The sequence below is a fragment of the Carya illinoinensis genome, chromosome 6 (assembly GCF_018687715.1).
Source record: "Carya illinoinensis cultivar Pawnee chromosome 6, C.illinoinensisPawnee_v1, whole genome shotgun sequence".
Lineage (NCBI taxonomy): Eukaryota > Viridiplantae > Streptophyta > Magnoliopsida > Fagales > Juglandaceae > Carya > Carya illinoinensis.
In genome coordinates, this window is record NC_056757.1 from 37,020,629 (window position 1) to 37,164,807 (window position 144,179).

At 36.5% G+C, this 144,179-nt stretch overlaps 4 protein-coding genes and 1 long non-coding RNA gene across 10 annotated transcripts; 2 read left to right on the top strand and 3 right to left on the bottom strand.

Moving 5' to 3' along the window:
• The first annotated feature begins 19,944 nt into the window (after window positions 1-19,944).
• On the top strand, window positions 19,945-28,243 carry LOC122313388 (protein STICHEL). Its single transcript, XM_043128339.1, has 6 exons — window positions 19,945-22,456; window positions 22,635-22,854; window positions 24,410-24,979; window positions 26,477-27,191; window positions 27,654-27,735; window positions 27,836-28,243. The coding sequence occupies exons 1-6, from the start codon at window positions 20,411-20,413 to the stop codon at window positions 27,932-27,934; spliced, it is 3,732 nt and encodes a 1,243-aa protein (XP_042984273.1). The 5' UTR covers window positions 19,945-20,410; the 3' UTR covers window positions 27,935-28,243.
• A 14,191-nt stretch (window positions 28,244-42,434) lies between these two features.
• On the bottom strand, window positions 42,435-73,308 carry LOC122312524 (2-C-methyl-D-erythritol 4-phosphate cytidylyltransferase, chloroplastic-like). 5 transcript variants are annotated; one of them, XM_043127162.1, is made up of 13 exons: window positions 73,140-73,305; window positions 72,693-72,835; window positions 68,590-68,672; window positions 68,420-68,491; window positions 61,055-61,110; window positions 59,654-59,733; window positions 59,402-59,484; window positions 53,839-53,916; window positions 50,137-50,205; window positions 49,871-49,939; window positions 49,704-49,750; window positions 48,681-48,771; window positions 42,435-42,659 (listed from the first exon to the last, which is right to left on the bottom strand). In XM_043127162.1, exons 2-13 carry the CDS (start codon window positions 72,820-72,822, stop codon window positions 42,567-42,569), a joined length of 951 nt encoding a protein of 316 aa, XP_042983096.1. In that variant the 5' UTR covers window positions 72,823-72,835; window positions 73,140-73,305; the 3' UTR covers window positions 42,435-42,566. The 5 variants fall into 5 exon arrangements, with proteins under 5 accessions (XP_042983096.1, XP_042983099.1, XP_042983100.1 ...); XM_043127163.1 differs by lacking the exon at window positions 42,435-42,659 and adding an exon at window positions 48,226-48,551 and having other exon boundaries at window positions 73,140-73,304; XM_043127164.1 differs by lacking the exon at window positions 42,435-42,659 and adding an exon at window positions 48,226-48,539 and having other exon boundaries at window positions 73,140-73,302.
• Window positions 73,309-100,284: 26,976 nt separating this feature from the next.
• Window positions 100,285-116,422, bottom strand: LOC122312834 (2-C-methyl-D-erythritol 4-phosphate cytidylyltransferase, chloroplastic-like). The gene is made up of 12 exons (XM_043127479.1): window positions 116,260-116,422; window positions 116,055-116,137; window positions 115,885-115,956; window positions 110,102-110,157; window positions 108,688-108,778; window positions 108,428-108,511; window positions 104,137-104,212; window positions 102,141-102,231; window positions 101,895-101,955; window positions 101,728-101,774; window positions 100,641-100,731; window positions 100,285-100,499 (listed from the first exon to the last, which is right to left on the bottom strand). The coding sequence occupies exons 1-12, from the start codon at window positions 116,420-116,422 to the stop codon at window positions 100,431-100,433; spliced, it is 984 nt and encodes a 327-aa protein (XP_042983413.1). The 3' UTR covers window positions 100,285-100,430.
• Window positions 116,423-121,214: 4,792 nt separating this feature from the next.
• LOC122314212 lies at window positions 121,215-123,467 on the bottom strand. The gene is made up of 4 exons (XR_006243642.1): window positions 123,214-123,467; window positions 121,823-121,909; window positions 121,607-121,718; window positions 121,215-121,478 (listed from the first exon to the last, which is right to left on the bottom strand). It is a non-coding gene; the product is annotated as an uncharacterized LOC122314212 (long non-coding RNA).
• A 4,782-nt stretch (window positions 123,468-128,249) lies between these two features.
• Window positions 128,250-130,568, top strand: LOC122314507 (NADH dehydrogenase [ubiquinone] 1 beta subcomplex subunit 3-A-like). Of its 2 annotated transcripts, none has more exons than XM_043130142.1 (2): window positions 128,250-128,544; window positions 130,316-130,568. In XM_043130142.1, exon 1 carries the CDS (start codon window positions 128,312-128,314, stop codon window positions 128,540-128,542), a length of 231 nt encoding a protein of 76 aa, XP_042986076.1. In that variant the 5' UTR covers window positions 128,250-128,311; the 3' UTR covers window positions 128,543-128,544; window positions 130,316-130,568. The 2 variants fall into 2 exon arrangements, with proteins under 2 accessions (XP_042986076.1, XP_042986074.1); XM_043130140.1 differs by having other exon boundaries at window positions 128,251-128,544; window positions 130,328-130,568.
• Window positions 130,569-144,179: the final 13,611 nt, after the last annotated feature.

A 144,179-nucleotide genomic window follows, 5' to 3' on the forward strand; every position in this document is an offset into this window, starting at 1 on the left:
GCTTCGATTTCCACGTATCCGTACGTGGGAGTTGAGGGCATCACAACCACCAGCCATCACTGTCCATTCCGCCGACCTCCCCTTATATCGGCCACCCACCCCCACTGATACCAGCCCCCACGCCGTCCTCCTTCTCCCTCATTCGAGCCCAACCGGAATGGGTTTCTCCCATTCGTTTCCTCCACTACACGACCTTAGCGCCGTCACCTGTGGCTACATTTGCCTTGCCTAACCACCATCAACCTTCCCCAATCTTCCCAACGCCTCCCCCCTTCCCCAGCCGTGACCCACGACCCCCTCCATTTCTCCCTCTCTTTCATGCACGGGATTACTAGATCCACCACCATGCACTGCCACCCTCGGCCTCCAGCCACTACCATCCACTCCATCAACCACCATGAGTCCTTCCATGCCTAGCCCAAGCCTCCCTTAGTCCCCCTTCGAATTTCTTAGTTTTCTGATCCACGGCCAACGCTTGAAAACATTGCTCCGCTACTTTTGGCATCACCCTTGATCTTCCAGAATTCCTTCCGTTATTGTAAGTATTTTTCCAAAGAATTTATTAAGATTTAAATATATTATTACACTAACTTGTTTTATGCAGTCTGATTGATTGTACCCTGTCTTGGTCCAAGGAGTTTGGATTTATGGGTTTTGGTTGTTGTCGAATGTGGGCCTTGGGCCGGAATGGAGGATGGGTTAATTGTGGAGTTGGTTTGTGGGTTTGTATGCTTGGAGTTGTGATTGGTATATTTTATCTTATGTGTGAGGTGCCATGATATAATATATACTATTTGCATCCATTCTCATGTGTCATGTTTGAAAACGGAGTTTTTGTGTTAAGAAATGACTTTGAGTGCACATGTAATGAGCGGATTGAAAGGAATGAAAGAAATGAACTATAGAGATGGTGGTAAACAGGGACTATGGTAAGTCTTGCCTGTGATTCCCGCCTATGGTGCTAGCAATTAGGATAGTGGTAAGTCTCACTTGTGATTCCCGCCTACAGTCTAAGCTGTAAATATGGTGGTAAGCAAGGAGAGTGGTAAGTCTCTCCTGTAATTCCTGCCTACGGTGTCAACAATAGGGATAGTGATAAGTCCCGCTTGTGATTCCCGCCTTCAGTGGCTAAATGAATGGATATGTTGGGCCATTTTTTTAGAAAAATGGTGGTTTATGATTAAATGTATTCGAGCACTATTTTCTGGAAAAATTGTGAATTTATTTTTGGGCCATTTTAATGGAAAACGGTGGATCGCATTTAATGGATATGTTTTTGGCTAAATGGTTTTTGGCATGTGTTGGAAAATGAGTCACTTTTGGAGAAAATGATGGTTTTGCTTTTGCATGTTTCTTTATGTGGTTGCATACATGTTGGTTGTATTTATATATTTTTATCTCTTAGATTATTTGGTTAATTACTTACTGAGATTCATAATCTCACTGTGCTAATCATATCCAACGGTTCCGTTTCATGAAATCGTAGATTTTATTGTAGAGGATGAAGTTGAGCCTGAGGGATCGGCTATGTCAGATGAGTGACTTATGGTCACTCTTGGATCATGGGATTTGTTTCCCTTTTTGGCTATATAATTTTTCCTTTTGCTTTATTTTCTCTGGATAACTGTATAAGAATTTTGAATGAATTTTATTTTGGTGATTCTATAATTAAAGAATTTGGTACTTAGTTGGCTATTTTTATTTATCCACTGCAATGTTTGATGTACACTTTTTGCATGTACACATACTTAGCACTTGTCATTTAAGGTGTGTGACCCGTATTATCATCATCCCAATGTCACTGTTTTTGCCTTTCCATATGTGGGAGTCGAGGCGTCACAACAACTATTAGGGGGTTTTTCCACAAGCCCAAGGTCTAGAGTCTGAGCCCAATATAATGAGAGGCCCAAACTGTTGTAACAGCCCGATAGAAATTTTACCTGAAATTCCAGAAATTGAAGGTGAAATTTCTATATATTTTAGGAATCTCGTAACAACTTGTAAGTTTTTATGAATTGACTAATTGCACATGTTTTAGTCTGTCAGCATAATCAGTATTATCACTCACTATAATGTCTAAAGTGCGATTTTATTTATTTGAGATAGTTAGAAGTGACAAAATATGTTATGGTCCATGCCAATCAACTCAGCTGATTATTTAGGATTTTATGGCGCAATAATCTCATTTTTAATTTTCGGATGATACACTTGTTCGAAAACACGTTTTACTTTTTTAAGGCACTTCAAGTTAGAATTTGGTAAATGAATTGCATAGTTAGGCTTGTATAAATATATAAGATTTTACAGTGTAACATTTATTTTTCACTTTTCTGGAGTGAATAGTAAACTCAATAGTAGCACCTGTTTTCAAAATCACAATTTGGAATGTTCAAATTAGGTTAGAGAAGTTTTATTTGGACACTTTGTAAGATTTTACCAACACTTGGTGAGTAGTTTTGGACACTTGGCACAAAGAGGAACGATAAGATGGATTGTGAATGAATCAAGGTGTGAGATCATGCCACTTAAGTGAAACCCTATTATTTGTTTGATCAACCAAATTGTGCTAGACCAAAGAAGGTTTCAACCCTAGTGAAACTCTAAATAGTTGGAATCTAATTGAAACCCCAAAAACTTGGTTGAAATCAAAATCCTAAACGGTTTCTCCAAACCCTAAAGTTGGCCTTCAAACCCTTTTTTATCCGATTTCTAGCATTGTTTTTAATCACTTGATTAAATCACTTTCACATGCTATTAATTCATAAAATCCTTCTTATGATATGATTATCCAACATTTTAAATCTTGAAAATTTGATTGGGTCAATAAAATTTAAATTTGGGTTTGATAGCATCACAAACCCTAACCAAACCTCCTTTAAATCCCAAATTGAAGCCCACTAGGTAGAGGCCCACGAAGGCCCATGAACTTGGCCACCTTGGTAAAGTTTCTTGAAGAATTTTCCTTCTCCACATGGCAGACCATCCACTACTCTTGGTTGCACCCAATAGTGTTTTGATGTGAAAGAGATCAAATCTACCTCATCATCTTCCATACTTCACAGCTACTGTAGGTAGTCCTTACCCCTCACTATTCTCCACTTTATATGACATAGTCATATCTAATCAAGATTCATTCAAGTTCATATCTCCCCCTACAAAAGTATAAAGTTGTACAAGACACATTTCACTCCATTTAATCACTTCTTCATCTCATTCTTAGAGAGAAACCCAAAATAGCTATCTCAGAAATTTTTTTAGATCTTTTTACATGGAGATTCTAGACCCTTTTTAAGTATTTTCACATGCTCACTCTTTCATAAACATTGTTCGTCTTTGAGTGTAGTTTCCGTAGATATCTTATTTGTATCATTCCATGGTCATTTAGGTGGTTAAAAGTATTTTTAACCATGGAAATGTCATTCTGTGCGTGAAACTGGAGAATATGTTATGTTTTAGAAATTCTGACCAAGCTAATAGACTAATCTTGGTTCAAAAATTTTATGTAGTTGTTGCCCAGATGACTAACACAAGAGGGGGGGTGAATTGAGTTGTATAAAAAAAATAACAATTATAAATCAAATATATAATATAAAATATAAACAAAATATAAAATAACAATAAATATAAAGAGTAAGGGTAAGAGAGAAGCAAACTCAGTATGTTAACGAGGTTCGGCCCCACTGCCTACGTCCTCGCCTCGAGCTACCCCTTGAGGATTCCCAAATTCACTATTCAATCTCCTTCAGGTGGAGATAGAAACCTATTACACCTTTGAACAATACCGCTACAAAGGATCCGTGTAGAACACCCTCTACACTTGCAATCACCTTACACGTGGTGATTCAACTATTCTCCGTGTAGAATACTTTCTACACACACAAGGGTTATACACACCTTTTTTTTTTATACAAGAGCTGATAGTGGGTAGGTTATCAGAAAACACTCCTCAATGAGTGAAATAAGAACAATACAGCGCAAACTATATCTCTCAAAATGAACAAGGATTAAGGCTCAATACTTAGAGAAGAGAGAATAAAAGCTTTGAATGAATGTTGTATGCTCTTGGTGTTGTAAATGTGAAGCTCTCAATTGATCTATTTATAGGCATATGAGACTTCATATTCAAATTTAAAAAGATTCACATGTCAAAGACAACATCATTCACTTTTTCAAAAAGTTCAAATAAAAGGTTCTTCTTTTTCAATTGTCAAAGACAACATCATTCATTTTTTCAAAGAATTCAAATAAAAGGTTATTCTTTTTCAATTGTCAAAGACAACATCATTCACTTTTTCAAAAAAATCAAACCTAATCTTTTACTTTTGGCATATGACAAAATGAGCACACTTTCATTTTCAAAAAATTCAAACCTAATCTTTTACTTTTTGTATAAGTCTAAAAAAGCATCAACCACTTTTGAAAATATTCAAATAAAACATGCACATGTGAAAGATGACAATCAATCATCTTTAATATTTTCAAAGTTCAACCCTTTAATCAAGGCATGCACATGCAAAAGATGACAATCAATCATCTTTCAAAATTTTCAAATTTAATTTTCAAAAATATTCATGCACATGTGGAAAATGTATTTTAATGCTTTATGATAAAATATTAATTTTGAGCATTAATCCTAATTTCGAATTTTGAAGAGATTTACAACATTACTCTATAATTTTAATGTGAACTTGTTCCCTTCTTGCTCATGCTTGTTTCCTTGATGTGCTTGACTCCATTGTGTAGACAACTTGAGCTTGAGACTTCTTTATTCTTTGAATTCATTTGTTATCATCAAAATCCATGTGTAGATTTATAATCACATGAAACTTGAAACCTTGAGTTCAACAATCTCCCCCTTTTTGATGATGACAAATATTTGATAGAACTTGAAACCTGTATTAATACTTAAGCTCCCCCTGAAAATATGCGTTAGTTTTTCAAGCAAAAGTATAAATATAATTCCAAGCATATATAACAAGTTTAGCAATTTAAACAATGTTAATGTTCTAGTCTAAAACTTCTCCCCCTTTTGGCATCATTAAAAAGGATCGGCAGCAAATAAATGGACTAAAGAAAACGATGCGTTTAATAGTCACTGTACATAGTTGAAAAATGGAGCCGTCTGTGACCCGACAAGTGCTGCAAAGCCTCGAGGCCTAACTCTATGAATTTAATACGGCTGAAGATTTAAACAATCGCCTGATGTTGTTGACAAACGGGATTGAAGGCTCTGAGTTTCTATAAAAAAAATGATCATTTTCATCTATCGGATGCCAAAAAAATAATCGCTTCTTGACCTGAGTTCTGTTTTTCCACAACGATAGAATGACTGAGCAATTCTCTTCCACTAATGTTCCAGACTTGAATCAGGAACCATTGACGCATCAATCATCAATCTTCTCTCCTGAGGCCGTCAATACCATGATAGGAGCAGTGAACCGTTTTTCTAGTAAGGCTGATTCTGAGATTATTGCAGAATCAAGAATGCTCAGTAGTCAATATGCTGCCTCTGTTACGATCTTGTCTCGAAGGTTAATGGCGAGGGTGAGTGAGATTGATCATCTTAACATGCAAATATCTGAGTTACAACAGAAGCTTGCTAATAAGGATAGTGAGAATAAAAGGCTAAAGCAAGAAAACCAAGAGTTGAAAAAATTTGCAAATTGATATGCTCATGATCTGCAACCACGAATAGAGGAGCTGGAACGAGAAAGGGTTCATATACAAGGTCAACATCGGCAGATAACAGCAGAGGTTCACCGTTTACTAGAAAAATAGGGACAATCTACTGTTAATCTCGCTGGGTTAGTAAGAAAACTTTTGACAATGTGTGTCCAGCATATCTTGTATTTCTTTTGACTAAATAAGATTTGAAGAGAAAATAGTTTGTCTTATTCTTTATGCTATCTCTATAAAATCAGTCCTGAAGTTCATCCAATCCGCATCAAGTTTTCATCTCATCTCTATAACTCATCTGCATTCCTTCAGCATTCTCGTTTTAAGCCTTCTATTTTTTTTCTCAATGGCTCATTCTTCTAACATTTCTCTAGATCCATCCATGAGGCATTCTGCATCTCAACCTCCTGTCCTTTCTGCAGCTGCCATTGGTGCCATGTTGCAGCAAGAGAATAATAATCTGACTAATAAGTCAGATTCTGATGCTATTTATGACTTGGTGAGTCTTGGGACTCGCTACTCTTCCTCTATTGTTGCTTTTTCTCAGCGGCTACAAGCCAAAAATCATGAAGTTGAAAGGCTCAAAGAACAAATTGTTGTACTTCAACGAATTGTTCAAGAGTCTCATATAAGGGAAGGAATCATTCGGCAGAAGAATAAAAAGTTAAAATCTTTATTAGATTCTTCATTCCGCTTGCCGGTTCCCATGAATAAGAATGACATGATATTGTATTAAGAGAATGAGCGTCTCAAACATGAGGCTAAGAATCTCAAGTTTATGTAAAAGTATTTAAAAAATCTATCTTTATTTTTATTGACTCTGGCCTATCTTTTAAGAGATATTCATAACATGCATCATACCTATTTCTCTTCTGATCATACATAATCTATCTTCTGGTAAAGGTTTTGTGAAAATATCTGCTAACTGATCGTGTGTGTTTGTGAACTCTAATATTATATAGCCTTTTTGCACATGATCTCGAAGAAAATGATACCTTATTTCAATATGCTTAGTTCTAGAATGTTGTATTGGGTTCTTTGAAAGATTTATAGCACTTGTATTATCACATTTGATTGGAATGTGATTATACTTGAGTTTAAAATCTTCAAGTTGTTGCTTCATGTACAGAACTTGAGCACAACAACTACCCGCAGCAACATATTCTGCCTCAGCAGTAGATAGTGCAACAGAATTTTATTTTTTACTAAACCAGGAAACTAATGCATGACCTAAGAAATGGCATGCTCCACTAGTGCTTTTTCGATCTATTTTACAGCCAGCATAATCTGCATTTGTGTAGCTGATTAGATCGAAAGATGTGTGCTTAGGGTACCATAACCCTAAGTTAATTGTACCACTAAGATATCTAAGAATGCGCTTAACTGCAATTAAATGTGATTCTTTTGGAGATGATTGAAAACGTGCACATAAGCACACACTAAACATAATATCTGGTCTACTGGTTGTTAAATATAATAAGCTACCAATCATACCTCGATATATCTTCGAGTCAACTGGCTTACCGGATTCATCTTTATCAAGTTTAGTTGATGGGCTCATTGATGTTCCAATTTCCTTAGCATTTTCCATCCCAAACTTCTTCAGTAATTCCTTAATATATTTTGATTGATTGATGAATGTCCCACTTTTTGCTTGCTTAATTTGCAATCCGAGAAAGAATGTAAGTTCACCCATCATGCTCATCTCAAATTCTTCCTGCATAGTCTTAGCAAAAACTTGACACATATTTTCATTAGTAGCACCGAATATTATATCATCAACATAAATCTGAATCAAAAGAATATCATCATTTTCATATTTAATGAAAAAAGTTGTGTCGATTTTTCCTCTTGAAAAACCTTTTTCAATCAAGAAACCACTGAGTCTCTCGTACCAAGCTCTAGGAGCTTGTTTAAGTCCATATAGTGCTTTTGTGAGTTTGAAAACATGATTTGGGGAAATATGATTTTCAAAACCTGGAGGTTGCTCAACATATACCTCTTCATTTATAAAACCATTTAAGAAAGCACTTTTAACATCCATTTGAAAAAGTTTGAAATCTTTATAACAAGCATATGCAAGTAGCATTCGAATAGCTTCTAATCTTGCGACAGGTGCATATGTCTCATCATAATCGATTCCTTCTTCTTGATTAAAACCTTGGACTACAAGTCGAGCCTTATTTCTAGTAATGACTCCAGACTCATCTTTCTTATTTCTAAAAACCCATTTTGTTCCAATAATAGTATGATTTTTGGGTCTAGGAACAAGTGTCCAAACATCATTTCTTTCAAATTGATTCAACTCTTCTTGCATAGCTAGAATCCAAGATTCATCAAGAAGTGCGTCATCAATATTTTTGGGTTCAATTTGAGATAGAAAAGGAGTATGATTACAAATATTTCTAAGAGATGATCGAGTACTTACACCTTGTGAAGGTTCTCCCAAAATTTGTTCCACTGGATGATCTTTCACAAATTTTCACTGTTTGGTTGCATCTTGTATTAAATTTTGATGATCTTTCCTGATGGCTCCATGTTGAACTTCCTCTATTGCTTTCTCTTTGTTGAGATTGAGACTTTCTGTGTTATTTATACCTTCTGTTTCTTCATCAATAGATTTCTTGGAGAGTGGAGAATTAGATTCATCAAATACTACATGCATAGATTCTTGTACAGACAAAGTCTTTTTGTTGAATACTCTATAAGCTTTACTATTAGTAGAATACCCGAGAAAGATACCTTCATCAGATTTTGCATCAAACTTGCCTAAATTATCTCTGTCATTCAAAATAAAACATTTGCATCCAAATACATGAAAGTAACCAATGTTGGGCTTTTTCTCATTCCAAAGCTCATAGGGGGTTTTATCTAACTTAGACCTTAACATAACTCTATTTATAACATAACATGCAGTACTTACCGCTTCGGCCCAAAAATAACTAGGCAAGTTATTCTCATTGAGCATTGTTCTTGTCATTTCTTGAAGAGATCTATTTTTCCTCTCTACTACCCCATTTTGTTGAGGAGTTCGAGGAGCAGAAAAATTATGTACAAAACCGTTTTCATCACAAAATGTTTCAATATTTTTATTAACAAACTCTTTTTCCCTATCACTTCGGATACTTGAAATAGTATAGCCCTTTTCATTTTGAATTCTCTTGCATAACTTGGTAAAGACATTATGTGCCTCATTTTTATGAGCAAGAAAGATGACCCAAGTATATCTAGAGAAATCATCAACAATAACAAATGTATAATATTTTCCTCCTAGACTTGCAACTCTATTTGGTCCAAAAAGATCCATGTGTATCAGTTGCAATGGTCTAGTAGTGGAAATATGTTTCTTAGTTTTAAAAGAAGTTTTTGTTTGTTTACCAAATTGACATGCATCACAAATTTTGTCTTTAAGAAAATATGTTTTTGGTAAACCTCTCACAAGATCATTTTTTGAAAGTTTGGAAATAAGTTCCATGTTGGCATGACCTAATCTTCTATGCCATAACCAACTAGTTTCATTTTGAGCTGACAGGCAAATAGCATCTTGTGAGGTAATTTCTTCAAAATCAATTGTATAAACATTATTGTTTCTAAAAGCAATAAAACAAATATTACAATCATGATCATTCAAAATAATGCATTTATCTATTTTAAAAGTAACTGTAAATCCTTTATCACATAATTGACTTATGCTCAAAAGATTATGTTTTAAACCTTCAACAAGTAGAACATCTTCAATTATGAGAGAAGATTCATTACCAATTTTACCTATTCCCACGATCTTCCCTTTCGAGTTGTCTCCAAATGTCACGTGTCCTTCTTCTTTAGATCTAAAATCAAAGAACTTAGTCTTGTCTCCCGTCATGTGTCTTGAACATCCACTATCTAAAAACCACTTATTTTTGCTTGTGGATGACTTCATGCATACCTATAAAAACAATTAAAATGATTTTTCTTGGTACCCAAGTTCTTTGGGTCCTTTATTTATTAGTATTAGAAGAAACAAGATTTTTAGGTACCCATATGGCCCTAATAGTCATTGTATGATTTCTTCTAATAGGACAAATATGATAATTATGACCATTTCTATTACAAAAATTACAAATAGCATGTGACATATATGAAAAACTTGAATGATTATAATAATATCCTTTTTTGACAAAATTATTTTTATGAAAAGAATTTTGAATATTAGTCTTTGAGGTAGAATGATTATCAAAGAAATTTTTATAAGGTTTGTATTTTTGTTTTGGCATATATCTCAAACCTGCCTTGTCAAAAACACATCTTTGACTACCAAGAAGTTTTTCAAAATTTCTTTTTCCATTCGTAAAGTTTTCAACAATATTTTCTAAATCGGTTTTCTTCTTATTCAATTCAAGATTTTCATCTTTCAAAATGATACTTTCTTTTCTTAAAATTTCAATTTCGTTTGTTAAAGAAGAATTTTTCTTTTTCAAAGCAGTATACTTGATACCCAATTTTTCAAATTCCTCATAAATCTCTTCTAAAACATTTTGCAATTCTTCATATGAAGGATTTTCAATATTATCAAGATTTGTTACCTTAATGTCATCTTTAGCCATAAGACAAAGATTTGCTGATTCTTCATTGCTTGCTTCACTATCTGAGCTACTTGAATCATCATCCCATGTAGCTTTCATTGCTTTCTTGCCCTTGTTTCGATCTTTCTTTAGCAGAGGACAATCTGGCTTGATATAACCAGGTTTATTGCATTTATAACAAATTAAAGTATCGTATTTACCTGAATCTTTCTTGGAAAACTTTTTGAAAGATTTCCTCGGAGTAGTTCTATTTTTCTTCAAGAACCTCTGAATTCTTTTTGTTATCATCGCAACTTCTTCATCTTTATCGTCATTTTCCTCATCTTCATCACTTTCACTTTCATGAGGAACAACTTTAAGTGCTAAGCTCTTCTTTGGCTTTCCTTCTTCTTCTCCTCTTTTCAATGTGTACTCATGGGTGATAAGTGACCCGATGAGTTCATTGACTTCGAGCTTCTTGAGGTCTCTAGCTTCAAGAATCGCTGTAACTTTTGATTCCCAACGTTTTGGTAAAGAGTTGAGAATTTTTCTTACTATCTCCACCTTGGAATAAACTTTGCCAAGAGCTGTCAAGCTGTTTATGATGTTAGTAAAACGAGTGTGCATACTAGAAATAGATTCATCATCATTCATCTTAAACATTTCATATTCATGAGTAAGAATATAAATTTTTGATTCCTTTACTTGCGAAGTTCCTTCATAAGTTACTTCCAAGTTATCCCAAATTTCCTTTGCCGTAGCGCAATTCATTATTCTATTAAACTCATTTCCATTAAGAGCATTATATAATAAATTCATAGCAGTTAAATTTAAAGTATAAAGTCTATCGTCTTCACGATCAAACTCTTCTTCTTCCTTTTTGACCTTTACTCCATCAACCACTTTTGTTGGAATATAAGGTCCATTTACAATACATTTCCAGATTTCTCTACCTTGAGCTTGAAGAAATATTCTCATTCTAACTTTTCAGAATGAGTAATTATCTCCACAAAAGAGTGGAGGCCGACTGCTAGATTGACCTTCACCAAATGAAGGTGCAATGTTAGCCATAAGATCTTAACTCAAAAGATAGTTAATCTTATAATAGAGCTCTTAGCTCTGATACCAATTGTTGCCCAGATGACTAACACAAGAGGGGGGGTGAATTGAGTTGTATAAAAAAAATAACAATTATAAATCAAATATATAATATAAAATATAAACAAAATATAAAATAACAATAAATATAAAGAGTAAGGGTAAGAGAGAAGCAAACTCAGTATGTTAACGAGGTTCGGCCCCACTGCCTACGTCCTCGCCTCGAGCTACCCCTTGAGGATTCCCAAATTCACTATTCAACCTCCTTCAGGTGGAGATAGAAACCTATTACACCTTTGAACAATACCGCTACAAAGGATCCGTGTAGAACACCCTCTACACTTGCAATCACCTTACACGTGGTGATTCAACTATTCCCCGTGTAGAATACTTTCTACACACACAAGGGTTATACACACCCTTTTTTTTTATACAAGAGCTGATAGTGGGTATGTTATCAGAAAACACTCCTCAATGAGTGAAATAAGAACAATACAGCGCAAACTATATCTCTCAAAATGAACAAGGATTAAGGCTCAATACTTAGAGAAGAGAGAATAAAAACTTTGAATGAATGTTGTATGCTCTTGGTGTTGTAAATGTGAAGCTCTCAATTGATCTATTTATAGGCATATGAGACTTCATATTCAAATTTAAAAAGATTCACATGTCAAAGACAACATCATTCACTTTTTCAAAAAATTCAAATAAAAGGTTCTTCTTTTTCAATTGTCAAAGACAACATCATTCATTTTTTCAAAGAATTTAAATAAAAGGTTATTCTTTTTCAATTGTCAAAGACAACATCATTCACTTTTTCAAAAAAAATCAAACCTAATCTTTTACTTTTGGCATATGACAAAATGAGCACACTTTCATTTTCAAAAAATTCAAACCTAATCTTTTACTTTTTGTATAAGTCTAAAAAAGCATCAACCACTTTTGAAAATATTCAAATAAAACATGCACATGTGAAAGATGACAATCAATCATCTTTAATATTTTCAAAGTTCAACCCTTTAATCAAGGCATGCACATGCAAAAGATGACAATCAATCATCTTTCAAAATTTTCAAATTTAATTTTCAAAAATATTCATGCACATGTGGAAAATGTATTTTAATGCTTTATGATAAAATATTAATTTTGAGCATTAATCCTAATTTCGAATTTTGAAGAGATTTACAACATTACTCTATAATTTTAATGTGAACTTGTTCCCTTCTTGCTCATGCTTGTTTCCTTGATGTGCTTGACTCCATTGTGTAGACAACTTGAGCTTGAGACTTCTTTATTCTTTGAATTCATTTGTTATCATCAAAATCCATGTGTAGATTTATAATCACATGAAACTTGAAACCTTGAGTTCAACAGTAGTGTTGTTAGCATGTTTTTATAAATGTTCATTGAGGTTTTGTTGCATGACTAAAACTTTTGAAGATATATTTTCCTAGATCTAGGAACTTGAAAATTAGAAGTGGAAAAACAGTTTCTGTTTTGAGAAAGTTTGAATATTTCGTAGTTTGATCTTATTCTAAAGGTTTTGATATTTTTATATGATGATCATACATCTCTTATTTGCATGTTAGAATGTTATTTTAAAGATATTTAGTATTAGTTTCAAATAAATGATTTTTCTACTCAAGAGGATTTCGATTAGGCCTACGATTTTATTTTTTATGTTAGATTCATGTTTTATTGATTTTTAGTCATGTGATTTTAAGTTTGATGGTTAGATCTTCTTTAGGACACTTTTTTAAACCATTTGATGTTTTAGTTTGAAGATCTCATCTTTTGAAGCTATGGATCAAGAGATTTATCAAAACTAGTTAAGAAAAAAATTTCTATTTTTAGACTAAGTGTAAAACCAAAAACTTCAATTGTTATTTTGTGATTTTTGATGACTTTTTTTTTTTAATGATTTAAAGCATGGTTGATCTTAGGATGATGTTATGAATATGTTAGAAGTAAGATTTTATTTTTTAGAATTCTTGGAGATGTTTTGATTTAGGGTCAAAACTTGTGATTCAATGGTTTGCTATTTATTAAAAAGTTTGGGTCCTTTTACAAAAGGTTTGGTGTTAATGATTAGTTTTTTCTTAATTGATGTTTTAAGTTTGGTTTTAAAATTAGGATAGGGAGATCTTTGTTGCAAAGTTTTGATTTAATCATGAGTTTTGAAATTGGAAAAAATTGCAACAAAAATAAGAAAAATGGCTTATGAATGTTTCGGCCATAGTGAGTTTACCATAGTTATGAATTTTTTTAAATTTTTCTGAGTTGATATTTGAGTTTAGAATAAAATTTACATGAGAAATGTAAATTTTGGTAATTTTTGAACTTAAGATTTGAAATCCTTAAGTTAAGGGTAAAGTGATCATTTTACCTTAAGTTGTCTCTTTTGTATGTTTCGAATTGTTAGTAATTAAATTTTTAACTTTTAGAATACCCTCTTATAGTTTCTCGTATTTCACACTTTATTCTCGTAGAATGCAACAATCGAGGTAAGTTAGCTCTTAACTTACTATCAGTTTACTATATATGTGTGATGTGTAAGGGAACTGCATTTTATATATGTATGTTACCATATACACTATGCCATGCCACGTCATTACATATTTATATGTTATGTATGATTTATTCTATTATGAATATTTATATGTTGCATAATCTATTATGTCACGTATTGCTATATGTTATAAGTATCCAATGTTAAGTATGCCATATGTTACATGTATGTCATATCATGTAATATTTACTATTGTAAGTATGTCATGTTAAGTATGTTGTTTGATACATGTCATGTCATGTTACGAAATATTATCTGTTACATGTATGTCATGCTACAAAATGTTTCTATCTCAAATAAGTTATGTCTTTCGAGTTACGTTTAAGTCATGTTGTGTTATGTCAAGACTTTTGTTCTTTCATATTCCAATCATATTTTGTCTCGAATACAGTTTGTGTATCTTGGGAACAACTTTCAAGTCATGTCAAGTCAGTTATGTCTAGGATATTCACGATCTAATCACTATGATTGTCCGAGCATCTCCAATCGTAATTCATGCGAGGTACTTTTGGTGAAATCATTTTGATTGTCAGAATTTAGTATAAGTTCAGTTATGTTGATACTTCTAGCGTAATCATTCTGATTATTAGAGTATTTCATTTAAAATACTTGTGATGTAATCATTTTGATTATTAGAATATTACCAGGTATTCCTAGTGTAATCTTTTTGATTTCTAGGATACGTGATTTAAAATACTCATGATGGAATCATTTTGATTGTCTGAGTATCTCTGATAGAATACATTGGGCAGAATCATTTTGATTGCTCGCTATTCTTGATAAAACCATTGGAAAAATCATTTTAATTGTCAGAACTCAGATCAAGTTAATGTTAAGTTAAGTTTTAGTTCAAGTTCACGTTTATGTTATGTTTCAAATTGACGTTAAGTTCATGTTTAGTTTCAGTTCAAGTTCAGTTATGTCACGTTCTTGCTCAAGTTCAGTTTATTGAACAAGATTCTAAATTCATGTATTTCATAGCATGTTATGTTCGGGTTTACATTAATGTTATGTTTAAGTTCACGTTCATACTATGTCACATCAAGTCAAGTCTTAGTTTCAAGCCTATGTCATGTTCAAGTTCAGTTCAAGTTATGTCAGCTCATGTCATGTTATATCAAGTCATGTTATACTTATTATTTCATGCTATGTTATGTTAAGTTATGTTATGTTTATTATTGATTTTTATTGTGCATTCATATCTTTACTGCCATGCATGCATCATTAACTTGTATGAGAGTTTCCTGTTAACTTGCTGAGATTTGTAATCAAATCTCACAATGATATATCCAACTACCATTCCTCTTGAATGATAGGCGATGTTTCAAGACCAGAGCAGAGAGCAGACATTGGCAGACTGAAGGAAGTTGATTAGACGCCGCAGAAGCAATGCGGAGCTTATAGCCTCCATAGTCGGTTTTTGGATAGTATTCTGGCATCGTTAGTCGAGTTACTCGACAAACTAGCCCAATAGTATATTTTGGTAATGTAATTATGGAGCCCGGTCTCCATTGTTTTGATATTACAGTCTTTTGAGACCAATATTGTAATCGTGGATGTTTATTTTGTTAAGTATGCATGGATTATATTTTAACTATTTGGGATATTATAAGTTTAGTGCATAATATTATTAAAAAAATTATCCACTGCGAAACATAATGCTAGATGCATCTTATATGTTATGAATGGGGGCAAGTAACATTGTGTTGCATGTCCTGATGTTTTAAATGTCTGTTTGATCTCAAGCAGAATCTAGGGGCCTCATAGCCTCCCGGGCGATCCACCAGCCCAGTCAAGGAGTTACTAGCCTTGAAGTGTAAAGGTCGGCCTACCACCTTGGGAGCACAGGAAGTCCACCTCAGTGAAAAGGAATAAGGAACACATCACCTCGACGAAACTAAATCTTAAGGTAAGGTAGAGGGTCATGCCACATTGAATTCCCCCCTCCCCCTCCTCCAAAAAAAAGGCCACACTGCATTAAATGGGCATGGCGAAAGGGAATACAGGGAGGACATCTCCTGCTGCTACAGGGCATGAGCGTCTGATCCCAGGGGCTAGGTATCAGGGAAGCTCTCTAGACTCTATGAACTCTCTTTACTCACTTACAGTCTTCTATAGGGCGATACTAATTTTAGCATCGGAGACTTCCCGGCTACCACCACGATCACCGTCTAATGGTATTTTCTTTGTGTTCGTAGGCCCAAGATTGAAGACCTAAGCTGCTGAGGGCCCAGCCCAAAAGCGTATGAAACACAACGTTAACAACAACCACTCTTAAACTACCCAAATTTTAATATACCCCCTCCTTATATGGACCGGTGAATCTTGGGCCATTGTATGGACCCAACCAAAGCGATCTCCCTTGGCCCCCCACTGTGGGGTTGCCTCCTTTATAGGAGGGATCCCAATCACAACCCCCTCGCTTGTCACGGCCCCTGGACCTGCTCCTGGTCTGACGGGAGTTGCTTCAACCCCAATGTCTGTTGGCGACTAGATTATAGTAGCAGCAATAAGAGGAACTGGGGGAGCATCGACAAACTCCCTGGTCTCCAAGGCTTCCCCATCAATGCGAACCCCAGCATCGACCCCTACCATTGCGGGACGGGCACTCGTTGCTCTACCATGACCTTTTCGACCCGTGACATGGCTTGTGCAATTTCCTCATCGATCTTAGCGTTGTCACCAAGAGTTGGCTCAGGAGAGCAGAGAATAAGAGAATCTGGGATAGACACTTGGTCGAAAAGGTCCTCAAGCACTGGAGGGGTTGCGGCCTATGAAAAACATACCTTAGGTGCCTAGGCAGGCAACCCTGTAGCCCCAACACCAACAGAAGGAGACGTGTCCTACAATCCGCGAAAAGGGTGATCCCAATAGGCACCAAGAAATAGCGAGGCGAGATCTTGCCCACCGGGTGAAAGACCTGTGGCCCCATCCACACTGGCGGGGTAAGAGAAAAAGCATTCAGGGGCACCCTTGGTTGACTTGGGCTGGCTGTAAAGGGAGTGTTGCGGACCTATCGACGGAGGGCCGTGCAGCCCTGATCCCGGTAGGGACTTGAGACACCTTGGCCCTGCCCGACGGCACAGAAATTGCCTCCCTTCTAGGTGGAGGCGGTGTGGGTCACTAGATGGACACCTCACCTGAGGATTGCCCTGGAGGGCGAATGATGTCGTTATCAAAATCCAGCTTGACCGGTAAGCTCCTTTGGGGTTTCTTCCCTTTTCCCTCGATTGGCTAACTGGGGAAATGCTTATGCCCTTGATGATTGACCTGCCCCATTGGAATGGAGAGTTCTAGGAAGTGCACTTGAGCATGAGGGGTAAGTATCAACATATGCTATCATCAGACAGCAGAGCGTTTGTAAGAACTTCAGGCTGGTGGTCGGCCACCCAAGCTCGTACTACCTCAATACGTTGAATCTCTTAAGGGGCCGCGGAGGTCTTGATGACCTTATCATTTTGCACGACCCCCCAGTTGGCCTGAAATGGGTATTTCTGCTGAACGACCTGTCCAGTGAGGTATTTCCCTCTATCGCCTAACACAAAGAAGAAGCGCTTAGACCAGGGGGACAATTTGTCGTACTGCGGCTCTAGGTGAGCCAATGCACGAATAGAATGAAAGCTGCAGTTATTCCTAACCTTCTTCAAGATACTATGGGTGAGGAAAAATTCTTGGCCGGTAAGGGAAGGGCAGTCAGCCCCTGCCTCCTCTAGGGCACGCCTCCAAATGACGCAACAGTTCATGAGAATCCTCCACGTGTTAGGATGAAGTTGAGCCGGAGCCACGCCGTCATAGGAGCCTCTGCAATTTTGACAACTGCGAAGTCCTGAGGGGGATTTGAGGGCTTGGTAGGCTTAGGATTCTTAGAGCTTTTCAAGGTAGCACAAGTAGAGTTCTTGATAACCATGAAGGGTAGGAAAGAAGGGAGGAACGGGCATGAAAAAGCTTAAGAGAGAAAATGGGCCAAGGATACTCAATTAAGCACAAGAAGGAAGTAAGGGACTGCCTATCACCTAGAGAGGAAGCTTATATAAACCTAAAGGGACGGTTCGAGTCCTAGGATTGTGGGAACCTACATACTGCACGAAGGTTGTAAACTTGACATGAATCTTGTGACGTGAGCCCTGTGAGGAAACGTGGCAGGAGCTGCCTGATACAATCAATGCAAAAAAGACATAACGTACGTCATCAAGAACTTGAATTTAACCACTGGAACATGTTAATAAGGCAGGAATGGGAACTGTTGCGCCATACGACGAGAGGCGAAAGAATTGGGTAAAGGCAAATTGCAGCCTAACACATGGAGAGAGCTGAAAAACGAACACTGCCCCTGTCCTATAGAGGAGAGCAATTAATAGTCGACCGCACAAGAGGACAAAGGGGCTTGGGGTAAAGAGAAATTCCCATCGGACTAGTTTGGTAAGAATTCGTAGGGTAACTGTTAGGAGGTTTTTCCCCTGGCACAAAGTCTAGAGTCTGAGCCTAATATTGTGAGAGGCCTAGGCCGCCCGGGCAATCCACCAGCCTAGTCGATGAGTTACTGACCTCGAAGTAGAGGTCGGCTTACCACCTTGGGAGTGCGGGAAGTCCACCCCGGTGAAAAGGAAGGAGAAACAAACCATCTCGATGGAACTAAATCCTAGGCCAAGGTAGAGGGTCATGCCGCATTAAATACACCTCCCAAGAAGGCCAAGTCACATTAAATGGGCATGGTGGAAAGGACTGCAGGGATGACATTTGCCCCTGCTGTAGGGCATAGGCTTTTGATCCCAAGGGCTAGGTATCAGGGAAGCTCTTTAAGCTCTCTAGACTCTTTGAACTCTCTCTACTTACCTACACACTTCTCTAAGGTCATACTGATTTCGGCATTGGAGACTTCTCGGCCACCACCATGATCACCGTCTCACAGTTTTTTTTTGGTGTTCACAGGCCCAAAATTGAAAACTCGAGCTGCTGAGAGCTCGACCCAAAGGCGTACGAAACACGACGTTAACAATAACTATTCTTAAACTACCCAAATTTTAATATTTCCCCTCCATCAAATATTTACATAGATATCATTGATATAAAAAGAATTAAAGGAAAATAAAAATAAAAATAAAAATGTCAATACATTTTTTTTTCTAAGTAAAAGACTAAAAGTTAACACTGAATATGAACAAAAATTGTTAATAATAAAATAGTTTTTAAAAACCACTTTTTATGTTTTTAGAAAATGTTTATATTTCAATAAATGATTTTATGCATAAAATAATTTTGTAACACTATAATTTGTTGATTTTAATAGGTTACTTTGTATATTTGATGATTTCCATGAGTAATTTTGTTTTTTTTTGTTTTTCTGATGTGGAAAATGGCAGATAATGCAATTTTACGATAATTTGAGGGTGAATGCAAATTGGATGATAAATTGAGAGGAGTTTGTGTATCCCTCCCTTCCCCATTTAAGCAAAAAAAAAAAAAAAAAAAAAAAATACAGGAAGAGGCGATCTAATAGTAGAATGTGACATCGATATTTTAGAATGAGACTGGAATTGAGGTGTAAAATATAACATACCTTTATTAAATTATATTTGCAGTCATATTTTGCTTGGATGATGCTGCCAAAGGTCTACATGTGCTTTGGTTCATATTCATCCATAGGTATATTTTCAAAAAGAAATACCCTGTAGGCTGTATAGCATACACCAAATTTTGAGATAATCTCTTCACCCAAAATGTATTAATTCTAATGCTAATATGTCAGCTTTTTTAAAAACATGCAGTCAGTTTTTTAAAATATAAATCTTAAGAAAAATGTGTTTTGACTTTTTTCATTCTTAAACTGAGTCAGAGTGTAATATTTAAAATGAATTTTCACTTAAATGGTTAACCAATAAAATCATTTAACGTAAAAAGAAAATTCAAAAGATGAAAATAAAAATGAAAATTTTTAACTGGCCCGGGTGAAACTTATCAAAGAGAATCACTGTCATTTCATTTCCCGCTGAAAATAATCTCATACATTCTTTTTAAGAAAATAGAATGTAATTGAATCCAAAAATTCATTTTCATTATGACCTTACTTTTTTTTTTTTTTAAGAGAAATTGCGAAACTTGCTCATAATACTAATCTGTCTATCAGATCTGATCTGCACTCGAAACCATTTTCTCCCCTCTCTTCTGTATACGTTCTTCACTCGATGTATACATGTATATACGCTTGCTGCTTGCATTTGTTTTTCGATCAACAAGCAGAAGAAAAAGGGCGTATTGGTGGATTGGATCTCATTCTTTCCGGGTCGTGTGGTTTGTTGATTTTTGGTTCTGAAAGATGGTATCTTTTTTGTTAGACTTCAAACCTCAATTGCCCTCCAGAACCCAGACCAAATACTGCTCTTATGAAGAATAAAACGGAGTAAAAGACGGGATCTCATTCTCTGTGGTTTACGGGTTTTGGTTCTGAGAGAGCATTTACTTTTGCACCTCAACTTCGATTAACCTACGAAACCCAAAACAAATACTGCACTTGTGAATAACAGAAATGTCAGAAACGAGGGTTGGTGATCCAAGCAAGCTACACTTGAAGAAGGAGCTTACTCAAATCCGAAAGGCAGCCCGGGTTTTACGAGATCCCGGCACGAGTTCCTCTTGGAAATCCCCTCTAAATTCCTCAAGATCTGTTCCACCGGCTGCTTCTCCTTCAACTTGGGAGCACTTGTTACAGTCTGATCATTTCCAAAATAACAATGGCAAGGACAAGGAGAAGAATGTGTTCCTGTACAATTGGAAAGGCCACAAATCCTCAACCGAGAAGAGCGCAGCAATGGCCACGATTGACGATGACGACGATGGATCTTCTTCTTCGATTCCGGGGGGCAGCGTTGAAGATAACCTGAGCGATGGGCGTGATGGTAGGGATTCAAAGAGTGACAGCTTTCCTTCCATATTCAGATGTAGGAATGCAAATCCTGTGTCATCGGCCAACATTAAGAAGAAGAAGAAGAAGAGGAAGAAGAGTAAGAAAACTAATACAAATTTGGACGCTTTATCAAAATATCGACACAAAGATGATATTGTTGGTAGAAACTTAGTTAATTCAAAACCACCATTCCAGAGTCATCCTTCCATCGGGTTAAGCCGGGATGACTCTGTCGGGCAATCTGATGATACCGAAGAGTATAGTAATTCTGAGGAGTCTAGGAAAATTTTGAGGGCGTCCCCATTGCTTTTGAAACTTCAGCATAAGAATTGGTCTCACTCTTCTAAGCTTTTGAGAAAAAGTGGTCTAAGAGAGGATTCTTCTTTTTCATATAGTACACCGGCATTGTCGACTAGTTCCTATAATAGGTATCGTAATCAAAACCCAAGTACTGTTGGGTCTTGGGATGGTACTACTACTTCAATCAATGATGGGGATGATGAGGTGGATGATCATTTGGATTTGCCGGGTCGCCAAGGATGTGGGATTCCTTGTTATTGGTCAAAGAGGACACCCAAACATCGTGGTGTGTGTGGGAGCTGTTACTCTTCTTCACTTTCAGATACAATAAGGAGGAAAGGGAGCATCATGTTGTGCGGAAGTCAAGTTATGTATCCCAGGCGTCCAGGATCATCATCAGGTTCCAACAAGCGGAGTATTGCTTCAAGAAGTGCTCAAGGTGTTTTTCCATTACTTGGTGATTGCAGAGGAGGTTCATCCATAGGAACTGGGCGGAGTGATGATGAACTCTCTACTAACTTTGGGGAGCTTGATTTGGAAGCTTTGAGTAGATTGGATGGGAGGAGATGGTCGTCCAGCTGTAGAAGTCAAGAAGGACTAGAGATTGTAGCTCTTAATGGGGAAGGGGAAGAGGAAGGCACACCGGACAATATCAGGAGTTTTAGTAAGAAGTACAAACCGATGTTCTTTGGTGAATTAATTGGGCAGAATATTGTTGTCCAGTCGCTGAGAAATGCTGTTATAAGGGGTCGGATTGCCCCTGTTTATCTTTTTCACGGTCCCCGTGGAACTGGAAAGACATCAACAGCCAGGACTTTTGCCTCTGCCTTGAATTGTCTGGCTCCTGATGAAACCAAGCCATGTGGTTACTGCAGGGAATGCACTGATTTCATCTCTGGCAAGAGTAGAGATCTGTTGGAAGTTGATGGAACCAATAAGAAAGGAATTGATAGAGTTAGGTACTTATTGAAGAAACTATCGGTGGAGTCCTCATCAGCCTTCTCAGAATACAAGGTTTTTGTTATTGATGAGTGTCACTTGTTACCCTCTAAGACATGGCTGGCATTTCTCAAATTTCTTGAAGAACCACCAGAGCGAGTTGTGTTCATACTTATAACAACTGACCTTGACAATGTACCTCGTACTGTACAATCACGGTGTCAGAAATACCTTTTCAACAAAATTAAAGATGTTGATGTTGTAGCCAGGTTACGGAATATTTCTGCTAATGAGAGCCTGGATGTTGAATCGGATGCATTGGATTTGATTGCTTTGAATGCAGATGGTTCACTTCGAGATGCAGAAACTATGTTGGAACAATTGAGTTTACTGGGGAAAAGAATCACCACATCTCTTGTAAATGAACTCGTGAGTTTTCTTGTCAATGAACTTGTTAGCAAATTTTATTAAGGTGAGATTTATTTATTCATAAAATTCTATGGTTGCATAAATTATTTTGATCGGTAAAAAAAATTATACAACTGTAGAATTTTATGAAGAAATAGAATGTTCCAAACAGATTAATTGACTGTATTATCTTCTACAGGTGGGAGTTGTTTCAGATGAAAAATTACTGGAACTTTTGGAGTTAGCAATGTCATCAGACACTGTAGAAACAGTGAAAAGAGCCAGGGAGTTGATGGACTTGGGGGCTGATCCCATGGTTTTGATGTCTCAACTGGCCAGTCTCATTATGGATATCATTGCTGGAACTTACAACACAATTGATGCTAAATGTGGTGATTTTTTCCCTGGTGAAAGAAGCTGTGAGTATCGTTCCCTTCACTTTTGATGTGATTACAGGACTTCATTTTTCATCCTGAGTTTTGGTAGCATGACTTATCGGAAAAAAGAAATTCCCAAAAAATAAAAATAAAAATAGTAAACCATGTCATAAGCAAATGTGTAATATCAAAATTAGGTTAAGCGAAAAAATAATAATAATAATCATTGACAGATCGAATATAGTTGATAAAGCCAAATGCCTATTGGTACTATTAAATAATTGTATCATGCCCGATCCATGTGCCAAACGAAGTCGGGCTTATTTTTGAACATGGGCAAATGAAATTTCTCACCAAATTGAGTTGCATTGTTTTCATTGAAAGGAATTCCATGTAGAAGCTTATGGTAGTTCCAAAATAGACATCAGTTAGAATGTAAATGCACGTAAAGTAATAAGGGTTTTTTGCCATATTCCGGAATTTTTCACTGAAACTTCTCCATATTCTACAAAAAGCAGACTCATCTCCTGCAGTTAGCCATGGAATCCTATTTTTCTGTTCTACCCTTTGCATTCTTTTTATACCTAGTTATAAGTTGATCCATATATTCCAATATGTCAGCTCGTGCTTTACGTTAAAAATATTTATTTGTCATCATTAACACTACCCTAAGTATTTCAGGAAAAGAAGAAAATGATACAGTGATAGACTGGGTCATCTTTTGTTGATTTAATTATTGCATCATGTGGATAGACCCTAACTTGATTATATTGTGGACCTGATTATATTCTAGAAAAATAAGTTGATGTTATGGTACCCTCACCCAAACAACACCACCCCCCCCCCCCAAAAAAAAAAAAAAAAAAAAAAAACTCCCAAAAGAAAAACATTTTTTGAAAGGCAACCTCAAAGTGCCAGGTCCTTTTTAACCGAGACAGGATTGATTCTGGTGCATGAAACATTTGTTCTATTTTTTTTTTGGTTCATATTTTATATTCTTTGGTACAAAAAAAAAAAAAAAAATCAAAGTAGATCACTTGCAGAAATGGGGTGGGAATCAATGTGGGTATACATCATTTGACTTCTAAGATTATCTCAGGCTTCTCAAATCCCAAGGTTGGTCATGGCTGGTTTGATCCTTGAATGTTTCTGGGGGCTACCTAAACCATTAGAATTTTGGCGACCTTTAAGTGGTATTATCAACCTAGCTAGGCTATTGCTGATAGCACTCTGCTGTTTGACTTATAATGTCCTAGGTTCTTATGTAATTGACTTGCTGCGTAGGATTTATTTGTTAAAGTTTATATTTTGGTTGGTCTTCCCTCCAACTATTGTTAGCCAAATTCTTTGATGTTTAGATACAACTTATACCATCTTATTTTTCTCCATATGGTCTTTGTCACACATCAATATCCCAAAAAAAGCTAAAGAAACGGAAGTTTAGTGTTTCATATTTTGCAGCCTCTTCTGAGTGTCATTTTAAATTATCTTCATATGGAATTAAAAATATCATGATTTTGATCTTTGATGAATAACTGCAATGATCTCCTGAAAAAATAATAATAACTGCAATGGATGGGTGGGTTTTATGTTTCAGTGACTGAATTAGAAATGGAGAGATTAAAGCACGCTCTGAAGCTTCTTTCAGAGGCTGAGAAACAGCTAAGGGTTTCAAGTGAACGCTCAACCTGGTTCACAGCAACCTTATTGCAGCTCGGTTCAATACCTTCTCCAGACTTTTCTCACTCTGGAAGCAGCAGAAGGCAGAGCTGTAAGGCAACCGAGGATGACCCATCCAGTGCTTCAAGAGAAGCTACTGCTTACAAGCAGAAGTGGGATGCTCACCATACTCCTCGAAAACCAACTTCTCCTGCTTCCCTGCAGAAGGCAGTAAGTGGGAATCCCAACCATCTTAGGGAACTGTTGTCAGGGGTTGACGGTTTCAGCTCCAACTCCAATCCCAAGCTGTCACAAAGCCAGTCAGTTGATGGGGGTGCCTCGGCTGCCTCATGTGATAATATTATGGTTGGAAATATGATGTTTAGATGCATAAACTTAGAAAAGTTGAATGATGTCTGGGCAAGTTGCATTGAGAGGTGCCATTCAAAGACACTGAGGCAGCTGCTAGCTGTTCATGGAAAGCTTGTGTCTATATCCGAAGTTGAAGGTAAGCTCATAGTTTTTCAGTTGTTGCACACTCATAATCTTTTACTTGTAAAACTGAAGCATAAAATGATTTGCATGACCTCATCATAGTCTCAAGTTGCTTGTTGGTGATCTATTTATTAAAAAAGTTGCTCTCTGGTTATCTCGGTGAGAATTGGCGCTGCAAGTCAAATGATAATAAAAATTTCATCTATGGTGTGTATGTATCCGTGGACTGCCAATAACTTTTTTTTTTAGTGCCACCGGGTGTCTGGAACTATGTCCCGACTAATCCCGAGGGTACACAGGCTCTTGGCAAGGAGTTTCCTGCAAGTGCAGGCCAAGTAATTCAAGGGGAAATTCTCCTAGTCCAATGGCCTCTAGAAATTGTTTGCACACAAGGATTTGAACTTTAGACATAAAAGAAGCATACTACCAAGACCAATGCTCTTTTAACACTTGAGCCACCCCTTAGGGGTTGCATCAGCCAATAACTAGTAATCTACAATTGATATGGATTTCAATTCCAGCTGATGTAATGATTGATACTCATACGGAATCAGGTCTATATTGTTTCTAGTCTTACTTGCCAAAGCAAGTTTCTACGTGAATTTTTCTAGGAATGAAAATAGGGTATCACTACTTACTAAAAAGAAAAGAAAAATAAATGGGAGATTGCCTATTCAGCGAGTGTAGTTTGTTAGCTGATACCGACGCTGGTGTAACTTTAGCCATAGTTGTGCCAGCATCTGTACTACTGGTGGTACACCAGCAGTTACACCAGCGTCTGTTTCCTCTCTCTCATACTACTGGTTTGGCCATTGCCATTAGCTGTAACTTTACATGATAGTTGTGGGTGAGATTAATATTTATCATTCACTATATTGGAAACACAAATATACCATTTCTACCTGCATATGCTGCAGTTCATTGTTTGAAATTGTGAAGCCACCAACAGTGATGATGTGAAGGAAATGAGTCAATTCATTTAAATTTCTAATTACATTTTAGTCAAATTGATTTGAAAGACCCGTCCCATCTGATTAACTCAGACAGATCTTCTTACTCCTTCAGATAAAATTCTATCTGCTACTACTGAACTTGGAGAGGTTATAATGATCAATCTTCCATGCGCATTTTAGAAACTCAAGTTGTGGGAGAAAATATCAGTCTTGTGCCCAAACCCCAAGATCCCCCAACATTTTTTTAGACCAATTGTTGTTTCCTTCGATACATACACCATGTTTAGTTTTCAACCGATATGCGCAATGCCATGACCATACTCTGGATAGTCAAGGTATAACATACTAAAGTTGTAAATACTTGAGCTTGGAGTCATTTACTAGGATCAATGACTGATTGAGTTGGTTTTCTAAAAATTGGAAGCATTTAATTGAATTGGTTTGCTTTAAAACTTGACATCCTAAATGAGGTGCATGATGGGAGACCATGGTACTCTCTCTCTCTCTCTCTGGCATACACATGGTTGTTCTTTATTCTTAGATGCTTCTGCATGCAGGTTTTCTTGTTGCTTTTGTTGCATTTGGGAATCGAGAAATCAAGTGTAGAGTGGAAAGGTTTTTGAGCAGTATCACAAATGCAATGGAAATAGTTCTGAGATGCAACGTGGAGATTAGAATAATCCTTTTGCCTGACAGTGAGGCTTCTATTAATATTGTGAAGCTGGTCAAGTTACCAGAGGGTCTGAAGAAGGCCGAAACAGCTGCAGCTGTTGACCAGGAAAGGAAGGCAGTACACCCAAACCCAATTAATGGTTTTTCTAAACGTTCTTTGTTGCTGGATGGAACCTATCAATCTACCTCTGGTTCATCAGACTTAACAGCTAATGGCAATGGCCAAACCAGTAGTACAAGAGAGAGGAGACAGGAGATTCCAATGCAGAGAATAGAATCCATCATTCACGAGCAAAGGCTAGAAACTGCCTGGTTACAGACTGCAGAGAAAGGCACGCCTGGTTCATTGAGTCGTTTGAAACCTGAGAAGAATCAAGTCCTGCCTCAAAATGGCATATATTGTCAAGATCAAATGGACTCCATGAACTCAATGGCCTTCTCCTCTCAGCATTGGGAAGATGAATTAAATCATGAACCCAAAGTTAACATTGGGAGGGTCCTCCGGAAGGACCAAAATAGTAAAAGGATTGATCGTTTTCCCATGTCACCAAGTTTATTGCACGATAAAAGCTTAGCAGGCAATTTCAGTAAAAATAACCTGTGAGTCTTTCTTTCATTTGTTAACTTACTGCATTTTTTTCCACATCTTTCATAAATTTCTTTGCCTCACTTGAGATATCATCTGAAGCGAAATTGATGGCTGCATGTGTAAAAATCATGGTGGGTTCACTGTTCATTTATGGAATGACAATTTGAGCGTAAGACTTGACTCATTCTTTTGATTCACTGAACCAAAAAAAGAAAAAGAAAAAGTACCGGCTCTTTCTTCAGTGTTTTCTATATATAACTGATGATGTTAGATGATTCTTTAACGGAGGGAATCTTATAAACGGTATAAATTTGTCATGCTATTCTACTCTAATTTTCCAGTGTGTCAGAGAGTGAAGTGATTTGATGCACTAGGCAATGCATAAGGCCTTGGGGCTGTTATGTGTGCCTGTGGCCAGGTATCAACATTTATCTGTCATATAACATTCATGCTAATTCGTGCTGTTTCTCTAGGGGATATGAATCAGGGTCTGGAACTGGAGGTTGTAGTGGACTCTTCTGTTGGAATAACGCCAAACCTCGTAAGAGGGAAAGGGTAGGCTTTTGCTTTCTTTTCCCCCTTCTATTTTCATTTATTTAGGCAGGGAAACTTGTTGAATGTCGAATAAATTTGTTGGTACTTTGTCCGTAAACAGGTTAAAGTAACCTCTGTTCGGCCACACAAAGGTGGACGGTTTTCATTGTTTGGTGATTGCAGCAGACCAAAGAAAACAGAGTGTGGATCTAGAAGATAAATAGCGAGAATTCGTAGTTTGGGGTTTCAGATATACTATTGTTTTCACTATATATTTTACTTTATTTATCTTTTGACAGTTGAGCCATTTTTTTTTTTTTTTGCGGGGGAGGGCGGCCTACGTATGTAAAGGCTGTGGTTGCCAATTGGCATGTGCATTTTCTATGCCATCAGTAAAGGAGAGAGACAGTGGATGCTAAACTGTTAATCTTCTTTTGCATTTCTGGTCTGTTGACTCTGCTGGACTGTTCTAGGAACGGGATGGATGCTATAAAATAGAAGTATCTTTCTCGTTTTTTCGTTTTGGTCAGGATAATGATTCTGCCATGTTGTGTTGTATTTATTGATAATTTACAAAGGGTTGATAACTTGATAGCATCTATACAAGTTGATAACCACGAAAGATAGATACATTACAACAGATAGATAACTCCTACCTAATAGGACATGATAAGTAACAGTCATCTGTATCTTCTGATCAGCTTATCCAGCATCTCTCTTCTAATCTCATCTTATGATATGCACCATGATGTTTATCTTGATTTGCCGATGATAACTATTGATTGTTAGTTTCCTTAATAGCCTCACTCAAACTCATGGGAGGGTTAGTGATTATGTGATCATGAGTTTGTAATGGAGTTTAAGAAACTGAGAGGAAGTTAAGCCTGCCCTTTGTGAAAATATCAGCACATTGATTTGCGAGATATAACGAGCTACCATATTTTTGTTTAGAATTTTTTTCACATACGAAATGATAGTCTACTACTGTATGTTTTGTTCTTGCATGAAAGGTAGGATTAGAAGCTAATTCAAGAGCTCCCATGTTGTCACGGCGTAACTGAGGAGAGGCACGCAGAGAACAATTAAGTTCCTTAAATAGTATTTTGATCCAATATAATTCAGTTGTAGCCATGGCCATGGAGTGATACTCGGCCTCTGTGCTAGATTTGGACACAACACTTTGTTTCTTGGCTTGCCAGAAATCAAGCAGTTTCCTAGAAAATACCATTGGCACTGGTAGAGCATCACACAATTGGGTCTCCTGCCCAATCAGAGTCACAATAGGCATCTAGTTGCAAAGGTCCTGTGGAGTAGACCGAAGGTCAAAATCAATTGCACCTTTTAGGTTCGTCAACAAGCGTTTGGCATTAGTAAAATGAGCAGTTGTGGGGCAACGACGGAGCTGACATAACTAATTAATTGAAAAAGAAATGGCAGGCCTTATAAGGGTACAATATTGTAACACTCGTGTACAATATGTCTGTTGAATCTAAGATTTTAAATTTTATGTAATTATATATATACATATGAATTTTAATGATAACAAATGAATTCAAAGAATAAAAGAGTCTCAAGCTCAAGTTATCTATACAATAAAGTCAAGCACATCAAGGAAACAAACATGAGCAAGAAGGGAATAAGTTCACATTAAAATCATAGAGTAATATTGTAAATCTCTTAAAAATTCGAAATTAGGATTCAGATTTAAAATTAATATTTTATCATAAAGCATTAAAATACATTTTTAACATGTGCATGAATATTTTGAAAATTATATTTGAAAATTATGAAAGATGATTGATTGTCATCTTTCATATATGCATTACATGATTAAATGTTTGAACTTTGAAAATATTAAAGATGATTGATTGTCATATTTTACATCTGCATGTTTTATTTGAATATTTTCAAGAGTGATTGATGCTTTTTTTGACTTATGTAAAAGGTAGATGTTTTTGTTTGAAAAACTTGAAAAGTAAAGTGTGCTCCTTTTGTCATATGCAAAAAGTAAAAAGATTAGGTTTGAAATATTTGAAAAGTAAATTGTGTTCCTTTTGTTATATGCCAAAAGTAAAAGATTATGTTTAAAGTTTTTGAAAAAATGAATGATGTTGTCTTTGATAATTGAAAAAGAAGAACTTTTTATTTGAATTTTTTGAAAAAGTGAATGATGTTGTCTTTGGCATGTGAATCTTTTTAAATTTGAATATGAAGTCTCATATGCCTATAAATAGATCATTTGAGAGTTTCACATTAACAATATCCAGAGCATACAACATTCATTCAAAGTTTTTATTCTCTCTTCTCTAAGTATTGAGCCTTAATTCTTATTCATTTTGAGAGAGATATAGTTTGCATTGTATTGTTCTTATTTTACTCATTAAGAAATGTTTTCTGATAACTTACCCATTATCATTTCTTGTATTAGTAAAAGGGTGTGTATAACCTTTGTGCGTGTAGAAAGTGTTCTACACAGGGAATAGTTGAATCACCATGTTTAAGGTGATTGCAAGTGTAGATGGTGTTCTACACGGATCCTTTGTAACGGTGTTGTTCAAAGGTGTAATAGGTTTCTATCTCCACCTGAATAAGGTTGAATAGTAAATTTGGAGATTCTCAAGGGGTAACTTGAGACGAAGAAGTAGGTAGTGGGGTCGAACCTCGTTAACATTTTCTTCTCTCTTACCCTTACTCTTTATATTTATTGTTGTTTCGTATTTTGTTTATATTTTATATTGTATATTTGATTTATAATTGTTATTTTTTTAAAATACAACTTAATTAACCTCCCCTCTTGTGTTAGTAATCTGGGCAACAATTGGTATCAGAACAAATGTTCTGTTATAAGATTAACTATCTTTTGAGTTAAAATCTTATGGCTAACATTGCAGTTTCATTTTGTGAAAGTCAATCTAACAGTCGGCCTCCACTCTTTTGTGGAAACAATTACTCATTCTGGAAAGTTAGAATGATAATATTTCTTTAGGTTCAAGGTCGAGAAATCTAGAAATGCATTGTAAATGGACCTTATATTCCAACAAAAGTGGTTGATGGAGTAAAGGTAAAAAATGAAGAAGAAGAGTTTAATCGTGAAGATGATAGACTTTATACTTTGAATTTAATTGCTATGAATTTATTATTTAATGCTTTCAATAGAAATGAATTTAATAGAATAATGACTTGCGCTACGGCAAAAGAAATTTGAGATAATTTGAAAGTTTCTTATGAAGAAACTTCACAAGTCAATAAATCATAAATTCATATTCTTACTCATGAATATGAAATGTTTAAGATGAATGATAATGAATCTATTTCTAATATGCACACTCATTTTACTACCATCATAAACAACTTGACAGCTCTTGGTAAAGTTTATTCCCAAGTGGAGATAGTAAGAAAAATTCTCAACTCTCTACCAAAACGCTGAGAATCAAAAGTGACAGCGATTTTTGAAACTAGAGACCTTAAGAAACTCGAAGTAAATGAACTCATTGGATCATTTATCACCCATGAGTACACATTGAAAAGATGAGAAGAAGAATGAAAGCCAAAAAAGAGCTTGGCACTTAAATCTGTTCTTCATGAAAGTGAAAGTGATGAAGATGAAGAAAATGACGACAAAGATAGAGAAGTTGCGGTGATAACAAGAAGAATTTAGAAGTTTTTAAAGAAAAATAAAACTTCTCTAAGGAAATCATTCAAAAAGTTTTTCAAGAAAGATTCAGGTAAAAATGACACTTTAATTTGTTATAAATGTAATAAGCCTGGTCATATTAAGCCAGATTGTCCTCTGCTAAAGAAAGATCGAAACAAGGGCAAAAAAGCAATGAAAGCTACATGAGATGATGATTCAAGTAGTTCAGATAGTAAAATAAGTAATTGAGAATAAGCAAATCTTTGTCTTATGGCTAAACCTGACATTGAGGTAACAAATCTTGATAATATTAAAGATCATTCATATGAAGAATTGTAAAATATTTTAGAAAAGGTATATGAGGAACTTGAAAAATTGGATATCAAGTATACTGTTTTGAAAAAGAAAAATTTTTCTTTAACAAACAAAATTGATATTTTAAGAAAAGAAAGCATCGTTTTGAAAGATGAAAATCTTGAGTTGAAGAAGAAGAAAAAGATTTTAAAAATATTGTTGAAAACTTTACGAATGGAAAAAGAAATTTTGAAAAACTTCTTGGCAGTCAAAAAAGTGTTTTTGACAAAGTAGGCTTGGGATATATGCCAAAATAAAAATATAAACATTCTAAAAACTTCTTTGATAATCTTTCTACATCAAAGTCTAATATTCAAATTTTTTTCATAAAAATAATTTTGTCAAAAAAAAAATACTATTATAATCACTCAAGTTCTTCATATATGCCACATGCTATTTGTAATTTTTGTAATAGAAATGGTCATAATTATCATGTTTGTCCTATTAGAAGAAAGCATACAATGACTATTAGGGCCATATGGGTATCTAAAAATCTTGTTTCTTCTAATACTAAGAAATAAATGACCCAAAAAACTTGGGTACCAAGAAAAATCATTTTAATTGTTTTTATAAGTATGCATGAAGTTATCCCCAAGCAAAAACAAATAGTTTTTAGATAGTGGATGTTCAAGACACATGACGGGAGACAATACTAAGTTCTTTGATCTTAGATCTAAAGAAGAAGGACACGTGACATTTGGAAACAATTTGAAAGGGAAGATCGTGGGAATATGTAAAATTGGTAATGAATCTTCTCTCATAATTGAAGATGTTCTACTTGTTAAGGTCTAAAATATAATCTTTTGAACATAAGTCAATTATGTGATAAAGAATTTACAGTTATTTTTAAAATGAATAAGTGCATTATTTTGAATGATCATGATTGTAATATTTTTTTTATTGTTTTTATAATTAACAATGTTTATACAATAAGTTTTGAAAAAATTACCTCACAAGATGCTATTTGTTTTTCAGTTCAAAATGAAACAAGTTGGTTATGATATAGAAGACTAGGTCATACCAACATGAAACTTATTTCCAAACTTTCAAAAAATGATCTTGTGAGAGGATTACCAAAAACAAATTTTCTTAAAAACAAAATTTGTGATGTATGCCAATTTGGTAAACAAACAAAAACTTCTTTTAAAACCAAGAAACATATTTCCACTACTAGACCATTGCAACTGATACATATGGATCTTTTTGGGCCAAATAAAGTTGTAAATATAGGAGGAAAATATTATACATTTGTTATTATTGATAATTTCTTTAGATATACTTGGATCATCTTTCTTACTCATAAAGATGAGGCACATAATGCCTTTACCATGTTATGTAAGAGAATTCAAAATGAAAATGGTTATACTATTTTAAGTATCCGAAATGATAGGGGAAAAGAGTTTGTTAATAAAAATATTGAAATATTTTATGATGAAAATGATTTTGTGCATAATTTTTCTACTCCTCAAACTCCTCAACAAATGGGGTAGTATAGAGAAAAAATAGATCTCTTCAAGAGATGGTAAGAATAATGCTCAATGAGAACAACTTGCCTAGTTATTTTTAGGCCGAAGCGGTAAGTACTGCATCTTATGTTATAAATAGAGTTATGCTAAGGTTTAAGTTAGATAAAACCCTCTATAAGCTTTGGAATGAGAAAAAGTCCAACATCGGTTACTTTCATGTATTTGGATGCAAATATTTTATTTTGAATGATAGGGATAATTTAGGCAAGTTTAATGCAAAATCTAATGAAGGTATCTTTCTTGGGTATTCTACTAATAGTAAATCTTATAGAGTATTTAATAAAAAGATTTTGACTGTACAAGAATTTATACATGTAGTATTTGATGAATCTAATTCTCTACTCTCCAAGAAATCTATTGATGAAGAAACATGAGGTATAAATAACACGGAAAATCTCAATTTCAATAAAGAGAACACAATAAAGGAAGTTCAACATGAAAACATTAGGAAAGATTATCAAAATTTAATACAAGATGCAACCAACAGTGAAAATTTGTGAAAAATCATCCAGTGAAACAAAGTTTGAGAGAATCTTCACAAGGTGTAAGTACTCGATCATCTCTTAGAAATATTTGCAATTATACTGCTTTTCTATCTCAGATTGAACCCAAAAATATTGATGAAACACTTCTTGATGAATCTTAGATTCTAGCTATGCAAGAAGAGTTGAATCAATTTGAAAAAAATGATGTTTGGACACTTGTTCCTCGATCCAAAAATCATACTATTATTGGAACAAAATGGATTTTTAGAAACAAGAAAGATGAATCCGGAGTCATTACTAGAAATAAGGCTCGACTTGTAGCCCAATGTTTCAATCAAGAAAAAAGAATCGATTATGATAAGACATATGCACCAGTTGCAAGATTAGAAGCTATTAGAATGCTACTTGCATATGCTTGTTATAAAGATTTCAAACTTTTTCAAATGGATGTTAAAAGTGGTTTCTTAAATGGTTTTATAAATGAAGAGGTATATGTTGAGCAACCTCTAGGTTTTGAAAATCATATTTTCTCAAATCATGTTTTCAAACTCACAAAAGCACTATATGGACTTAAACAAGCTCCTAGAGCTTGGTACGAGAGATTCAGTGATTTCTTGATTGAAAAAATGTTTTTCAAGAGGAAAAATCGACACAACTCTTTTTATTAAATATGAAATGATGATATTCTTTTGATTTAGATTTATGTTGATGATATAATATTCGGTGCTACTAATTAAAATATGTGCCAAGTTTTTGCTAAGATTATGTAGGAAGAATTTGAAATGAGTATGATGGGAGAACTTACATTCTTTTTCGGATTGTAAATTAAGAAAGTAAAAACTGAGACATTCATCAATCAATCAAAATATATTAAGGAATTACTGAAGAAGTTTGGGATGGAAGGTACTAAGGAAATTGGAACACCAATGAGCCCATAAACTAAACTTGATAACGATGAAACCGGTAAGCCACTTGACTTAAAAGCATCTTGAGGTATGATTGATAGCTTATTATATTTGACAACCAGTAGACTAGATATTATGTTTAGTGTGTACTTGTGTGCACGTTTTCAATCATTTCCAAAAGAATCACATTTAATTACAGTTAAGCGCATTCTTAGATATCTTAGTGGTATAATTAACCTAAGGTTATGGTACCCTAAGCACACATCTTTCGATCTAATCAGGAACACATGCAGATTATGCTGATTGTAAAATAGATCAAAAAAGCATTAGTGGAGCATGCCTTTTCTTAGGTCATGCACTAGTTTCCTGATTTAGCAAAAAGTAAAATTCTGTTGCACTATCTACTGCTAAGGCAGAATATGTTGCTGCGGGTAGTTGTTGTGCTCAAGTTCTTTACATGAAGCAACAATTTGAAGATTTTAATCTCATGAATAATCACATTCTAATCAAATGTGATAATACAAGTGCTATAAATTTTTCAAAGAACATAATACAATATTCTAGAACTAAACATGTTGAAATAAGATATCATTTTTTTCGAGATCATGTGCAGAAAGGCGATATAGTACTAGAGTTTACAAACACACACGATCAGTTAGTAGATCTTTTCACAAAACTTTTACCAGAAGATAGATTATGTATGATTAGAAGAGAAATAGGTATGATGCAGGCTATGAATATATTTTAAAAGATAAACCAAATTCAATAAAAATAGAGAGATTTTCAAAATTCTTTTACATAAACTTGAGATTCTTAGTCTCATGTTTGAGACGCTCATTCTCTTCATACAATATCATGTCATTCTTATCCATGAGAACTGGTAAGCGGAATGAAGAATCTAATAAAGGTTTCAATTGTTTATTCTTCTGCCGAATGATTCATTTCCTTGTGTGAGACTTTTGAACAATTTGTTTAAGTACAACAATTTGTTCTTTAAGCTTTTTAACTTCATGATTTCTGACTCATAACCCTGAGAAAAAGTAACAATAGAGGAAGAGTAGCGAGTCCCGAGATTCACCAAATCATAGATAGCATCGGAATCTGACTTATTAGCCAAATTATTATTTTCTTACTACAACATGACACCAATGACAGCTACAGAAAGGACATAAAGTTGATGTGTAGAATACTTCATGGATGGATTTAGGGAAATGTTAGAAGAATGAGCCATTGAAAAAAGAATTGAAAGTTTAAAGTGAGAATGTTGAAGGAATGTAGATGAGTTATAGAGATGAGAATAAAATTTAATGCGGATTGAATGAACTTTAAAACTGATTTTATAGATATAGCATAAAGAATAAGACAAGTTGTCATCCAAGTCAAGGAGCAATGTGATTTTTTTTTACCGATCAGTGAAAATGACATTTTTTTAGGAAACTTGAAGCCCTTAATCTCGTTTGTCAACAACATTAAGCGATTTTTTCAAATCTCCAGCCACACTTTTCGGGTCACGGACGGATTCATTTTTTCAACTATCTACAGTTTCTACTAACGCACCGTTTTCTTCAGTCCATTTATTTGATGTGAATCCTTTTTAATGATGCCAAAAGGAGAAAAAGTGTTAGACTAGAATATTAACATTGTTTGAATTGCTAAACTTGTTATATATGCTTGGAATTATATTTATATTTTTTCTTGAAAAACTAATGCACATTCTTAGGAGGAACTTAAGTATTAATATAAGTTTCAGATTCTATCAAGTATTTGTCATCATAAAAAATGGGGAGATTGTTGAATCCAAGATTTCAAGTTTTGTATAATTATATATCTACACATGAATTTTGATGATAACAAATGAATTTAAAGAATAAAGGAGTCTCAAACTCAAATTGTTTACACAATAGAGTCAAGCACATCAAGGAAACAAGCATGAGTAAGAAGGGAACAAGTTCACATTAAGTCATAGAGTAATATTGTAAATCTTTTAAAAATTGGAAATTAGGATTAAGGCTTAAAATTAATATTTTATCATAAAGCATTAAAATATATTTTCAACATGTGTATGAATATTTTGAAAATTATGTTTGAAAATTATGAAAGATGATTGATTGTCATCTTTCACATGTGCATTACATGATTAAAGGTTTGACTTTGAAAATATTAAAGATGATTGATTGTCATCTTTCACATGTGCATATTTTATTTGTATATTTTCGAAAATGATTGATGTTTTTTTTGACTTATGCAAAATGTAAATGTTTTTGTTTGAAAAATTTGAAAAGTAAAGTGTACTCCTTTTGTCATATGCCAAAAGTAAAATATTAGGCTTGAAGTTTTTGAAAAAATGAATGATATTGTCTTTGACAATTGAGAAAGAAGAACCTTTTATTTGAATTTTTTGAAAAAGTGAATGACGTTGTCTTTGACATGTGAATCTTTTTTAATTTGAATATTAAGTCTCATATGCTTATAAATAGATCATTTGAGAGCTTCACATTAACAACATCCAGAGCATACAACATTCATTCAAAACTTTTATTCTCTCTTCTCTAAGCATTGAGCCTTAATCCTTATTCATTTTGAGAGATATATAGTTTGCATTGTATTGTTCTTATTTCACTAATTGAGGAGTGTTTTCTGATAATCTACCCACTATCAGTTCTTGTATTAGTAAAAGGGTGTATAACTCTTGTGCGTGTAGAAAGTGTTCTACACAGAGAATAGTTGAATCACCACGTGTAAGGTGATTGCAAGTGTAGAGGGTATTCTACACGGATCCTTTGTAGCGGTGTTATTCAAAGGTGTAATAGGTTTCTATCTCCATCTGAAGGAGGTTGAATAGTGAATTTGGGGATCCTCAAGGGGTAGCTTGAGGCGGGGATGTAGGCAGTGGAACTGAACCTCGTTAACATACTGAGTTTGCTTCTCTCTTACCCTTACTCTTTATATTTATTGTTGTTTCGTATTTTGTTTATATTTTATATTGTATATTTAATTTATAATTGTTATTTTTTTTAAATACAACTCAATTCACCCCCCTTTTATGTTAGTCATCTGGGTAACAATGTCTATATGCTGTAGGATCTAGTAGGGGGTCCCTACCAAATTTATTGAATCTCTTACCTCAAACATAAGGTGCTGAATAAGGTTTAGATCCAAGCATATTAACCTTGTCAAGGAGATCATCTATGCCATTAGAACAAAGCCCTTTGTGGCCTCAAGCAGCCCCTAGAGTATGGTTTTATTGATTGACACAAACACTACACAACCTTGGCTTCATAGGCTCTCTCCTTGACACCTCTTTGTTTATGCTTCACAAGGGCTCTACTCATATCTTTGTTCTTATCGACATGGATGCTATTATTGTCATGGATACTCACTTGTTTGCCATCGATACTTTGATTAATTATCTTTTTCGTGATACCACAATATTCTTTTCATGGTACCAAAGCAACAAGGTTAATGTTACTTCATTTTTCTTCCTCTCCAGTAGTTGGATCTAGTAGCAACTCAGTCAATGCATCACTTACTTTTTTTTTTTTTTATTCCCAATATCTGTAATCCAATTTATACAAAACTAGATGATACCAATTGTTTGGGTATGTAATTTACTCCCATACTCAAGACTAATGGATTAATGGGCATTTTGGATGGTTTAGAGCCCTGTCCATCTAGACTCATTCCTAACCCTGAAAAAAAGGGGTCTATAATGTTGAACCCAACCTATGAAATATGGGAGAAAAAGGACCAATATATTTTGAGCTAGTTCATTGCTACACTATCTACTATGATAGTCCCGACAATGTATGGTTTAAATATTTCAAGACAAGTATGGAATGCCCTATTTACTCGTTATGCTTCACCTTCCAAATCTTGAGTGAACCACCTAATGCGCTAACTGTAGACCCTGTGATAGGGAACCAAAACTTGTACTGACTTTGTTCATGGAGCCAAGACCCTTGCAGATCAATTGTGACTTGTTGGAAAAACCTGTTAGGGATGAAGATCTCATTCAAGAACCAAATTGCTGCATCAGAATCTAATGGCTTTGCACTCTACTCTCAAAATTTTACCAACCCAAATCACAAATCAAAGCTTGGACAAAATAAGTTCACTATTGATAAAAACTCAAACTAGAAACGTAGCTACTCTTCTACACCAAATCAGTTACGCGATAAAAATTATCCTAGTCCAAATAATGCATCTAGCACTAACAAAACTCAGATTTGTGGCAAAAATAACCACCAAGCCTTAGATTACTTCTATAGAATGGACTTTGCATATCAAGGCAAGCATCCTCCAAGTGAACTTGGAGTCACGGTGTCTCAATCAATTGCATTATGTGATGATGATGATGAATGGTTAGCAAATAGTAGAGTCCTAAACCATATTACAGCAAAGCTGAATAACCTCAACTTGCAACAACCTTTTCAAGGATCTGAAATTGTTGCAATAGGTAATGGTAATGGCCTTAGCATAGCACACACATGAAACTCCTTCAATATTCCTCACTCAACAGTTCATTTGAAAAAACATACTTCATTGTTCCAATGCTTCCGCTAATTTGCTTTCCATTCAAAAATTGTGGCATGATAACAATTGTTATGGGTGAAAACTGATTAATGCGGTTCCCTTTTTGTCAAAAACCAAAACCGACCAGTATGGACAATTTTGAAAGGAAAACCGACTGAACCGGCCAATGGGTAGGAGGAATACTGGCAGTACCGATTATAGCGATTTCTCGGTCGGCAATGGAGTGTGAAACTAACTCCAGTGGCCAGTTCTTATTAGTGATGGTCGGTCTCTCCTATTCCTGTACACCCAAACAATTGTTTCTTTAAGCTAATTGAATCTTATTTTGTGGTAAAGGATAACCTAACAGGGTTGATTCTCCTACAAGATCCAAGTAAGGGGTGCCTTTTTTCTATGAAGTTAAATAAGCTTGCCAAGAATAAAGGGAGAGCAAATGTAGCCATGATTGGAGTCAAAACCTCTGCTCACATTTGGCATATAAGACTAGGTCATCCAAGCTCTCAAATCTTGCATCGTGTGCTTAGAAGCCAACAACTTCCAACGTCACACAAAGACTCAAACTCAACTATATGTATACCTTGCCAGTTAGGAAAAAGTAAGCAACTTCCCTTTCTCAAGTCTAGTAGAGTCTCTATTTTACCTCTAGAGTTAATCCATGGTGATGTTTGGATATCTCCAATTGTCTCAATAAGTGGATGTAAATTTTATGCCATATTTATTGATGATTTTTCTAAATACTCTTGGTTTTTTCCTATTAAAAATAAGTCAGAACTCTTCTTATGTTTCATGCAATTCAAGTGTGTTATTGAAAACCTCATTCTAATACCATGAAAAAAATATTGTGATGGAAAGGAATATTAGCTAGGATAATTATCATGCCATGTTTGTTGTATTTATAGATAATTTACATGGGGTTGATAGCATCTGTATATGGTGATAACTATGAAAGATAGATCCATTACAACATATAGACAACTCTTAACTAATAGGACATGGTAACTCCTAACTAATAGGACATGATAAGTAACACTCCTTTCTATCTTATGATCAACTTATCCAACATCTCTCTTCTAATCTCATCTTGATCTGCACCATGGTGTTTATCTTGATTTGTTGATGATAACTGCTGATTGTTAGTTTTCTTAACACTAACCATGTCACAAATAGCAAAAAAAAAAAAAATTGAGAAAGAGATATAAAGACCAATTCATCAATATCTAATGGCATACCCCCACAAAGTTGTTAATGTGCTATGCAAACAACCACAACAAAATAAATGATGTCAGTGATAGTGAAACGAAACTAGTTGGACTACGAACCTTCAATCCACTCTTAACTCTAGAGTGCATCACTAGAGTCTATCTCCATCTAGTGTTTAGACGTGCCTTTGTTTGGCTCCCCTGTACAAAGCATGTTGCCACCTGGATGATAAAACCTTCCTCCGTTCAAAAGTTGCCTTCGCATCATGGACTTGGAGAGCTAGAACAAAGAAACTATGCTTCAACGAAGAAACCAATAGGTTGATATATTATCTCCTTCGCATTTGGACCCTTGTCCAATCAACTAATGCAAAGCTGAGCCAACAATCCAACCTCGAACAAAACATGTTTTTTGAGATGCCTCATACGTTTGCAAGTAGGGGTGAACAAAATAACCGGCAACCAATTTTCATCGAAAATTCTACTCGACCCGATCATAATTAACCAATCCGAAAACAATTAATTCGGAATTTGGAATCTTCCGTAACCGTTCCAAAAACTGGGTTCGGAATCCGGTTATTAACCGATTTCCGTTTTCCACGTTGTCTTTCTTTGCCTGGACTTTTATTTCTAGGATTTATCATTCGAGTATGGTGGTCGGGAAGGGATTCTAAACCAGATTCATTCAAAGAGAAAGAAAGAGACAGATCTGGATTCAAAGAGAAAGAAAGAAACAAGGGACCCCACATTTTCGGTGAAACCTCAAGTACAGTGGGTGCGCACCCCTCCTTCGATCATCAGTTTCAATTTCTTCATATATTGTCTTCCAAGACCAAGATCATGTTTTTTGCCAACCCAATGATAAAGAAGCAGTTATCAATGACGTTGAAAAAAAGAGAAGCAAACAATAAGTTAGACTTTATTTAGATTTCAGATCTTGTTCTCCGAACTCATCTTGTAGTGTTTGGAAGGGAGAGTTTCGGTGAAAAGCAGTTTGTGGGGTGAATTGCGTGAGAACTACAAAGCTAAAGAAGAAGCACAGAAAGAACTCGTAGATGATAAGACTAGTTTCTGCCATGGCTATATATATTTATATATAGAGAGGGAGAGGATGAGATCTGCTATTGGAGTTGACGAGACTTGAGAGGGACTTCGATCACACAAACATGAAAAACCTTCTTGAAGATCCTGTAACAACCCATTTGAAAGAGAGTATAAAACGAAAGAACAAGACAAAAAAAAAAAAAGAGTAAGATTTGTAAATGACCTGCATTAATGGATGATGTGACTTAAAAGCATACTCATTACTAGAGTACTAGAGCACTAGAGCATTCAGTAAGAAAAGTATTACCAACTTCAATTAATGTTTGGCTTTTTTTTTTTTCAAAATAAATTTCGGATCGGGTTGGAACACAATTTTCTGCAATATTTCCGGTTTGGGCAACCGTTTCTTTGGCCAATCAGTTAACGGAAGCTGCTTAAAACGGGTCGGGTCGGTACTATTCATTATCGGGTCGTGTCAGTCTGAGTGAACAGCCCTATTTGCAAGAACCCTATAAGATTTACCAGAGTAGAAGTAGAACTGCGAAGAGACGTACAAAGTCTCTTTGACTAAATGAGTAATACCCTAGTATATATCAGTAGCCCTACCTGGACTAGAGCTATACTTCCAGAAAATTAAGTTTTTCCGAGGAAGAGAACGAGAGATGTTGCATATATTGCCATAAGAAGCCAAATTAAGCAAGTATAAGGCCAAATTAAGAGGAGATCAATAAGTTATCAATATGCTGCAAAACTAGGATTCCAAGGGGACTTTGAGGATGATCTAAAGTGAAGAAGGATTGAGCACTGAGTTAAGTTAGAATTATGTTTAAGTAGTTGTAACGGGCTAAGTGGGTCAGGCTGCAGTTGGGCTTTTGTTGGACCTTTTAATTAGTAGTCTCATCGAAATGTTGTAGACCTTACTTCTGTTTGTTAATTAGTGGACCCATTATCATATTAGGGGCACTATAGTCATTCCATTACATTTATGTTATGTTTTGCTATGTAATACAGAAACATTCGAGAAGAAATGCAAAAAAGAATATTCACAAGGTAATCACCCTTTAGAGGTCTTGGTTTCCTCAAAAAACCAGTCTATCATCCATTTTTTCTCATCATTTTCCTTACATGCTTTTCATTACAATCGATCCTTTAACATTTTGGCATTAGAGCCGTCAGTTGCTAGGACTGTGGTGGTAGTGATGGCTAATGGAACCAAATACAAGGAGTTGGAGAAGTTGGTGTTGGGGATGAAGCAGCATCAAGACCTGCAAGAACAAAAGGTTGAAAACCACTAGAAATCATTAGATAATTTGGCCAAGAAAATGGATATATTATTAGAAACTCTCGATGGGGAAAACCCACATTTTAGGCACCACAGCACCAGATTCCATGAAGAAGAATTCCATTTTGAAGGTTCAGGTGTTCATTGGGGGTGTAGTTTAGATCTATAAAGCTGTATTTCCTTAAATTTGATGGAGAAAACCCCTCAAGATGGGTCTATAAGGTTAATTGCTATTTTGCCTTATACCCAATGCTAGACCACTAGAAAATTCTAATGTCCTCATTCTATATGGAAGGGGATGCATTAGTGTGGTTTCAAAATGCTGAAGAGTCGGGCAGTTTATACACTTGGGATTCATTTATCCAAACACTATAAATCCGGTTTGGAAGTTCATCATATGACGATCCCATGGAGGTAATTACTAGGCTAAGGCAAACCTCTACTGTAGTAGCATACATGATTCAATGTGAGGTACTCTCCAATTGACTTAGGGTCTATCTGAAAATTATAAGCTTAGTTACTTTTTGAGTGGGCTTAAAGATGAAATTAGATTACCTATAAGGATGCTTAAGCCTCACACACTCAACTCTGCCTTTGGATTCGCGAAAATCCAAGAAGGTACACTAACAACTCTAAGAGAAGTAGTCGACCAGTGGGCCAATTTATTTCAACCCCAACTGGATCTTGGTTTGGTGGAGGCTTAAGTTCTCATTCTGGGGGTGCTAGAAATGAGTTTTCAGCTCCTAAAAGATTCTCTCCTAAGGGTTCTTTTCCTATATTGAAGGTTAGTGCTAATGAAATGAAAGAAATGAGTAATAAGGGGTTGTGTTATTAATGCGAAGAGAAGTTGAACCCAACCACAAATGTAAAAGGGCCAGGTTGTATGTCATGGAAGGGGTAGAATTTTCTCATGAAGGTGAGGTGGATGAGAAAGGGGATAAGAACTTCAAGCTAGAAGAGTAAGGGGTAAACACAACTATAATTGTGAGTGAGGCAACTGAAATATCCTTGCATGCTATTGTAGGGTCCCCTAACCCGAGAACTATGAGAATTTTGAGGAAGGTCAATGATTAGTCTGTGGTCATTTTAGTCGTCACGGGCAGCACTCATAATTTCTTTGACCTCACCATCGTATCCAAGATTAACTTAGCTCTTAAATCTAAGGAACAAATTGAAATCAAGGTTGCCAATGGGGAGAGAACTAGGAGTCAAGGGAAAATGTATAGTGTAGAAATTGTAGTCCAGGGGCAAGTATTCACCACTGAATGTTTTCTGCTACCCCTTGGGGGTTGTGATATTGTTCTATGGATGCAATGGCTTAGGACTTTGGGTCCTAGTTTGTGGGATTTTGTGGCCCGATGACCTTCACCCGAGAAGGTAGGACTGTCATGCTTAAGAGCATGACTCTCATTAGATTAGTTATCTCCAAATGACTCAATTTAAACTCTACATTGGATTAAACTATTAGCCATCTCATTCTCCATAATAATAAAATATTATTATTTTTAAATATTTTTTAATACAACTTGTTTTTATATGTTTAAATACTTTTTTATTTTTATTTTCATAATCTCCAACTCCCTAACAAATAAAATAAAATAAAATCACAACTACCTGATAGACTACTCAAGTGGAGAAATAAACTAAAGGGGAGAAATAAACTAAAGGGGAGAGAGGAGAAATGCTTGGGATAGAAACAAAGTGAAGAGAGAAAAAGTGGAGTTACAAATATTCATTAAAATTCGGATGACCCAACTACAGTTTATTTCATCTTTGAAGAATGACTGTAGATAAAAATTTGGATGACCTTTGTATGGCTAATCCAATGCCAACGTTTTTTTTATTTTTATTTTTTATTTTATTTTATTTTATCACAAAATCATCATATTTGACTGAGCACAGGCATTTGGTTAAGCCAATGCCAGTGCTCTAAGGGATTAAACCCCAATCATTCTTAGTGGTTGGGATGGCAGTGAACTTACTCAGTTAGCCAAGGTGGAAAGGAGGGGAATGCTCCTCCAGATTTCTGAAGTGGGACAAGTGGAGGTGGAAACATCAGTACCTCTAGCTATAGAAGAAGTTTTATTGAAGTATGATGAGGTTTTTAAAGAGCCAAGGGGGCGATCCCCTAAAAGAAGTCATGGTCACCATATTGTTCTTAAGGAAGTCACTTCCCTCATATTTGTCCAACCCTAAAAGTACCCATTTTATTATAAATCAGAAATAAAAAGATAGTGAGTTACTAATGGCTGGAGTTATCAGATTGAACCAATCTCCTTTTTTCTCTCCTGTATTGTTGGTGAAAAAGGTGGATGGGGGTTAGAGAATGTGTATTGATCATCGTGCCTTAAACAAAGAGACAGTCAAAGATAAGTTTCCTATCCTGGTAATTGATGAACTACTTGATGAGCTACATAGGGCTACCATCTTCTCTAAAATGGATCTAAGATCAGGATACCATCATATAAGGGTTAGGGAGGAAGATATACCAAAGACAACATTTATGACTCACAATGGCCACTATGAGTTCCTAGTCATGCTGTTTGGACTAACCAATGCTCCTACCACATTTTCGGGGCTCATGAATGAAATATTTCAATCATATTTGAGGAGGTTTGTGATTGTTTTCTTTGACGATATCCTGATCTATAGTAGGAACCCTGATGAGCATTTATCCCATCTCACTACAGTACTGGAAACACTGGCAACACACACATTGTTTGCCAAGAGAAGCAAGTGCAAGTTTGGGTACAAAGAAATTGAGTATTTAGGACACCTAGTATCAGCTAAGGGTGTAAAAACTGACCATTCTAAAGATTCAGGCCTTGCTGAATTGGCCCCTGCACAATTCCCTTAAATCCCTAAGAGGGGTTTTAGGACTCACGGGGTATTATAGGAATTTCATAAGGCACTATGGATTAATTGTTGCCCCCGTTACTGCCTTGTTGAAAAAGAACTCCATCCAATGGATAGCAGCACCTTTTAAGGCTTTTGATGAGTTAAAGACAACAGTTACTAAACCTCCAGTGTTGGCCTTACCTAATTTTTCTAAACTCTTCCTCATTAAGTGTGATGCTTTGGGGGTGGGAATTGCAGTTGTTTTGATGCAAGAGGGTAGGCCATTAGCTTATCTTAGTCTTGCTTTAAAAGGAAGGGTCTTAGACCTTTCTACTTATAAAAATGAGTTATCGGCCCAAGTGTGTGCTATGAAGAAATGGAGGCCGTATATTTTGGTCAAAACCTTTGTAGTCAGAACAGATCACTAGAGCTTCAAATTTCTATTGAAACAAAAAATAGGCACTTCCACCCAACAGAAGTGGTTAAGTAAGTTGTTGAGGTATGATTTTTCAGTTGAATATATAAAAGGAAGGGAAAATAGAGCAACAGATGCACTGTCCAGGCAACCTGAGTATGAAATTGGACCTTAAGGTCTATATCAAGGAGTGCCTTACTTGTCACCGTGTAAATTAGAAAATGTACACCCTGTTGGCCTCATTCAACCATTACCCATTCCCACACGGAGCTGGACAGATATTTCTATGGACTTCATCAAGTACTTACCTATTTCCAAGGGTTTTTAAGTCATATTGGTGGTAGTAGATCGACTCAAAGTATGCACACTTCCTGCCTCTCTTCCATCCCTACATTGCAGCTAGACTAGCTAAAGTATTCATCTCACATGTTTTTAAATTTCATGGGATGCCATCCATTGTTGTAACGGACAGGGATGTTACATTTACAAGTTCCTTCTAAAAGGAGCGTTTTAGATTGCATGGAACTCACCCAGCTTACAGTTCAATGTATCATCCTTAGTCAGATGGCCAGACTGAGGTTGTGAACAGAATGATTCAACAATATTTAAGGTGCTTTGTGAGTCAATGCCCTAAGGAGTGGGTTTCCTGCCTACCATGGGGGGAGTGGTGATATAATACCAACCTCTATTCATCTACTCAACTTACCCCTTTTGAGGCTATATGGCGTTTCCCCACCCACCTTACTACAATATGTTGTTGGTACAACACAAAATCCGAAGGTTGACACATAGTTAGGGCCACGAGATAAAATCCTAGCTATTATGAAGAAAAATCTACACACGGCAAAAGCTTCCATGAAGAAACAATATGATACCAAGCACACAAATAGAGAGGTTAAGGTAGGAGATATGGTATAGCTTAAACTTCAAAAATACTGGCAGCAAAGTGTGGCCCGTCACTCAAACTCCAAACTTTCTCCAAGATATTATGCCCCTTCGAGGTTTTGCAAAGAATCAGTGATGTTCCCTATAGGCTAAAGTTTCATGATACACTCGATGTTCCATGTGTCCTGTCTTAAACACTACTTGGGGTCCACCACCACCACATTGATGGTGTTACCACCCTTGAATCATCAGACGCACTTAGTGCAGAACCATAAAGGATTTTACTACAAAGAATGAGTAAACATAAAAATAGGCCTTAAATAGAAATGTTGGTGAAATTGAAGGATGAGCTGGAGGAAAACTCTACCTAGGTGCCAATTGAGAAACTGTAGAAGCAATTCCCTAACCTTGAGGGCAAGTTCTTCTAAAGGGGAGGATGTTGTTGCAGAGCTAGGGTTCCATGGGGACTTTGAGGATGATCTGAAGTGAAGGATCAAGTCCTTAGTTAGGTTAGAGTTACGTTTTAGAGTTATATTTCAACTATTGTAACGGGCCAAGTGGGACGTGTTGCAATTAGGCTTTTGTTGAACCTTTTAATTAGTAGTCTCATCAAAATGTAGTAAACCTGACTTCTATTTGTTAATTAACGGGCCAATTATCATATTAGGGGCACTATAGTCATTTCATTACATTTCTGTTATGCTTTGCAATGCAATACAAAAACATCCGAGAAGAAATGTAGAAAATAATATTCACAAGGCAATCGCCCTTTGGAGGTCCTGGTTTCCTAAAAAAATCAATCTATCATTCATTTTTTTCTCAACATTTTCCTTACATGCTTTTCATTATAATCAGTCCCCTTAACACAATATCTTCCAAACCATCTTTACAAAATAAACACGTAGCGACTAACATGCTTAATAAAGCAAAAAGAAGCCTGTGAATATAACCCGCCTATGGATTTCATAGGTGGACATTTCATTTTGTTGTGCACAAATGGTCTAAACTTCAACACTTTATCCAAGTCTAAGAGCAATCGCCATAGTTCTTAAACTCCCATAAGTTCTTCCCCTTGATGTGGTAGTTTCTTACCCAGCAACTCTCAATGGATTGAAATTCATCGATACTTAATGTCATGTATGTCAAAGCATAGTTGCTTTGTTCCAGCTCTCTAAGTCCTTGATGCGAAGGCCACTTTTCTTTAGAGGAAGACATGTTCTCCCCATAAACCTTAATTCCCACAAGGCTAGATTCGAAGTCCTTCCATGAGAAGGTTTGCCATGTTTGCTCAACTTACTTTATATTTAGGAAAGATAAATAAGAAAATTCCTTTTATTTGCCTGCTTTGTTAAATCCTCTCAGCCTACCAATGCAATCAACACCTCAAGAACAAGGAAAGAAAATGTCCACGTACACAATAAACACATTCTGCATTTGGGCTATGAAACAAACCCTGAATTCACAAGGGGAGTTTTTGTAGTGGTGTTGGACTGCCTTCAAGATAAAGGCATTTTTTCGTATGTAATCTTAGGGTAGCATGAGGATTTTTCTCAAGTCAAGAAATTCTTTCACCCCAACAATTTTCAAAATTATTAAAAGAAAATGCCATTTCTACAACAATATTACACACAAATTAAGCCCATATAGTCTAGCCTTCTAAGATGACACTCCAGTGCTCAAACTCATTATTCTCTCTGCAAGCAATAAATCATCTGGGGTTGTGACCTGCAAAACAGTCTCAACCAGTTGATTTATGATCCAGACAGATTAGATTGTCTTCTTGTTCCATAACTCAAACTATTTACCAAATCTTTTGATAAATCACTTTCTAAGAATAATATCATAGAGCATTTTAAGTTTCAGTACCTTGATGTTGGTATAAGATCCTTCGGTAATATATACAGGATGCTTGAGGTGCTCCACAATAGATACGTCATCAGTGACTTCAAGTCCTCCTCTGTTGAGATATACAATTACATGTAGATTTTGAAGAGAGAATAATTACAGCCCACAAATTCCTCACCCAAGGTTGTTCTTGAAGAAAGAGATGTTCTAAACCAAGAAGCATGCATTGCATAAAAGAGGCATTGAGATGAGGATACAAGTAGCCATATTTATTGCATTGTATGCACTGACTAGTTAGTAATGGCTATAGTTTCTTACTAACTGGTATATATTTGTTGATTTATATGTACACTAATGCTATTGAAGTTCTGATGTTTCTATGACCTGTAACTCTCGACTACTGTAACTCTTCAATAGAAGATCCAAACTATATGACCTATACTCTAAAAGGATTAGTTAATGATACAATTGGAACTCTATTGAAACCTTATAAAGAGCAAGAACTTCTCATTTCCAAGCATTGTGGGATCTCATTTACCACCTACCCTTATCTTTATCATATGGGGTGTCACAATATACCTACCTTAAATTCCTGACATTCTTGTCGGACTAGTTCGTTGTAGGTGGCATAGCTCAAATCTCACATTTCTACTTAGGATAGGCTCTAATACCATTTGTAAACCTCCAATGGAAGACCCAAACCACATGACCTATATTCCAAAAGGACTAGTCAATAATATAATTAGAGCTCCATTGGAACCTTATAAAGAGTAAGAACTTCTCATTCCCAACTAATATGGGATCTCATAAATCACCTACTATTATTCTTATCATATGAGATATCACAATATTACAAACTAATTTGCATTTCCCGATAAAACTGCAAGTGGATGGATCAACATGTAATGCAGCATCGTTTGTATCTAATGAAGAGGTAAGATTAGATTTATGTCGAATAGTGCATGAAATATGCATCGTGAGCTATTAAGTACATTCCAACCAACAGAAAAGTAAGAATGATGATAAAAGGTAGCTCTTTAGTACCTATTTACTAGCTCAAAACCTTTCTTAAGCAAGTCGGGTTTAATGACCTGTAAAAAGAGATTGAAAAGGGAGCAATGTTATTATTCAACCTATTCACCCAGAAACATCCATAGCATTCATTTACACTGACACAATTATAAAACATCTACATGATATCAAAATTAAACCTGTGGAGTCTGCATTTCCCAAAGCGTTTTCCTATCCAGAGTTCTGACAACAAAGGATTGGCTATTAGCCTGCACAAAAGTTATGAAAAACGTCTCACTATTCACCAGGTCAAATTGATGACTTTGTCTAACCATTTAAGTGCCTATGATAGTTGTTTTTCAACTTGAATTCTTATTTTAGATAAGTAAAGTGCTGGGAAAAGACAAAAAAAGGGCTAAGAGACAACCTATAGATATTTCAGTAACTCTCTACACTTAATTGATACCTCTTTTATCGTTGCTTTTACAGGAACACCAAGTACAGCTGCTCCATTCAGCCAACCATCTTTAAGAACCTATATAAAACAATTGACAAGTCTTAAACATTCTGTAACCTTGACAGTCATATTTTGGAATGAGAAAAAAAAATCAGTACACCTCCAACCTATGACTTGTTAACTCACCGCAAAAAACAACTGTTACCAACTGCCCCCAGGTTAGATTGGAACATTGAATTAGACGATATTACCCCCCAACTATAATAAAACCTTATAGTTGCCCTCCACTTAACAAAACTTTAAAAGAAAATGGTGACCAATTACAACTCATCCCGCCATGGTGGCCATGTGAGCCATAGCCATGGATCTCATGCAGACAAATCCGTGAACTCGGATGTTTTATCCAATCCAATCCTGAAGGCACCACTCTTTTTAAGAGGATTCACAGAAAGTCAAGCCCTTTTAATAGAGGGCACCAATGTCATTTAACCTTCAATTTCATTCTCCTATCTGACCCAGCAAAATGTTTTTATAAGTAATTCAAATTTCATCAATAGCACAAAAGGGTACAACTCAAGATTAAAGGGTGTATACGATAGAATGTAACTAATTAGAAAGGAGGAAAACAATAACTAGGGCCAAATCACCCAACAGAAGAAAGGATAAGAAAATCCAGAATAGACCAAAACTATAACAAGCGATACTAATAGGGCCGAGTCATTTTTCTCGTTAAATTATTAGCACCAAGATTTCTCAATCACTACTGACTAGGAGACAAACATGTAAAAAATATTTGTATTTTAGAGGGTGAGTTGTTGCAAGTCACAGTTTGAATGTATGTTTGAGAATGAGGTTATAGTTTGGGGTGTTTCTTCTTTTTTACTAAAATCAGAAGATGGCTTGAAAATTGAGAAGGGGGGAATATAATACATACTCTCATATATAATCTTACTAGTGTGTGGTTGAAACCTGTCGTGCTCCTTGACGTCTTTGAGACTTACCACGGGACATGCAAGGGGGTGTAGCAAGTAGGTCTGATAATCGCTTCCACTAATTACATGGATACATGGTCTTTTCTACTAACCCTAAAAAATTGCCAATTTTGGAACGTCAGGCAAGTTGTCATCTGTCTTCTAATATTCACATTAGATTTTCAAGTTTAAACAAATTTCCACTTCCAGCTACAGCATATATTTTAGCATGCCTACCATGCTTGCAATATTAGCATCCAATCATTAACTATTCTGGAACATATGCAGATTGCAGATCATTTATACATTTGGCATATTTGACCAAGTTTTAACTTCTTCCTAGTGTGACTATCAAATCATTCATTTCGCAAGTTGCAGTGGTTGTAAGAAACCAAATGGCAAGGTTCCCCAATTTTTTCTTGAGTATAGATTTAAGCAACAGTCACAAACACCAAGATATTGAATTGGACTCCTCAATCAAGAAACTCCAAAATCCAAGAGACAGAAAAATATTCCAAGATGAGGGCATATACGAAACATGCATGCATCAAAATTCAATGCTCTAGGTGTATTTCTATCACATCTCAGCATTACTTGTTGATCCTTTTTCTCCATATGACTTACCTCTCATTGGTTAAGTTGTTGAAGAAGACTGACAATTACAGCTAAAGAACTAATTGAAATTGAAAATAGATTACATGAGTATGATAAGAAGGAAAAATGTGCCTGCCGGATGGATGTTAGGGGCAGGGAGGGGAGGAGTTAAGGTTTATGGATATGCAGAAGCATAAAGTCAGATAATCAACAATATTCATCTTTCAATACAGTACTTCTCCTCTATGATTTCAGAGCCAAGGAAAAAATGGGCCTCAGAGAAATAATAAATAGTATGGATGTCCCTGGAGAAAATTTTAGTTTTATAATTTAATTCAGCAAGCGTGGGAAATATATATTTTTTAAATATAAGTAATTAAGTAGTTTTATTCATAAAAGTAGGCAAAGCCCAAGTATCCAGAGAGTATACATAAGAAGTACTTAATTAGAGTTTACAACCGAAAGAAGAAAATCATGGACATTTAGCCCATTACAAAGAATGGCCCTGGCCCATAAGAATAATGACTTAAACAAGAAAACTTTAAGCTCCTCCATTGTTCTCTTGCGATCTTCGAAGCTTCTATCATTTTTCTCCTACGACCTACACCAACACATACATATAGGAACCGTTCTCTAGATTGTTGCAGTTACCTCGGACTCCTCTCCAGATTGCCAGGAAATCCACCAGTTTAAGAGGCATGACCCATGACAATCTAATTCCCACAAAAAATCATCCCACATGAACCTGGCCTCCTCGCAATGTAAAAGCAGATGATCTACTGATTCACCATTATTTTTACACATATAACATCAATCCAACACTCTTACCCGATGTTTCCTTAAATTATCTGTGGTGAGAATTTTGTCCAATGGTGTTATCCATACGAAAAAAGTTGCTTTTGAAGGAGCTTTCATCTGCCACATACTCTTCCATTGGAACATGGTTATTCCAAGGCTCATTAGAACTAGGTAAAACAATCTGACAATGAATCTACCTTTGTGTGTGAAAATATTAGGAGTTGTTGGGGAGATTTTGCTAAACATGTTAATTTTGTAGTTGGTGATGGCTCTAGGATTAGTTTTTGGCATGCTTTTTGGTGTGATGGTAGGGCCCTTAAGGTTGCTTTTCCCAGCCTCTTCCGGATCCTTCATAATAATGAAACTTCAATGGCAGATGTTTTGGATTACTTGAGTGGTTCCCCTTTGTACATTTTACTAGAGCAGCGAAGGATTGGGAAATTGATGCAATTTCCAATCTATTTAGTTTGTTGTTTGATACGAGTATTGGCAGGGCAGCAGAGGTGAGATGGACAAGATTGCTCTATGTACAAGGCATTGTCTGGTCAGAATGCGGTACACTCTTTCCTTGGAAGTATGCATGAAGCAGTAAGGTGCCATCAAAGGTTGCTTTCTTTAATTGGACTGCTTCCCTTGGGAAAATTCTGACCTTGGACAATATATTGAAGAATGGATTAATTGTTATGGATTAGTACTACGTGTAAAAAATATGGTGAATCGGTGGATCATTTGTTACTTCATTGTGGGATGGCAAGGGTGTTATGGTATGAGGTCTTTAGATTGGCGTGGCGCAGCATGGGTGATGCCCAAGAGGGTAGTGGATCTTTTCTCTTGTTGGAGAGGCCTTAGGGGGGTAACTCTCAAATTGTTGTTGTTTGGAACATGATCCATTTGTCTTACGTGGTGTATTTGGTTTGACAAGAATGACTTCTGTTTTGAAGACAAGGAACACTCAGTGGATGATCGTAGAAGTTTCTTTTTTAACACCGTATTTCTTTGGGCTTTGGCCATTGTATTCAATGGAACTAATGTTCATGATTTCATTGTTTCTTTTTTCTAGTTCCTAACTTATAACTACATTTGCGCATTTGTATACTTCCTGTGTACTTGAGCTATTCCTATTTACTTGTCTCAATAAAAAAATTTCTTATAATTGATGACCTTGCAAAGTACAAGATTCAAAACGGACAGGAAAAGAAAATATAATTGATATTCGAGAAAGTGATGATTGAAGAAAATCAACATTGTATATCTCCCAAAAAGAAGTTCACTGAATGACCATCAGTAATTTGAACAACAAAATCCAATGCACTATATAAGCACATAACAAAGTTCTTTAGAGCCCAACCTTTTCAATATCTCCTGTTGATACTAAAGGTCTTGCAGAATCATGGATGCAAACAAGCTCTGAACTTGAATCGACTGCCTGTAAACATTAACAATAAGCAATTAAAAAAAATGTTTGGTAAACAAAATTTTATTTATCATAAAAATAGGCAAGAGCCCAAATATACGAGACTTATACAAAAGCAACACCTAAGCAAGCTAGTTTAGTGATACAAGGAATTCATGTAAAGTCATGCCATGAAAATCAATTACAATCAACCAATGTAGTAAAGTATGGAAAAATAAATTTCTAAGCTCATTCATTGACCGCTGCTCGATCTTCAAAACTTCTTTCACTCCTCTCCTACCAAATACACCACCATTAACATATTTTTTTTTTATAAGTAATAAGAGATTTATTAATGCAAGCAGATAGATATAGCCCAAGTACATATAAAGTATACAAGCGAAAACACCTAAATACAAGCTATGAACTAGGAACTAGCAAAGTCTAAAAAAGAAACATTTAAAAAATCCCCATTCAGTATAAGAGTTTTTGCCCCAAAGCAAAGAGTTCGAAAGAAAAACTCTCTAAATTCTCCCAACAAGCGTTCTCTGTAATCAAAACAGCGTCCATTCATTTCTAGCCATAATCCCCACATTAGGCATAGAAAAATCATCTTCCAAATATCAGCGATGTGATGGCAGCCCATAGATCCTTACCAACAAGCCAATAGATCCACCACTCTCTTGGGCATCACCCAAGCTACGCCCGACCTGCGAAAATCTCATCCCGAAGAGTCTTTGCCACCTCACAATGCAGAAACAAATGATCAACCGACTCCCCATCTTTCTTGCACAAATAACACCAGTCCAGGCATATTATACCATGCTTCCTCAAATTATTTGTTGTCAAAATCTTCTCGAGTGACACCAACCAGCAGAAAAAAGCAACTTTAGTCAGCACCTTGGATCTCCAAATACACTTCCAAGGGAATTGGTTGACACAATGGCATGTCAGCACTTTATAATAAGAGCTAACAGAAAAAATTGAATTTCCAGTATGTTGCCACAACATTCTGTCCTCTCCTCCCTGCACCATTTTTATGTCATACAGTCTACTGAAAAAGACAGTAACAATTGGCAGTTCCCCAATCATGAACATCTCTAATAAATCTCACATTCCATTGGGGAATATTATTGGAAAAAGATACAGAATCAGCTACAGTGGTGTCTTCGTCCCTTGTCATTCTAAATAGGGAAGGAAAAGCATTCTTGAGAGCCAATTCCTCACACCAAAGATCATGCCAAAAGCAAATCCTATCTCCTCCTCCAACCTTAAACAAAACATGTTTAAAAAATTCCCCCCATCCATTTTGTATGTACTTCCACAAGCCCACACCAAACACACTTCCAACTTCATTAGAACACCAACACCCCCAAGCCCTCCCATATTTAACATCAATAATATTTTTCCATAACGCATCCCACTCTAATTGATACTCCAAAGCCACTTTCCTAGAAGAGCTTTATCAAAAAGCCTCAAATTACGGATCCCCAAAACCCCACAAGTAACTAATTCACCACCATTAACATATTGGAACCATCTTCCATATTGTTGCAATCTTAGAGTTGCCCTAAATGCCTCTCCAATGAGCAATTAAATTTGATTTACAATAAACAAATCACCAAAACCAATTATAACATGGTTCCCATGACATATCAGTGTTATATCATGGTTGTCTGAAGACATTAAAAAGCAGTTTCTATTACCTAATAAAGTTGATTCCTTGCAGAATATATTACAAGGTATAAAATATGAAGCAAATGACAATAAAATACTTAATCATGCATCATATTTCCAGCACAAATGAGAAAAATTAACTGACAGGCAGTTCGGACAAAGAAATTTTTTTTTTTTTTTTTTTTATCAGTTCATTTTAAATTGTAATTGATGATCAATTTATGCGTTCTTAAATTAACATTTAATATACACGTGAACATAGGCTAATATGGTTTGTAACAAATACAAGGGATTTGGACCTGACCTACTACCTTGCCATTTACACACGTTATCACACAATCCTTGCATCTCACATGCATCTCTCATATGCCATAAAGAGTCTAAGAATGATAAGATGCAAGAAGTATTAAGCTTTAAAGTTGGCCATAGGAGTTATGGCAGTTAAGTTGTGGTCCACTGTAATCATGACAAGTTATGAGGAAGTTAGTTGCCGCGCCTATGGCCACATGCTGTGTGACTAGTGCACAAACCTAAACAAGGGGTTAATGTGTGTTGGCCATAAAAATGGTGAAAGACAACTTATTAGACATGCATGAACATAGTGATAGCTTACCATGCTCAATATGTCATATCAGCCAAACATGTTAGTTGTTAATTTATTTTGCATAGACACGTTACACAATTATTATGCCAGACTCATATAAGAACAATTTTTCAAGAAAAACGAAGTTAAATTTTTATTGCATGATGTACTGCTTATTAAGTCTTTGATTCATTTTCTTTGTTTAATACGGGTGAAGAGAATGTGGAAGATGAGCCAATGGGTCAGGCTTAGACAACAGAACCTACATCCAAGAATAAGTATCAAACACATAGATTAAGGACAAACTTGGAGAGTGAGATGAGATGAAAATTTTGTGAATAGTAATAAGATAGTTTGTGAATAGTAGTGAGATAGTGAACAGTAGTGAAATAGTTTGAGTTAATGTTTTATGGGATTTTGGGAAAGGATAGAGAAAAAGTTGAATAAAAAATATTATAAAGTTAAAATATTGTTAGAATATTTTTTTTAACATTATTTTTGTTTGGGGATTTAAAAAAGTTAAATTGTTTTTTATTTTTTGTTTGAAAGTTTGGGAAAGTTGTAATGATTAATTTGAAAAGGTTGTAATGATTACTTTGAAAGTATTTGTATTTGAGTGATGTTTGGGAAGGAGATGGGATGAAAATTTTGGATGGAAACTTTTTCCAAACAAGCCCTAATTCATTAAAAGTCTCATGTTAGCCTGTTTTTTGTTATTCCCGTTTCAAGAAATTGTCACTTTTAATTTTATAAATCCAATCAAATGTAATGATTTGCTTTTATGTGGGTGTCACACCTGGTGCATAGTCATACTTTAGTAGCATCCCTAACTTACAAGAAGGGAGTGTTACACGAATCCACATCGGAGTAAAGCACAGGGGATCCAGGCAAAATTCCAGTAAAAGTTTTTTTTTTTTCTTTATTCACATGTTCTAAAAGGATTAGTACATATTTAAGGTATCATGAATTCATGTGAGCTCATATTGAAATAGTTGAACTTTCAGCAATTTGACTCGACAAATTCGATTCAAAAAGCCGCAAAATTGAATTTAATCCTAAAAACTTTACAAACAATTACATGTGACGATCAAAGGAAAGTCCAAACTACATCCGGGCTTATATTTTAAAAGAATAAGTCAATGTTATAATTAAAACCCTTTAAAATCATTATAAACTGGAATATCTTCTCTTACCCAAACAATATGAAATCCCATTCATATTAAATCTGAGGCATTACAGTCTCTCCTTTTAGATCTCTAATGTCCTCGTCAAACCAGTTCACTGTACAAGGCAAGGTTCAAGCCCCACACTTTTGATGGAGATTAGCTCTAATACCATTTGTAAGGACTAAGAGAAAACCTAAACTACATCTAGACTTGCATTCCAAAAGAGTTGGGTGGGAAATTTCATAATTGAAACCCTTGGAATCTTTATAAACAGTAACTTCGCCCTCCCAGACAATGTGGGATCACATTCACCGCTCTCACATTGAATCCAAAGCACTTAGTTACGCTTAAATCATTCAGCAAGATCATCTTCAGTCTTTGAGAGCCATCTTGTTATGTTTTGAAGCTGTTTCTAGTCTTAGAATTAACTTATCTAAGTCTGAAATACTTCTTGTATGTCCTGTATTGAATATTTTGGATTTAGCTATTATCTTGGGTTGTAAGGTCTCATTGCTGACTATGAGACATCTTGGTCTTCCATTGGGTGCTCTTTACAAAGAATTGTTAATTTGGGATGGTGTGATTGAAAAGATTAAAAGGAGGATGGAAAATGATATATTTGTCCAAAGAGGGAAGGATTACTTTGATAAGGAGTATGTAGTCTAACCTTCCAACGTATTTCCTTTCTCTTTTTCCTTTGCCTTGGAATTTTTTGCCAGGTGCTAATGGGGAGAAAGAAAGTTTCACTTGATAAGTTGGAATAAGGTCTGCTCTCCGGTTTCTTGTGGAGGCGTGGGGGTTCAAAATTTGAGGATTTTCAACAAAGCTTTACTTGGGAAATGGCTATGGCGGTATCACCTTGAGAGGGATGCATTATGGATAAACATTATTGATGTTAAATATGGGAGGATGTGGGGGAATTGGTGTTCTTATGAAGTTAGAGGAGTGTATGAGGTGGGTTTGTGGAAGTCTATTTGAAATGGTTGGGAAGAATTTGTCGATCACGTTAAATACAAGGTGGGTGATGGAACTAGGATTAATTTTTGGAAGGATACTTGGTGTGGTAATTCCATATTTTCGGTTAGCTCCTTTTACAAGGCATTAACTTGTCATTGTGTCAATAAATTTCCTTGGAAGTGCATTTGGAGATCTAAGGTGCCTAGTAAGGTTGCATTTTTCTGCTGGTTGGCGTCTCTTGAAAAAATATTGAACACAGATAATTTGAGAAGGCATGGATATGTTGTTGATTGGTGATTCATGTGTAAGAAAGATGGTGAATCTGTTGACCATCTTTTTCTTCATTGTGAGGTGGCTAAGACTTTGTGGGATGAGATTTTTGGTAGGACAGATATTGCTTGGGTGATGTCTAAGCAAGTGGTGGACCTTTTAGCATGTTGGCAAGGTTTTAAGGGGAATCATTGCATTGCTGCCATACGGAAGATGATTCCTTCATGTTCAATGTGGTGCTTATGGTTGGAAAGGAATGGGCAGTGCTTTGAAGATAAAGAACATTCAATGGGAGCACTTAGGGAGTTTTTGTGTATTTGGGCTAAAGCTATTGTATTGAATGGAGATAATCTTCATGATTTGCTTTTCGCCCATTCTACTTCCTAGCTTGTATTTAGGTGTTTTCTCTTGTACACTTCCGGTATACTTGAGCTATGCCTATTTACTTGTTAATCAAATTTTCTTTTTACCTAAAAAAAAAAAAAAAATTATTCAGCAATCATGTTTTGGATCATGATTTTGACCATCCCAAAAAGATAACATAGACACAATACTACAATTTTATGGTATTAAGAATTAGTGTAAGTTCATTAACAAATCAACAAAAAGTAAAGCAGCAACAACAAAAGCAATTTATGGCAGATCTTCATAGGGCTGTTTAAGGTAAGCTAGAAAGATCATGATTTTCCTTGGGCATATTTCTGAACTTTATTAGCAAAGAGAGAGGGGCAACACCTTTAGCAACCAAATGTTGTTTGATGTCCGTTCAATATTGAGCCTATGATGTTTTGAACATTTTGCCGACCTTTCATGACAACAATAATATGTTGGGTGTTAAGAACTTAGAGTGGAATGGTGATAGTACCTGAAGGCCACTGTAGACAGAATCTTGCCTTTCCTTCCCAGGGAGTGCAAATTTAACTTCAACACAAAGCTTCCCTTTGGTTCCTAAAAAAAGACAAACATCAGTTTGTATATCTCTTAAAGCACTAGAGCGAATGGGGGATCAAATATAGCCAAGTGGCAAGATGTCATGCAAAGAAGCCAACCACACACCACACCACACACACACACACACACACACACAGAGAGAGAGAGAGAGAGAGAGAGATAAAACCTTCAAAAATGTCCTTGTAAGAGGGATCACAAACCACAATGATTTCCTTCACTTGAATCAATTGTGAGAAAGTGTACAAACTGCATATAATTTTATCATGAGAACACGAAACTAAGGATTGATGAGCAATGACTTTATAATCAAATCAAACTTACATAAGGTACACCATCCTAATGTTGCCCTAGGAGCCAGACCTACATCTGAGTACCACCAAAGGATTCTTCCCACCTAGAATTACAAAATATGAACCAGGCCAAGTCTTTAGTCATGTAAGGCTCACCATGCAAACTGTTAACAAACTGATGCAATTAGTTTGTTCGGCCCACACTTAGCACTCTGATATTTTGAACCTTCTTTCATTTTAAAAGCCTGTTCGAGTTAACCACATTGACTGCAACAGTAACTAGAGTGATATCACGCATTATGGTCTGTCTCAGAGTTTAAGCAAGCTTTCAGTACCCCCCAAAAGAATTCTTTTAGCCCTCCAAAAAGTATAGAAAAGTTTCAGAAAGCTACTACATCAATTTATGAGCAGGTTAAAAAAAATTTATAGAAGCTCCACTAAAACTCAACATTGTTATTAATCAGTACATTAGTGGTTTGTATAATATATTATAAGCAAGGCAGATTATGGAAGAAAATTCAACATAAAAACCATCAAACAAATACCAACTTGCTGCCCTCTTCCCACCATGGTTTTCTCAATTCCTCCTCTATTGCAAATAAAAAAAAAAAAAATGGGAGTACTTGCGTCCTTGAGTGGCCTAGGGTTGACTCTTCCAGTTTCTCAACCAACTACGGAGCATGCCTTTTCAGTGATAAAACTTTGTAATAGAACAAAGGATGAGTTTCTAATAGATTTTGGAAGTTTTTATGAAAAAGAATTGCTGAGAATTTCACTCCCAAGATATAAATGGATCCATTCTATTCTATGACAAATAGTTGTCAGGCATAAGTTTGATATGATAAGTTCTTTTTGGGATATTTTTATCCTTTTTCTATACATGGCTACATCAGAACTCGAAAACTTCTATAAAATTATTAGAATGTAAAAAAATTATTAGTCTTCCTTTAAAATTAGTTTTACACATCCATCGAAGTTGATAACTTTTGCATACAATATACTATGACTTGCGACTTATTTTTCTATTAGAAAATTAAGACTTGGCTTTTGAGAAAAATACAAAAGCGTTTGTGTGTGTGTGTGAATTTTGAGTTTATCTTGAGTTGCATGTCAATCTTGTAACGCCCCCCACCCGCCAAAAAAAAAAAAAGTAAAAGATTCCTAATACTGCTCCCGATGATACACGGATGGATATCCAGACCTCTAGAAGAATCAGAAGCCAAGTCCATGTGATAGCCAAAAAACATTCATAGTTGAGTCAAGTTGTTGCAATTTACCTATACAGAGCAATTGGTTGGCCTAAAAGTGGAAGATACTGCTTTGGCATGCTCGCCTATTTCCACAAATAAAAAACCATCATGTCACACATGCAAAATAGACAAACTATGAAGAGAGGAAGAAAATGGAAGCACATGCTGCGTATTTTCAAGCTTACTACAAACACAATTTGTGTGTGTAGGTGTAGATATAATATACATACATAACATTTTGCCATCTCAAAATAAAAGGGAAAAAATCCAAACAACAAGGGCCATACATACCTCTGGAACTATATTTTTCTTGAATGCAATTTCAATTATTCCCTCAAGCAGTAGTAAAATGAATGATTTTAAAAAAGGACATTCAGCATGAAGAAGAAAGCTGAAGCCTATGCATTAGGTCATATGGAAACCTTAACTAAATGAATTACATTGGCCCGATAACTCTAAGCAAAGCTATCTTCAATTGCCTTTAGTTTGAAATAAAATCAAAAATAAAAAAGTTCTATGGACCTTCCCCATCGCCAGGCCCCCCAAATAATTAATAATGATAAAGAAAAAAATTCCATCTCAAATTTAACCCATGCGCAGCTCTCTTGTTTTGGGGTGTGAAGCATTGTCGAACCAAAGCTTCTATAGCAGTTCAATCTCCCTCTGACCAAACTGAAACCAAAGAATTAGTTCACTTTTCAAAATACTTCAATTGGTTCACATTAGTATTGGGGGCAAGCCATCTATTGAAAGATCCGAGGATGCTGTAAATTTGTTCGTAGTTAAGAGGAGGTAAGTGTATTTTTTTTTAAAGAAATATAAGAAAAATAGATATAAATCATATAGAGAAAAATTATATCATTTACTTTTTTCTGACGAATAAAAGCTAAGAGAAATATTTATATTCGAAGTGCCTTCTTTGCCTTGAACTGCGAAAATATATACTTTCCAGTTATATATTCATGTGAAAGAAAAGTAAAATGATATATTAGTTATTGTTTAACAATTTTATCTGAGTAGTTAGATAAAACGCAATTGAGTACGGATATTTAACTCCTAGTATCTAGTAAAGTACAAATACCCCCATACTAGGCAAATAGTAACCTATAAGCCAGTCCAAACCACCCTACCAAAACCAACCCTTTCACCTCCTGGAAAAAGTCCAGATGTTGACATGGACCAGGACCCCATAACCTTAGATTTCGAAACTGATGAGGTCCATCCCAATCCCTCCGCCAAAGTCTCAAAAAGGCATAACAGAAGCACCCCTGTACACCAGGCCCCTGTCGAGTACTCCGTAAAAACTAGGAAGTCCACCTGGAAAAGGAAAGCTCGAGACCCTCCCTCCTCAAGTCCTGGTATCCCTACTGTCCCAACAGAAGCAACAAAGAAAAGAACCTGTAGTAAATCTTGGGAGATATCTCAAATACCCATGAAACCAAAAAAACAAAACTACAACTCATGTGTGTTGAGCTCCACCATGTCAACAAAGATGATGCTCAAATGTTACTGGCAGAAGCTGCAAGACAGCCCTGCCAAGAACCATGAACCTCATCAACTGGAACTGCCGAGGGCTTGGGAACCATCGGACAGTTAACTTCCTTAACCTCCTAGTTAAGGATAAGAGCTCATCCATGAGTTTTCTTGTGGAAACAAACTGTTTCAAAAACAAGAGTGCAAGAAGTCAGTAGAATCTTGAAGTTTGAAGCGTGCTTGGTTGTTGAAAGCAGAGGGAGTAGTGGTGGCCTTGCATTAATGTGGAAAAATCAAGCTAAGGTGGCCATCTATAACTCCTCTAGATGGCATATTAGTGCCCATATTTCAAATAATCCAGACGCACCCTCCTGGTTTTTCACAAGATTCTATGGTCATCCTGAGACCACTAAAAGTAGTAGCTGGGAATTCTTAAAATCACGTAAACTAGTGGATTTAACACCATGGCTATGTTGTGGTGATTTCAATGAGATAACTAGTCAAGATGTGAAGATGGGAGGTCCTCCCAGGCCTTATAAACAGATGGAGCGGTTTAGAGATGCCCTTGAATGTTGTTCCCTAAATTTGGTTATGACATTAGGCTCAAAATATACTTGGGCCAATAACAGGAGTGGACAAAATTTCACCAGAGAACAATTGGATAAAGCTTTAGCCAATCCAGCTTGGCTATAGTTATTCAAGGAAGCCTACTGCACTGTCAACCCTACTGTTAAATCAGACCACTCACTTTGCACATAGCCTTAGCTAATAAAAGAACCAGGGAAGGCCTAAGTCTAAAATATTCAGGTTTGAAGCAACGTGTACCTTGAAGGAGGGCTGTGCTACAACTATTAAGGAGGTGTGGGGGAGAGCAGCTTCTGGTGAGAGTTATGCCACCATGATGAATAGAAGACTGAGTAAATGTAGCTTAGCTCTTATGGAGTGGAATGCTACAAAAAACAAAAGTACTTCTGCTGATATCAAACAAAAAAAAAACAAGGCTAAGTGAACTACAAAAAGCAACCAAAGGGGATCAAGTGAGCTCTATTCTCAATTACAAGGTGAGATTGAAAAGTCCCTAGCAGAGGAAGATCTGAAATAGAAGATAAACAACATTGGCTGAAAATGGAAGATAAAAACACAAAATTTTATCACCTACATGCCACTCAAAGAAGGAACACTAATAGAATTACTCAAGTCTTGGATGGCATGGGGTCACTAATTACTGAAAAGCAACATATTGGGTCTATTTTCTCATCTTTCTTCTACGATCTCTTCGCCACATCGGATCCATCTGGTATTACAAAATGCCTAGAGGATATGCCCCAGAAAGTATCTCCTGAGATGAATGAATATCTGGTGAAGGAGTTCACAGTAGAAGAAATCAAGGTGGTTGTTTTTCAGATGAATAGATTAGGCTCTCGAGGACCAGATGGATTTCCAGCCTTATTCCATCAATCAAACCAGGACTTGGTTGAGGAAGAAGTCATTAACTTCTCTCTTAACATTCTAAACAAAGGTGGCTCCTTGGAGGGGCCAATGATACCTTCATTACTCTCATCCCAAAGGTTAAAGAGGCCAAGAGAGTTTCTGACTTTAGGCTTATTAGTTTATGCAATGTATTATACAAAATTGTAGCTAAAGTGATTTCAAATAGACTCAAATTTGTATTGCCTAACATTATTTTCCCTAATCAGAGTGCTTTTGTTCCAGGTAGTGCCATCACAAACAACATTTTGGTGGCCTATGAAGTCCACACAATGACAGCCAGATTGCAAGGAAGATCAGGCTTTATGGCCTTCAAACTAGATATGAGTAAGGCATATGACAGTATGGAATGGCAATTCCTGTCCTTAGTAATGTGCAAATTGGGATTTGAAAACAATTGGATCTCCTTGGTGATGAAATGCATCTCTTCAGTCTCATATTGTTGGGAATTTGGACCTCCCAAATTCACCCCCCCTAGGATCTACCCTTTGCAAGAGTAATAAGAAAAATAGAGAAATAATAACAACATAAGAAATTTACGTGGAAACTCCAAAATAGGAGAAAAAACCACCAGACCCAGATAAGAAAATACACTATGTGAAAAATTGTTACAATCACACAATTTTTCTCCCCACCCCAAACACACCCACAAAGCTTTCCCCACTAGAAAAACTTTAACTCACACCTCTTCCCCTTTTACAAAAATGGACAACAGAGGAATTTAACTAGAGTCAAAAGTTACTAGCTAAGCATTTGGCTGGTGCACTTAAATTAAGAGGCTAAGCCTCTTATTTATAAGCCTTAAGAGCTTGCTCCTTCCCATTTCCCACCCATGTGAGACTAACCAAAGGAGCAAAAAGTCCAACAATCCCCACCTTGCGATTTTGACTGGTCCCACAGCCAAGCTCCACCTCAATGAAGATCTTCATAACTTCCGCTATCATGCTTCACCATAAAAGCATACCCACTTAGAATAAACCAATTTCAAGCATTTCATTTCGGCCCATGTCAAAAACAACCTTGCTGAAAATTATGGTGTAACTTCCACGTTTGGCTCTCCTGGAAGTTCATCAACCATCAACATGAATTTCCACCACACCCTGCATTAATGCCAAACCAATGCCCGTGTGCAAACTTGTGGACCTGCTAATATTAACACATCCTTTATCATGACAACTTTGGGAATTAGCAACATGCCATAAGGATGTACATGTCTCCTTTTTCATGGAGAGAGACACAACATTAGCATCAATACCAGTATCTCCATTTACTGACTTGGAGCCATTTGCCGAATCCGCTCCTTTTACTAGCCATTTCACCAGTCGCTAGAATCACTGCTGACTTCAGAGATTGATCTGCCTTTCAACGCCTTGTGTAAACCAATTTCTCCACCTCAAATCTGGCAAGATTTGAAGCCCTACTTTCTGATATTGCTTTGATGAATTTATTATAGAAATGAATAGTACCTCACTAAGTCAATTCCCAGGAAAGATTGGAGGGTCACAATGGACACACTTAAAATTTCCAATCTCCTAGACAGAACCTCCTCAGACTGTACATATCCCCACTAACATACCAAAACTCCACCCCTCAAAAAGAACCTAGTGGCTCTGATACCAATTGTTGGAAATTTGGACCTCCCAAATTCACCCCCCCTAGGATCTACCCTTTGTAGGAATAATAAGAAAAATAGAGAAATAATAACAACACAAGAAATTTACGTGGAAACTCCAAAACAGGAGAAAAAACCACCAGACCCAGATAAGAAAATACACTATGTGAAAAATTGTTACAATCACACAATTTTTCTCCTCACCCCAAACACACCCACAAAGCTTTCCCCACTAGAAAAACTTTAACTCACACCTCTTCCCATTTTACAAAAATGGACAACAGAGGAATTTAACTAGAGTCAAAAGTTACTAGCTAAGCATTTGACTGGTGCACTTAAACTAAGAGGCTAAGCTTCTTATTTATAAGCCTTAAGAGCTTGCTCCTTCCCATTTCCCACCCATGTGGGACTAACCAAAGGAGCAAAAAGTCCAACACATATTCCATCCTTCTCAATGGAACCTCAAGCTTCTTTCAAGCCATCTAAAGGCCCAAGGCAAGGGGACCCCCTCTCCCCTTACCTTTTCATTCTGTGTGCATAAGGTTTATTATGTCTACTTAACAAGGTAGAGAGGGATGAAAGTATCACTAGTGTTTCCCGATGGAAAAAGGCCCCATTAGAGTCAATTACCTCTTCTTTGCTCATGACAGCATGATCTTCTGCAAATCCAACTCCTTTGAATGGAGTAGGTTGATGAGGATGCTGAAACAATATGAACTTGCCTTTGGTCAAATGCTAAACAAGGAGAAACCATCCATTTACTTCAACAAGAACACCCCATCTGAAAACAAAAGAACTATTCTACATATAGCTAGGGTTAAGGCAACTAGCTCCTTTGAGAAATACCTTGGCCTTCTTGCCATGGTGGGAAGAGCCAAGACTACATCCTTTCATGGGTTAATTGATAGGGTGTGGACTTGAGTTACCAACTGGAAGACAAACTGCTTATCTGTAGCTGGAAAGGAAGTCTTACTCAAATATATCCTGCAGGCTATTCCCACCTACACCATGGGATCTTTCTCCTCCCTCAGTCTATTACAAGCAAGTTAGACCAGCTTTTAAGGAAATTTTGGTGGGGCTTTAATGAGGACCATTTCAAAATTCAATGGGTCAAGTAGGACAAACTCAGCAAGCCAAAAGGTCAAGGTGGTTTGGGATTCAGAAACTTCAAAAGCTTCAATTTGGCTCTTTTAGCAAAACAGGATTGGCAAGTTCTCACGAAACATAGATCCCTTCCTGCTCAAATGCTAAAACAGAAGTACTTTGCCCATAGCTCCATCTTGAATGCAAAATAGGGCAAAGACCTTCTCTAGCCTGGAGGATTTTGAAAGCTGGACATAATCTATTGAAGATCTACTTTGGAGAATTGGCAACAGGGTTAAGGTCAAGATCTGGGAGGATAGGTGGCTGCCAAGACCCCATTTTCTAACTCCAAACCACTGGAGGAATCATACAACAGCAGTAACTCAGGTGGCTAAATTGATTGATCCAGTTTTAAGAAAATGGGATGACAACTTGTTAAATAACCTATTCTCATAAGATAGTGTGGACATCATAAAGACTATCCCCATCAGTTTGGGTAGTAGAGAGGATCGTTTGAGTTGGGGAGGCACATCAAATGGCATCTTCATAGTAAGAAGTGCATACCACCTTCATAGAGAATTACAAACCAATCTAGAGGGTGGTACCTCAAACAATCCAGCTCAAGATGGTTTTTGGAAGTCAATGTGGACATTGTAGGTACCAAATGGGGTTACGATGTTTCTATGGAGGGCTTGCATCGAGGCTTTGCCCACCTTTAGCAACTTGTTCAGGACGAAAATCAGAGAGGACAACTTATGCCCAGTCTATCACCTAGAGGAGGAGACTTCATGTCATGTCTTGTGGAGTTGTGGGGCAACTTGAGATGTATGGGGGGACAAGCAAGCAGGCAATTACAAAAACTATCCATAAAAGATTCATGTTTTAAGGTTATTTGGAAACAAATGCTAGAATGGTTGTCTCAGCATGCATTGGAAGAAGCTGGCATGATTACAAAACTTATATGGACTAGGAGAAATGATTTCATGCATGGGAAAGCTTTCAGACACCAAAATAATATAATCCAAAAAGCTAATATTGACCTAAGGTGCTTCAAGGCCATCAAAGCTACTGACCCTGCGAGTGTATCCAGAATTGGTCCCTCAGCTCAGAGATGGAGTAAGCCACCAAAGGGACGTTATAAACTCAACTGGGATGCATCTGTCAACACCTCAAGGGGCTTAATTGGCATTGAAGCTATAATTAGAGATTGCTATGGGAGAGTCCTGGGCACACATAGAGCCAAAAGAAACCTTAAACTATCACCATATGCTGCAGAGGCGTATGCCTTGATGATGGCTGTTTTTTTCAATAAAGAAGCTGGCATTTGTGAATTTAATCTAGAGGGTGACTCTCTTCAGGTGGTCGAGAAGCTGCAGAAGCCAGTTGAGGATTGGAGTCAGGAGGCCTAATGGTTGAAGATACAAGAAATGTACTAAAAGGTCTTTTGCATCTTGGAATGTTGTCATACTAAAAGAGATGCTAATATGGCTGCACACTTGCTAACCCAGGATGCCCTTTTAAGTGAATTTGATCTATATGATCTAGAGGAGACCCCAAGTTGTATTAAGCAAGTACTTGCTGCTGAAACTTTGTAACATGTTTGCTTAAGTAATAAAGATATCTTCTCTTTTTTTTAAAAAAAAAAAAAAAGTGAATTAAACAAAGCACTGGGATTTAGATATTAAAAAAAAAAAAATGCAGTCCCATCGGAATTGAAATCAAAGACGAAGACTCACTCCCATCCTTTTTCCCTTCCCCCCAGCCAAAAGAATCACCGATACGCTTTTTTCCATCACAATTGTAGACTTCTGCGTAGAACATTCAAAACACACAATATAAAAATATTGGCAAAATGAAACATAAAAAACCTTTGACATTTATTTTATAAAGTAAGTCGTAAACTCACTTCCTTGCCAGAATTTTCAGCGCAGTAAGGAGTCATCCTCGATCTACCACTTCTCCCCTTTTCCCTGAATTCGAATTTAGGACCTGCAACAATATCACAGATAAATTTAACTTTTACGAATATAGTAACATAGAGTATGTGACTCCCAAGGTTTTTTTTGGGCAGCCAAACATTGGGGGATTACTGGGGAGGGTTTGACTTTGCCTAGAAATGGAAACGTAAAGTTGGAGTGAGAGTAAAAGTGGGATGGACTTGACGGGAATTGTGCGATTGCTCTGGAAAATGGAACAAGACAGAGAAACTAAGCAAAGTAGCTGAAGCAGTAAGTGGAAAGTTCAGGCCCATAGGAAGAAGAATCGCCATCTCTCTCTCACTCACTCTCCTGGAATCCAATTAATGCCTACGGAACTTGCTATGGGCTAATATTGTGTCAAGATTCTTCTTGAGGATAGGAGTATCATAATTTTGGGAAAAAGATTTTAAATTAAGCTACAGCATCTGTTACAATTTTTTTCAATTTTTATATTAAATATAATAAATAATTTAATTTTTTAAAATTTTAAAATAAAAATAATATTATAAAAATATTTTATTTAACTTTTATCTTATCTTGTCTATAACTAAATGAGACATAAATATTAAAATAACATTTTTAGTTTGACATTTAAGTAATGTCAACTATGATTCGATCTGGATATTTAATCCTACCCTTCGATCCTTCAGATCGGCCCGACTCCACCTCCACACCTCCGACGAGTGGCCCTCACGCAACACTCCAGAGGTGCGGGTTGACTTTTTATCCGCTGCAGATCTACTCTTCCGATGTCAGTCTATCGAGATTATTGCTTTCCCTAACCAGTGATCTTGTAAAAGAGACTAAGGATCTCTCCAAAAAAATCTCAAGACAATAGACTGCAGTGCACCCACTTACAATGTCTCCAGCGATGGCTTATTCTTCGTTTTTAGCTTTTCTTTCGCTTGCTATGGGGAGTGTATCGGCTGAGGGGCAATGTCATTTGTATCGTTTTTTTTTTTTTTTTTATAGATAATAGAGATTTTATTCATAGTAAATAGGCATAGCCCAAGTACACAGGTAGTATACGAGAGAATAAACCTAAGTACAATCCAAAGCAAAAACAGTACTAAAGAAAAACATTACAAATGTTGATATCCCTCAAAAGATTATTCGCCCAAAAGTTTAAAGTGATGAATAAAAAGTCCCTAAATTCCATCCTTGTGCGTTCACAATCTTCAAAACACCTCTCATTTCTCTCAAGCCATAGACACCAGAATAAGCACAGGGGGATCATTCTCCACTCCTCTATACTTCGCCCACTTCCAGCTGCTCCTTGCCAGCAAGCCAAAAAATCCACCACATGAAAAGGCATGACCCAAACGATACCTACATTGTCAAATAACTCATTCCACAAAGTCGTTGCCATTTCACAATGAAAAAACAAATGGTTGACAGATTCACCATCATTTTTACACATGGTGCACCAGTCCATCACATAAAAGCCCATTTTCCTCAAATTATCGGTAGTTAAAACTTTCTCAAGCGACACCAACCAGCCAAAAAATGCAACTTTACTGGGCACGTTAGCTTTCCAAATACATTTCCAGGGAAATGTTATATTACCAAGACTAGTTAAGATCTTGTAATAGGATTTCACAGAAAATTTGCTTTTAGAATCATGAGTCCACTGTAGCATATCATCCCTGGTCTGGTCAATCTTAGAAGCATAAAGGATAGCATAGAAATCAGCAGCTTCACTCACTTCCCAATCCTGTAAGTCTCTAGAGAAATCCACATTCCAAATTAACATGTAATTAGAAAACAAGTAAGATCCGCCACAGCAGCCCCTTTACATGTAGCAATCCTGAAAAGGCGAGGGAATGCTAATTTAAGAGCTAAATTAGCATAAGCAGAATTTATTATTTATCATAATCATATAATCCCAATTTGCTACAGCCAACTTGGGGGGTGGAGCTCATTGGGAGTTAAGCCATGTTGTGGAGAGACGGGGCCCATAATCCGCGTGGAGAGAGGCTAGGATGCCTTAGGCTCAACCCTCCCCTTTGGTCTCACTAGGGGGAACGAGTCGTCACGTAGCTAAGGAGTTTAATATACTACTAGGAAAAAATGAACAAGTTAATATAACTTATCTTTAGTCTACAAGTGCGAAATTCGCAAACCCGGACTGTTTTGCTGGAGATGTGAGGTGTTAGTTGCTTGGCATTCTGTTTGGTGGAGATGGCATCCCATGAGTCATGTCGGGGAGTTCGAAGACTAAACCTGCTCTCCACCGGGGGAGGGGGAGGTTGGACTCGCTTTCCCACATGATGAAGGTTGGGCCTCCTACCCACCTATTAACCCTCACGGGGAGGTTAGTTGTTGGGCAGTTTGGGACTGGACCCGCTCCCACCTGTTGACATCATAGTGAAGATAAGTGTTGGGTCAAGCTAGTACTGATCCTACTTTTCATCGTGGCGGAGATCGGGTTAAGTTGCTAGGCAACCGAAGGGCTAGACTCATTCTCCATCGTAGGAGGGCTAAGATGGCCTTAAGGCACATCTCGCCCTTTGGGGAGGTAAGTTACCAAGTAGTTTAGGATTGAACCTGCTCCCGTTTATTGACAATCACGAGCAAGGTAAATGTTAAGCAGCCAAAGGCTGGCCCACTCTCCGCCGCAAGAGGGGTAAAGCAGCCTTACATGTAACTCATCCCTTTGGTACCTTGTGGGGAGGTAAGTAGTAGTCATTGATGGAGATTTCCTTAATGGAGATTATGTTGATGGAGTAAGGAGTCAAGATATGGTTAGGTGAGGCTTGCTTTATTTCTGAAAAATCACACTTTTATTAATAAAGTTTACACTATTGACATGGAAATGTAAATTACAAGTTATAAAGTTTTTAGCAATAAAACTTCTGTAGGTGCTCGACGTGGGTGTGACAGCTTGTTCCCTTAGGAGTCTCAAAGCCAATAGGAACTCGGGTGGTTGTTGGCAGTGACCAAATAGGGGCCTTCCCATTGAGGACCCAACTCTCCTATGTCTTGGATAGTTGTTCCCGTCTGTTTCAACACGAGATCCTTGACCTTTAATGCCCTTAGGCGTTTGTTGAAACATCGTTCTGCCCTCCTTTTGTTGATGGTTGTCCTTACTTCAACTTCAAGCCTAACTTCCTCCAGCAAGTCAAGTTACTCTTCTAATTGCTCATCTTTAAAGTCTTGTTTGAAGTGTTGCACCCCTTTAGGTGGGGATCCTGACCTCAACCGGTGGTATCGCAGCTGTCATAATTTTTATATGTCAAGCATCCGGCTTTATTGTCAGCTAAGAATTTGATTACGCAAGAGAAAATAATTTTGAAAAGCATAATTCTTGCCTCATCCTTATGACTCAAACTTCAATAAAGAGCCCGGATCAAATCTAACGGTAAGAGGGTTGTAGGTGCACCTTTGAAAAAAAGCCGTAACAAGCCATGTAAGCAGTCACTATCACTACAGTTATTGCTTGCACCATTACATTTCCCACGGTATGAGGACATTATTATATGGGCTCCAAAAACTCTTCCCAGGTAAGATTATAGTTGGGAAGAAAGAGAAACTTTAACTAAAACCTTAAATTGTTTTTAAACTTGTACCAAAGTGAGAGTTGATGAAGGGACATAGATAATGGTGTAAGAATGTATTCGGAATAAAGAAGAAATTGATAATATATAAATATGAGAAACAGCTAAATTACAACTAAAATTCAATGATACTCAAAGAGGATCCAAGAAGACAATAATAATAATTATAACTTATATATATAAAGTTATGCTTCTCTTCATTCATCTATAACTGCCTCTCAGATTTTCTCATCCCAAATTCTAACATGTTGGTACAAAACTTGTGGTTGTTGTAGAGAAAATAAGCCAGCTAAATGAAAACAACCCACGACTCAAGAACAATTAAAGATTCTTTTTCCTAGTAGATCAGTTCAGAGCTCAATCGATCCAGTTAGTCACTTTCAAAAACAAAGCATCCTATTAGAATAATCCAAACTTCTTCATGATACGCATCTGACGACAATTAAAAGAAAGAAATGAAACAACAAACTGACCTCTCACCAAACCTTCAAAGGCACTCGCCCTCGGCTGAGAAAATGGAAGAGCCGCAAAACCCACAAAGGAAACCGCTCCCCTTTTACATAAGATGCTGCAATTCATATTTCCATGATGAAGAGCAGTCATTCCTGCGAATATTCTTCACAGCACACAAACAGAAACCAAATTAAAACACATAGAAAGAAACTAGCACATAAAGGCATCAAGTGGGGGAGTAAAATTGAAGTTAATTTCTTTACAAGGAATGTTTCTATGAAGCAAGCACAGGCATGGCCCAGGTGCCAGACCACTGATTTTTAGTAAAACAATTTTTTTTTATGTTATAGTTTTCTATCGTTCACTGTCCGTCGACTGCGAAGATAAGCATTATCTATGACTACTTTTAGGGTGGTGAAAAAGAAGCGTAAATTTGCAGTAAGGAGAGGAAGGAAGAGATGGAGTACCTGGAAGCGGGAGCTATTGGTGGGTTGGAGACCGTTAATGGATAGATGGTTGTTACACGACGTATATGGAGGTAAGGAGACAAGGGAGGTGAACGGCTGAAGTGCAGAGATGAGAGAACCCAGTTCGAAGTAGCAGGCTGTCCGCAAGATGAGATGGAAACCTAGTCTGAAGAGATGTACGCTGAGGTGGGCTTGAAGGGCCGGAGTGAAGTAGGCTTGGCTTACGGGCCATTAGAGTAAATTGAATAAAAGTAACCCTGTTAATTGAAGCCCATTGGATAAGGGCAGTTTCGTATTTTCCTTATTTCCCTTGTTAGTATAAATTCTACCTGTGCGTCCGGAAGAGAATCATCTGAAATTTTCTATTGTAATGTTCTAGGCGTTCCCCTCAAAGAGAGAGCTTATCTTCTTAGATCAATATAAAATTCAGTTTCAATCTATTAATTTTCATTACAATTACTAGTTAGTTGTAACAATGGTTGTGGTCTTCCAAACGAGAGGTACTACGTCGAGGAAAAATAAATAAATCTTTCTGAATGGTGTTTGCTAAAATTCATCAATTTATTTATTTATTTATTACTCTCTTATCATCTTATAATCTAATATTAAATAATAAAAAGAAAATAAAAATGAAGACAATAAGTAACATTATTTTTGCCAAAATTGGATCCTAATTTTTTGATAGATGACAAATAACATTTTAAGACTTAAAACGATATTTGCAATATTCATGAATCTCTTAACGGTGACGTTAAATTATCTGCATATAAGCAAAGATAATAAATTATTTTTAATTATCTAATATTATAAAAAATAATTAAAAAATTATGTATTATTTTTAAAAAATAATTTTTACAGTTTAAAAATGTGCAAGTCTTACACATTCAATAATTTTTACTGTTAAAAAATATACAAGTATTATACATTTATTTTGAAAAAAATACAAATATTAGATTTACATAAAAAAATTATTTTTTAATTATAAATTTTACTATTTTTAAAAGAAGTACGTATAGCTTAAATACTTTAGGATAATTTTAACATTATACACCCTAGAACTTTGTATAATCTCTTAAAATTGACGTTAAACTATTTGAATATAAGCAAAAATAATAAATTATTTGTTAATTATTTAATTTTATATCATTTTAAAAATATCAAACTTGAGACTCATAAGAAAACTTATTTTTTAATAATGAGTTCTACTATATTTTTATAAAAATGCACTAACTTATTCACACTACGAGCAAGTTTGGCAAGTAGGATAATATAAAATTTTCATATCATCTCATTTTATTATTCCAAATTTTTCAAATTCTCACACAAAATATGATAAATAATTATTTTTTTAAATCTTAAAATAATAATAATATTAAAAAATAATATTTTAAATTTTTATCTAAAATTAAAAATTCTTATCTCACTGTCTAAACCTACTTATGCAACTAGTATTATTCAATCTTTTTCATGTCCACTTTGGCATAGCTTTTAAATAGAGAAATACTACGTACAGAAGGAATTTATACAATCTATAAAATGACATGAGATCATATAATTTATTATATTTATTTTATAATAAAAATAGAGTAAAAGTAATATTTAGAAAAATAAAAAAAAATTCCCAGCCCGGATTCGATCCCGGATTTTATAACATAGAAGTTTAGAATTGACATTAGTGTTTTGGTGGATTTTCCGGCGAATGTGTCTCAAATATATTATCTCTTTTTGAAATAAGTCAAACCTATAGAATGGTAATAAAAACTAATTTCCGCTGCCGGGATTCGAGCCCGGATTTAGAGTGAAGTTCGCTTTACCCCATAGTTTCTATTTATACCAACTATGGTTACTACTATATTTTACCTGGATGAATTAAAATTAAAATTTAGTAAAATTTGGTAAAAGGTATGCTGAGTAGTGTGGAAACTTGGATAAAAGAATTGATTCCCATTAATTGAATAAATTAATTTAAATAGAAATATCTATTTTATAATTAAAAAGTGCTACAATTATAATGATATTTTATAAATATTATACATCAGTGAAATATGGACGGTAATATTATTTACACGTGACTTATATGTGATCCAATGAAACCAAACTATAAATTCTTTATACGATCATATTTTAAATGAAGAATATTTTTATAAAATTATTTATAAAAATAATATTATTTTATAGAAATTTACTCAAATTAAAACATCTTTGTATATCATTACTCTATAGAAAAAGTATAATCTTAATTAGCCCTCACTATAGCAATGCATGCCCTTCCATAAAACCAATAAGAAAACTTTCAAATCCGATGCGGTTGGAAGGTTAAGTTTACTCCCCAATGGGAGGGTGACACATAATCTATTCATTGTTTTTACTATAGACCCAATATCTCTACTTATATATAAGTGAGGATGTATTAGCTACAGTATAGCACAGTAACTTTCTTTTCCGTTTTTTAATTTTGTGTTTTATACGATTTGTCTTTTTTGTCCTTTTATGTTGTTCTTGTGTGTGCCCGTGTTTTCCGTGTGTTTGGGGGTTTTATTGTCATTATAGGTTGGGGCTTTATGGTCATTTCACACGGCTGAGTAAATGTTAGTTTTGTACTGATTCTGATCATTTCGCCCGTTCGTCTCTCTGGTTGTCCATTCGTCTCTCTCGTTGTCCCTTCGGTTCATTTGGGTTTTTTGGGGTTTTCTATGCCGATTTGCATCATTTCGACCGTCCGTCTCTCTCCTTTGTGCCTTCAGTTCATTTGGGTTTTTTAGTTCTCTGTTTTTTGTTCTCCGGCTGTTGTTTGATGTTTGTTCTTTCGTCTTATGGGTTTTGGGTGTGTGTTTTGTTGTTGATATGGGTTCGGTTGCTTTGGGTTTTCTGGGTTGGTTTTCGTTAGGTTCTTTTGGTTTTTGTGGGTTTTTGGCTTTGGTTGTGGGTGTGTTTGTTTTGGTGTTGTTTTCGGTTTGTTTGGTTTGGGTTTTTTGGTTGTCTCATCGTTTTTTACCTCTGTTTCATCTTCTCTGTCTGGGTTTTGCTCTGGGTTTTTTGGGTTGGTTTTCGTTCGGTTGCTTTGGGTTTTCTGGGTTTTTGGGTTTGGTTATGGGTGTGTTTCTTTTGGTGTTGTTTTCGGTTCGTTTGGTATGGGTTTTTCGATTGTCTGTTTGTTTCTCACTTCCGTTTCATCTTCTCCGACTGGGTTTATTGATGGATGTTCTCCGACCGTTTGTTTATGGTTTTTGGGGACGTTCGAGGAGGGAAAAAAAATCGTTTTTGGGTGTTTCATTTTGTGGGTTTTTTCATGGTTGTTGTCCGAACATTTGTTTATGGTTTTTGGGAAGCATAAAATTGTTTTTCGGTGTTGCTTTCGAGCCGTTTGTTCATTTTTCTCACTCCTGTTTCGTCTTCTCCGGCTGGGTTTATTGATGGATGATGTCCGACCGTTTGTTTATGGTTTTTGGGAACGTTCGAGGAGGGAAAAAAAATCGTTTTTGGGTGTTGCATTTTCTGGGTTTTTTGATGGTTGTTGTCCGAACGTTTGTTTATGGGTTTTTGGAAGGAAAAAATCGTTTTGCAGTGTTGCTTTCGAACCGTTTGTTTATTTTCATTTGTTTATTTCATCTTCTTCGGTCATTTCTTTGATGTTTGTTGTTGTGGTTTCTGGCTTTTCAGATGGATGTTTTCCGATGGTTTCTTTGTGGTTTTTTCGAATGTTACAGAAGCGAAAATATGAAATTTTTTAAATAGTTTCTGGGTTTTCGGATGCATCTTGTCCAGCGGTTTGTTGGTGGTTTTTTAAAGTGGTTTTCCCTGTCATTGTTTGTGATTTTTCGAAGCATGCCAAAACGAAGAAAAGAAATTTTTTTGTGCTCTTTGTGTTTCTGTTTGGATTTTACGTTCTCTCTTTCGTGTATCTGTCCTTTGTTTCATCTTCTGTTAGTTTTTGCATTTTGTATTTGTTACTTTGGCTTTGTTTATTTCGCTGTTGCCTGTGCATTTTTGGTTCTGATTATTTGTGTTATGCTATTGTTTACAAGAGGAAGAAAAGTTCTTTTTCCTACTATTTGTTTCTTTGTTTGTATTTATTTTTATTTTGGGTTTTTATGCTAAAATTCTTTTTGCTACTCTTTCAGTTTTTGTTTGTGGTGGTTTTCTGTTTGTTCTTGTTCATGCCGTTGTCAATGATGTGTATTATTTTTAAAGTTGTATTATAGTTGCATTTTAATGTCGTCGTCAATGATGTCATTTGCATTTTTACTGGGTCTTGATCCGGTGATCAATGATGCATTTTCTTTTTCTTGTTATATTTTCATGTTGCTTTAGAGTTTACATATTTTTTCGACTTTTTATTCGTGGTGAATGATGGATTTGATATTTTCATTTTTTCCGCAATTTTAATATTCGTTTAAACTTAACATATATGTGCCTATACTTATGTTTTTGAATTACTGTATTAAATTAAAGTTTGCTTTTTTGTTTTATTTTTCGGTTTTATGCTAGAAGTTTTTTTGATATTATTAAAAATTAACATATATCTGTCTATATATATATATATATACACTTATACAAGTTTATTTACATATTTTTTGGGCTTTTTATGCTGTGATGAAGGATGCATTTGATATTAGTAAAAATTAACTTATATCTGTCTATACTTACACATATGTATGGATATATGGGCTTTTACTTCTACTTATATATAAGCGAGGATGTATTAGCTAGGCTGATGTACAGTAACTTTCCTTTCTGTTTTAAAACCTTGTGTTTTATACGATTTGTCTTTTTTGCCCTTTTATGTTGTTCTTGTGTGTATCCGTGTGTTTGGGTTTTTATTGTCATTGTTGGTTGGGGCTTTATGGTCATTTCACTTACCTGAGTATATCTCTACTTATATATGTATACGTGTCCAATGTTGATGGGATGGCAAGTTTGGTTACGGTTTAATTGTTGTGTCAGAGATTTTTTTTTATCCTTTCATTAATTGTTTTGTTAGAGAATTTTTTTTTATCGTTTCATTAATTGTTTTATTCTTCTGTCGTCCTTATGTTTCAGTTTAACTTCTTCATTTATCTTTCCAGTCAATATCCTGTTCATGTTTCATTTCGTTACTTTAGTGTGTTTCTGGCCCGTTTGTTCAATCTTCAATCTGATGCGAACGGAATCAACCTGTTTGGTCATATTTCTTTGTTAATTTACTGTTATAGTTTCAATATGACGTAAACTGATGCAGCTGTATTTACTTTTTAATTTGTAGGCGTGTTAGAGATTTTTTTTTACTGTTTCGGAGATTTACCTCCTTCTGAAGGATTTGTCTGTATTGGTAATCGAAAACTCTGATTAATTTAAAATAAACTGTCTGTTCTCTCTCTCCAAAAGTCATTTCTTCTTTATTTCATCTTTTATTACTTGTCCTTTTTTATGGCATATAAAGCTCTATATATTTATAAGTTTATTTATGACTTTCATCTCTATCATTTACTGCCATAGTTTCTCCTCCCTCTGCCGAAGTTCTTCTGGTTTTAAAATTAATTTTTCTGTTCAGTTCAGAAGTTCGCCTTTTTCTCGTTCAAGGTTATTTCTTAAATTCTTTGTGAGGTTCTATTATTTCTTTAATGATTGTTATATCTTCTTTTCATTTGTTTTTATGTTGTTTATATCTGAGGAGTTATCTTCTTTATATTTTTGCAGTTATATTTATCTGTTCATGTATATTTAAAATGTTTTTATGTTCTGTTAAACTGTTGGTTGTATGTTCTGTGGATGAATTTTCTTGATTTATTTGAGGTTATATTTAATTTCCACTTCAGTTTTTAACTTTTGGCACTTTTTCTGTTGTCACATCTAGGGCACATTCTTAGAATTTCTGCATTTTTGGTCTTTTGTTGTTTTCTGGTTTTATCCTCTGAGACCACGGGATCTTTTGGTCTTTTCAATGTGTTATTTTCATTTTATCTTTCTGACACGGCGGGATTTTTTTTGTTTTGTTATTTTCTGATTTTCCCTCTGAGACCGCGGGATATTTCAGTTTTTTCATTGTGTTATTTTCATTTTATCTTTCTGAGACGACGGGATTTTTTGTGTTTTGTTGTTTTCTGATTTTACACTCTGAGACCACGGCTTTTTTGTCTTGTTTAGTGATGTTTTTTACGGTCGGTTTTTAACTTGCCTTTGTTGATTTGTGATTTCAAATTTAGCTATATGATTGTTGGAATTTTGCTGATTGAAATTTTGGGCAGTTTTTTTTTTTTTTTGTTGAATAAGCATATATCTTCTATTCACTGATGGTAGTTTTTTTTTTCTTTCTTTCCTTCTGGTCTTTCTGGTGTCCGTTTGACGTTTCTAATTTCTTGATATTTATTGCAGGGAATCTGGATTTGTTGTTTTGCTGATCAGTTTCTTGAAGGTTTGTGTCTTATGGTTATAATCATTTGTTGTTTTGCTGATCAGTTTCTTGAAGGTTTGTGTCTTATGGTTATAATTTTGGCTGTCTATAAATGTTTGTTGATTTGTTTGAAAGTGAAGAATTGCATTATAGATTCAAGTTAATTCATAATAAACTTCATTTATTGTTATATTGGTTGTAATGTTTAGAGTTTATATACTTTTATTAGTTTTATTTTCTGACATTGTAAGTTCAGTAGCTGTTCTTAAAGAAGTTGGCTAATTCTGCTGGCTGGTTGGATTTTCTGATGGTTTAGTTTTTGGCCATTTATACAAACTTATAAATTGCATGATATTTTGCATGCATAACATATACAAACTTTTGTGAAGGTTATAACATATGCATAACATATACACTATACTTTTTACAAATATTGTATATAATTTTTATTTGTTTTTACCGAATTCTGTAAATATAATAAATGTTCTTTTTTGTTTGGTTTTATTGATAACCTGAAGTGTGGATGTATATAGTCTAAACGCCACCTTCACTAATTGTAGTGACTCTTGTATCTTTGGTTCTTTTTTTTAGTCATATAGTCTAATCATATCTATACATATTAGATATAATTCTTTTACTGTTTTAGCTGTTCTGCCATTTGTAAAAAATTTACTTTTGTATTCTTTTACGTTTTGACATGTTCACAAGGTACTTCATTTTGTACCGCGTCAAAACAAATGTGCCAAAAAAACGTTCGGAAACATACAAGTACGCGGAATGGTTTAATGCGATTTTACTTTCTTTTTCTCTGAAGACGTAAAACACTGTAAATTATTTTTAAACCAAGGCCGGGTATTAACATTTCCGTTTTTTTTTTTTTATAATATCTATTTGATTCTAAAATGAAAGTCTGCAAATTTACGTTCCTTGTTTTTAAAAATAATAATTGAATGGACCACAATGAATTTACACGTTTTAAACTAACCTGTTTGAGTATTATTCATGAGCTGCCTTTTTTAAAATCTTCAAATTAAGTACAAAAAATTTGCGCATATTACACGAACTATTTTTATTACTGTTTATTTACTTCAACTGATGATTTAACGTATTATATTTTTCTGCAAATAACTAAAGCAATCTACGTTCTTTCTGCTTTTTAAATTTTCTTTTTGAAACTGTTTTTCATGTTTTTCCCATTTCCGTGTTAAATTGAACATGTTATTTTATTTACAAAACGAAGTGTGATTATGTTAAACCCGTATAAGTCTTTTTGCAATATTAATAATTACCTAATTCATAAAATTTCTATTGCTGCAAGAATGCCAAAAAGAGGAACCACTTATATTTATTTGGGCGAAGCTATTCTATGCCTTAAGTGTTCCCGTAATGCGTCGGTGTGCATATATAATTTGTTCCAAAAATATTCTGAGAAATCAGTTATTAATGTCTTATTTAAAAAAATTTATATTTTGAGCTAAATAAATTTATATTTTATCATTTAAGTATATTTTTAAAATTGTTTTCATTAATTTATAATTTAAGAGTTTTACCTAATAGCACTTAAACTTTAAATATTTAGAACATTTCTTCCTATACAAGAAATAAAAATTAAATCTATTTAAACAGGTATATGTAAATATTTGGGATTTATTTAATTTACATTGTAAAATGAAAATTCATTTCAATCCCATTATAATATTTCCTTTAACCCTTATAATAGATTTTTTAATTTTTTTTATGTTTCTTGTAAAGGAGGAATGTTCTCAGTATTTTTAGTTAGAGTTGTTATTTTTTCTGTAAAATTCTTATTAAATAATAAATATGTTTGTTCCTCAAATTTATGAAATTAAAAAAATTTATATATAAATATATTTTCGCTTATTTTGAAACTTCAAAAAATTTCTCGCTCAATAGATAATTTTTATTTTTTCCGTAAAATTCTTATTAAATAGAATGTTTGTTCCTGAAATTTAAGAAATTAAAAAAATTTATGTTTAAATATATTTTCGCTCATTTTCTAACTTCAAAAAATTTCTTAGTCAATAGACAATAATAAACAAATTGAGGTATATCACCAAGCTGTGATGTTCGTAACTCAACTTAAAATTAATTTTTTCTTTTAACTTTTTTCCAAACGGTACTTTCTAAAATCTATAATAAGACCACAACCAAAAAAGAATCGGCCGAACATATTTTATTAAATATATTTCTTTTTAAATGGATACATATAAGCCAATATTCAGATTTAAGATTTAATGTGTTTGTTGTTAAACATAAAAAATTTTATTTATAATTTATAAAAAATTTTATTTATAATTTATAAGTAATCTTTGATATAAGAGTATAAATATATTTCTTTTTAAATGGATACATATAAGCCAATATTCAGATTTAAGATTCAATGTGTTTGTTGTTAAACATAAAAAATTTTATTTATAATTTATAAGTAATCTTTGATATAAGAGTATAATATTTTTATATATAATATTTAAACACGACAAAGCATCCATTAAATTAAATTAAAATTAAAATCGATATTTATTTTGCAATATTCAGATCTAAGATTGAATGTGTTTGTTGTTAAACATAAAAATTTTTATTTATAATTTATAAATAATCTTTGATATATAAGTATAATATTTATATATATAATATTTAAACACGACAAAGCATCCATAAAATTAAATTAACATTTAAATAAATATTAATTTTCATAAAAATTATAAATATAAAGTAGGTTTATCATTTTGTCTAAAATAAACAAAAAACAACGATCCCAATCACATTTTTATGTAAATGGTAAAAGGCTGAACTTACAACAAATTTATGACAAAAAAAATTTTTGAAAAATAACTTTCAAGAAAAATAAATTTTGAAATCTAAAATGTCACTATCTAAAAAACAAGTTTAACGTGCAATAAAAATAAAAAACAAGTTTAACTTGCAACAAAAATAACCTTAACATATAACAAACTTTAGACAAATAAAAACAAATTTTGAAAAAAAACTTTGGAAAAAGTTAAATTTTGAAAAATGCAAAATGTGAATTTCAGATAAACTATTCACAATTTAAAACATTTTGAATAATTATTTTTTTAAAAAAAAAATTTTCATACTTTTAGTTTAAATTAGTATATATCAAAAAAATTTATATGTTACGAGTAAAATGAAGGATTTAACTTTTTGAAAAAAAAAAAACAAAGGTTGAGAATGTGATATGGTATAAAAATAATCTTCAAACCAATGAAATTTATTAACAACAAAATGTATTCAAAAGTAAAAGGATGGCAAAAAAATTAAATTTTATTCTAAAAGTTATCTTTATATTTTTTGACCGGTCTAAAAATTGAAAATATTAATCTAAGAAAATTTAAATTATCTTTTTGATATTTAATTCTAAAAAATTAATTCTCATTAATAAATTTTTATAACCTAAAGTTTTATTTCTAAAAAAAAATTTAATTAATAAAAATATAAAATGTACTAATTACTATACTTATCAAAACTTATAAAAAAAAAATAATAATTATCTTCTCTGTATGTTTCTTTGTATGTTTTTGTCATATATTATTTCTTCAATGTTTTTTTTTAAAACCAAGCACTTTCAAAATTAAAAAATTATTATTTATTCAGACAAATATCAAATATTAATTGTAAAAAAGATTATTATTCTTTTAGAATTTCAATTGGTACCAAAAAGATAAAAATATGAATTTTAATAACAATTTGTTCTATATTTGAAAGTTATATTTAATTCAATTAATAAAATTGATGTGATGACCCGCTTTTAAGTGTATTTTCGCTGAAATAATTGTTTTTATTTTAATTAATATATCAGATATTTTATTTTATTTTAATTGCGTTTTTAAAGTCGGTTTTTAATTTATTTTAATTTATTTGAGGTTGTGTTTTATTTCTTTTAGTTGTTTTTGTGGTTTTAATCTTTTTGGCGGTTTGTTTCTTTTTCCCGGAGTGAGGACTGGACCTCATTTCTTTTCACATCTTTTTTTTCTTTTTCTCTTTTTCCTTTTTTCTTTTTCCCTTCTTTTCTTTTTTCTTCTTTTTTCTTTTTTCTCTTTCTTTTCTCTCTCCTCTCTCCCGCTCGACTCGGACCCCCCTCGTGCTCTCTCTCTCTTCTCTCTCTCTCCCTACGCCGGCGTCACCTTCCCTAAGCCCTACCGCCGCCGTCCGGCCACCGTTCGGCCTCCCACCGGTCCCATTCTCTTCCTCTCCTTCCGGTCTACCTTCCCTCCAAAACCCACCCCCAACCGGCCGGCCATTTGGCCGGAAAAAGCTTCCAAAGGGCGCACGGATTTTGCTCCGATCCGCCGCCGTCGCTCCACCTCCGGCCACCATTTCTTCACCACTTCATCACCGACTCCTTGCCGTCCTAACCCACCTATTTCCGGCCTCCAACGACCACCGGAACAGCTCCTACGAGCTTAGTTTCCGTTTTGGGTAATCCGGCCATTTCCGGCCATTCCGCCACCACCCACGGCCGTCCGTCACTTCCAATAGCTTCACAACCACCTCTAGACCATTCCCTATCAATCCCGTGTCCTAGTTTGTCCCCGTTCAAAAGTGGGTTTTTCGGACCCACGGCCACAGTGAATTTTCACTGTGACGTTGCTGTTTTTCCGCCGTTTGCAACGCCTCGTGTTTTCTAAAATTGCCGTATAGCGCTGTAAGTATTTTCCAAACCCTACTTTCAGATTTAAATATATATTGCTCATTCAATTATTTACTGTTGTTGGTTGTTGATTCCGGACTGAGTCCGAGGAGTTTCGGGGGTCGGATGGATGGAGGATGGAGTTGCTTGATTATTTGATTTACGTGATTGGATCATTTTAATGTGCTTTGTTATGGCATTACATGGGGCATGCACGTGTGTTGTGGGTTTATGAGAAAAGCCTGTGTTTTGGCGTGAGTGTGTTGCGGGTGCGTGTGTATCACGAGCCCAAGCCGGGATGGGTTATTATCTCGGTGGAGCTCCTCTGGTCACTCGGGAGCGGAATAAACTGAGTGATGTCCCCTGAGTTATCGAAAGCGATAATGGGAGCGGGACTAGGGGGTGCTTGGCTACGAACGCGCCGGGCGCGGAACCGGGCATCGGCCTACTCACCGACTCCGTGGCCCTTCGCTGGCGAGGGCTAGAGGATGCTTGGCTACGCACGCGCGGGGCGCGGAACTGGGCATCGCTCGTTGGGTGTCACATGCGTGGCGGTACTCCGCGGTGTGACACTGGAGCCAGGGTGTGCGGATGACCCCTAGGGGAGGTCATGGTGCATACGGTTAAAATTGGATAATGGCTTGAGATGTCAAATGTGTCTTTTGGCGTGCGTGGAAAACTTGTGTTTTACGGGTTTGTGCATTGGGCATGTTTCATGCATCTTGTTTGAGTTATATGTGTTTTTATCTGGTAGTGTTTGGGTTTTACTTACCTGCGGTACCATTCGTGGTTCCGTAGCTTTTGGTGCAGGAGATGAGGTTGAGGAGGAAGAGGCTGAGCCCGAGGATGCGGCTCCGCCGGGTTGCTGATGTTATCTTTTTATTTGTTTAAAACTGTATTTGTGGTATATGTAATATTTTATCTATGTACGTTTTAAACAGCTTGTATTATGTTAAGAAAAATTCTGGTACTTAGTTATGACTATCTTATCCGCTGCGTGTTTCTCTATACACTTTTGCTGCCTTGCACACACTCGGCACCCGTCGTTGGGGTGGTGACCCGGGTTGTCACCATCCGGACGTCTCAATTTCCCCCTGTTCGGGCGTGGGGATTTTGGGGGCGTCACAATTGAATTCTAAATTTTATTTTATAATGTTTTTGTGTGAAAAATAGGAAATATATTTTAACTCAAAGGAGAACAGTCAACAGCAGCAATTATTGGGAAAAAAAGTTGTAAGTGATTTTTTATAATGTTGAAAAAAATCATAATATATTTTTTTACTTCTATAATATTTTTGTTTCTCAAGCTGTTACAATCTTTTAAATTATTGCTTCTCATATCATATACTAATATTTTAGAATTATCTATCATAATAAAGTTTATTCTTGCCTTCATTATTGATGTGCAATTTTTTTAGCGTCCAATTTTTTTCTTGATTTGAGATGAACATTATTTTTTTTTAATCAAATTATAAAATATTTATTCAATTCATAAAATTAAACAAATTTTCACCATAACATAACATTTAAAAAAATGTGATTGAAGCATTTCAACAAGATTCAAGAAAAAAGATGTTATACAAAGATTTGCCTGAAGAAAAAAAGGCAGAAATTCGTCGAAAAGCAGGAGAAAGATATGCTCAGAAAAAAGCTGCGAATAGTAGTTTGATTGGGCTATTAAATTTAGAGCCATCCAACATAGATCAAGTCATTACATCTATTGATAGAACATCCAATGATTATCAGTCACAGATCTGGAATGCCGAAAATTGTAATTTCCAACAGACACAACAGAAAAGATGTCGTATTTCTGTTATTAACAACAACAGTGATGGAATTTCTTCCTTGCAAGGAGCATCTGTTTCTACAGACATCAATCTCTCCATGACAGATTCAGATGAATCTACATTTTCAAATTCTATGTCAGACTCTCCGATGATTCTAAATTCTTATTTAGATTCATCCAATGAAAGTTCAACAAATGCACAGATTCAAACACAAATATCTGAACATTTAACAATCCAACAGGTTTAATATTTTTTTCACTATTCTGTTTGTTATTTTGTCATATTCTTTTTATCAAAGAATGATCTTCTCGCTCAAATAGGATCCTTCTATTTTGCAAATACAATCAGCTTTTCAAAGGACCTCAACGACGACATATTTAGGTAAGTTAAAAAACAACAAATTTTATTTTTTTTAAACATTTTATCCTAATTCATTTTTTTTCAATTTTAAGATAATAATTTAACAATTATTATTTCATCAACTCTAAACAATTTTCTTTGATTATATTTTTGAATCAACTTAATAGGTACAAGAGGTCGTCGCTCTTTTACACATAGGCATATATTACAAAATGTTCCATTTGAAGCTTCTTTCTTGCCAAATATGCCATCTTGTAGACATTGTAAAGCAAAGAAATTTTTCCATGAAACCAACAACTTCTGTTGTGCTGATGGATCAATCTCTTTGGCAACAAATGCTGTTCCTGAACAACTGTATAGACTGTTTGTTTCAAACGATCCTAAGTCTATCCAATTTCGGACATACGTTCGAACATACAATAATAAATTTGCTTTTACATCTTTTGGAGTTAAATTTGATAGAAATTTGAGTCAGAGAAACAGAGGTATCTATACATTTCGAGTTCAAGGTCAGATCTATCATTATCTTTCTGATTTAATTCCTTCAAACGGTCGGCCTTCAAATTTACAGTTATATTTCTATGATATTGAACATGAATTCGAAAATCGTATTGTTGATTCAACAAGAATGGATCCATCAATTATTGCACAGCTTATGGATATTCTTCGTGTCAATCCATATTGTACATTTTTCCGTTCTCTTGGGGATCTACCAAGTTTGGAATATCAAAAAATACGCATCAGATCTGATCCTGGTTTAGATCAACGAGTATACAATGCTCTTACATCATCAGAAGTTGCAGCAATTTGGGTTGAAGATGACACTCTAGAGCAAGTAACACCTCGTGACATCTTTGTTTATAACCATGTTGGTGGAAGTCACATAGTTCAATATTATTTTGGATGTTATGATTCACTTCAATATCCATTGTTATTCCCTTTTGGCGATATTGGATGGCATCAAGGTATACAAAGAATCAACAGACGAGGAGGATCTATATCTAATCATACTCATCCTGCACAATCAATTGATCCACACCAATCAATATCTGCAGAAGAATTACTTAGACGAGAAGAACAAGGTTATATACACCACTCCAAATGATTTATATATTTCATCTACAATTTATATATTAAAATATATAAATTACTAAATTTTTAACTATGATTTTCTGTAGTGTTGAGGAGAAACAGAAAAGATCCATTTGTTTCATGCCGTGAATACTATTGTTATAAATTACAAATTAGAGAAGATGTCAATTCAATTCTTCTACTGTCTGGTCGATTGTTTCAACAATTTGTTGTTGATATGTATATTAAAATTGAAACATCAAGATTAGATTATTTTCGCAGTAATCAACAACATATTCGATCTGAATTGTATCAAGGCATTGTAGACAGTATCAGTGTTGGAGAAACAAATGCTTCTAGAATTGGAAAACGCTTGATTCTACCATCATCTTTTATTGGAGGTCCAAGAGATATGCAAAAAAGATACATGGAAGCAATGACTTTAGTTCAACGGTATGGAAAACCAGATATCTTTCTAACAATTACATGCAATCCAAATTGGAAAGAAATCTCAGCAGAGTTGAAACCACATGAAGAGACTCAAAATCGTCCTGATTTAATAGCTCGAATCTTCAGAGCAAAATTAGAAGAATTGAAGTATCAACTATTCAAACGAGAGATATTTGGAAAAGTTTCAGCGTATGTTTATGTCATTGAACATCAGAAAAGAGGACTTCCGCATGCACATTTTTTGATCATCTTACATCGAGATTGGAAATTATATGCACCAGAATCTTTTGATCAGATTGTTTCTGCAGAATTACCTGACAAAGACAAGAATTTGCATCTATATACAGCTGTTATAAAACATATGATGCATGGACCGTGTGGAGCCTTGAATCCAACAAACGTGTGCATGAAAAAGAATGGTCATTGTAAGAATAATTATCCAAGACATTTCGTGCCAAACACAACCATTGGGAATGATTGTTTTCCAATATATAAACGATCTAACGATGGAAGAACTGTGAAAATCAGAGGTCATGATTTAGATAATCGTTGGGTTGTTCCATACAATTCTTATTTGCTTGCAATGTTTGACTGTCATATTAATGTAGAAATTTGTTCTACAATAAAGGCAGTTAAATATCTTTACAAATATATTTACAAAGGTCATGACTGTGTTGCCTTTAATTTGGTTTCTGAACAACCAAATCAACAAATTGATGAAATTCAACAATTCCAATCAGCTCGATGGATTGCTCCGCCAGAAGCAATGTGGAGAATATACGGATTTATTATCAATGAAGTACATCCAGCAGTTTACAGCTTGCATTTACATCTTGAAAATCAGCACCAAGTAACATTTCGAGCACATGAAAACTTGAACAATGTGATCAGTTCTGATCTTTCTGCAAAATCAATGTTAACAGAATTCTTTTCAACAAATCGAGTTGATGAAAACGCCAGAAAGTTGTTGTATAAAGAATTTCCAGAATTTTATGTTTGGAGTCAACAATACAAAATGTGGACAGTTCGAAAGAAACAGATTGTTATAGGCCGAATTGTGACAGCAAATCCTTCTGAAGGTGAGAGATATTATTTGCGAATTCTATTAAATCATATAAGAGGTCCTTTATCATTTGATGACCTCAAAACAGTCAATGGTGTTTTGGCCACTACATTTCGTGAAGCTGCTACAATGCATGGTTTATTAGAAAGAGATGACAGTGTAGAAGAATCTTTACAAGAAGCATCTCTATATCAAATGCCTTCTAATTTGCGTCAGCTATTTGCAACTATCTTGGTCTACTGTAATCCAACAAATCCAAGATATCTTTGGGAACATTTTGAACAAGACATGTCAGCTGATTTTCAATTAACTGAAGATTCTCAATCAAATGTCAGAATGCAAGTTTTACGCTCCATCTCCATGACACTTGAATCAATGGGTAGAGACATTAATTCATTCCAACTTCTTGATCGAAACATTCATTTTGATGAAGATGAATTTTTGTCCAGAGAGATTGATGATGAACTAGCTGTTTTTATTCCAGAAGAGGATCTCACTGCATCAACACTACTTAATCGAGAACAACAAATTGTTTACAATTTGGTTCTAGAAAAGATTTTCTCAAATCAAAGTGCTGCATTTTTTATAGATGGGCCTGGCGGAACTGGAAAGACATTTTTATACAAAGCACTTCTTGCAACAATAAGATCAAGACATTTAATTGCTCTTGCAACTGCTTCATCTGGTGTAGCTGCATCAATTCTACCTGGAGGTCGAACAGCACATTCACGATTTAAAATACCTCTAGACAATAACAAAAATTCCATATGCAGTGTTAGCAAACAAAGTGGACTCGCAAAACTGCTACAAATAACAAAATTGATTATATGGGATGAAGCTCCTATGTCAAGAAAAGAAGCAATAGAAGCATTAGATAGAATGTTGAAAGATGTCAATGATTCAGAACTATCTTTTGGTGGAAAAGTTGTTGTATTTGGAGGAGATTTTCGCCAAATTTTACCTGTTGTTCCAAAAGGAACAAGACAGCAACAAATTGACGCTAGCTTGGTTTCTTCTTATCTGTGGCCCACATTAACAAAAATTCGTCTGACTGAAAATATGCGCGCAAGATTGGATCCAGATTTTTCAAACTATATATTGGAATTAGGCAATGGAATGCCACCAATTACAATCGATGAACATGTCAAAATTCCTACAGCCATGTTAATTCCATATCAGAATGATACTGCTTCTTTGGATCAACTATTAGATGCTGTTTTTAATGATATTTTAGAATATTCGACAAATATTTCAAGCATGATGAACCGTGCCATATTGACACCGAAGAACAGTTATGTAGATGAGATAAACAATTTGTTGATACAGAGATTTCCAGGAGATATCATCAACTATTACAGTTTTGATGAAACAATTGATGCATCTGAACAAGCAATCATGGAAGATTTCTTAAATACATTGACTCCAAATGGATTCCCTCCACACCAACTATTGCTCAAACAGAATTGTCCTATCATGTTGCTTCGAAATATTAATCCTTCTGAAGGATTATGCAACGGAACACGACTGATTTGTCGTAATTTTGATCATAACGTCATTCATGCAGAAATTGCAATTGGCCATCAAACTGGCAAAAAAGTTTTTATTCCAAGGATCCCTTTTTTGCCCAAATCTGATGAAAATAGTGGTTTTCCATTCAAAAGAACTCAATTTCCTATCAGATTAAGCTTTGCAATGAGTATAAATAAATCGCAAGGGCAAACGTTAGATTTTGTTGGAATATATCTACCTCAGCCAGTTTTTTCACATGGACAGTTATATGTTGCTTTATCAAGAGCGAAGACTATTTCTGCAGTCAAAATTTTAATACGACCAATCTCAATGGAAGAACCAGAGAATAATTCTACAAAAAATATTGTATATACAGAATTATTATCAATTGCAGCTTCCGATTGAAATTATACAGGTAATTAAATATTAATTTTATAATATATTTTTATCTCTAAAAGTAAATTATAAATTCATTTTTTTTATATTTATTTCATTAATTTGTTGTTTTTATATTGCATTTTTAGTAATTTTATTTTTTATATATTACTTTTTTATTATAACACTTACACATTTTTCGTTGTTGTTGTAATTTGCAGCTTTTCAAGATGCGGCCAATTTTCACATCAATCAAAGATATTTCTCCAGCCGTAAAAAACTGGAAAATCAAGATGGTTGTCGCAGAAAAATCGCCCAAAAGAACTGCACAACACTCACCAGTCAAATACCAAAATTTGACATTAATCGATCAAGAGGTATAATATCTATTTTTACAATTTCTCTTTTATTACACAAATTTAACTAAATATTAAAATATTTATATTTTCTATTATTTACATTTTCCTCATATTTAATTCTATTTTATTTTCAAATTTATTTTTATTTTTTTTAAAACCAATCATTTCAAAATCATTTAAAAAAAATTATTATAAAAAATTCTTACTTAAATTTTTTCATATAATGCAGGGAAATCGGGTTCAAGCAACCATGTTTGGAACAGATATCGATTCAAGAAAAAATTCTCTGCATATGTTTCGGTCATATTATATCACAAATGCATTTGTCAAACCACTGGATCCTAAATTCAGAACAGAATCATATGAATTTCAATGGATTTTAAATTTCAAAACAATCATTGAAGAAGTACCAAATGATGAAACACATTTAGAGCTACCAAAATTCAATTTCATCTCTATTGATCAATTAGATCCTTACAAAGACTCAATTGCAGAAATAGGTAAATTCTTATTTGTTTTAAATTTTTTTTTTGCCAATTAATTAACAGTTTGTATATTTTTAATCAGATCTACTGGCAGTTGCAATTCAAATCAGGCCATCCAAAGAGATAACATTAACAAATGGACCAATTACCATTCAAGAAATTTACATCATAGATCAGAGGTAAGAAAATCTATTAATTTTTATTTTCAAAATTATTTTTGAATTTAACATTTATAAAATTTTTATTAATTGTTTTCTTTGATATTTTATAGTTTAAATCCAGTCAACTTAACTATGTGGGGACGCTTTGTGAAAGATGAATGCCAAAAAATTTCCGAAATAATTGAAAAAAAACCAATCATCCTTGCAACAAAACTGAAAGTTCGGTCATATAATGGTATCTTCAATAATTTTTATTGTTAAATATTTTTATAAATAATATATTTTTTAAATAATAATACTCAATATTTATAATGCAGGTTTGTCCTTATCATCACGACCAACAAGTGTCTTCACAATTAATCCTGATCTTCCTGACGCAGAACAACTACAAAAATGGTAATTAATCTTTATACAATTTTTCATAATTTTTTTTTATTACTTTCTAACTTTTACTTTCCTTCCATATCAATTTATTTATTTTCAAAATTCTTCATGTGCATATATTCAATATTTAAATTATTTCTTTTTTCATCTTTTTTAAGGGCAACAATTAATGATGCAATCCTAGATAAAATTATTGCAAAATCATTGACATCTCCGCCTGCATCATTATCATCAATTGGTCTGCGAGAAATAACAAAAAATTGTGATGTTGCTGCATTGATGAAAAGTTTACAACCGATGGAGGTAAAATACTCTTCTTTACTACCAATTTCAAATTGTTACTCATATATTCTATCTAACATATTGTTTATTATATGTTACAGAAAGCAAAATTCTGGATCAAAGCAAAAATAAACATCATCAATTTTCGCCAAATATTTTTTTATATGTCTTGCATCAATTGTAATAAAGGAACTGGACATGAGCACAATGAAAGTTTCCTCTGTTACCACTGCAAATACCAAACTGTTGCTCAACCACGGTATATATTTTTAAATTTTATCATCTAATAATTCACTCTAGAAATTTTAAATATACTTCTTTTTATCAATTTTAACAAAAAATCATACTCTAATTATTTCTAGGTGTCGAGCATATGTTGAACTTGATGATGGGACAGGAAAATTACCTGCAGTGATATTTGGCGAAATTGCTGAGGAAGCATTAGGTTATTCTGCAATTGATTTCATGAATCACAATGGAGAGGTAAATTTTTTTGTTTATGCAGTTTCTATAGCTAACATAAAAAAAAAAAAAAATTACTTTTTTATCATGATAAAATACTAATCATTTTTTTATTTTTATTTTTTTATCAATTAATTATATAGAAATTTATTTATTCTCTAATTTCATTAAATATAAAACATATAGGAGCATCTGCAATTTATTGAGAATCTTGCAGTACAAGTTTCAGAAAAACAGTGGATGCTCCAACTTACTGCAGATCCAGAAATATTCAATCAACAACAACACAAAAATTTTAATGTTCTCTCTATTGGCCCTGTCCAATTTGGTCCAGAACTACAATGATCATGCAGTAGAAAAACAAAATCTTGTTTATATTTCTGTTTTTTTGTTTAAATATTGTCTGAACAAATTTTTGTATGAAGCAACAAAAACGAACAACTAAGCAAACGTGCACAGCACGTTTAGCCTCCCCTAGTACTAATAAGAGTCTCTAGATCATTAGTAGTGAACTAGGTATAGTCAAATTTTATTTAAGATTTAGCTAGTTTGATTAAAAGACATCTATATCAAATTAGCTAAATGTATAATAATTTTATCCATCATGATTTTGGCTTGATTACATTTAGATGTTGAATTGAGTTGAGTTGAACTGAGTTATTTATTAATAGTAGTGAGTTAAGTTGGTGGAATAAGTTATGTGGAATCTATCTAAGATGTGTTTGGATGTTAAGATAAATTTAGTACTATTTATGAAAAATTGAAAAAGGTTGTGGGTTTTACCTAAAAAGATGTGTTGAGTTAAAAAAAGGTTGTGAGTCTATGTGTAAGAAAGTTTTGAATTGAAATGAGTTTAATAATTTGAGAGTTGAGTGCTTGGATGTTAGACTCAATTTAGAATTAGAGTAAATTGAACAATCAAACTGGGCCTAAATCTAACCAAATCAAATTGCAAGCCAAATTATTTTTTGACCTTAAAATACTCTTCTCACTAGAATTCCATCATCGAGAGTGAAGCCTTTGTCTCCTAACCAAATTGTTCTCTTGCAACTACTTTTGAACGACGTGGTCGAAATCTTTCCCGCCTAGGTGTTGTTTTATTCTTCACAATTTTTCTACACTTGGGAGATGATAATTCAACATGACTCATGCTCTTGCCAACCTGGTTCCAGATGATAAATTTATATAATTTTCTTTTTCCTTACTTTTTTTCCTAATAAATATATTCATTAGAAGAATATAATCATTGTAAAAATAAAGACCGTTAAAAAATTAGATCTATTGGAATAATATGAATGTTAGAAAATTAATGTACATTTATTTAATAAAGAAAAAATATTTTAATTGTAATTAGAATTAAAATAAATGAAAATAAGAAAATTAATACTATAATAAAATAGTTATAGATTTAAAGAGTTTGTTATTTGATATTGATATTATTGAAAAGAGAAAGTCTTCTCGTTAGCCGATTTAAATGTTTTACACCATGGACCCTACGTGGCTGATTCACTAATAAATAAAAAATAAATTGATTATTTAATGTCCCAATGCAAGGCCCAAATCACATTACATATATTTCAAAAGGACTAGTCAATAATACAATTGGAGTCACATTGAAACCTTTTAAAGAGCAAGAACTTCTCATTTTCAAATAATGTGAGATCTCATACACTACCTACCCTCAATCTTATCATATGGGGGTATCACAGATTCTGCCCCAAAATCATCTCTCTTGCCTGAAGACTCCTCTCCTCCCCTCTTCTCTGTGAATTTTCATCTCCTCTTCAGTCCTCTGCTCCTGCTTCATCTCCTTGTGCAGAAAGTCATCCACTGAAATAGTGCTAGCGTTCCTCTCCTCGTGCAGCTTCTCTCTCCTAAACACTTACTTCCCCGTGTTCCTCTCTCGCCCTCTTTACTCATCTCTCTTGTCTCTTTGTGATTAAAGCCTGCTTGCACCTCTCCCTCACTTTCTCCCTTACTCCTCTCTCCCTCTTTACTCCATCTCTTCCCTCATGCCGCATAGCTCCGCCTGAAGCATGGAGCCCAATACTGGCAAGCCATTGCGCAAGCCTCTCCTGCCCATGTCCTTTGTTTTACGATACCGAAAACAGAGCAACCTTGCACTATAAAGTCCAACCACCGTAGCCAAGTTGTAAAGTGGTAGCAGGACTTGCTCCATTGTCTGCCACCCAGTGGTTGGGCTACAATTTTTTGTGAATAACAGAGTACTCACTAGAGAAGCTCTGGAGGTCATGTGGTGGGTTTATTATTCATTGAGAGAAGAGTCCCACATATGTGCAATGCGTGGCTAGGGACAGTGATACTGGAAGTCAATTGGGTGAAGCCCAACGGTGGAGACTTACTTTCCTGTGAGTAGCTGTGGCTAGAGGTAGTGATCTAGAGGGATGAATGGTGCAATGCTCATGGTGGTTGCCAGCTTGCAGAGGACCCGTGCTTGACACGAGGGGTTGAGGTTTACGTGCTACCAATGTGTACGCACGGTGGTTTGCATTTGGTGGCTTGGGGTGGTGCTACCCTCGATAGTGGTGGTTCCAGTAGGGTTGTAAATCCTTTACAGTGCAATGGCTCTGGGCCAGTCATGAGAACGCACGAGAACATGGGGTAGGTGGGAAATTTTGAAATGGGCTGATGAGTGAACAGTAACCATTGAGTAGAATTCCTCTATTAAAAATTGACTAGCAAAATTTAAAAACTAAATTTTCTAATCAAAATTTGATCAAAGAATTGCTAGGAGAATCATGTCCAGTCACTCTCTCAAGGCTACTTGTTTCAGCTGGTCGCTGTGTAGGCCATCAACGTCAATCTTTGTTGCGGTGCAAGTCATCAAAGTCGATTTGTCCTCAATGCTCGTCAACTGTTGCTCTTTCATAGCCCGTCACTTTGTCGATTGCCATCGAAGTGTAGGCTGTTTTCTTCTTGCTAACTATTGAGATTTCCATAAGGTGTCGCCATAGCATATGTAGTTAGTGTATTGAAATCACAAAATGAAGAAACTGACTTCTTTTTTTTTTTTTTTGTGGTATTGCAACTTGAGACTCTTGGGACAAGTCCATCCGTCCATACTGATGCTTCTTTGAGCCGAGTCTAAAGCTTGAATTTTCGGATCTACTTTGTATAATTGAGTTATATTAAGTAATAGAATGATTCTATTTTGATGATAATTGTTCTTCCCAACTACCACATGGGATGATTGTCTTTGAAGACTTTATATCCTGATTTTTCCTTTCCCAATATTATGTAAAAATCTTGTGCAATTGGTTATGTGGAAATAGAACCCAACAGAGAATGATTGGAAAAAAAAATCAATAAAGCTAAAATCCATACCAAATGAAACCCAACAGAGAATGAGAGAATGATTAGAAAAAAAAAAAAACCAATTGAGCATAATGAAAGAAAAACACTTGCAAAGAATATAAATTAGGATGATGGTTGTTTGTGGTGTGGATCTGGTGAGAAGTATGCTAGAGGAAGGCTAAAGACTGTAGAGCCAAGGACAAAGTCGAAGATAGAAGGGAAGTCGGGTTACCAAAGCCGAGGACAACAACGCAAGGCGTATCCAAGCCTAAAGCTATAGAACACAAGGCTGGTTAAAGACAAGGCCAAAGTCAAAGGCTGGAGAGAAGCAAAAGGATTGGTGCGTGATTTACTGTGGCATTAATAATTTGAGAGTGGTCTCTTGCCTCGTTTGATTATATAGATGAGATGGGATAAAACTTAAAAATTGAATAAAATATTATTAAAATATAAATTTTTAAAATCATTTTTATTTTAAGGTTTAAAACAAATGAATGGTTTATTATATTTTGTATTTAAATTTAAAAAAATTATAATAATTATATGGGATGTATAACCAAATCAGGCCTTATTCACTGCATTGAAAGGGTTATGTGTCAGCCTCCCATTAGCTGGCATAAAATGCCGATAGTCATCGCATCCTATGCAAAGAGGGACTCAAAACCAATCTTCATAAATTTTAGTATTACTGTATTAACTTGAATTTTAACTAATACTGAATAAAAATTTAGAGCATAAAAAAAAAAAAAAGACAAAACCCATTGTGAAATTATTTTTTATAGTATATGTTGATGTCGTGTTTTATATGCTTTTGGGCTGGGCTTCAGTAACTCAGGTTTTCGATCTCGAGCCTGCAATCATAAAGAAAATTTCAAAGTTTGACGACACAGGTGGTAGCCAGGAGGAGCCTCCAATCCTTAAGTAAGTAGTGCTTCAGGTAAAGGAACCGAGAGGAGGTAGTAGTGGGTAAAGTTTAGAAAGTCTAACCCCCTTTTCGATGTTTGGGGGTCATTTTTATACTTGCATTTGGAGTCAGAGGCCTATGCCCTGTCGCTGGGGTGGCATGTCCCCCATCGTTCCTCAGTCATGCTTATTTAATGTGGCATGGCTCTTGTCCTGTCTAGGTATGGTGGGTGTGACGTGTTGGGTTGCCCCTCTTGTCTTTACTTTTGCTCGTCTTTACTTGCTGCTCGAGGACAATGATTCTTCTGCTCTGTACTTGCCAAGCTTCCTCCTCTAGGGTTGGGTGGACCCGTGGAGACTCAGGCATTCTTCATTTCCCCATTCTTGGGTTTGAAGGGCCTTTTTAGGCTTGGAATCGTTTGGGTTGCTTAGGCACCCTTAGTCTGGGCCTTAGGCCCCGAGGAAAAAAAAAAATCCTCCTAACAATATAATTCACATTTTTCTTCAAATATATTATCCTGAATATATAGAAATTATTTTACTATCCATTATTATATTGTTGTTGTGGCAAATAAAGCAATAGCACATCGTCTCCTCTTTGGTTTGATTTCTCTGACTTCACCAAATGTGGTGTTTAGTGAGGTCTCCGTGAGAGGCTTCTCTTTGAGTCCTCGTCTCAGTTGGGCAAATAGGGGAATAATGGAAGATCTTGAGGATCTATGGAGTCAACTTCGGTTGACGGAGGAAGAGGAAGCAATTATTGATATTCTTGTAGGGAATGATGTGAAGATTCAGTAGAAAAGGTGATAGAAGTTTGATTGGTAAGGCCTGCTCTGATAGGTATGTTGGAAAGGAAGTTATATCTAGTACAATGGTGAAGATTTGGAGGGTTAGTAAGAGGATAGTTTTTTGGGAGGTGAGTCAAAATGTTTTTATTATTACTTTTGCAATATATGCTAATAAGCAGCGGATCCTTGAGAGTAAGCCATGGATGTTCGATGATAGTTTGTTTGTCATCCTTCCTTACAATGGTGCCCTTCAGCTAGAGAAGATTAAATTTGAACATGAAGCTTTTTGTGTCCAAAGCTAGATCAACTCGCTAAGTATGCACACTTCCTGCCTCTCTCCCATCCCAACATTGCAGCTATAGTAGCTAAAGTATTCATCTCACATATTTTTAAACTTCATGGGATGCCATCCATTGTTGTAACTGATAAGGATGTTACATTTACAAGTTCCTTCTAAAATGACTGTTTTAGATTGCATGGAACTCACCCAGCTTACAGTTCAACGTATCATCCTTAGTCAGATGGCCAGAATGAGATTGTGAACAAAATGATTCAACAATATTTAAGGTGCTTTGTGAGTCAATGCCCTAAGGAGTGGGTTTCCTGGCTACCATGGGGGAGTGGTGATATAATACCAACCTCTATTCATCTACTCAATTTACCCCTTTTGAGGCTATATGGCGTTTCCCCACCCACCTTACTACAATATGTTGTTGGTACAACACAAAATCCAAAGGTTGATACACAGCTAAGGCCATGAGATGAAATCTTAGCTATTATGAAGAAAAATCTAAACACCGCACAAGCTTCCATGAAGAAACAATATGATACCAAGCACACAAATAGAGAGGTTAAGGTAGGAGATATGGTATAGCTTAAACTTCAAAAATACTAGCAGCAAAGTGTGGCCCGTCACTCAAGCTCCAAACTTTCTCCAAGATAATGCCCCTTCGAGGTTTTGCAAAGAATTGGTGATGTTCCCTATAGGCTAAAGTTTCGTGATACACCCGATGTTCCATGTGTCCTATCTTAAACACTGCTTGGGGTCCTCCACCACCACATTGATGATGTTACCACCCTTGAATCATCACACGCACTTAGTGCAGAACCATAAAGGATTTTATTATGAAGAATGAGTAAACATAAAAATAGGCCCTAAATAGAAATGTTGGTGAAATTGAAGGATGAGCTGGAGGAAAACTCTACCTAGGTGCCAATTGAGGAACTGTAGAAGCAATTCCTTGACCTTGAGGGCAAGTTCTTCTGAAGGGGAGGATGTTGTTGCAGAGCTAGGGTTCCAAGAGGACTTTGATGATGATCTGAAGTGAAGAAGGATCAAGTCCTTAGTTAAGTTAGAGTTACGTTTTAGAGTTATATTTCAACTATTGTAATGGGCCAAGTGAGACGTGTTGCAATTAGGCTTTTGTTGAACCTTTTAATTTGTAGTCTCATCAAAATGTAGTAAACCTTACTTCTGTTTGTTAATTAATGGGTCCATTATCATATTAGGGGCACTATAGTCGTTTCATTACATTTCTATTATGCTTTGCTATGTAATACAAAAACATTCGAGAAGAAATATAGAAAATAATATTCATAATGCAATCGCCCTTTGGAGGTCCTGGTTTCCTCAGAAAACCAATCTATCATTCATTTTTTTCTCAACATTTTCCTTACATGCTTTTCATTATAATCGGTCGCTTGACACAATATCTTCCAAACCATCTTTACAAAATAAACACGTAGCGACTAACATGCTTAATGAAGCAAAAAGAAGCCTGTGAATATAACCGCCTATGGATTTCATATGTGGACATTTCTTTTTGTTGTGCACAAATGGTCCAAACTTCAACACTTTATCCAAGTCTAAGAGCAATCGCCATAGTTTTTAAACTCTCATAAGTTCTTCCCCTTGATGCGGTAGTTTCTTACCCCGCAACTCTCAGTGGATTGAAATTCATTGGTACTTAATGTCATGTATGTCAAAGCATAGTTGCTTTGTTCCAGCTCTCTAAGTCCTTGATGCGAAGGCCACTTTTCTTTAGAGGAAGACATATGTTCTCCCCATAAACCTTAATTCCCACAAGGCTAGATTCGGAGTCCTTCCATGAGAATGTTTGCCATGTTTGCTCAACTTGCTTTATATTTAGGAAAGATAAATAAGAAAATTCCTTTTATTTGCCTACTTTGTTAAATCCTCTCAGCTTACCAATGCAATCAACACCTTAAGAACAAGGAAAGAAAATGTCCACGTACACAATAAACACATTCTGCATTCGGGGTATGAAACAAACCCGGAATTCACAAGGGTAGTTTTTGTAGTGGTGTTGGACTGCCTTCAAGATAATGGCATTTTTTTGTATGTAATCCTAGGGTAGCACGAGGATTTTTCTCAAGTCAAGAAATTCTTTCACCCCAACAATTTTCAAAATTATTAAAAGAAAATGCCATTTCTACAACAATATGACACACAAATTAAGCCCATATAGTCTAGCCTTCTAAGATGACACTCTAGTGCTCAAACTCATTATTCTCTCTGCAAGCAATAAATCATTTGGGGTTGTGACCTGCAAAACAGTCTCAGCCAGTTGATTTATGATCTAGACAGATTAGATTGTCTTCTTGCTCCATAACTCAAACTATTTACCAAATCTTTTGATAAATCACTTTCTAAGAATAATATCATAGAGCATTTTAAGTTTCAGTACCTTGATGTTGGTATAAGATCTTTCGGTAATATATACAGGATGCTTGAGGTGCTCCACAATAGATACGTCATCAGTGACTTCAAGTCCTCCTCTGTTGAGATGTACAATTACATGTAGATTTTGAAGAGAGAACAATTACAGCCCACAAATTCCTCACCCAAGGTTGTTCTTGAAGAAAGAGATGTTCTAAACCAAGAAGCATGCATTGCATAGGCACAAAAAAGAGGCATTGAGATGAGGATATAAGTAGCCATATTTACTGGATTATATGCACTGACTATTTAGTAATGGCTATAGTTTCTTACTAACTAGTATATATTTGTTGATTTATATGTACACTAATGCTATTGATGTTCCGATGTTTCTATGACCTGAAACACCATGGGACTCCATTTGAACATCAAGATCCTTCATGACTCTCGACTATTGTAACTCTCCAATAGAAGATCCAAACTATATGACCTATGTTCTAAAAGGTCTCCAATAGAAGATCCAAACTATATGACCTATGCTCTAAAAGGATTAGTTAATGATACAATTGAAGCTTTATTGAAACCTTATAAAGAGCAAGAACTTCTCATTTCCAAGCAATGTGAGATCTCATTTACCACCTACCCTTATCTTTATCATATGGGGTGTCACAATCTACCTACTTTAAATTCTCAACATTCTCGTCGGGCTAGTTCGTTGTAGGTGGCACAACTCAAATCTCACATTTCTGCTTGGGATAGGCTCTAATACCATTTGTAAACCTCCAATGGAAGACCCAGACCACATGACCTATACTCCAAAAGGACTAGTCAATAATATAATTAGAGCTCCATTGGAACGTTATAAAGAGCAAAAACTTCTCATTCCCAAGTAATATGGGATCTCATAAATCACCTACTATTATTCAAACTAATTTGCATTTCCCAATAAAACTGCAAGTGGATGGATCAACATGTACTGTAGCATCTTTTGTATCTAATGAAGAGGTAAGATTAGATTTATGTCGAATAGTGCATGAAATATGCATCGTGAGCTATTAAGTACATTCCAACCAGCAGAAAAGTAAGAATGATGATAAAAGGTAGCTCTTCAGTACCTATTTACTAGCTCAAAACCTTTATTAAGCAAGTCGGGTTTAATGACCTGTAAAAAGAGATTGAAAAGGGAGCAATGTTATTATTCAACCTGTTCACCCAGAAATATCCATAGCATTCATTTACACTGACACAATTATAAAACATCTACATAATATCAAAATTAAACTTGTGGAGTCTGGATTTCCCAAAGCGTTTTCCTGTCCAGAGTTCTGACAACAAAGGATTGGCTATTAGCCTGCACAAAAGTTATGAAAAATGTCTCACCATTCACCAGGTCAAATTGATGACTTTGTCTAACCATTTAAGTGCCTATAATAGTTGTTTTTCAACTTAAATTCTTATTTTAGATAAGTAAAGTGCTGGGAAAAGACAAAAAAAGGGCTCAAAGACAACCTATAGATATTTCAGTAACTCTCTACAATTAATTGATATCTCTTTTATCGTTGCTTTTACAGGAACACCAAGTACAGCCGCTCCATTCAGCCAACCATCTTTAAGAACCTAAAAAAAACAATTGACCAGTCTTAAACATTCTGTAACCTTGACAATCATATTTTGGAATGAGAAAAGAAATTAGTACACCTCCAACCTATGACTTGTTAACTCACTGCAAAACACAACTATTACCAACTGCCCCCAGGTTAGGTTGGAACATTGAATTAGACAATATTACCCCTAGCTATAATAAAACCTTATAGTTGCTCTCCACTTAACAAAACTTTAAAAGAAAATGGTGACCAATTACAACTCATCCTGCCATGGTGGCCATGGGAGCCATAGCCATGGATCCCATGGAGACAAATCTGTGAACTTGGATGCTTTATCGAATCCATTCATGAAGGCACCACTCTTTTCAAGAGGATTCATAGAAAGTCAAGCCCTTTTAATAGAGGGCACCAATGTCATTTAACCTTCAATTTCATTCTCTCATCTGACCCAGCAAAATGTTTTTATAAGTAATTAAAATTTCATTAATAGCACAAAGGGGTGCAACTCAAGATTAAAGGGTGTATACGATAGAATGTAACTAATTAGAAAGGAGGAAACAATAACTAGGGCCAAATCACCCAACAGAAGAAAGGATAAGAAAATCCAGAATAGACCAAAACTATAACAAGCGATACTAATAGGGCCGAGTCATTTTTCTGGTTAAATTATTAGCACCAAGATTTCTCAATCACTACTGACTAGGAGACAAACATGTAAAAGATATTTGTATTTTAGAGGGTGAGTTGTTGCAAGTCACAATTTGAATGTATGTTTGAGAATGAGGTTATAGTTTGGGGTGTTTCTTCTGTTTTACCAAAAGCAGAAGATGGCTTGAAAATTGAGAAGGGGGGAATATAATACATACTCTCAGATATCATCTTACTAGTGTGTGGTTGAAATCTGCTGTGCTCCTTGACGTCTTTGAGACCTACCACGAGACATGCAAGGGGGTGTAGCAACTAGGTCTGATAATCGCTTCCACTAATTACATGGATACATGGTCTTTTCTACTAACCCTAAAAAATTGCCAATTTTGGAACGTCAGGCAAGTTGTCATCTGTCTTCTAATATTCACATTAGATTTTCAAGTTTAAATAAATTTCCACTTCCAGCTACAGCATATATTTTAGCATGCCTACCATGCTTGCAATATTAGCATCCAATCATTAACTATTCTGGAACATATGCAGATTGCAGATCATTTATACATTTGGCATATTTGACCAAGTTTTAACTTCTTCCTAGTGTGACTATCAAATCATTCATTTCGCAACTTGCAGTGGTTGTAAGAAACTAAATGGCAAGGTTCCCCAGTTTTTTCTTTTGAGTATAGATTTAAGCAACAGTCACAAACACCAAGATATTGAATTGGAATCCTCAATCAAGAAACTCCAAAATCCAAGAGACAGCATGTAGTGCACTTAAGATATGGGTGTGAAATTAATTATTAAACCTATTGGAAACTACGTTCGCACATTTGTATACTTCTTGTGTACTTGGGCTATGCTTTATTTACTTGTCTCAATAAAAAAATTTCTTAAAATTGATAACCTTGCAAAGTACAAGATTCAATAAGGGCAGGGAAAGAAAATATAATTGATATTCAAGAAAGTGATGATTGAAGAAAAGCAACATTGTATATCTCCCAAAAAAAAGTTCACTAATTGACCATCAGTAATTTGAACAACAAAATCCAATGCACTATAAAAGCATGAGTTTTGCTAAATACAAGCACAGTCGCGTACTAATCTGTGTACCAATATTGATTCATTCATACTTAAAATTTAAATTAACACTGTTTTTAATAAAATCTACTTTTTGACTAATCACATCATATTGGTGCACAGATTAGAGCACAATTGTGCTTACAACTATATTTTTCCTATAAGCACATAACAAAGTTCTTTAGAGCCCAATCTTTTCAATATCTCCTGTTGATACTAAAGGTCTTGCAGAATCAGGGATGCAAACAAGCTCTGAACTCGAATCGACTGCCTGTAAACATTAACAATAAGCAATTAAAAAAAAGTTTTGTAAACAAAATTTTATTTATAATAAGAATAGTCAAGAGCACAAATATACGAGACTTATACAAAAGCAACACCTAAGCAAGCTAGTTTAGTGATACAAGGAATTCATTTAAAGTCATGCCATGAAAATCAATTACAATCAACCAATGTAGTAAAGTATGGAAAAATAAATTTCTAAGCTCATCCATTGACCGCTCTCGATCTTCAAAGCTTCTTTCACTCCTCTCCTACCAAATACACCACCATTAACATATTTTTTTTATAAGTAATAAGAGATTTATTAATGCAAGCATATAGGTATAGCCCAAGTACACAGAAAGTATACAAGCGGAAACACCTAAATACAAGCTATGAACTAGGAACTAGCAAAGTCTAAAAAAGGAACTTTTAAAAAATCCCCATTCAGTATAAGAGTTTTTGCCCGAAAGTAAAGAGTTCGAAAGAAAAACTCTTTAAATTCTCCCAACAAGCGTTCTCTGTAATCAAAACAACGTCCATTCCTTTCTAGCCATAAACCCCACATTAGGCATAGAAAAATCATCTTCCAAATATCAGCAATGTGATGGCAGCCCATAGATCCTTGCCAACAAGCCAGTAGATCCACCACTCTCTTGGGCATCACCCAAGCTACGCCTAACCTGCGAAAATATCATCCTGAAGAGTCTTTGCCACCTCACAATGCAGAAACAAATGATCAACCGACTCCCCATCTTTCTTGCACAAATAACACCAGTCCAGGCATATTATACCACGCTTCCTCAAATTATTTGTTGTTAAAATCTTCCCGAGTGACACCAACCAGCAGAAAAAAGCAACTTTAGTCAGCACCTTGGATCTCCAAATACACTTCCAAGGGAATTGGTCAACACAATGGCATGTCAGCACTTTATAATAAGAGTTAACAGAAAAAATTGAATTTCCAGTATCTTGCCACAACATTCTGTTGTCTCCTCCCTACACCATTTTTATGTCATACAGTCTACTGAAAAAGACAGTAACAATCAGCACTTCCCCAATCATGAACATCTCTAATAAATCTCACATTCCATTGGGGAATATTATTGGAAAAAGATACAGAATCAGCTACAGTGGTGTCTTCGTCCCTTGTCATTCTAAATAGGGAAGGAAGAGCATTCTTGAGAGCCAATTCCCCACACCAAAGATCATGCCAAAAGCGAATCCTATCTCCTCCTCCAACCTTAAACAAAACATGTTTAAAAAATTCCCCCTATCCATTTTGTATGTACTTCCACAAGCCCACACCAAACACACTTCCAACTTCATTAGAACACCAACACCCCCAAGCCCTCCCATATTTAACATCAATAATATTTTTCCATAACGCATCCCACTCTAATTGATACTCCAAAGCCACTTTCCTATAAGAGCTTTATCAAAAAGCCTCAAATTACAGATCCCCAAAACCCCACAAGTAACTGATTCACCACCATTAACATATTGGAACCATCTTCCATATTGTTGCAATCTTAGAGTTGCCCTGAATGCCACTCCAATGAGCAATTAAATTTGATTTACAATAAACAAATCACCAAAACCAATTATAACATAGTTCCCATGACATATCAGTGTTATATCATGGTTGTGTGAAGACATCAAAAAGCAGTTTCTATTGCCTAATAAAGTTGATTCCTTGCAGAATATATTACAAGGTATAAAATATGAAGCAAATGACAATAAAATACTTAATCATGCATCATATTTCAAGTACAAATGAGAAAAATTAACCGACAGGCAGTTCGTACAAAGAATTTTTTTATCAGTTCATTTTAAATTGTAATTGACGTTTTTAAATTGTAATTACAAAGAAGGGAGTGTTACACGAATCCACATCAGAGTAAAGCATAGGGGATCCAGGCAAAATTCCAATAAAAGTTGTTTTTTTCTTTATTCACATGTTCTAAAAGTATTAGTACATATTTAAGGTATCATGAATTCATGTGAGTTTATATTGAAATAGTTGAACTTTCAGCAATTTGACTCGACAAATTCGATTCAAAAAGCCGCAAAATTGAATTTAATCTTTGGTAAAGAACAAACTTTACAAACAATTACATGTAATGATCGAAGGAAAGTCCAAACTACATCCGGACTTATATTTTAAAAGAATAAGTCAATGTTACAATTAAAACCCTTTAAAATCATTATAAACTGGAATATCTTCTCTCAACCAAACAATATGATATCCCATTCATATTAAATCTGAGGCATTACAGTCTCTCCTTTTAGATCTCTAATGCCCTCGTCAAACCAGTTCACTGTACAAGGCAAGGTTCAAGCCCCATACGTTTGATGGAGATTAGCTCTAATACCATTTGTAAGGACTAAGAGAAAACCTAAACTACATCTAGACTTACATTCCAAAAGAGTTGGGTGGGAATCTTCATAATTGAAACCCTTGGAATCTTTATAAACAGTAACTTCGCCCTCCCAGACAATGTGGGATCAGATTCACTGCTCTCACATTGAATCCAAAGCACTTAGTTAGGCTTAAATCATTCAGCAAGATCATAATTTAGCTAATATCTTGGGTTGTAAGGTCTCATTGCTACCTATGAGACATCTTGGTCTTCCATTGGGTGCTCCTTACAAAGAATTGTTAATTTGGGATGGTGTGATTGAAAAGATTGAAAGGAGGTTGGAAAGTGATATATTTGTCCAAAGGGGGAAGTATTACTTTGATATGGAGTACGTAGTCTAACCTTCCAACATATTTCCTTTCTCTTTTTCCTTTGCCTTCAAGGGTGGCCAATAGAATTTAAAAGATTTTTTGGAATTTTTTGCCAAGTGCGAATGGGGAAAAAGAAAGTTTCACTTGGTAAGTTGGAATAAGGTCTGCTCTCCGGTTTCTTGTGGAGGCTTGGGGGTTCAAAATTTGAGGATTTTCAACAAAGTTTTACTTGGAAAATGGCTATGGCGGTATCACCTTGAGAGGGATGCATTATGGATAAACATTATTGATGTTAAATATGGGAGGATGTGGGGGAATTGGTGTTCTTATGAAGTTAGAGGAGTGTATGAGGTGGGTTTGTGGAAGTCTATTTGAAATGGTTGGGTGGAACTTATTGATCATGTTAAATACAAGGTGGGTGATGGAACTAGGATTAATTTTTGGAAGGATACTTGGTGTGGTAATTCCATATTTTCGGTTAGCACCTTTTACAAGGCATTAACTTGTCATTGTGTCAATAAATTCCCTTGGAAGTGCATTTGGAGATCTAAGGTGCCTAGTAAGGTTGCATTTTTCTGCTGGTTGGCGTCTCTTGGAAAAATATTGACCACGGATAATTTGAGAAGGCATGGATTATTTGTTGTGGATTGGTGATTCATGTGTAAGAAAGATGGTGAATCTGTTGACCATCTTTTTCTTCATTGTGAGGTGGCTAAGACTTTGTGGGATGAGATTTTTGGTAGGACAGATATTGCTTGGGTGATGTCTAAGCAAGTGGTGGACCTTTTAGCAGGTTGGCAAGGTTTTAAGGGGAATCATTGCATTGCTGCCATACGGAAGATGATTCCTTCATGTTTAATGTGGTGCTTATGGTTGGAAAGGAATGAGCAATGCTTTGAAGATAAAGAACATTCAATGGGAGCACTTAGGGAGTTTTTTTGTATTTGGGCTAAAGCTCTTGTATTGAATGGAGATAATCTTCATGATTTGCTTTTCACCCATTCTACTTCCTAGCTTGTATTTAGGTGTTTTCTCTTGTATACTTCTTGTATACTTGGACTATGTCTATTTACTTGTTAATAAAATTTTCCATTTACTTCAAAAGAAAAAAATTATTCAACAATCATGTTTTGGATCATGATTTTGACCATCCCAAAAAGATAACATAGACACACAATACTACAATTTTATGGTATTAAGAATTAGTTTAAGTTCATTAACAAATCAACAAAAAGTAAAGCAGCAACAACAAAAACAATTTATGGCAGATCTTCATAGGGCTGTTTAAGGTAAGCTAGAAAGATCATGATTTTCCTTGAGCATATTTCTGAACTTTATTAGCAAAGAGAGAGGGGCAACACCTTTAGCAACCAAATGTTGTTTGATGTCCGTTCAAAATTGAGCCTATGATATTTTGAACATTTTGCCGACCTTTCATGAGAACAATAATATGTTGGGTGTTAAGAACTTAGAGTGGAATGGTGATAGTACCTTAAGGCCACTGTAGATAGAATCTTGCCTTTCCTTCCTAGGGAGTGCAAAATTTAACTTCAACACAAAGCTTCCCTTTGGTTCCTAAAAAAAGACAAACATCAGTTTGTATATCTCTTAAAGCACTAGAGCGAATGGGGGATCAAATATAGCCAAGTGGCAAGATGTCATGCAAAGAAGCCAACTACTCACCACACCACACACACACACACACACACACACACACACACACACACACACACACACACACACACACACACACAGATAAAACCTTCAAAAATGTCCTTGTAAGAGGGATCACAAACCACAATGATTTCCTTCACTTGAATCAATTGTGAGAAAGTGTACAAACTGCATATAATTTTACCATAAGAACACGAGACTAAGGATTGATGAGCAATGACTTTGTAATCAAATCAAACTTACATAAGGTACACCATCCTAATGTTGCCCTAGGAGCTAGACCTACATATGAGTACCACCAAAGGATTCTTTCCACCTAGAATTACAAAATATGAACCAGGCCAAGTCTTTAGTCATGTAAGGTTCACAGTGCAAATTGTTAACAAACTGATGCAATTAGTTTGTTCCGCCCACACTTAGCACTCTGATATTTTGAACCTTCATTCATTTTAAAAGCCTCTTCGTGTTAACCACATTGACTGCAACAGTAACTAGAGTGATATCACGAATTATGGTCCGTCTCAGAGTTTAAGCAAGCTTTCAGGACCCCCCAAAAGAATTCTTTTAGCCCTCCAAAAAGTATAGAAAAGTTTCAGAAAGCTACTACATCAATTTATGAGCAGGTTAAAAAAATTTATAGAAGCTCCACTAAAACTCAACATAGTTATTAATCAGTACATTAGTGGTTTTTATAATATATTATAAGCAAGGCAGATTATGGAAGAAAATTCAACATAAAAACCATCAAACAAATACCAACTTGCTGCACTCTTCTCACCATGGTTTTCTCAATTCCTCCTCTATTGCAAATAAAAAAAAAAAAAAAATTGGGAGTACTTGCATCCTTGAGTGACCTAGGGTTGACTCTTCCAGTTTCTAAACCAACCACGGAGCATGCCTTTTCAGTGATAAAACTTGTGAAAACAAGACTTTGTAATACAACAAAGGATGAGTTTCTAATAGATTTTGGAAGTTTTTATGAAAAAGAATTGCTGAGAATTTCACTCCCAAGATATAAATGGATCCATTCTATTCTATGACAAATAGTTGTCAGGCATAAGTTTGATATGATAAGTTCTTTTTGGGATATTTTTATCCTTTTTCTATACTAGAAAACTTCTTTAAAATTATTAGAATGTAAAAAGATTATTAGTTTTCCTTTAAAATTATTTTTACACATCCATCGAAGTTGATAACTTTTGCATACAATATACTTATGACTTGCGACTTATTTTTCTATTAGAAAATTAAGACTTGGCTTTTGAGAAAAATACAAAAGCGTTTGTGTGTGTGTGAATTTTGAGTTTATCTTGAGTTGCATGTTAATCTTGTAGAGCCCCCACAACCCCCCCAACCCAAAAAAAGTAAAAGATTCCTAATACTGCTCCCGATGATACATGGATGGATTTCTAGACCTCTAGAAGAATCAGAAGCCAAATCCATGTGATGGCCAAAAAACATTCATAGTTGAGTCAAGTTGTTGCAATTTACCTATACACAGCAATTGGTTGGCCTAAAAGTGGAAGATACTGCTTTGGCATGCTCACCTATTTCCACAACTAAAAAACTATCATGTCACACATGCAAAATAGACAAACTATGAACAAAGGAAGAAAATGGAAGCACATGCTGTGTATTTTCAAGCTTACTACAAACACTCTATTTGTGTGTGTAGGGGTAGATATAATATACATACATAACAATTTGCCATCTCAAAATAAAAGGGAAAAAATCCAAACAACAAGGGCCATACATGCCTCTGGAACCATATTTTTCTTGAATGCAATTTCAATTATTCCCTCAAGCAGTAGTAAAATGAATGATTTTAAAAAAGGACATCCAGCATGAAGAAGAAAGCTGAAGTCTATGCATTAGGTCATATGGAAACCTTAAACTAAATGAATTACATTGGCCTGATAACTCTAAGCGAAGCTATCTTCAATTGCCTTTAGTTTGAAATAAAATCAAAAATAAAAAAGTTATGTGGACCTTCCCCATCACCATGCCTCCCAAATAATTAATAATGATAAAGACAAAAAAAAAAAAAAAAAAAACAGGTAAATTCCATCTCAAATTTAACCCATGCGCAGCTCTGTTGTTTTGGGGTGTGAAGCAATATTTTTGAACCAAAGCTTCTATAGCAGTTTAATATCCCTCTGACCAAACTGAAACCAAAGAATTAGTTTGCTTTTCAAAATACTTCAATTGGTTCACATTAGTATCGGGGGCAAGCCATCTATTGAAAGATCCGAGGATGTTGTAAATTTGTTCGTAGTTAAGAGGAGGTAAGTGTATTTTTTTAAAGAAATATAAGAAAAATAAATATAAATCATATAGAGAAAAATTATATCATTTACTTTTTTCTGACGAATAAAAGCAAAGAGAAATATTTATATTCGAAGTGCCTTCTTTGCCTTGAACTGCAAAAATATATACTTTCTAGTTATATATTCATGTGAAAGAAAAGTAAAATGATATATTAGTTATTGTTTAACAATTTTATCTAAGTTGTTAGATAAAACGCAATTGAGTACGGATATTTAACTCCTGGTATCTAGTAAAGTACAAATACCCCCATACTAGGCAAATAGTAACCTATAAGCCAGTCCAAACCACCCTACCAAAACCAACCCTTTCACCTCCTGGAAAAAGTCCAGATGTTGACATGGACCAGGACCCCAAAACCTTAGATTTTGAAACCGATGAGGTCCATCCCAATCCCTCCACCAAAGTCTCAAAAAGGCATAACAGAAGCACCCCTCTACACCAGGCCCCTATTGAGAACTCCATCAAAACTAGGAAGTCCACCTGAAAAAGGAAAGCTCAAGACCCTCCCTCCTCAAGTCCTAGTATCCCTACTGTCCCAACAGACGCCACAAAGAAAAGAACTTGTAGTAAATCTTGCTAGATATCTCAAATATCCATGAAACCAAAAAAACAAAACTACAACTCATGCGTGTTGAGTTCCACCATGTCAACAAAGATGATGCTCAAATGTTACTCCCAGAAGCTGCAAGACAGCCCTACCAAGAACCATGAACCTCATCAACTGGAACTGCCAGGAACTTGAGAACCATCGGATGGTTAACTTCCTTAACCTCCTAGTTAAGGATAAGAGCCCATCCATGATTTTTCTCGTGTAAACAAACTGTTCTAAAAGCAAGAGTGGAAGAAGTCAGTAGAATCTTGAAGTTTGAAGTGTGCTTGGCTGTTGAAAGCAGATGGAGTAGTGGTGGCCTTGCATTAATGTGGAAAAATCAAGCTAAGGTGGCCATCTATAACTACTGTAGATGGCATATTAGTGCCCATATTTCAAATAATCCAGACACAACCTCCTGGTTTTTCACAGGATTCTATGGTCATCCTGAGACCACTAAAAGTAGTAGCTGTGAATTCTTAAAATCACTTAAACTAGTGGATTTAACACCATGGCTATGTTGTGGTGATTTCAATGAGATAACTAGTCAAGATGTGAAGATGGGAGGTCCTCTCAGGCCTTATAAACAGATGGAGCGGTTTATAGATGCCCTTGAATGTTGTTCCCTAAATTTGGTTATGACATTAGGCTTAAAATATATTTGGGCTAATAACAGGAATGGACAAAATTTCACCAGAAAACAATTGGATAAAGCTTTAGCCAATCCAGCTTGGCTATAGTTATTCAAGGAAGCCTGCTGCACTGTCAACCCTACTGTTAAATCAAACCACTCACTTTGCACCTTGCCTTAGCTAATAAAAGAAGCCAGGGAAGGCATAATTCTAAAATATTCAAGTTTGAAGCAACGTGTACCCTGAAGGAGGGTTGTGCTACAACTATTAAAGAGGTGTGGGGGAGAGCAGCTTCTGGTGACAGTTATGCCACCATGATGAATAGAAGACTGAGTAATTGTAGCTCAGCTCTTAAGAAGTGGAATGCTACAAAAAACAAAAGTACTCCTGCTGATATCAAACAAAAAAAGACAAGTCTAAGTGAAAAGCAACCAGAGGGGATCAAGTGAGCTCTATTCTCAAGTTACAAGGTGAGATTGAAAAGTCCCTAGCAGAGGAAGATCTGAAATAGAAGCTAAACAACATTGGCTGAAAATGGGAGATAAAAACACAAAATTTTATCACCTACATGCCACTCAAAGAAGGAACACCAATAGAATTATTCAAGTCTTGGATGGCATAGGGTCACTGATTACTGAAAAGCAACCGATTGGGTCTATTTTCTCATCTTTCTTCTATGATCTCTTCACCACATCGGATCCATCTGGTATTACAAAATGCCTAGAGGATATGCCCCAGAAAGTATCTCCTGAGATGAATGAATATCTGGTGAAGGAGTTCACAGTAGAAGAAATCAAGGTGGTTGTGTTTCAGATGAATAGATTAGGCTCTCGAGGACTAGATGGATTTCTAGCCTTAATCTATCAATCAAACTGGGACTTGGTTGGGGAAGAAGTTAGTAACTATGCTCTTAACATTCTAAACAAAGGTGGCTCCTTGGAGGGAGCCAATGATACTTTCATTACTCTCATCCCAAAGGTTAAAGAGGCCAAGAGAGTTTTTGACTTTAGGCCTATTAGTTTATGCAATATATTATACAAAATTGTAGCTAAAGTGATTTCAAATAGACTCAAATGTGTATTGCCTAACATTATTTCTCCGAATCAGAGTGCTTTTGTTCCAGGTAGTGCCATCACAGACAACATTTGGGTGGCCTATAAAGTCCACACAATGACAACCAGATTGCAAGGAAGATCAGGCTTTATGGCCTTCAAACTAGATATGAGTAAGGCATATGACCGTATGGGATGGCAATTCCTGTCCTTAGTAATGTGAAAATTGGGATTTGAAAACAGTTGGATCTCCTTGGTGATGAAATGCATCTCTTCAGTCTCATATTCCATCCTTCTCAATGGAACCTCAAGCTTCTTTCAAGCCCTCTAAAGGCCTAAGGCAAGGGGACCCCCTCTACCCTTACCTTTTCATTCTGTGTGCAGAAGGTTTATTATGTCTACTTAACAAGGTAGAGAGGGATGAAAGTATCACTAGTGTCCCGATGGAAAAAGGCCCCATTAGAGTCAATCACCTCTTCTTTGCTTATGACAGCATGATCTTCTGCAAATGCAACTCCTTTGAATGGAGTAGGTTGATGAGGATGCTGAAACAATATGAACTTGCCTTTGGTTAGATGCTAAACAAGGAGAAATCATCCATTTACTTCAGCAAGAACACCCTCTCTGAAAACAAGAGAACTATTCTACAGATAGCTGGGGTTAAGGCAACTAGCTCCTTTGAGAAAAACCTTGGCCTTTTTCCCATGGTGGGAAGAGCCAAGACTACATCCTTTCATGGGTTAATTGATAGGGTGTGGGCTTGAGTTACCAACTGGAAGACAAACTGCTTATCTGTAGCTGGAAAGGAAGTCTTACTCAAATCTATCCTGCTGGCTATTCCCACCTACACCATGGGATCTTTCTCCTCCCTCAGTCTATTACAAGCAAGTTGGACCAGCTTCTAAGGAAATTCTGGTGGGGCTTTAATGAGGACCATTTCAAAATTCAATGGGTCAAGTGGGACAAACTCAGAAAGCCAAAGGGTCAAGGTGGTTTGGGATTCAGAAACTTCAAAAACTTCAGTTTGGCTCTTTTAGCAAAATAGGATTGGCAAGTTCTCACGAAACCTAGATCCCTTCCTGCCCAAATCGTAAAACAGATGTACTTTACCCATAGCTCCCTATTGAATGCAAAAATAGGGCAAAGACCTTCCCTAGCCTGGAGGAGTGTGAAAGCTGGACTTAATCTATTGAAGGCCTACTTTGGAGAATTGGCAATAGGGTTAAGGTCAAGATATAGGAGAATCGGTGGCTGCCAAGACCCCATTTTCTAACTCCAAACCACTGGAGGAAGGATACAATAGCAGTAACTCTGGTGGCTAAATTGATTGATCCAGTTTTGAGAAAATGGGATGACAACTTGTTAAATAACCTATTCTCACAAGATAGTGTGGACATCATAAAGACCATCCCCAGAAGTTTGGGTAGTAGAGAGGATCGTTTGAGTTGGGGAGGCACATCAAATGGCATCTTCATAGTAAGAAGTGCATGCCACCTTCATAGAGAGTTACAAACCAATCTAGAGGGTTGTACCTCAAACAATTCAGCTCAAGATGGTTTTTGGAAGTCAATGTGGACATTGTAGGTACCAAATGGGGTTACGATGTTTCTATTGAGGGCTTGCATCGAGGCTTTGCCCACCTTTAGCAACCTGTTTAGGACGAAAATCAGAGAGGACAACTTATGCCCAGTCTATCACCTAGAGGAGGAGACTTCATGTCATGTCTTGTGGAGTTGTGGGGCAACTTGAGATGTATGGGGACAAGCAAGCAGGCAATTACAAAAACTATCCATAAAAGATTCATGTTTTAAGGTTATTTGGAAACAAATGCTAGAATGGCTGTCTCAGCATGCATTGGAAGAAACTGGCATGATTGCAAAACTTATCTGGACTAGGAGAAATGATTTCGTGCATGGGAAAGTTTTCAGGCACCAAAATACTATAATCCAAAAAGCTAATATTGACCTGAGGTGCTTCAAGGCCATCAAAGCTACTGACCCTGCGGGTGTATCCAGAACTAGTCCCTCAGCTCAACGATGGAGTAAGCCACCAAAGGGACGTTATAAACTCAACTGGGATGCATCTATCAACACCTCAAGGGGCTTAATTGGCATTGGAGCTATAATTAGAGATTGCTATGGGAGAGTCCTGGGCACACTTAGAGCCAAAAGAAACCTTAAACTGTCACCATATGCTACAAAGGCTTATGCCTTGATGATGGCTGCTTTTTTTCAGTAAAGAAGCTGGTATCCATGAATTTAATCTAGAGGGTGACTCTCTTCAGGTGGTCGAAAAGCTGCAGAAGCCAGTTGAGAATTGGAGTCCAGGAGGCCTAATAGTTGAAGATACAAGAAATGTACTAAAAGGTCTTTTGCATCTTGGAATGTTGTCATACTAAAAGAGATGCTAATATGGCAGTACACTTGCTAACCCAAGATGTCCTTTTAAGTGAATTTGATCTATATGATCTAGAGGAGACCCCAAGTTGTATTAAGCAAGTAGTTTCTGCTGAAACTTTGTAACATGCTAAAACTTTGTAACATGTTTGCTTAAGTAATAAAGATATCTTCTTTTTTTTTTTTAAAAAAAAAGTGAATTAAACAAAGTATTGGGATTTAGATATTAAAAAAAAATTTAGTCCCATCGGAATTAAAATCAAAGACGAAAACTCACTTCCATCCTTTTTCCCTTCCCCCCAGCCAAAAGAATCATCGATATGCTTTTTTCCATCACAATTGTAGACTTCTACGTAGAACATTCAAAACACACAATATAAAAATATTGGAAAAATGAAAAATAAAAAACTTTCGACATTTATTTTATAAAGTAAGTCGTAAACTCACTTCCTTGTCAGAATTTTTGGCATAGTAAGGAGTGATCCTCGATCTACCACTTCTCCCCTTTTCCCTGAATTTGAATTTAGGACCTACGACAATATCACAGATAAATTTAACTTTTACGAATATAGTGACATAGAGTATGTGACTCCCAAGGTTTTTTTTTGGGCAGCCAAACATTGTGGGATTAATGGGGAGGGTTTTACTTTGCCTGGAAATGGAAACGCGAAGTTGGAGTTTGAGAGTAAAAGCGGGATGGACTTGACGAGAATTGTGCTATTGCTCTGGAAAATGGAACAAGACAAAGAGAAACTAAGCAAAGTTGTTGAAGCAGGAAGTGGAAAGTTCAGGTCCACAGGAAGAAGAATTGCCATCTCTCTCTCACTCACTCCCCTGGAATCCAATTAATGCCTACAGAACTTGCTATGGGCTAATATTGTGTCAAGATTCTTCTTGAGGATAGGAGTATCATAATTTTGGGAAAAAGATTTTAAATTGGAAAAATCTACGCAGCAGCCACTATTTGGCTGCATCCATTGCACACATGAGGTGTCCTAAGTAAATTTCCCTTTTTCTCCCTCATAGCTGCACTTTTCCTCTCTGGTTTTGCGCATTTGGAATTCACCCATCCTCTTCTCCCACCCACACACATTTTACCTTTAGAAGTGACATTTGAAAATTTCACTCCCCGCTTTCGCCCCTTCTTCTACCCAACTCCCTGCGTCCTACTGTGTTCGCCCATGCAGTCGTGCTTCTTCTTCCCCAGTTGGTGAGATTTGTTTGGCCACCCCTCTGCCCAGCAGTAGCTTCCCAGGTAACGTTGGAGATATTATTTTTCCTTGTATTATGGTTTCTGTTTGTGTACTGAGGGTGGTGAAGGGAGGCCACGAAAGTTTGTTTGTGATATGGATTTTTTGAGATGGGTATTGAAAATTTTGGGGCTTAGGATATTTTTCCTTCGTGTTTTTCTGATTGCAGCTTCTTTGAGCAATGTTTTTCGCATTTTTTGAGCACTAAGTTGAAAAACCCATTAGATATTGGTTCTAGTCTTAATCATAGCTTCTGATCTGTGCATTTATGTATAGCAAGTATGGGTAAAGGTTCATTTGCTTTAATCACTAAAATGTCTTTACCTGCAGCTTTTGGGTGTCTATTACTTTTGCAATTGTTATTAGCTTTGGTTTAGGTGCTGGATGTAGAGAAAAGAAGAAAAGAATGGCTCATGTTTCCTATGTGAAAGTTGATAAATGCACAATTGCTTATGTTTTTAGAGAGATTGTACCGAGCTCTCCCAATGGCTGTTTAAGTACGTTGTTAATTTTTTATTAGAAAAAATTTGCATATGCCTTTCTACTGTGGATTACAGCTACCATTAAGCACTACGCTCAGTCATCTTGACTCTTAAATGACACTGAGCTATACCAAAGACTCTTAGCACATACATATACATTTTTCTGATCTCTAAGCATATGTGGTAATTAAGAGAAAGACACAGGTAGATTGAACAAGTCTTTCAAGAATTTAATAATAACAATGTGAGGATTTCTTCTTTATCCTTTTTCTATTACTCGTGAAGATTTGCATTTGGCGAACATAGATAGAGTTGAACTGCACATTTATTAGAGGTTAATTGTTATTTCTATACACCCTTCCTTTTATTTAGTGTACTTCCACAAATATAGGAGATATGCTCAGCTTACCCCTTCAATTGTGAACCGGTTGTACTATTTGCAAAATTTTTGTGTATGGACGAGATGCTTTTTCTTGCTTTTTTTGGTTGGCTGCCTGATCTTGTTCTTTTGATCTTTTGCTGATCCAGGAAATTATCAAGGTTTGCAACTAAAAGTAAAAGCTAATCTTTTTTGGTGTTCATTATTTTACCCAAGGAAGATAGTGAGTCAACTAGTTTTTGTTGGCAAACAAATTATGAAGTATTAGTAATTCAAGTCTTGTCTCTTGGTGGCTGAAATGGACTCACATATATGCTCATTTAAATGCAGGGAGTAGCATCTGAGCCCTAAAAACTCACGAGTCACCTACATTTTTTTGTTGGTTGAAATAGCTGTATTGTATTCAAAGCACAATGGAAGTACTTGTTGTATACTTCATTTGCTAGAAGATAACATTTGTACAAGAGAAAATGTAGTTTGAAAGATGTGGGATGACATCTTGCGGCCCGAGAGAGAGAGAGAGAGAGAGAGAGAGAGAGAGAGAGAGAGAGAGAGAGAGAGAGAGAGAGAGAGAGAGAGAGAGAGAGAGAGAGAACTCTTCAAAAGGAAAAGAGAAAATTATTGTGTTTGTGCTAGGTTGTATCTATTGTAATAGTTTTGGCTTGGTTCGAATAAATTGTAACATGTAAATAGATGGGTATGTTCTATATGGTTTTTGTATGGACCAAATGTAATGGTACTCCCCCTATGTTTTCTGTTTGTACTTGGACTACAATTAACTTATGATGTTTTGATTCCAATAAATTTCCAACTGTTGTGATGAAAATATGGAGAACCGTGTTTTTGTTTGGTGTTTCTTGGTCTGATTTCTTGCGGTGTCTATCATTTAGCATTTATTAAACAGAGCAAGAATTTTTAGTTGAATTCCCTTGGACTGCTATTGTTGAAGAGCCTCCAACTGCCCCTCAAACAAGGTAGCATGTGATGACCCGTTTTTGAGTGTATTTTCGCTGAAATAATTGTTTTTATTTTAATTAATATATTAGCTATTTATTTTAATTTATTTGCGTTTTTAATGTTGGTTTTTAAATTAATTTATTTCATTTGGTGTTGTGTTTTATTTAGTTGTTTTGTGTTTTTTTTTTAATCTTTTTGGCGGGTTAGTTTTGCTTTCCGGAATGAGGTTTGGGCCTCATCTTTTCCCTACATCTTTTCCCTTTTTCCTCTCTTTTTCTTTTTCTTTTTCCTTTTTTTCTTTTTTCTTCTTCTTTCTTTTTTTTTTCCTTTTCTTTTTTCCCTCCCTTTCTCTCTCCCCGATCGGCTCACCCCCCCCCGAGCTCTCTCTCTCTCTCCTCCCTCTCCCTCACGCCGGACTGGTCTTGCCCCCGATCTACCGCCGTCCGGCCACCGTGCGGCTCACCGCCGGTGCCATTCGGTTCGTCCACCTCCGGCGCACCTCCCCACCGAAAATCACCCCCATCCGGCCGGCCGTTTGGCCGGAAAAGCTCTCCAAAGCCTCCACGGTTTTTCCTCCGATCCGCCGCCGTCGCTCCACCTCCGGCCACCATTTCTTCACCACTTCATCACCGACCTCTTGCCGTCCTAACCCACCCATTTCCGGCCTCCATCGACCACCGGAGCAGCTCCCACGAGCTTGTTTTCCGATTTGCCATTTTCGGCCATTTCCGGCCATTCCGCCGCCACCCACGGCCGTCCGTCACTTCCTATAGCTTCACAACCACCTCTAGACCATACCCTATCAATCTCGTGTCCTAGTTTGTCCCCGTTCAAAAGTGGGTTTTTCGGACCCACGGCCACAGTGAATTTTCACTGTGACGTTGCTGTTTTTCCGCCGTTTGCAACACCGTGAGCTTTCTAAAAATACCGTATAGCGCTGTAAGTATTTTCCAAACCCTATTTTCAGATTTTAATATATATTGCTCATTCAATGGTTTTATTTAATTAATTATATATTTAATTGATTATTGTTGGTTGTTGATTCCGGACTGAGTCCGAGGAGTTTCGGGGGTCGGATGGATTGAGGACGGAGTGTTTGTTTGGTTGGTTGTGTTTGGTTGTTTTGATTGGGCCGTGTGGCGTGCGTTGCATTTTATTTGTGTGCGTTGCATATCGCGTGCATGTGCATCATGCTTATCGGCGTTTTGGCGTTTGGGTGCGTGTGTCTCACGAGCCCAAGCCGTGATGGGTTATTATCACGGTGGAGCTCCTCTGATCACTCGGGAGCGGTCAATACTGAGTGACATCCCCTGAGTAGTCGTCTGGGCGCTGACGAGTTCGGTACTAGAGGATGGGTCTGGCCCGGTACGTGCTGAGCACGAGTCCAGGCATCGCTCTATTCACCGATTCTGAGGCCCTGCGCGATGACGGAGTAGTATTAGAGGATGGGTCTGGCCCGGTACGTGCTGAGCACGAGTCCAGGCATCGCTCTACTCACTGACTCCGGGAGCGGAAATTAGAGGATGGGTCTGGCCCGGTACGTGCTGAGCACGAGTCCAGGCATCGCTCTATTCACCGATCCCGTGGCCCTTCGCTGGCGAGGGCTAGAGGATGGCCCGGCCCGGTACGTGCATGGCACGAGTCTGGGCATCGCTCGTTTAGGTGTCGCACGCGTAGCCGTTCTCTACGGTGTGGCACTGAGCCAGGGTGTGCGGATGATCCCTAGGGGAGATCATGGTGCATACGGAGCGGGTTGTGGTATGGTTTTTCGGTTATGATCCTTTTTCTGGGAAAAATGGTGGTTTGGGCCATTATCTGGGATAATGGCGAGGTGTGGCTTTATGGAGGTTGGTGGGCCTTTTGGGTTTTGGCGTGCGTGTTAAAATATATGTGTAGCGGGGCGTGTGTTTGTTTGATCTTGTTTTCTTGTTGTGTGGGTTGTATGTATTTTCATCTGGTAGTGTTTGGGTCATACTTACCTGCGGAACCTTTCTTGGTTCCGTAGCTTTTGGTGCAGAGATCGAGGAAGAGGAGGAGGAGGCTGAGCCCGAGGATGCGGCTCCGCCGGGTTGCTGATGCTGTGCTTTTTATCTGTTTTCAAACTTGTATTTGTGTTTCTTGTAATATTTTATTTAAGTATGTTTTAAACAGTTTGTATTTCATTAAGAAAAATTCTGGTACTTATTTATTGACTTGCTTCTCGCTGCGTTTGTCTTGTGCACTTTGTCGCTCTTGCACACACTTGGCACACGTCGTTAGGATGGTGGTCCGGGTTGTCACCATCCGGACGTCTCGATTTCCCCGTGTTCGGGCGTGGGGATTTGGGGGCGTCACATAGCAAGTCCCACTTCTTCGTGGCACTACTGTTCTGAATCAGTTCCCCACCTTAAACTTGGATTTACAGAGTGATAATAGCTCGTAGATGCAATGGAACTTCTACAGTTTCATCGAGAACTATTTGCTTCTTATAATAAATTGTAAATGATATAAAGCCTGCCTATCCAACATTCAATCATAGATTCTCTCACTCATTGCAACGTGACCAAAACTTAAGAAATAACATATCACATTATCGGTGCCAAAAAAAATCTATTACATTTCAAGTGTTCGGATAGAATGTAAAACAAGAAAAAACAACTATGCGACAGCTCTGCGCCAATAGCTGTGTGAGGGTATTATCGTTGCTTGAAAAGCTTCGCGACAGCTCTGCACCAATAGCTGTGTTTGTCAATGGGCTTACAGTGTGGTAGTATGAAGCATTAAGGGCGTCCCCTTTATCATTCCTGAATTTACCAACATCATCCTGTCATTTTTCAAGGAAAGCATATCAAGACATACATACAAGCAGAGCATATAGCACTCAATTACAACAGACTGGTCGAATTATTGTTCATTAAAGAGAAAAGGAAGTCATTTTACACAGTTACTCACACACACTGTCAACATTGTTTCCAACAACACCAAAAAATTTCACAATTGGATTGGCAATCAACCCAAGGCTTGTACTTATTCCAGCATACTCATGCTGCAATTTGAGTTCAACCTGCCAACAAAAGTACTGATAACTTCTATCAAAGTGAAGCAAAACAATAACATGATCCAAATGTGTTAACTGGCCAGACAAAAAAATACAAATATTTTTCTTACCTTACCAGACCTCTGATCAGGAACAATAAAACTAAAGATAGCCTTGAGTCAAGGTGCAGGTTCTTCAACGGTAACTGTTGTGAGAAGCTACAAATTCATGGAACACATTGAAGTTAAACAATTAAAGTAATTTTTGAAATCCATGGATAAATATAAATTTATTTATATTTAAAACTTGAATCCACCATTTTATAAGTCTAAGAGAAGGGATCTCCATGTAATGAAACTAACAAAATATATAAGTATTTAAGACACCCGAGATTCAAAATGATATAGAAGTAGAACAAACAAATAGTGAATAAGCTAGGTAGGAGAACAGCTGAACAAGTCCAATAACACTGAATTGGAAAGCTAAGTACTAGTCAAAGTAAAAGCAAAAGCTACACAGAAACTGATTATAATTAGTACATATTCCTTAATATAATAAGCTTTACCTCCAAATACAAGTACTCAAATAATTGGCAATAATCAATAAAACTAGTACAAAATCACTGTTTCCATCAAGACAACATTTAGATTAAAATGGAGACAAATATGAACTAATAATTTAGTACTGTCAAAACAGAGACAATGTCAGGGAATCTTGATTTTGTCTCCCTTGTTTTGTAATATTTCGAAAGAGGAGTTGAGGATAATCCCCACACAAAGATTCAGTAAATGACTAGATGCTAGTAGTGATATCTTGTTTCTGCATTGATATGATTCTTATTGGTTTACTTGATATCAGGGGATTGCTTTTAAAAAACTAAAAACAAAACAACAGAGGAGAGGATATCATCTGAAGCATGTTCGTTCGTGTTTTGTTGATGAATTAACTTAATTCATTCGAGAAAAGTGGATTCCAGTCTTTTGAATCTATGCAAGCCGGAGAGATAGGCTTGGAGTTTACGTCATTCATGCTTACGACATTCCTTGATGATGCAAAACATTGCTTGTGTACGACAACTATCACATGCAATGCCTGTCACATGTGATGGACTGTTAATTGTGTGGTACGACTCGAACAGGTTTGAATCGTTTGCTAATGTTCAGTTTTAAGAACAAAGAAACATAAATAAATAAATTTCATGAACAGAATGAAGGATATAGATTTATTTGGAAGCTAAAGGAGAGCATCCAAAACATATTCATTAACAGGGAATGAATTTGTTCCAATCTACCACTCAAATTAAAAAATGCTACCATTAAACTTGCTTAAGCTCTTCCTCAGAAATCCTACCATTAAACTTGCATATTTTACAAAGGGGGAGAAAGTAACATTCAAATGAAAACACACTCGTGCATTTTTCTCCATACCCTAAGCCGCAATATCCATATTACAAAACCCTAAATTCACCTATCTACAAGAACAACGTCCAATATGGAAGGAAAAATAGACCTTGAAATGTTACCATGAGAGGGCAGGGGTGACGGTGAAACAAAGCTCCACCAGAGCAGTGTCGCTGTATACCCTCCCAGATTTGCTCTATTCAACAAGCTAGCAGGGAGCGACAGCATTGGGCAGACGGAGGAGCGGTGTTCGGTGGCGCTAACGAGAGTGACGGCGTCATCGGGTGGTACTAGGTGCGACGTTGCTGCCGTAGGTTGCTGTTGAGGGACCTTACAGCTCTTTCGCGGGATGATTTTGAATGGGAGTGCAACTGTGAAAAAGAAACCCAATTTCAAATCCTATCAAATCAAAACCTAGTTTTGGGTTTTAAAAAGAATGGAACAAACAGAAGCAGCCATGTAGTGAGTGCACTGAATGCGCTGTTATAGTGACTGCTCTGTGGAAGAACTCTTTTAAATTAAGCTAAAGCTTCTATTACAATTTTTTTAAATTTTTATATTAAATATAATAAATAATTTAATTTTTTAAAATAAAAATAATATTATAAAAATATTTTATTTAACTTTTATCTTATCGTATCTATAACTAAATGAGACATAAATATTAAAATAACATTTTTAGTTTGACATTTAAGTAATGTCAACTATGATTCGATCTAGATATTTAATCCCACCCTTCGATCCTTCAGATCGGCCCGACTCCACCTCCATACCTCCGGCGCGTGGCCCTGACACACTACTCCAGAGGCGCAGGTTGACTATTTCTCCTTTGCAGATCTATTCTTCCGATGTCGATCTATCAGGATTATAGCTTTCCCTAACTAGTGATCTTGTAAAAAGGACTAAGGATCTCTCCAAAAAACATCTCAAGACAATAGACTGCAATGCACCCGCTTATAATGTCTCCAGCGATGGCTTATTCTTCGTTTTTAGCTTTTCTTTCACTTGCTCTGGGGAGTGTATTGGCTGAGGGGCGATGTCATTCATATCGTAAACAACCCATAAGCATAATTTATTATTTATCATAATCATATAGTCCCAATTTGCTACCGTCAGCTTGGGGGGCGGAGCTCATTGGGAATTAAGCCATGTAGTGGAGAGACGGGGCCCATAATCTGCGGGGAGAGAGGCTGGGATGCCTTAGGCTCAACTCTCCCCTTTGGTCTCCCTAGGGGGAACGAGTCATCACGTAGCTAAGGAGTTTAATATACTACTGGGAAAAAATGAGCAAGTTAATATAACTTATCTTTAGTCTACAAGTGCGAAATTCGCAAACCTGGACTGTTTTGCTGGAGATGTGAGGCGTTAGTTGCTTGGCATTCTGTTTGGTGGAGATGGCATCCCATGAGTCATGTCAGGGAGTTCGAACACTAAACCTGCTCTCTGCCGAGGGAGGGGGAGGTTGGACTCGCTTTCCCACATGACGAAGGTTGGGCCTCCTGCCCACCTATTAACCCTCATGGGGAGGTTAGTTGTTGGACAGTTTGGGATTGGACCCGCTCCTGCCTGTTGACATCATAGTGAATGTAAATGTTGGGTTAAGCTAGTACTGACCCTACTTTTCATCGTGGCAGAGATCGGGGTAAGTTGATGGGCAACCGAAGGGCTAGACTCTTTCTCCATCGTGGGAGGGCTAAGATGGCCTTAAGGCATATCTCGCCTTTTGGGGAGGTAAGTTACCAAGCAGTTTGGGATTGAACCTGCTCCTGTTTGTTAACAATCACAAGCAAGGTAAATGTCAAGCAACCAAAGGCTGGCCCAATCTCTGCCGCAAGAGGGGTAAAGCAGCCTTACATGTAACTCATCCCTTTGGTACCTCGTGGGGAGGTAAGTAGTAGTCATTGATGGAGATTTCCTTAATGGAGATTATGTTGATGGAGTAAGGAGTCAAGATATGGTTAGGTGAGGCGTGCTTTATTTTTGAAAAATCACACTTTTATTAATAAAGTTTACACTGTTGACATGGAAATGTAAATTACAAGTTATAAAGTTTTTAGCAATAAAACTTTTGTAGGTGCTCAGCATGGGTGTGATAGCTTGTTCCCTTGGGAGTCTCGAAGCCAATAGAAGCTCGGGCAGTTGTTGGCAGTGACCAAATAGGGGCCTTCCCATCGAGGACCCAACTCTCCTATGTCTTGGATAGTTATTCCCGTCTGTTTCAACATGAGATCCTTGACCTTTAATGCCCTTAGGCGTTTGTTGAAACATCGTTCTACCCTCCTTTTGTTGATGGTTGTCCTTACTTCAACTTCAAGACTAACCTCCTCCAGCAAGTCAAGTTACTCTTCTAATTGCTCATCTTTAAAGTCTTGTTTGAAGTGTTGCACCCCTTTAGGTGGGGATCTCGACCTCAACCGGTGGTATCGCCTCATGACCATAAGTGAGGATGAATGGGGTTTCTCTCGTCGAGGTCCTCACTGTGATCCGGTATACCCATAGAACTCCAGGAAATTCCTCCACCCAAGTTCCCTTTTTGTCGTTAAGTTTCTTTTTGAGTATTTCCATCAGTGTCTTATTGGTCAACTCCACCTGCTTGTTGAACTGAGGATGTCCTAGAAACAAGTAGCTGAATTGGATCCCCAGTTCCCAGCCAAGGCTCCCATTTGTCTTTCAAGTCTGTCCCTACTCGCTCTCTTTTCCTGCCAACATAGAACCTCATTAAAGTTACCACACACCAGCCACGGGACAGGTTCTGTGCCCCTCAAGGATCGAATTGTACTCCAAGTCTCTTGTCTTAATTCTGTTTCAGGATGACCATATACACCAGTAAACTGCCACTGCCTATCATTTTCTGCACTATGTATCATAGCATCAATATGGTTCCTTGAGTAGCTTTGCACACTCAAATTTGTCTCCTCTTGCCACATGAGTGCCAATCCCCCACTTCTCCCTTCACTGCTCACAGCAAAGCAACATTCATAGCCCAATTGTCTTCTCACATACTCCATTTTAGTCCCATGTAATTTAGTTTCCTGCAAGAACAAGATCATGGGAACTTCCTTCCTGACCAGGTCACGAAGTGCATGGACTCCCCGTGGGTTCCCAAGCCCACGGTAGTTCCAACTAATGCAAATCATTGTGTTGGGCAGGGTTGATCACCAGCCACTGCCCCTTCAGTCAAGTCCTCATCTATTAACATCATGCTAGTTTTAAGCTTTTTTCTTGTTGACATGTTATGCATTCCCTTTCTCTTCATTTGGTTAGTAGCTTGTTTATTAAAGTCATCTGTATCCTGCCTTTCCTCTTGCAGATTAGAGAGTTGTCATGATCAATAAGTTTTCTTCTCTTCCATGTTTTCCCCTAACCTGGTCCATTGGCCATTGTTTCAACATTCATTTCTATCTCATTTAGGACACTCCTCTCATTATTAGACATTTCCTGAGGTTTACATCTTTGGGTTGGGATTTTGTGTACTGTTTTAGGCACGTGATTTTCTTTTTGCCCCAAATTGTTTTCTTGTTTTCTCCTGCCAACTTTTCCTTCCCCCTGTATGTCAGTATCCCCCAGCGTATGGCCTCCTACTTTATCCCCATGCTTTATATTAACAGACCCTCCTTTCTTGAAAAAGACTTTAGAACAAAGTATGGGAGAAGTACCTGGTGGTTGACTTGGAGAGTCTAGTCTTGTCAACAGTGGCAGACCTACATGTGGACAGGAGTCCTGCGTATCTCTAGCCACATCAGAACTGGTTGACTTCTTCTCTTGTGGCAGCTGGGCTTGTTCCACGTCATCATCTCCCTCCCTTGGTTCTGAAGCTCGAGCTGGTACAGTGCCTTTCCCACCTTGCTCTCCCTGTGTCTCTTTGGCAGAACTCTTCTGGTATGAAGCATGTAACCATGCTCCATACTGAGGCTCCTCTATGCCATGCATGAAGCTTGGTTGCATAGGCCTCTCACACCCTGAAGGCCCTGAAGGGCCATGCTTGACAATCCCATAGCTGAAACAGAAAGATGGAAGTCTTTCATAGCAAAATGCTATCCATACTCGGTTCCCATTAAAGCAACTCATTGCACCTCTTATCAGGGGCTTTGTAATATTGATGATTATTTTGACTCGTAGATAAGGCCCCCACCCAATCCCTTCCTCATCAACATCAGTTTCCAGGACCTCTTCTGCCAACTCCCCTATATTTTTCCCCACTTGCTTGGTCATACCCCCAAGGGGTATGTTGTGAAGTTGAACCCAGATTGGTTCCTTGTCAAAGCTCATATCCTTAGGAGCAACTAATCCATTATAATCCTCTAGACAAATCAGGTTATGATCAAACATCTAAGGTCTACCCTGCTTGATCTTTGTCATATCACTTGCTTTTTAGAATTCTAACAAGAAAAGGTTTGTACCTACTCTTTTGAACCGGATCCCTCCTCACAATCTCCATATTCTGGTCATGGTAGTTTTGAAGGCTTCACTGTTGACAACCTTCTCTGCCACAATGAGTCCCAATAGGCAGAGGTTGCCTCGTCGAAATGTTATCTCTTCAACTCAAAGTGGACTTCCGCTTGTTCAGCCTCAGTCAAGTTCAGCTTGTCTCATTTCTCCAAGATAGTGTCAGCCATTTTTTGCCTCTAGCGTGTAGCTAAGTTTATGGCTCAGAAGACTGCTCGCTCTTCTCTTTCATCTCTCTACTTGGACCACCCTTACTATAGAAACTCTATAGAACTCAAGACAGTTCTATACTACAGATAACAAACCTAACTCCTTCAATCCGAAAACCAGGAGACTATCCTTATTCAAAACAAGAGTTTCCTTCACCTCTCTCGCCTCAGAGAGAGCAAGAGAGAGAAGACCAGTTCCACAACTTATATATTCAAGAGTTTTGCTACATACAAGCACAGTCGCGCATTAATCTGTGTACCAATACTGATTTATTCATACTTAAAATTTAAATTAACACTGTTTTCAATAAAATCTACATTTTAACTAATCACATATTAGTGTACAGATTAGTACACAATTATACTTACAACTATACTTTTCCTATATTTAATAGTTCTACCTACTAGTATTACTCTCTTATCCCAAGATGGCAAAAATAAAACGTGGACTTACGTGGAAGGGTCCAACTTTGACCAGCACCCAAATAAATACCTCATAATTCTCATTCAGTCCCATTGAAGGAGAAAGAAGCACGCACAGGAAATAGTGCAGCAGAAGAGAGAAATGGCGAATAAGGCCCTGGGACCCACGGGAGAGTTCTTCAGGAGAAGGGACGAGTGGAGAAAGCACCCGATGCTGACGAATCAGCTCCGCCACGCCACTCCCGGCCTCGGCATTGCCCTCGTTGCCTTTGGCATCTACCTCATCGGCGAACAAGTGTACGACAGGCTCCACGCTCCTTCCTCTTCTCACCACAACCACTCTGCTCCATCAACTTCCCCTGCTTCACACTGAAGGTGATTCTCTGGCCAGTTTTACGGTTTCCTTTGGTTTTCGATTCGATCGTACTTATTTTTTACACCGACCCATTTGCGTTTATGCTTTTCGGTGAAATGGGTTACTCGTCCTATGTTAGGTTTTGGCCAAAAGGGTGTCTTTGATCTACTATTGAACCTAGTTGATCCAATCGTTCCCTATTAAGTGTAATTAAATCGATGCTTTTAATGGGATCCCCCGAGCTCTAGCTCTACCTGTGGAGGATAAGACCAACCGAGTGCCTATTTTTGGGTAATTAGGAATCGGTGAGAGGACATCTACCTTTTTTTTTACCCATCAAAAGAAAATCTCTTTCTTTATGTGGAATGAGGTATTGTGAAATTAATTTTCTTCGAAAGGTGTTCGATAGTGCTCTTTAGTCTTTTGTTAATTGAAGGGGGGATGGGAGTTTCGATCATGGGGATTGACATCGGCACTTTCGCTCCAGTTCCGTGGCAGCAATAGAGCCTTAAATGAAGTTCTGATCTCAATTACCAACTTTTTGGACCTAAGTTAAAAGTTTTAAATGGTATTAGGATGGGATTGAAGCCCACGGAAATATTAATTGCAATTTGATATAATCAGGGAAGAGTTCGTGTAAGTTAGGGTTGGGCTATTGAATCTAGAAAGGAAAAACCGAGTGGTCTTTGGCTGACTGAATTCAGCCGACAAAAGAATTGAACAGTGTCCTTGTCATGGTTTTATACAAGTACGGTAGGGGTTAAGTTTTAAGTTTCTGCTCTGGATATCGTATGATGATTTTGTAATGAATAAATGAGATATTAGGTTGTGTGAACATCTATACCAGCAAGAATGTTGGATATTTTTTATTTTATTTGTGGCTCTTTCATCATTATCATCTACCGAATGCATTTTTATGAGTTGGCATTTTCTCATAATTTTTTCCCTATATAAATGAATTTTACTCTACGTAAGATTCACATTTAGCTATAAACTTATCAAAAAAGGATTCACATTTAGCTATAAACTAGTTTATCTGCTTGCCTTATCTTGTATGGCTTTTACTTTGACCAACCCTTGCTAATGCATGAAAGGACTTATTATTTTTTGAAAAGAGAAAAAAAAAAAAAATAGAGTGGATTTATTATTTCTGGCTGTGATCATTATTTGCAAAAGTCAAGTCTGTAAAGTGCCCCATACAAGTGAGCATTAGTAAGGCTGGGCGCTGGGTCCCACAATCTCACCTGCCCACCCACCCAATCCGCCCTGCCAGCAAGGGTAATGGGAAGAAAATCTGCCCAATCCTCCTCCTCCTCCCCCCACATCCTCCTCCTCCTTTGTTTCTTCTGTGTCGCTTGTGGAAGAGAGTTTATAATTTACAGTTGGAGAGTTGTTTTTGATCTGTTGTAGTTCCTGTTTTTTAACCCCTTGTATATATGTCATTTGATGATGCCTTTGGGTGCGCTTACAGATGGAAAGGGAAAAATCCTTCTGCCCATTCACTGGGAATGAGTGGCATGGGGTTAGGGGTATGGGTGGGGGTGGGGTGGGCAGCTACCCGCTGCCCTAAGCATTAGCATTTTCAGGAGAGCAGTTCTCATTTCTTTTTCCTACATCTTTAATTTTGCCAGCTAAACTTTACCCCTGTACGTTTTATGATGTGAGGATGTTCTGACTGGAACCTGGAAGAGTTTTTACTTGCAAACTGAAGATGTTCATACTGCTCTTACTTTGCTTTATCACATTTCAAAAACAGTTATTGTCTCTGCTAATTGATTATTTGACAAATAGTTGATCTTGCAGATGAACTATTGGTGAAAGGAAGGAAGCTTGGGCCTTGTATTTCAGCATTCCACTTTTAATTTGGTGTTAAATAAAAAAACATTTTAAACATTAAGCTCAAAGCGTGCAATGATTATTTTGTTTCTATTTAGGAATATGGTAACTTCGCTAGAAGCTACTATATGGGATTATAAATAATTCTCTTTATATTCTATTAACTATCCATACATTTGATGGCTGAATTAATGTTTTTTTCTTTCCATACTCGTCTTTCTTTGGTTGGTTCCCTCTGCTACTACTATAAAATTCTTGGATTAGAATTGTGGTTTTGCTTGTCATGGCTCCCCATGCATGGGAGCCCTATCAAGAGGAAGAGTATACTTGGGTTCTGCCCGTAGCGCTCTTTGATGAATTTTGATGAGTATTGATTGAGTTGAAATATTGCAGATTTTATACATTTAAAGTCAATATATTTTAATTATTTTATAACATTTTTATTGGTTTTAGATGAAAAAATAGTTAATAATCATAAATACGAGTTGTGATTTTTAATTGATTAATATCATGTTTATGCTTAATTTTATAATTTACGATTTAATTGGATAATAACTCTTCACATGCACAAGACATTTTCAATTTTCGGATTTGACGGAAGCTTCTCAGCAACAAGTGGATCACACATCGCTTAACACACCTCACCACATGACAAGCTTCTTGGCTTATCTTCAAAGTGGACTCTGCTGCATGCATTGAACATCTAAAATCATATTGGCCGCAACACTTTTTTGGACGTAGTCGAGCTACGTTTTGAGGTTTGAGGAAAACACAAGCTCATATGGTCTCTTTGGGTTTTGAAAAAAGAAAGGAAGATAGCACATTTCTTCTTTCAGTTTTGGAGAGAGACGACACGCAACATGGGTAGATAAAAAAAAAAAGAAGAAAAAAAGGAAGGTTGGGTTCAGAACAAAATGGGAGAGAGGGGGAGCTCTTTCTGGTCAGCTTTTAGCTTTTTACCATTTTGGATATGGAAAAATATAGTTGTAAGCACAATTGTGCACTAATGTGATGTGATTGGTCAAAAAGTAGATTTTATTAAAAATAGTGTTAATTTAAATTTTAAGTATGAATAAATCAGTATTAGTACACAGATTAGTGCGCAACTGTATTTGTATGTAGCATAGCTCTTTGGATATTATTCAGCTTTTCACAAAAGGAAAAGGAACTAAAGCTACGGATTGAGCTACTCACGTTGGCTGGGCATTCAACGAGGGGAGATTTTATTTTATTTTATTATTTTTTTTCGGGCTTTGTGGACTTGAACAGAAAGGTGAGGTTGGATTGGAGGGACGCCAAACCAGTGAGGTGGAGTTTTTTGTTTGGAGCATTTTGACTTCAGCTGCTGAGTAGACTTTTGAGGGTAGAAACGTGAGGCTGGGTAAAGAAAAAGAAACGAGCAACTCACTCTCTCTCACTCTATCTACGCTTCTTGCAGGGTTGAACTTTCAGCTTTGTTTTTAGAGGGAAGAAACAGAGTAGGACAAACAGCACACAAAACAAAAAGAGTATAGGTTATTTCTTGGCTTATTTTTCATTTGGGTCAAGAGGAGTTTTTTTGTTGTTTCGTGAGAGAGAAGGGTGAAGAGGTTCATTTTTCGCTTGGGGGAAGAGCACTGCACTGGGCAGTTTGAGTGAAAGCTTCTTTTTCGTTCAACCAGGGGACCTAAGGAGACGTTGGAAGGGAGGATTAATTTTTCTAGCTTTTGAAAGAGAGGCAACAAGCTTTTGGAAAAAAAAAAAAAAAAGAGGAGAGAGCTACGAAACGTAGTAGGAGACTTGTTTATGGTGGACTTCAGCTAAAAAAAAAGAAAGTTAGAAGATAGTTTATCTTTTTTTTTTCTTTTCTGCTTTATCTTCGTACGAGACAGTAGAGAAGTTTGGATTGTTATTTATTTATTTTTTTTGGAGAGAGATGGAACTAGGATCTGAAAGAAAGAAGAACTTGGGACACTGAACAAAAAGGGCTAGATAGTGGATGAAGAGTTCTACTTAAGAGCATGGGGTTGGTTTTGTGCATTTTGGTCAGGAGCTTTTGCTTGAAGTGGACGAGGTGAAAGTGGATTCTCTTTCGTTGTCGGTGGGCAGAATGCAGTGGGAGCTAGGACTTGAGGTGGACGAAGCCTTACATGTTGGGGACTTTTTTCGTTTGAGTAGATAGACGAAATGGACAGAGATCCTGTTTGAAGGGAGTTTTTAGCTCAATCCTCCAGTTTTGTTAACTTGTGGTTGTTTTCTTGTATTTTGTTAACTTTATTATGGAGACTAGTTATTTGATTTCTATGGCTCTTTTGATAAATATGGTTGGCTAAATTCTTGTACTAAGATTAGAAGTGAAGTTAAATAATTTAAACGTTATATTCAGATCAACGTAAAATTTATTTTGTGAGCTTGATCGATTGAAGGATTTTATTATTGAATATTTTGATTATCTATATATTTATCTTGATTAATTGTGATTTTTGAATACAATGAATGTTTGAAAAAATCTATGTGATATTCAAATGAGTCTATGAAGGTTATAATCATCAATCGTTCATGCTTAATCATTAATAACTATTTTTCTTGACCTTAAATGTTAAATTTTTCAATTAAATGGAATCATTATTTTAGTTTAATTGAAATAAGTCGATTGGAAATAATATTTTAAATTATTAGACGGATACTTGAAACTTTAATCATTCTCTATATTGATTTAGTTTATCATTTTAGTTTTATTCTGTTACTTTAAAAATTTTTATTTCAGTAATTTTTTTGTCTACTTGATTGTATGTTTATTTTAATAATTTATTTTCTTTGTTTGAGTTTATTTTCTTCATCACATAAGTCAATATCTATGGATTTGACCCTGTTAGATGCTACAACATCTGTATTCTTACAGGTAAAACTGTTTTAAATTTTTAGTTTACTAGTTTGAGTTAAAGTTTAGGTGTAATAAATAAAAAAAAAAAAAAAAAGAAAGATAGAGAATCTTTGAACCGAACTATCTAATAAACTCTAAATAACGGTCCTTCAACGGGCTATTGACAAATAGACTCCCTATTTAAATTCCCATGTACCTGCAAATTACATGAAACTCCATGTGACCCATCCCTTGTTGCCCCCACCCCAAAAAATACTTGAACTCTCTGTTCCACTCTCTCCCCTTTCTCTTCTATGGAATCCTCTCTTGTTCTTTCCATAATCTCTCAATCGACGGTGCGGTCTACTTGCCTTTGTCTAGAAACTCTCTTTCTTCCAAATTTCTCTCCTCAAGTTGGATTTCAAGATCTCATTCTCTGTGGCAATAGATTTGAGATATCTCATTGGATTTAACATTCTTCTCAATTTCAAATTGGCACGTAATCTGCTACAAAATTTACAAAGTGTGTGTGTGTGTGTTGGCAATAGATCTGAGATATCTCGTTGGATTTAACATTCTTCTCAATTTCAAATTGGCACGTAATCTGCTACAAAATTTACAAATTTCATGTGCCTTGATATACAGATCGTTGCTCCGCTGTGAGGTTGTAAAAGAGAACATTTCGATCTTCTTTGGAAGGTGGGCATTCACATCAGCCTTCATGCATCCAAGGAGAGAAGGCATGATCAAGTCTCACAAGACCACACCACACATGCATGGTGATAAAATAAGAATCAGAAACTGATGTAAGGAAAAAATTGAAGTTCATAAATTTAAGAAATCCAACTTGACAAGCCTCTAGTGCTCCTCTCTCTTCACATTGTTCGAAGGAGGCTCTATTGGTGCCCATGTGTGACGCCCCCAAATCCCCACGCCCGAATACGGGGAAATCGAGACGTCCGGATGGTGACAACCCGGGTCACCATCCTATCGACGGGTGTCAAGTGTGTGCAAGGCAACATAAGTGTACAAAGAAACACGCAGCGGATAACGAAAGTCATAACTAAGTACCAGAATTTTTCTTAACGTAATACAAGCTGTTTAAAACATACATAGATAAAATATTACAAAAACACAAATACAGTTTTAAACCAAATATAAAGCATAGCATCAGCAACCCGGTGGAGCCGCATCCTCGGGCTCAGCCTCCTCCTCTTCGTCCTCCAACTCTGCACCAAAAGCTACGGAACCAAAATGGTACCGCAGGTAAGTAAAACCCAAACACTACCAGATAAAAACACATAGAACTCAAACAAAATGCATGAAGCATGCCCGATGCACAAAATCCAAAAACATAATTTTCCACACACGCCAAAAATCCATTTGGCCTAAAAACACATCCTTTCCGAAAAACACGCCAAAAGTCACATTTGACCTTTATCCGTCTCAAACCATTATCCATATTAACCGCATGCACCATGACCTCCCCTAGGGGTCATCCGCACACCCTGGCTCCAGTGCCACACCGCAGAGTACCACCACGCATGTGACACCTAACGAGCGATGCCCAGTTCCGTGCCCCGCATGTTCGTAGCCAAGCATCCTCTAGCCCAGCATCCTCTAGCCCTCACCAGCGAAGGGCCACGGAGTCAGTGCGTAGAGCGATGCCCGATTCCGCGCCCGGCGCGTTCGTAGCCAAGCAACCCCTAGCCCCCGCTCCCGTCGTCTAGCGACAACTCAGGGGACATCACTCAGTTTATTCCGCTCCCGAGTGACCAGAGGAGTTCCACCGGGATAATACCCCATCCCGGCTTGGGGTCGTGATACACACGCACCCGTAAGACCACTTACGCCAATACACAGACTTTTCACACATAAACAAAAACACACGTGCATGCACCATGTAATGCCATATCAATGCATAATAAAATAATCCAACAACATAAAACAAATAAACAGGCAACTCCGTCCTCCATCCATCCGACCCCCGAACTTCTCGGACTCAGTCCAGAATCAACCAACCAGCAGATAAAATAATTGAATGAGCAATATATATTTAAATCTGAAAATAGGATTTGGAAAATACTTACAGCGCTATATGGCAATTTTAGAAAACACCCGACGTTGCAAACGGCGGAGAAAAAGCAACGTAACAGTGTAATTTACACTGTTGTCGTGGGTAATAAATTACCCATTTTCAAACGGGGACAAACCAAGGCTCGGGATTGATAGGGAATGACCTTAAGATATTTATGAAATTAAGGGAAATGAGTTTTGGCCATGGGTGGTGGTGGAAATGGCGGTCGAAGGCCAAAAAAGGGCTGAAAGGAGTTGAGCTCGTGGGAGCTGTTCCGGCAACGGATCGAGGCCGGAAATGGGTGGTTTAGGTCGGCAAGAGGTAGGGGAAGAAGCTGTGAAAAGATGGTGGCCGGAGGTGGTGCGACGGCGCCGGAAACGGTAAAAAACCGTATGGCTTGGAGGAGCTCGTGGCGGCTAACGGTGGCTCGGATGGAGGTGAAACTTGGTGGGGATGTTCACCGGTGAGAGGGGAAGAAAACTGGGTGGGTGGTGTCGGCCACGCCGCCGGCGAGTGGCGGTTCTAGGCTGCAAAAGCAACCGGCGACAGGGGCAAAAACAGAGCAGGTGCAGCGACTTCCGGCGGCTCTCGAAAGCTAACGGCTGGTCCGATGGCTCTGAAAATTGGTGGGGATGATCTCTGGTGGAAGGGGAAGAGAATGGTGGTGACGGCGCACCAAACGGTGGCCGGACGGCGGAGAACTGGCCGGTCAAAGTGGTGGCGACGGGAATGAGAAAAAGGGGCAGCTGGGCGTACGTGGGAGAGAAAGGAGAAGAAAGAAGAAGAAAAGAAAGAAAAAGAAAGAAAAAGAAGGAAAAAGAAAAGGAAAAAGGGAAAAAGAAAAAGAGGAAAGAAAAGAAATGAGGTCCAATCCTCACTCCGGAGACCAAAAACCAATCCGCCGAAAACGATATTAAAAACCGTAAAACGACTAAAATAAATTAAACACATCAAATAAATTAAAACCAATTAAAACACATTAATTTAAAATAAATAAACCAATATATTATTCAAATTAAAAACAACCATTCAGTGAAAATACACGTAAAAACGGGGTATCACACCATGCATCCCCTTATTCCACCATTTTCCTACTTCTTTTTCTCATTTTTTAGTTTTTTCTTCTCAACTCCCAACTTTAGTAGGGTTTCCTCATGTTTATGTGGTTCTTCTTGGTCTTGGCAATGTAGTTTCAAAGCAAGAGCAAGGGGTTTTAGAGCAAAGATGAAAAAGGAAGAGAGAGAAAGGCCAGGGTTTCAATTAATTAAATAATCTAGTGTAGTGATCCTTATGGCTTTTGTTTGTGCTTGCTTATGTAGATGACTTCTATTAGATGCTGTTGATGGCTTAACAATGGACGAACCTTTGCAAAGCGAACCTAAAAAAAACTATGTTGTTTCATGTCCCATTTTTGTAATGGTTTTTTATTTTATTTTGAAATAGATATTTATAGTTACACCCGGTATTCTATTGAGTTCCTTTTGGAGAGAGCTGTCTTTGGTTATAGTTGTATCTATGTTTCATTTGGAAATTTAATTATTAGCTCCTTGGAGATTTTAATTTTAGGTAAGGTAAGCTTCATTTAAGAAAAAAAAATATTCAACTCATCTCACTTCCCGAACATGGCCTTTTAGGAAAGGTTTGGATTGTGAGTTGAGTTGAGTTAAGGTTTTTTTTTTTTTTTTTTTTTTTTTTTTTTTCTCTCTCTAAGCAAGTGAGTAAACTTCATTAGAAAAGTAGAAAAGATTATACATGAGGAGGGGCTGAGGTTCCTCAACAAACACACTAGAACAATAACAACAGTGCAAATAAGTGAATAAAAAAGAAAAAAGAAGCGGGTTTTTGCGACCAATTTCTTGATCTTTAAATATGTCCTACTAAGAGGACGCTGTCTTAAAACGACGGTAATAAGATGTTCGGAAAAAGTTATGAACAATGGAACCAACGCTGGTGGCAGTGAAACCTACGCTGTAAGCGATGTGAGTGGCAGGTGCACTGTTGTTTGTTGTCTTGAAATGATTTTTAGAGAGATCTGCAATCTCTTCTTTGAGTTCATCCGTTAGGAAAAGTGATAATATAGTAGAAAACACGACATTGGGTGGACTGATTTACGACTAGTGATCATCTACATTCCCGCGCTTTGGTGATGGTGCAAGGTAGCCATACATCGGTGGGGAGGAGATGAAGATCTCGACGAGATGAAACTGCTGGTATGGCTCGTGTAGCTGTTGGAGCGAGGTCATGCATGAAGACCACGTGTGGCAACAAGCAAGCCGCACGTGAGGACAACGCGTTGAACATTTTGGCTCAGCTCAGCTTTGTCCCAATATATTGGTGGCTGTAGGATGGGGTGGTATGGCGCGTGTAGGCGGATGGTGGCCGGAGAGCAACAGATTTGACCAAAACCAAACCGTTGGAGGGAGGGAAAAAATACTATCTTGAAAGTGTGTACACAATGTGGAAATAGAAATGAGAAGGAGAAGAGGGTGAAAGCCTTAGCTCCACCCTCCTCTCCGTTAATGGCTTTCACTGAAATGGGGTTTTCTAGAGAGAAGGAAGATTATCTTTCTTCCTTCTTTCTCGAAGGGAAGACTATCTCTCAGCTTTATGTTCTCGTTCTAGTAATGAGTTGAGTTGAGTAGAGATAAAAGTTGAATAAAATATTATTAGAATTTTATTTTTTAATATTATTTTTATTTTGAGATATGAAAGGATTTAATTATTTATTATATTTTATGTGAGAATTTAAGAGAGTTGTAACGATTAAATGTAATGAGATGAGTTGAAAGGCTCTCTTAATCCAAACAAGGCCTAATTTCACAAGCGCTCAGCATTTTAGCATAATTGGTAAGCCAATGATCAAGCAACTTGCTCTCCCCCTCTCCCACAAATTGCTCCAAAATTACCAGCTCGAACCATCTAAACAAATTCATGATCATAGGTGCATAGAAATTAGAGGCATCATGAAGACTAACGGTTCGTTTGGGGAGTGAGATAAGATGAAAATTTTGTAAATAGTAGTGAGATAGTTTGAGTTAATTATTTTTTAAGTTTTGGGAAATGAGAGGAAAAAACTGAATAAAAAATATTATAAACTAAAATATTTTTAGAATATAGTTTTATAATATTATTTTTGTTTGGAGATTTGAAAAAATTAAATTATTTTTTATTTTTTGTTTGAAATTTTGAAAAAGTTGTAATAATTAGTTTGAAAATATTGTATTTAGATTATGTTTGGAAAGGAGATAGGATGAGATAAGATGAGATGAGAAGAGAATTTTGAAATGAGATCTATTTCCAAACAAGCCCTAAAGAAAAGATGTTCACGATATCATCATAATCATGCACAAACCATAAACCCTTTTCTAGTTTTCTGTAAACATTGCATATTAAAAACCAAGACACACATGAATAAGTATTGAGCAATAAATTGTGCTACTTTCATTTTTATTTTCACAATCCAATATGGTTGCTAATATCAAAATTATTACAAAACACATTTTATATATACTATCTAGAATAAGCTACCATTCCATGAAAAACTTGAATGTTAAAGTCATAATAAAATCCTACTACAAAAAGGAAAAAAACTTGAATGTTAAAGGATGAGCCGTCGACGCTAGGAAATCATAAAAAATTCACATGACTTCACTACAACTTAAGTCATATATGACTTGTGGGATAGATTCCCAGTGGCGAGAGGATAAGATGGGCTAGGCCAAGTCGGCCTAGGAAGCCTAGGAGAAGAAGCGGTTAAGTAACACGTCCTGGTTAGGGTTGGAAGTTAGATTGTTTGACACCACTATTGGCTAACAACCCTAGCACGCAAGGTTAGGGACAATCCCTGTCCTTGAACTGTGGCTGTTGGAGAAACCTAAAGAGTGGGTGCTCCTAACCGAGGCCAGGTCACATTTAATGGAAGGCGAAGATAGACACGTCACAACGAGGAGCCATGCCATATTTAATGAAGGCCGGCGGTGAGCACGCCACGACGTGCCTCTTGGTTTGTCAGTGGTCATCATGATCGGGTCTAGCAGGTTTGTTGCACAACAGGAAGTTGGTAGGGAGACCCGACCTAGGTACAAAGTGACACCTCCACGATCTCCTTTCCAAGGATCACCCCAACTAGGTATATATATCCATCCCTACTGAGGAGTGGGCTCTAGACACTTGTGCATGTTCACAATCCTATAATTCAAAAACTGAGGATTCTATCCTGACTTAGGTATCGGAGGTGTTCTCAACAGCTTGGAGCCCTAATTTCCCTATTGACTAGTTGCAGGTTGGGCTCCGTGGGATTGCTTAGGCAAAGAAATATGACACTAACAATGGAGCTGTCTATGGGATTTTTCCTATAGTAGTATGTCCTTTGTATGCTAGCAATGACGCTGTCCCAAACCACGCAAAGGGAGGAAGAACAGTAAGTAATGAAGGCGAGACTCACTGAGATGGGAGACACGAGAAAGAAACTAATGGAGGGGTGGAGAAGCTCCATCAAGAAAACGCCGCTCTAAGGCAAACCAAAAAAGAATTGGCGGGAGGAATGGAACACAACCACAATGAGCATGCCGAATCACGGCGCATCCCTAAAATCTCCACGGTCAAGGAAGAGAGACACAAGATGCACCTTGAGCTTCGAGAGCTCGAGGATAAGTACACAGAAATGGCCAGATGAATTGGTTCGTCATCCTTTGTAGACCAACTACTTACTAGCACAGACTTACTGTACATCACGAGTTATGGTTGTCCCTCTCCTGCCTAAATTTAAGGTCCCTCAAATGGAAGTGTACAACGGGTCCAAGGATCTGCTGGAACACTTGGAGACATTTAAGGCCCATATGACCCTACATGGCTTCCTAAGAGAGGTTGTGTTTTCTGGTTCCTACAACAAGGATCTATGGACAGTTTTGGTGAGCTAGCTTGTCTCTTCTTGACGAAATTTCTAGCAAGCTAGAAGAGAAGGTGCCCTGCCACCTACCTCCTAACAAAAAAATACTAGGACGATGAGAGCCTAAGTCATACCTCTCTTGGTTCAATTGGGAGTGCATGACCACAGACAACCAGAATGAAAAGATCACCTTGGTGGCCTTGCTAGAAGGGATTTGGTCCTGGAACCCGTTAATGATTGAGATAGCCTAGAGGACCTCCACAATGTTGAGAGAATTCATGGACCAGGTAGACGGCTTCATTAACACCAAGGACACCCTTCAAGCCCTAATGGCTCCCTGAAAAACCAAGCTAGAGGAAGCAAACAAGAAGGCCGCTAGACAAAATGGTGGGTCGAACCAGGAAGGGAGCAAGAAAGGTGCATAGGAGGTCAAGAAAAGGAGTGAAGCGTCGGCTGGGCACGCGGTAGGCCACATGCACTCATGAGCATGGCCGTAAAGGCTAAATGTGCCTTGAGCCCGAGAAAGGAACCATAATAGGGTCAAGAGAACCACAAGTATTGCACCTTCCATTATACGGACCAGCATAGTACAGATGAATGCTATACCTTGAAGCCAAGAAGGGGGAGTTGGTGGGTTTTCTAGATCAGTGACGACAGGCAGAAAGGCGATAGGAATGGTGTGAGGGTGGCCACCTAAGGCCTCGATGAAGTAAGAGCCCAAGGGGATAAAGGGTTAGGAGGGAGGCCTGAAGGAGCTCGCACCGTAGGAGCCTAGTGGGTGAGATCCGCACAATTGTGGGAGGATATGCAGGGGAAGGTTCCACCTCGTCAGCTCGTAGAGCCAAAGCTTGAAGGGTTGAGTATGAGGAAGTATTGGCAACAGGAAAGGTCACAACCCTAAACATCATGAGGGTGGTAACCTCTACGTACCATTTCAAGATGAAATTCTCCATAGACTTGGGGGTGGGCGAGGTCCGTGGCAAACGGGTGCTGGTTTGGGAATACTATCCCGAGATCTTAGGCATGAAGTGAAGGAGGTCAAGATGATCAGAGGATAGCAGGAGGGCACGGGACCACCTCCACCACCAACCTTGGCCGAGTGGGATGGAGAGTTCGAGATGAACAAGCATTACGGCAGGCGGAACCCAATGAGTTCTTAGAACTGGTTTTCGTAGACCGACAACGGCTTGAGTGCACCGTGTGAGGGGGGACCAAAATGGCTCTTGAATTAAGGTAGGCCGTGAAGTGGCTCCTCGTCGAGCATCATGATGTGTTTGCATGGAGTCACGAGGAGATGCCCAGGATTGATAACTCAATCATCGAGCATTGCCTCTGCGTGGGATTATCTCCTTACGGCAGGATTCATCCAAGAAGCCCACTATCTTGATTGGCTCTCCAATGTTGTGCTGGTCAAGAAGGCAAGTGAGAAGTGGAGGATGTGCATCGATTTCATGGAACTGAACAAGACATGCCTGAAGGACAGCTTCCCTCTGGATACAACGACGGACCACCCACTACTAAACTTCATCGACGAGTACTCTGGATACAACTAGACTCAAATTAATCTAGATGATGAGGAAAAGATGGCCTTCATCACAGATTGGGGGCTTTATTGCTACAAAGCCATGCCATTTGGCCTGAAAAACGCTGGCACCACATACCAGTGGCTAGTCAACCGGATGTTCAAGCAATAAATTGGCTGAAACATGGAGGTGTATGTGGACGATATGGTTGTAAAGAGCAAGAAACCCAAACAACACCTGTCAAACCTCCAAGAGGCTTTCACGGTACTCCGACACTACCAAATGAAGCTCAACCCACTGATGTGTGCCTTCGGAGTGGAATGAGGCAAATTCTTGGGAATCAAAGCCAACCTAGAGAAAGTTGAAGCAATAGTGGGGATGCTCTTTCCCCACAATCTCTATGAAGTTTAGAGGCTCACAGGGTGGGTGGAAGCTTTGAATCGCTTCATTACTTGATCAACTGACCGATGTCTCCCATTCTTCAAGGTCTTGACGAAAGCCTGAGAATGGGATGCTGTCTATGACGAGGTGTTCGTTGAACTAAAAAAATACCTAGCCCACCAGTCGTTTCTCAGCTAGACCAAGCTAGGCGAGAACTTGATCATGTACCTAGTTGTGTCACCACACACCGGGTCAACAATACTGATCCGTGATACGAAAGAGGGACAACGGCCCGTCTATTACAAGAGTCGGGCATTTCGTCGAGCCGAGGGCAGGTACCTATGAACGGAGATGCTAGTGTTTGCATTGTTAGTCATCGTGAGAAGGTTAAGGCCATACTTTCAGGCCCATCGGACGAAGGTTCTCACCAACGCCCCTTTCAAAAAGATTTTGTAGAAGCCTGACATGTCCGGTCAGCTGGTGAAATGGACAATCAAGTTAAGTGAATTCAACATAGAATACATGCCCTGTACAAGTTAGCTAGTTTCCTGGAGGAGATACAAGTTGCACCCAAGGGGAAGCCTTTGGCAACCATCATCGCCCCGGCCATCACAAAGTTTCAATGGAAGTCGGTAGTTAACTTGCACCAAAACGAGCAGCTCAAAGGCTGTCTCAAGTGCAGGAGGATGTCGCGTAATAATTAGGAATAAAATTCCTACATCATCTTTTCAAGGAAAGTATACTTAAAATCAAACTCATACAATGGTAGATGATATTTATAAAGAGAAAATAAAGGTGTTGGTATGTACAATAAATGAAAGATAAAATTACTGAAGTAAAGATTTTTAAAGTAACATAATACAACTAAAATGATAAAATAAAGAGATATGAAAAACGACTAAAGTTTCAAAGATCTATCTAGTAATTTAGAATATTGTCTCCAATCAATCTATTTCAATTAAACTAGAAAGTCAATTCTGTCTAACTGGAAGATTTAGCAGTCAAGGCCAATAAAATTAATCACTAAAGATTAAGCATAAACAATTGATGATTAAAACATTCACAAATCTATTTGAATATCATAGGAATTCTTCAAGCATCCAATGTATCCGAAAATCACAATGGATCAAGATAAATATATAGATAGTCAAAGTTTCTGATGATAAAACCATTCAATCTATCAAACTCACAATATAAATTCTATTGTTGATTGGAAATAATATCTAAATCATTAGACTTCACCTCTAATCTTAGTAAAATGCAAGAAAAATAAAGGACATCAAATTAAATAAGCTAGAATTAAAATGAACTGGAGAGAGAGGCTACAGATGGGGAGAAAGGTTGGTCAGCGACAGTTGGGCCAGTGGCTCTGCGACCGGGCTGCCCAGCTCCCTCTTCCCACCCTTGTGTTCTCTTAAGAACTAAAGATAATACTCAGAGGAAAACTAATTTGACCGAAAAGAGACCCCTTTCCGAAGGAGTAGACCTATTCCTTTTATAGTTATTTCGTGCATGTATCAGTCAAAAAAGCAAGAAAGGAAAATGTGGGCGCCCCGCATGTGTTATAACCACCAAGACCTGCTGCTTTGTGTGTCTTTAGTGGAGCTTGCAAAACTCCAAAAACCCAACGTCCTGTAGCACGTCCCTTGTTCTGCACCTGCACCTCTTTGTAGCAGTAGAGCCCCCAATAGAAAATCAAAAACGTGTTGTGCATGAAATATTATTAAATCACAAGTATTAAAATTAAGCATAAATTATGCTATTAATCAATTTAAATCACAAGTTAGATTTATGCCTCTTAATCAATTTTTATATCTAAAACCAATAATAAAATAATAAAATAATTAAAAATATATTGGTTTTAAATGTATAAATTATTTAATAATGCAGTTCAATCACACCCTCCAACTAGGATTTTGCTAGTCTTTAAGCAAAATAGTGAAAATTAATTAAGATGAATATTGCATAAAGTTCGAAATTCAAACAAAAGCAATCAAAGATAATTCTAAATTCTCACAAAATATAACTCAACACAAGGCTCTATATCCACCAAGACATTCTCAACATTTTCTTTTTCACATAGAATTGAGGTAAAAGTCTCAGAACTC

Bases quoted from the DNA above. Each gene is read 5' to 3' on its own strand.
- LOC122313388 (XM_043128339.1), top strand. From the start codon at position 20,411: ATGTCAGAAACGAGGGTTGGTGATCCAAGCAAGCTACACTTGAAGAAG. The intron at 22,457-22,634 runs GTGAGTTTTCTT...TATCTTCTACAG, and splicing joins CATCTCTTGTAAATGAACTC to GTGGGAGTTGTTTCAGATGA. The intron at 22,855-24,409 runs GTGAGTATCGTT...TTTATGTTTCAG, and splicing joins TTTCCCTGGTGAAAGAAGCT to TGACTGAATTAGAAATGGAG.
- LOC122312524 (XM_043127162.1), bottom strand. From the start codon at position 72,822: ATGACTGCTCTTCATCATGGAAATATGAATTGCAGCATCTTATGTAAA. The intron at 49,940-50,136 runs GTATCAATTAAG...ACTTTTGTGCAG, and splicing joins TAAAAGCAACGATAAAAGAG to GCTAATAGCCAATCCTTTGT. The intron at 49,751-49,870 runs GTTTAATTTTGA...CTCTTTTTACAG, and splicing joins GGGAAATGCAGACTCCACAG to GTCATTAAACCCGACTTGCT.
- LOC122312834 (XM_043127479.1), bottom strand. From the start codon at position 116,422: ATGGCAATTCTTCTTCCTGTGGACCTGAACTTTCCACTTCCTGCTTCA. The intron at 110,158-115,884 runs GTGAGTTTTCGT...TTGTGGAAATAG, and splicing joins GGAAGGGAAAAAGGATGGAA to GTGAGCATGCCAAAGCAGTA. The intron at 102,232-104,136 runs AGATTGGGCTCT...ATTGTTTTTTTT, and splicing joins ATCAACAGGAGATATTGAAA to AGGTTCTTAAAGATGGTTGG.
- LOC122314507 (XM_043130142.1), top strand. From the start codon at position 128,312: ATGGCGAATAAGGCCCTGGGACCCACGGGAGAGTTCTTCAGGAGAAGG.